This window comes from Anoplolepis gracilipes, chromosome 3 (genome assembly GCF_047496725.1).
Source record: "Anoplolepis gracilipes chromosome 3, ASM4749672v1, whole genome shotgun sequence".
In the NCBI taxonomy this organism is placed as follows: Eukaryota; Metazoa; Arthropoda; class Insecta; order Hymenoptera; family Formicidae; genus Anoplolepis; species Anoplolepis gracilipes.
Genome location: NC_132972.1, coordinates 17,475,478 through 17,619,656, shown reverse-complemented (window position 1 = coordinate 17,619,656; position 144,179 = coordinate 17,475,478). Strand labels below are relative to the sequence as shown.

Sequence of the window (144,179 nt, the reverse complement as noted above, 5' to 3'; positions counted from 1 at the left end):
TCTCAAGTGTTGGTATCCAACGAAAGTAGCATTGTGTCCAAAGTTCTAAACTAGAAATAGTATATAAAGGTTTTATAACTTTCGTATTCTCTATCTTTTTGATACTATGAGAAATAAATAAAGGATTATAAAATAACAATATATCCTGATCGTTGAATTGCTCTCGCCAATCCCAAACGCTACGAAGTACAAGAGGTGTATTAGGATCCTGAAAAAATAAGAATATAATATTCGAGTTATTTGTAATAAAGCTACATCTTTGATAATAAATAAACAAAAATTTAAATAAAGAAATATTTATTACCATAGCTGCCACTGCTCGATCTCTTTCACAGTTGAAGATAAAAGTATCAAAAATGGAAATGTGTGCTGCATCCCATAACGTGGTCAAGTATGTTTCCGTAAATTCAAATTCTGTTGGGTATTGTTGATATGATTGCCAAACGCAATCAAGGAATAAAAGAAATAATGGAGACTATATAAATAAAAAATAATGTTAGTTAACATGTTGTTTTAAATGTTTATAAAATAAATGAGATATTATGAGCACCTTTCCCGAATTAGATTTAATGATATGACCTAATCTATCACAAAATGGATGACCTCCAGCAATCCATTCTTTTTGTAATAATGACTGAAAACCAGTTATAGTACGAAAGTGAGGATCCAATAACAGTTGTGCTAAACTTGATATAACACAGCATAAATCTCTACCAGCACCTTCTTCAATCAAAAAAGATTTCTATTATAGATCATTATTTATATTTTAAGTCACTATCTTCATTGTTTAGCAAAATATTAGTCCTTTGTATAGTTAGTATTATGCATTTTAACATATACAGGATGATTCCAAACGTTTCAATCAGACTTCGTGATCTGAAAGGAGGAGGACAATTGAATTCCAAACAAATAACTTTAACAGTAGTTTAGCATATGGAAGGGATGGAAAATATTCTCTTTTAGAAGTTGACTTTTAGTGGAGTAATTAACAAGATGAACATTAAAAGTTAGTTGAGATCATAATAGTATAAATAAAAAGTATTTTTTAAAGAAAATATTTTATTCCATGCGCTAAGTCACTTCTAGGTAACTTTTTAAAGAAGCGGATCTATGTTTAAAGAACAATTTTGTTCAAAATTAAATTTTCTAGATCACGAAGTCTGGATAGAGTATTTGCTGTCATCCTGTATATTATTATTATATCATAACATTCATTACTATTATTAATAATACAGAGATCATTTAGATCATAATACTACATTATTTTAACCTCTACCTTGCAAGATGACAGAAATTCCTAAATTAAGACGTTCACAAACTTCAACTGCCTTTTGTAGACAATATGATACATATTTAAGCCATTTTGTATTCTCTAATAATGAATAAAAGTTATTATCTTGAATCCAGAATTGTCTGATATTTTCTGAAATATACACATACATGTATATATACGCACGCACGCACGCACGCACGCACGCACGCACGCACGCACGCACGCACGCACGCACGCACGCACGCACGCACGCACGCACGCACGCACGCACGCACGCACGCACGCACGCACGCACGCACGCACGCACGCACGCACGCACGCACGCACGCACGCACGCACGCACGCACGCACGCACGCACGCACGCACGCACGCACGCACGCACGCACGCACGCACGCACGCACGCACGCACGCACGCACGCACGCACATTGTATTACATACATACGTACATACATACAGGGTGTTCGACAACAAATGGGACAAAATTTAAAGAGTGATTCTACATAATAAAATAAGACAAAAAAATCGAGAATAACAAAATTGCTGTGAACGCTTTGTTTTTAATAATAAATATTTGAAAGTTCATGTAAAAGGTATCCACAATTCGCCGTATACTTTTGCGTCATAGAGTATTTTGAAAGTGATTCAGTCGATATAGCTTACATAAAAATGCTTGCCAAAAATTTTACGGATTACCATGCTTCAGGCACCTTTCACGAAAATTTTCAAATATTTATAAATAAACGAAGCTTTCATCACAATTTTGTTATTCTTGATTTTCGTCTTATTTTATCATGTAGAATCATTTCTTAAATTTGGTCCCACCTGTTGTCGAATTCCCAGTATATATATAATTAAAATACACTTAAAAACTTTGTAAAAATCGCGCATTTATAGAATGTAATTTAAATTTTACCTGGTGAGCATAAGCTAATAAATTTAGTAAAACTTGCTCCTATTAATTTTACATTAATTTCTTTATTCAATTCGATAACAACTGGTGGCATCTTTTGAGGATGGCTTTTTCGAACATTTTCAAACATAATATTTTCTTGTATTCTCTCTGTTATTGTTGGCACCAATTCAGACATTTTTACTAATGCTGCACCATGTGAGTTTGTCCAAGACCATACTGGTGGTCTATTACCTTGAAAATGTCGAGCTGCGTCTGTCAACTGGCTATCAGTTACAGATGCAGGCACAACTATGTATTGTGATAAACTGCAAATAAACAATACATAATAAAAATGAAAAATTATGTGTTTTAAACGTTATAAATATAATTATATATAAATATGTTCAATACAAAAAAAGATGAACAAGCTACCTAGGACAAAGTTGAAATTTGGCGTTGACCATGGATAACCTCCAGCCTTTCCTTATTTCATCACTACACAGTATTCTATTTAATTCATTTTGCCAATCCAAAATATCGCGAAATAATTGAACATTTTTGTCAAGGCTACTATAATAAGCCTCTCTGTAATATGAAACAAACAAAAATTTCAAGCTAAATATTATATAAAATCTTTTGTACATTTTAGTGGAAATAGCTGCATATTTTACAAAAATTACAATTTTTTATGATGTAACTACAACTTTTTAGATTATTTTTACATACTTTTATGTCAAACTACAATTTGGGTCATGTTTATAATTTTTCATAAAAATTTACATAGAGTAGTTGCAATTTTCTACAATTACATTAGTAATCCATAATTTCTACTACTACATCACTCGTAAAAATGTTTGTAGAAAGTAAAAACTTGTATTTTGTAAATATATTTTACATCTTATTACAACTTATTCCATGAATTTCTAATAGTTTTCACAAATTTGTAAAAATGTATGACTTGTTAAAAATTTTAATTTTTCGTAAAAATATTTAAATTATTGCAAAATTATTTTAATCAGGGAATTCTTTGTTACAATTTTAATACAACTGTATATTCTTTGCTTAGTATATGATACTAACTTGTAATCATAGGCAAACAACAGCTGATGCCTGCTAGGAAAAGCATGATGTAGTAATGCAGTCAAGAGATTTTTACCATGTCCAATAGGTGAAAATTTAAAAGAAAACAACCATGTCCTTAGATTCTGTAAATTATAACATGATACAAAAGTCACATTACAATCATACATATGCAGATGTAATACATAACAAAATTGCTTTAATGTTATAATTACTAATAATTAAGTGATATACACACAGACTAAATTTTGATATTTATTTATATTTTTCAGTATAGTGTGATATCTTAATATTAATTAAAGAGTACTATAATTTAATGTACATTATATTCTCACATTATAAAATAAAAAACTCACTTTGCATATAATAAATATTCCTTTCACTTTTGATGGTACTGTACTTCCAGAGACTAGCTTTCTTTTCTTATCACCTACCATTATAAAGATTTCATCAATATTTGTTAAACATGTATCGGTATATCCATACAAATGATTTTGTTGACGAATAGTATCCTGTAATATAGATTATTCAATATCTTATCATTAGTTTTGCCCATATATTTGTCCTTTAACAATTAATAATTATAATTATAAATTAATGATTGTTACCTCTCCATTTGAATCATCGCTGGTAATAAATGTAAGTTTGAAATTAGTCACTGACAAAATACCAGATGTACCTTGTTTTAAATCACTGACAGGTGAAAACATAAGGACACTTTGTGCCTCGGCAATAAGAACTTCTCCTGGTAACAGCTTTATATTATTTTCAATTAACGAATTACGTCGACTGGAACTAAAAGTCTACAGAAAATAATAATTAGAGATATTTGATTTATTCTAATTTCATAAATTAAGAAATTCAAGTAGATTTATAATGAAAATATTCATTACAAGAATATTTACATATAGACAAATATAATTACAATTACCTGCAGCTTGTGTTCTTCCAATTCCACATAACTAATAAAATTGTTACTATTTTTATTTTCCATAATAGTCCAATATTTATATCTTAATCTTAATATCAATAAAAATAAAAATTTGCAGTTTTATTACGAATCATATATTGATAATAGTAACAAATAATATTGAAGTAATTCTTTATTTAATGTTCTTCTTGTCATTTTCATTACAATGTGTGAAATAATGTAAAAAATAAACGGTTAGCAAATATCGAAACTTTTATATACACATTTTTTGAAAACTGACATATATAAAAAAAAAGGTTATGGTAAAATAAAAAGTATAACGAAAGTACATAACGGGCAAAGAATACAAATGTAAGAATCTCCAATGCACGTTAATAAAATTATAAAATAATTAAAATCAAATCGTCATGAATCGTAATGTATGCGAAAAATTCTCTCTTTATATTTTATTTCCAACTAATGTCGAACAACTCTTCTATATATGCAATACTTCACTACAGGGTTGCCAGGTTTTAGATAGAGACCCTCTAATAAGAGTCTCTACCATATGATATCCACTTTTGATTGGTCCTCTATATCTGGGCAATTCCCGCTCATATTTGAATCATATTAATCTTACTATTAGCATAAACATTATATTTCAGTAACATAAATAAAAAATAAACGTTTTAGAACTAAATATTATAATCTTTTTATGTTAAACATCAAAATAATATATATAATAAAAAACTGTTTATATTTAATTTTTAATAATTAAATAAAATCCTTAATTAAATTTAATCCTTATTGCATAAAAATTAACAAAATAAAATAAAAATAAAAAAAATAAACACATAAGACATGAAATAATAAATTACTTTATTTTCATGAGAAAACAAACTGTTATCACAAGCATTATAAAAACCTAAAATATGTAATATTTGTGTGTGTATATATATATATATATATAAATTTAATGAGAAAGCATAAACTACTATCACAAACATTATAACATCAGCGGTCAGCGCGTTAAAAGAGGTTAGGGTTAGGTTAGATAAGAGAGAGAAGAATAGTGAATATATATCTTTCTCTCTCGTAGAATTTTGCCCAAATTGCCTTGTGGCGAAACTCTTATTAGAGGATCTCTAGTTCTGGATGTATCAATGTGCCACTTCTGAAGACCTAAAGCGTCACCATGCGCCAATTTTAAAAATACAATGCGATACTAAAGCATAGATATCGTAAGATAGAGATGGAGCATGAACCCAATAGGGAGCGTCCCGTTTGACACGTCACGATTGACCACAGCCACTTATATCGATCGATGCCTAGGGTCATCAGCAACTATTAACCAATCAGAGAGCTTCATTTTAAACTGGCCAATTTGCGACGTGGTCAATAGACTCCCATCCCAATATTTAAATAAGGGGGGGGGGTGAAGCCACTGAGGGAGAGGCAACGAGGTAAACTGTGAGCACTTTTCAATGGATGAAATGATGCGCGCGCGCATAATGACATTCAATACGAAATATATCGACGTCTCTATTCTTATAAATAACCGAAAAAAAAGAAATAAGATAATATATTTTTCAATACAATGAAAGATATTGTTCTAGATAACAAACAGCAATGAAGAACATTTCAGAAACAAGATTCAAGCTTAAAATCTATCTAAAATAATCAGTCTAGAAATAAAATATGTGTTCTAGGTACTTGTATTACACATAGCTATATGTATATGTTTCATAAAAAACCATTCATCGAATTTTTTATTTTATGTTAAAAAGTTAACCTTTTTTTCTTTTTTTTTCTTAAATAATAAGTAATGACTATGATAAAATAATAAGTAATAACTATAATAAAAGGACTATTGATAATAACAATTATTTCGAATTTTAAACTTTTATTCAAGCTTGTTATAAACTTTATAGAACTTAATTAAGGAAAATAATATAGATACAATATGATAGGACTGGAAAGATGGCGGGTGGAGAGAAGTTGAGAGAAAAGATAGAGAAGGTGGAAGTGAGGTTTATAAAAGGATAAAAGTGATTAGGAGGTGAAAGTGAGGGTGGACGGAGAGCGGAGGACCGGTAGAAGGTAGGAAAGTGGAGTGAAGCGGAGAGCAGGTCTAGAAGGAGGAATATGAGGGAATGAAAACGGGAGTAAGAAGACAGAAGATGACAGGGAGAATGGGACGGTGGAAAAGAGGACGAAGAATCGAGGCATAAAGGAAGCAAAAAGGAAGGAAAGGAAGGAGTAGCAGGGGGAGAGATGACAGCAGAGGAAGAGGAGGATGCGGAAATGAAAGAAAGGAAAAGAACAGGAGTGAAAAGGCGGAATAAGCGATGAGGGAGGAGAGGAGAGAGGAGGGGAAAGAAGAGGATGGTGAAACGTGGCAAGATCGCGGTGACGGTGAGCACGCGCAAGGCAACGGAGAGAAAGAGTTAGGGCTATCGCATACAAAATGCATAAGCTACATGTGCATAGCATAAGATCGTATGGACCAATGAGCATCGAGTATTAAGTCGCCATATTGATTTACATAATATTATTATTGATCCATACGATCTTATGCTATGCATATGTAGCTTATGCATTTTGTGTGCGATAGCCCTTACAAGGAGACAACGGTAGATGGCAGGAGGAGTGTGTCGGAGCGCACAGCACAGCTCCATAAAGTTAGCCGAACCACTTTGATTTTTTTATAATTAAAATTAATTAATCTTTTGGAAATCGTTTGGAGATGATTGGAAGTCTAATTAAAACGTTTGGAGGTTCATCGTTTTTTTTTAATTAAATAATTAAAATTTCGATGTAAAGTTAGCCGAATATTTTTATTTTTCGTCCAATTGAGTTAAACAAGAGTTTATTCGATGCAGAATCGTTAGGTAGTCACGAATAAATTCTTTACAACGTTTGGAGGTCCATAGTTTATCCGAAAAATGAAAAAAATTATGTGCGGTAAAATTCAAAATTCTTTTAAGGCTGATTCACACTTTGGCAGAAAAGCAGGTAAATGTAAAGATGAGCAGTTCTCCTCACCGACTTTATTGAAAATTTTTTTAGTAATAGATTTTGGCTCGAAACGAACGAATCTGGTAGAAAAAAATCGTTGCTCTGCCACGCGAAGCGAGATATAAATTTTTTAAGATGATCACTTTTGAGGCTATGAAACCTGTCATTCAGGCGACGTATAGTAACATGGACGTGCGCTGCGGTCACGCGCGCATGCGTTTTAGTAACTTGCAGAAAATTTTAAATAAATCCTTTTTATGTTGCTATGCAAGTTGCAAACTCATGTGGAATCGTATATGCATTGCAAAGTACATGCTTAGATGAGAGTGCATAGGGCGAAGCCCCGTCCCCATAAAAAAATATAACGAAACTTGAGAGCGTAGAGACTACCAAGGCTGACAGTACTGTGTGGAAGTCTCAATGCTATTTTCCTAAGCAAATGCTATTTGACTGAAGCGCTGTTAGACAAATGGCTCAATAAATCGTGCATCGATGCATTCAGTATTTATTTTGTAAGATTATGAATAAAAAATTATAAATATAGTGTGATTTCGGACATAGATTGAATTAAAATTTTACATTGAAATTTCCACACAGTACTGTCAGCCTTGTAGTTTCTACGCTCTCAAGTTTTGTTATATTTTTTATGGGGACGGGGCGAAACCCCGTCTCTTCATGCACTTCCATCTAAGCGTCTAAAGGACGCCATCTAACCATCTAAAGGAACCTCCCAGTTGTTACTTGATACTAGGCGCGCGGCGAGACATGTAAACGCAGCGCGTACTGTATGTGTCTCTTTCAGTACGTCCTTTGTACGTTCTTTGTAGAGCGCTCCGCCTACTGTCTCACCGCGCGCCTAGTATCAAATAACAAGTGGGAGGCTTGTTCACGCCGCGCCCTTATATTGGCACGAATTGGTCGATTTTTATTAATTTATATCTCATTAATTATTGCGAATTTAGCAAAATGATATAAGACTTTTCTCTTCAGTTTAACACGCTTTATCTACCCACGAGAATTGATCCGCTAATTCGGGGTAGATACACCCTGTATAATTAAAAATTTTAAAATAAAAATGAAGATTCCTCAATGTTAAATACAGGGTGTCTCATAACTAATGAGTGAGTGAGTAGAGTACAGTGAACTAAACAAAAAAGTATTAAGTCATTTTGCGATTTTTATAATAATTATTAAAATATTAATTAAAAACGCTTAGCGAACAATATTATACATATCTACAAGATGTTCGGTAATAATCGCCTAAACTCTCTAGGGCAGATAGAGCAAGTCAAACTGAATATAAAAGTCCTGTATCATTTTGCGATTAGCGCAATAATTATTGAACTATTAATTAAAAACGCTCAAGGTATGCTGAGCGCTATATGCGGCGTGCGCTCATACCCTGAGCGTTTTTAATTAATATTTTAATAATTATTGCGAAAATCGCAAAATGACCTAATACTTTTTTGTTCAGTTCATTGTACTCTATCCGTTCACGAGTGTTGGCTCGTTAGTTATGAGACACCCTGTATAAAATAGGATATTACAAAGAAAAATTAAGAATATATATGTATCTTTATTATTATTTATAGGTTATAATGATTTTATCCTTATATGAAAAAAGCGTGTTACCAATTTTATTGTTGCCACTTTTCCGTAATACTCATTGGTTGTCTTGCTGTCTCGTGTATTGTGACTTGCATCATTCATGTCGTTTGCAGCTGTCAAATTATTTTAAACTGTTATACTTTATTATTTATTTGACAGGGCGATTCTTCCGAAAACGGCCGTGCTCCGATTTCGCTCAAATTTTATAAATAGCTTCCTTTTGAATAAAAAAGAAGTATGCTAGAAGGATTTTTGGTGAGTCAAAGGTTAAGCAACTTTTTAAATCATTTTTCTAATTTTTATACAAATTAATGGTAAATATTTAGAATAACAGACCACCTCCATATGTCAATGACCTTGACATTTGTTATCAAAGTTATTACTCTAAGTAACCTCCAAAAGGTTTTAGTCGGCGCTTATTGTTTATTAAAAAGTTATTAACAAAAAAAAAGTTTAGAAAATATAGGGTAATTATTTATTATAGGGGAGCCAGCTCCAATGACCTTGGCCTTGACATATGTTGTCAAGGTCACTGTCCTGAGTAATGTTCGAAAGGTTTTAATCGTCGCTCGTTGTTTCTTAAAAAGTTTATTATCAAAACAAGTTTCATAAATAGGACATAATTTTTTCACCTTATACATTTAATATAAAAGCAGATTTATTTATTTACAAGGGGAGTGTTAGGCCTTCTCACCGATTTTGTTGAAATTTTATAGGACTGTAGTATGGGTATAGACATAACTATAGCTATTAGGAGACGACGCACTTCTTAACCGTTGACGAAAAGTCGCGGTTTGAATTTTAATGCGCTCGTTTAATCCACTTGCAGTAAAGCATTCATCGAGCGTCGGCTTGGCGCAACGAACTGAACGCCGCGCTAGAAACTTTAAACTTTATGATTGCGCGTTCGCGCCTTGTTAGTTTTTAACTTTTTTTTTTAATACAGTTTTGATAAAAAAAAGTCTTTTATGCATTTGAACTTTTCTTATTTTTAAGTTTTTTATTTTTGTTTTAAAACGGACAATGCAAATATTATAAGGACATATATATATATATATTATGTGTACATATAAACGACGAAATTTATATGTATAGAAGTTTAAACATATATTTATTGAATAAAGAGATATTATATAGAGGCAATAGGAGCAAAGAGATTTGTTTTGAATGTGGGTTAAATTTTGAATTCTATTAGTGTATCAGAAAGTTATATTAATAATTAGCACATTAATGAATTCTTTGACAATGTTAAAATAAAATACGATACAAACGTTTCGATCCGTGTTCGGATCCTCTTCAGCGTAATGTGTGAAAAAGTAATAAGCGTAATTAATAAGTATAAGATCCTGAATTATTCATATTCGCAAGTCAAATCGTAACAAAATAACCGCATACTGTCAGTTTATAATTAATTAATAAGGTAAACATTAGATCGGTCGCTATTTTGTCGGATTAACGAGTTGACGTTTATTACGCAAGTACATGATGTCATATATTCTATGGTGTTCGACTATAAGTTAATCGTGATGTTTTTCTATATATATATGAACTAATGACTCTTTCAAATGTGTTCATTTTTTCGTCAAGCATTTCTACTGGGCAGTACCACTTAATCTTCCATCTCAATTACACGTATAATAACAGTACGATATAAAGAATAAGTTAAGTGGACAGATAACCGAAGAATCTATTTCCAAATCTTTTTTCCCTCACCTACATATTGCACACCTCATGGCTTGAAAACCTCCGAGAAATGCTTGACGAAAAAATAAACACATTTGAAAGAGTCATTAGTTCATATATATATAGAAAAACATCACGATTAACTTATAGTCGAATACCATAGAATATGTGACATCATGTACTCGCGTAATAAACGTCAACTCTTTAATCCGACAGAATAGCGACCGATCTAATGTTTACCTTATTAATTAATTATAAACTGACAGTATGCGGCTATTTTGTTACGATTTGACTTGCGAATATGAATAATTCAGGATCTTATACTTATTAATTACGCTTATTATCTTTTCACACATTACGCTGAAGAGGATCCGAACACGGATCGAAACGTTCGTATCGTATTTTATTGTAACATTGTCAAAGAATTCATTAATGTGCTAATTATTAATATAACTTTCTGATACACTAATAGAATTCAAAATTTAACCCACATTCAAAACAAATCTCCTTGCTCCTATTGCCTCTATACTATCTCTTTATTTATTATTAAGGAGCTCATACTCAATTATATATTTATTGATTTTATATATATATATATATATATATATATATATATATATATATATATATATATATATATATACGTCTACAAAAAGAGCTACTATAAAATTATTATTCGCAATTATTTCATAAAATTTATTCATATTATAAAATTTTACTTTAACTTATTGTAATACTTTTGATTGTGTTATACAATTTTCATTTTTATATCTAATTATAGACATTCAGACATATATTTATCAATTTTTTATATATATGGGTCTATAAAAAAAGGTAATTATAATAATATTAATGCATTTAATCATCGTCTTGTTGTATTACATTCGTCTCTACAATCTTACAAACATTAGGATAATAATTATCAAAGAAGCAGGCAAAAAATAAAACTAATTTGCACCGCATTTTATGAAACCAACTTTTCCACAAGAACATTTTTTTTTAATAACGATACGGGAAAACACATATCATTAACATTCAAAAAAATTGTCCAATTACTGATCAGTTTTGATGCAAACCATGCATATTGTATCATGGGTGTAAATACTGAAGCACTCAACTGATGCAATAGTAAAGAGTGAATTCTTACAGCATTTTCACGAGATGAAATTTCTCTTTGTTTTATAATATGAAAAATTGAAAAAGATCAAATTTTATAATATGAATAAATTTTATGAAATAATTGCGAATAATAATTTTATAGTAGCTCTTTTTGTAGACGTATATATATATATATATATATAAAATCAATAAATATATGTTTAAACTTTTATACATATAAATTTCGTCGTTTGTATGAACATATAATATATACATATGATATTTGCATTATACCTTATAATATTTGCATTGTCCATTTTAAAATAAAAATAAGAAACTTAAAAATAAGAAAAGTTCAAATGCATAAAAGATTTTTTTTTATCAAAACTGTATAAAAAAAAAGAAAAAGGTAAAAACTAACAGGGCGTGAACGCGCAACCATAAAGTTTCTAGCGCGGCGCTCAGTCCGCTGCGCCACGCCTACGCTCGATGAATGCTTTACTGCAAGTAGATTAAACGAGGGCACTAAAATTCAAACTACGATTTCTCGTCAATGGTTGAGAAGTGCGTTGTCTCCTAATAACTATAGTTATGTCTATACCCATACTACATTTCTATAAAATTTCAACAAAATCAGTGAGACGAAGGCCTAACACTCCCCTTGTTAAATGTATTAAATCAATCGCATGAGCGGAGTGATACATACATGTAAAAAAAAATTACTTTAAGGGACACCTCGCTGATGATGACCTTAATATTCGATGATAATCTTGTAGAAGGTATACTCCTACGTAACGTGTGTTTTGAATTTTGCATGGAATAATTTTAATATGGGTCAGGGAATATTTTCATAACACACGCACACACACGGGGGGGGGGGATGCAAGAGAGGGCTTTCAGCTCCCCCTCCCGCATCCATCCCGTCCACCTCGCTTCGCGTGGAAAGTTGCAAACCCATGTGAATTTTGCTTTATCTTGCAACGTATATGCGAAGCGAGGTGGACGGGGTGGATTGCGGGAAGGGGGGGGCCTTTGTTTATAACTTTTTAATAAACAATGAGCGACGGTTAAAACCTTGTATACGTTATTCATGGCAGTGACACATGTCAAAATATGTCAACATATGTCAAAATAAACATCATCAAAACGTTGTATATTAAAATATACACAAAAAATAAAAAATGGCTTAATCATTCAGTCGCCAAAAATCCTTTTAATACACTTCTTTTCTATCTATAAAAGGAACTTATTTACAAAATTTGAACAAAATCGGAGCACGGTTTTCGGAAGAACAGCCATTTGACAGTTTGTTTGACAGAAATATATATGTAATAATATGTAATTAATATGTAATAATATGTAATTTATATGTATTTATATAACATTTCAGAAACATCTTTTAAAAAAAAAAACTTATGTATATATATAAATATATATGTATATATATGGTTGTAGGTATAATGAAATGTAATTTTTTAATTTTATGGGAAAAAAATGTGAACAATAAAATTAATAAGTTTAGTTGAATATAGATATGAAAATATAAATGGATATAGAATATGCATAGAATACTAATTTAAAAGCTATATAAAAAACTAAACTAATTATAGTTTATATAAAAATTAATTTAATTAATAAAGAAAGTATTAATGTTTTATGTGTATATTTTTAATTTTTATTTATTCCTTTAAATATTACAATATAATTGTGCAACAATGACTGTAATTAACGCGTTTAACATTATAACGCGTTTAACATTATAATAATTTAATGTTTTAACATTATAATATTTAAAGATATACAACAAGATATACAACATTTTCCTATATGGAACTCCTTTTATTTTGATCCTGAAACAAAAATATATTGTCTTTATACATATTTTAAATTAAAAATGTTTTATATAAATATATTATATATTTAAATTATAGATATTTTAAATTGAATATTTCTTTTGTGTTAAAATAATTTGGCTTTCTGTTTGTTTTCTCTCTTCTTGTATAGGGTGTTACAAAAAAGAATTCTCTACATTAAAAACAAATGTATTCATAAAATGGAAAGAGAAAATTAATGCTTTAATTTATATTTTTTTACAAAGATTTTGTACTCTGACTTAATTCTTTCATGTCATGTTCATGTCTTGCAAAAGTATCAAAAACATATATATAATACTCCTATATTGTAAGTGTCTATTTTAAATAAACTATTATAGTAATAAAAGTATTACATATATAATCAAGAACGTGTTATTTGAAATATTTATAATCGATAATATTAATTTTTCCACTTATATTTATGTTACGTCCTGTAGACTTCACGATTCTTTCTTTTCGAGAGGAATGCATAAACATTTAGAGATAACGATTCTAAAAACTCTCTACGGGAAATATCAAACCGTGAGAGCTGTCACTTTAGTTGCACTCCACGAATATTACGTTACGTGGATAATAAAAATTTTAACAAACCTCCGTAAGGCGAGACCAACTCTAAATAAGATAACCAAAGAAGTCTTAGAAATCGAATAAAGAATAAACATTTGAACAAAACTCCAAAAGAATTTTAAATAAAACAAATTCGCCGTAACTTGAGGCAGTTGTTTAGAACTGCAATCATTTTGAAACGGCGACGAAAACCTAAAAAGCATTCGATAAGAGAGCTCGCCTGACGGATCACCTAAAGTGACAGCTGTTTATAATAAATTTCTAAATAGCGATAAGCGACTTTGACGGTACCAAACTCCTCATTGGCCAAATGGAAAAATCTCTTGAACCAATAGAAAAGAAATTTTTAAGACTCGAAGTCGAAGGAAACACCCCCTAAGCATAAGGGGGCGTTAATTAAAATTCTAATTCGTCCAATTGTCTAATGGAGAGGAGGTACGAATCCTAGTATTTAATGCGAAAACAATGCGCCGCAACATGAGTATCAGGATCAGTATCAGTATCAGTATAATCATCATCATAATCCTCATCACTACTTCGGTTCGGTCTCTCACCCGGTACAAACATTTTCCTTCGACCTCGGGTTCGAGACGCGGAATTGATACTCTACTCCGCTATTAATTCTGCGGGTGTTAACACTTACGCGTATTTATACTTTCAAAATCCGCAACGTGCGTTTCGGCCCACAATTGACACAGACTCTTTGTGAAGTGGTTGAGTGTAAGTTAAACTTCAAAACGATAACGAGTATCAATCATTGTAAGTGGTTGTGCCACTCAATACAAAGAATTGGACCGCTAATCAGAGTTCCTGCCAAATTCAGACCGACGCCGCTAAATCCACTGCCGGTTTTAAAAGCTGAAGTCTTCTTCAGCTTTTAAAACCGACCAACGCACTCAAAAAGTAGTGAATCTCTAACAAACAATTTTATACAATTGCTACCCCCTCCCCCCGCAAACTTAAAGTCATTGAAACAGCTCTTGGTCTATCAGTCAATAATTTAAGTATTAATATTTCAATTTTAGTTTGCCTGTCCCCTCTTCCTCCCCTTTGCTTTACTCCCATTTTTATTTTTCTCTTTACCATCGTATTTATGTACACCGACATTCACATGTCAGGTTACTAAATACAGTTAAAAGTAATCTTTTTATTATTTCTCTTTTACTTTTGTATTTATGTACACCGACATTCACACGTCAGGTTACTAGATACAGTTAAAAGTAATCTTTTTATTATTTCTCTCTTACCATTGTATTTATGTACACCGACATTCATACGTCAGGTTACTAAATACAGTTAAAGGTAATCTTTTTATTTTTCTCTTCTTACCTGTATTCGTGTATACCGGGATTTCCACTCAGGTTACTGAATATAGTTTAGGGAACTTATACCCCTTCCTCATTCACCCTAAATACTGTTAATAAAAACTTTGTCAATTTACATAGTCGTAATGTTCCTACAACTAATTTAAAGCCTACTATTTTAATATTAGTGTCAAAATTTTCTATATTATCTTTTGTTCTCGGTTTGTCTCGTTATTCTAACTAGTTTTGTAATTTAACAAATAATTTGACCAAGAACTGTTTCTCCAAAGAAAAAATAAAACATTAACATTTCCTCGCGGGGGTTCATAGTGGATCTTGCCACCCTCCGGAGAATTAAGTCGGGCGCAAGAGTGAACAAACGGCACCGTAACCATCGCACGGTCAGAGTCGCGGCTAGGGCCTTAGCTGACAAGAACTTTGTTGTAGATTTTTTGAACATTAACGTAGAATTATTCAAATTACTTATAGCTAAACAAACAAATCCGCAAACAAAACCTGGCATTTCCCCTCCTATTTCAATAAATATTCCTCCTCCTCTTCCTCCTTCAAGAGAGCCGGAACCATCCCCCTCACCTGACCCATCTCCTCGTGTCACCATCGATTCCCCTCCCCCTTCACATCCCATAGCATCGTCCTTTCACGAACAACCCTCCCCAGCTCCGCTCGGTCTACCGGGCCCTTCCAACGAACCTCCCTCTACCTCTGAACCCTCTCCCCGTCCACCCCAGCAGCTTCTACCATCGTTCTTGGTGATTCACCTCCATCTTCCCCCCACAATTCACCTGATTCCCAAGAAGAATCGGATGAAATTTGGGAGGCTCTTCGCGATATTGCCGAGGTCGTCGTCGACCTCGAGAAAGAAAACGCGAACGCCGAAACTTCCAAAACACCAAGAACCTCCTCGTCCCCCGCCTCAAGATCCTATCCAATATTTAATAAATAATCTCCCAAGGATCCGACATCCCCTCTCAAAAGGCTCTTATACAATCGGGCCTGGTCCTGTAGATTTGAAAACATTACACTTCGTCCTTGCGAACAACCCTACGGGATCCGTTATCCCATGGTTCCTCCGCGGTCTTAGATATCCCCTCGATAGAGGCTCTCTGGAAGAAATTCCCCCCTTCCACAATTACCTTCTAAGAAGTATAGTTCTTTTCCTGGCCCTTCCCTTAGAATTTTAAATATTATTGTATAAATACCAGTCAGGTAATAAATCCTTTTTTTTATTTTTTCACTTCCAATTTACCTGGCTGACGTCCCTCCGAACTGATGTAACACCCGCGAATACACACACCCACACACTCAATCTATTAATAAGATTAATTAGACTAATTAAAATGGTAATATTTTTTTAAAACCTATATACTTATATACATTTTCATTTTCATTTAATAAATGAATAAAAATTAAAAATTTTTAATTTAAATCAAATTTATTAACCCTTTCAAACACATTCCCTGACTCCCAGATCGCACAAGGTCCCGTCCCGCGTAACAGGGATTAACTTCCTTTACCGAAAAGGGGCCACCGAACGAACGGCCTACTGACCTAGTAAAAGAGACCTTCGAGGTCTTTGACCAGGTCCGGCCTTGCACAGTTCGTTCGAGTCGAAAGCGTTAAGGTTTTATGCGTTTCGACAAGGGTAAGTTCTGTCCTTTCATTATCTCATTCTTGGTTTTCGAGTCTGGACGTAACATTTATAAAAACTTTTTTCCTCCATTTTGTGAATACTATCTATCCATAGAGTTCGAAACTCTTTTTTTTAAGACTTTTTATATAAATTTTTAATTAAATAGTTTATAAATTAAAAATTGAAAAAAGAAGTTAAAAACAAATAAGTAAGTATTTTAAAAAAAGGAATTAAAAAATTCAAAAATTTTTAAGTATTAAAATATTAAAAATAAAAAATTTGTTTTTTATTTTTAATATTTTTATTTTTGTTTTTTATTACTTGCTTTTCTTTCAATTAGTGTACTAAAAAATAATAGTTATGTTATTTTAATATATTTTTTAATAAATATATCTCTTAACTTATTTAATTTTAAAGATATAATATTTATATATGTATATCTTCCAAATTAAACAAAAAAGTAAGTATTAATAATTAAATTAGTATTTGAATTTATATACCTTGATTGATGATTCTCCTTTCATCTTTCTCTTACTTAGTGTACGTACACCTCTTAATAATTTACTTAATGATATACGTCTTTCTAATTTTTCAATATTATATATATCATTTACAAGCAGATATATTGGATTGACTGTAAATAAGAAAAAGAAATAACTGTTATATATACATATACAGGATATCCCAGAATTCGCGGACACGGAATATACAGTGTGATTATTCGTGCCAGAAGAAATAACTTTTACCTCTGGCAAAATTGTGTTTGAACACTACTTTTTAAACGAGAGCAATTTAATACTAACGTTTGAATGACCGTATCTCCGTAACCGTGTGTCTTACGACAAAAATTGATACTTTATTTGTAGATTTCATCAACCCGTAAAAAAAAGGTTGTATGCATTTTGCTCTAAGACACACCGATACGGAGATACGGTCACTGCTTTCATTTAAAAAGTAGTGTCCAGATGCAGTTTTGCTAGAAGAAAAAGTTGTTTCTTTTGGCACGGACAATTACGCATTACATTCCGTGTCCTCAAATTCGGAGACATCCTATCTATAAAAGAGCATAAAAATTTCTTTTATATATACATACATATATATAAAAAGAACCTTTTATTTGTTGTTTTTTTAATAAATTTTGTTATAAAATTTAATTTTTTAATTTTTATAATAAGTATTGCGACGATTTTTCCCGGCGGATAAAAATGGGAAGGCAAACGGGAGAGTGAGTTTGCCAACGAATCGCTGTCTAGAAAGGAAAATGAAAGGCTAGGGAACGCGCCGGGTAGGGAACGAGAGAGACGGGGTTCCGGGCGCGACGTGACGGGCAAAAGAAACTGCGCGAGATATAACCCTGGGCTCCAGGCGCGATTTTTTACGCGCCAAGTCACAAAAATTGGCGAGAATCGCTAATCTCTACAAAAATTCTCCGTCTGTCACGGCTGGCTAGCTCGCCTAACGATAGAGGGGAAGAACGTTCATGAGAAGTACGATTTCCGAAGGGGGATCAGAACTCTAGGCAGAAAAAAGGGGGACCCCTTTCTTCAAAAAGAACACGAGAGTTAATGTAAATAAAAAAAAAAACGTAACAATTTTATTGTATCTGACGACTCGGAGAGTCGCAGTCAAGATAATAGTACAGCAACGATAACAATTAGAACGGAACGGTATAAAATACTCGATCGGCGGTAACAATCTTCTTGCAGATAATATCGTGACACACACGCGAGGGGCACGCGACGACAGTACGCGCCGTCACGGCAACGCCGGTAAAACGTCGACAGTGGTGATCGCGGAAACGTAAGACAATACGTTAGCTGGAGCTGTCAAAACTAGCGATAGAAAGACGATAGACGTAGCGAGAAAGTAAAGAAAATGGCTAAGTCGTCTCGGAGGCAAACTCGCGAGGTTAGGAGAGCGCAATCACACACTCTCGATATAACGTGGCCAGATTTTCAAAACGGGCACGCCACCGGGTGCCGTCCTTGGCCTTGATAGTTTAAATTATTGTTAGGTTGATTATTACTATTATTATGGCGATAATTATTTGAATTACCTGATCTATACCGATTATCGTTATTTTGCCTGTTATTTATTTGGTGTCTATTGGTTTGTACATTAAATCTATTTCCAGAATTATTGTCGAAATTTTGCACAGGATTAAATTCACGTCTATTATAATTATATTGAAAATTTGGATTTGAATTTCCGTTTTGGTTCTGTGTATGAAAAATTTTTCTCCTGCATTCATTTTCAGAATGCCCGATTTTTTTTACAATAATTACAAGTTATAGTTTGAACATTAGATTTATTAACTTTAAATCTTTCTGCATAATATTGTGATTTTCGTATGAATCAAACTGCACTTTCTATTGCTTCTTCTAATGTATTAAATTTCTGTGCTAAGAGATGTTGTCCGATATGCTTGTGTAATCCGCCCAAAAAGTTATCTATTAATTTATTAGTGGCAAAAACTCTTAATCCTGTTCTTGTTGCTAGATCAGGATAATTAGAAATTGCAATAATCATTTCAGAATTTAATTTCCTTACTTTGGTAATATAATTTTCAATGGATTCATCTCTATTTTGCCTGAGATTATTTATTTCGAGTTCCCAATGATCAAAAGTTTTGCTATTGCTAAATTCTTTTTCCAACGCGCTACATAATTCATCGAGATTCGTTATCGTATATAAGAATCTAACTAGTGCGGCTTTGCCTGTTAATTTTGTTTGGAGGATTGCTCTGAAAAAGAATGTTCTTTCGTCCGGTTCGACTAATTTGAGAATTCCTTTACAGTCGGATATAAATTGATGTGTTGGGATATTTTTGCCGTTAAAAACTGGTAAAAGTGTTAAACTATTCCGAACAGAAAAATAACTATTATTTGACGAAACAGAGGATCTATGACTGTGGCTTGTCTCGTTTTGGTTTTGCGTAAAATCTGCCGTTTGATCATTCATGATTATCGATTTTACCTTAATGTAAATTTAAATTCTAAGCTGCTGTTTCTTAATCTACTATTTTCTAAACTACCTTCTTCGAAACTATCTGTATTATAATGCGTTTTAGGATTTCTGTAGTTCATTAGCTTACAGTAATACGGCGTATAACATCATTGCTGAGGGCTGGGGAATGTTTGATGCTGCTCCAAGATGCTGTTGACTCGAAGTCCGATGAAGTAACTCTTTTACGTGTCGGCCGTCCACGGAGTTTCGTTGTTGTCGTTCTCTCGGAAAGGTTCCGGGATGCTTCGTCTTCTTCTTTGCTCTTTGTATTTCCGCAGCGTCTGCCTGACCTTTTACCTTGTATATTAAGCAGTGATAAAGCCAAAGTTTTATCGGTGGGTAGACCACGAAATTATTGCACCTATTGCTGCACTTGTTAAACAGGAACAGTTAGCGTTAGTCTTCGGTCTTCTACTTCAATGTTGTGCTGTACGGCTTGTAAGGTTTTCTCGAATTCAGACTTCTCCGCTCGTATTCTTCTTTCGTGCTTTATTTGGACTTCGTACTTTACGTAAATAACGAAGTGAAAATGTTGGTAACGATTTGTCTTCTGGATAATTGGGTACTGCTGCCACCAATTGTTACGTGCTGAACGCGACGTAATGAATAAAAAGGTACAGTTATCTAGTTACAAGACTTTATTTGGCGCAATGCTACAAGTCGAAGGTGTTTTCTCAGAGAGAGACGACTTAGAACTGACTACTTTTATATCGCTTCATGGACCTTCATTCTCGGAGGTCCCCACATGCAGATAAAGTCGTGTGGCATCTCGAAGTGATGCGCTTATCGCTTAACCGAAAGAGATATCTCGCGAAGAGATATTAAGAGTGTCCTGTGGCTTATGCACATCTAGCGTGAGAAACTGCTGTCTCTTAACAAGATATCTATTCGTGAAATATTTGCGTGGGAAAGTTGCGGTACGTAACAGGTAGCAACCAGCAATATAAATTTTTTAAATTTTATCTAAATAATGGTAACGGAAAGCGCGTCCAAGTTGTTGCTTAGAATGATGACGTTGAAAATGTTTTACCTCACATAATGGCAAATTATGTAATTATTTACAATCTTATTTAATAAATTTATCTTTCTGTTTTATCATTACACATCTCTTATTACTTAATATTACTATGTATTTCTTTTTCATTATTAATTATTATTATGTTACTTTTTTATTATTATGAGAATAATCTAAAATAACAAATTTTAATAAGTACATATTTTATAATCTATCTTTTTTTTATCATTACACATCTCTTATTACATAATATTACTATGTATTGTTTTTACATTATTAATTATTATTGTATTACTTTCTTATCATTATGAGAATAATACGAAATAATAAATTTTAATAACATTTGTAACGGCCCCCCCGTTAGTTAAATACTAGCCGGATAATTCACCAGGATCAGGGTTCGTGTAAGTGGGGAGAGACACTAGGCGAGTCGTTTTAATGCTGAAATGCAGAGTCGTTTATTGTAAGAGGGTGAAAATATAAACAGACTGTATTGTATGTCTCTGTGTGACGAATGAAAGCGTGTGTACAATGTGTGTCGGTGTGTGTGCGGGGGCGGTTGTGCAAGTGCACTGGGCGGAAAAGTCGCACGCGTAGTCTTAATCTCGAAACAATTGGTCCGCGTTCGAGATTGAGCGTGACAGTTTCGATCGATGGAATGCGCACGTGTGTTTACGCGGGTTTTTGTGCGCGCGCTGTGACGGCTCGGGTCAACGGCCCGAGCGTGTTTATGTTGACGGGCAGTGGCCCTTTAAATCCGCGTACAAGAGATGTCAATACGCGTTCGTTATCGAGGGCTAGGAGAGGATTTGCGGAGGATTCGCGGAGAATGGTCGGTCGACGACGAGAACCCTCATCGGAGGCGGCTCACTCTCCGCCCCGAGATCTAAATGTCTTTCGTTTCTGGACGGTCGGAATAAGGTTTTTGTTCGATGCCGTTTTGATTATCGAGAACGCTCGACCGAAGCGGAGTACTCTCTACTCGTAAATTGTTTCGATATCGAAGAGGATAATCGAGGAAGCGCCGAGAACTCTCGGCAGTGGCGGAGCACTCTCCACCGCTGTGGCTTGCTAGATTTTGGTATGTTCTCTGAGGCGAAGCACGTCTCGGAGAACTGGATTCGAAGATCTGGTCTCGATCACGGATGGTTCGGGTATTTATACGGCTCGTTTTGTCCCTTTTCCTAAGATAATCGCGTTAATGTCTTTTTAACGTTTTTCGGTTTAAATGTGCGTATTAGGGCTCGTATTAACCAGTTAACCGGATATCCGGTTAATAACCGATTAAACGGGTAAAACCCGTATTTACGGTTTTACGATTACGGTTAATTGTATTATATGTATTATATAAGGCGGTTAGGTTACTCGTTTGTAGAACAAAATTATTTTTAAATATAAATTTTTATTTATTAAAAACAATTATTCTATTACAGTTTGTTTAAAATTAATGACGGGTATTTAATAAAAAAGCAAATTAATACAATTAATAAACAAATAAAGCAACAATTAATAGTCAATTAAGTAATTATAGCCTGACGCTACTTGAAATTATATTATGTACTTTTTTTCTCCTAATCTTTATTATACATATATTAATAATTATGTATTAAGAATATAGTAAATTTAGGTAGTATAATGTATTTATGTAAATATAACTTATATATAACACCTAATAATATTAACATTTTATTTCTTAAATATTTACATTTTATTCATACTTCACATATATATTATTAATATTATGCTATTATGTTAATATATTAATGATTATGCTATTATGTTAATATTACGCTATTATGTTAATTTATTAATGATTTTCTTATTTTGATAAATTACAGTTAAAATATTCACATTTTCTGGTAACAAGCAACTTCTTTTTGATGTAACAATGTTACCAGCAGTTGAAAATGTTCTTTCAGATGTAGCTGATGTAGCTGGAATACTCAAATACTGTATAGCCAGTTTGAATAAAGTTGGAAATTTATCACTGTGACTTTTCCACCAAAACAGCGGATCTAAATTATAATCAATTTGTGATTGAGCTAAATATAAATCAAATTGACAAGTCCAAGCTTTCTTGATAATTCTGGTTAGAGCAAAAAATCTAAAGCGGTTTGGCTTTTACTTTCGTCGTTTTTTAATTCCATTAGCTCATCTTCATTATACAGAGATTTTATATGTGCAATAATGTCTGATTTTACTTCAGTTGATTCTAAATCTAAGCTTTTGTATCTTGGATCGAGAAATGTTGCAATTTGTGCTGCTGAAATTGGCTCCAATTGAATATCTTTAATGTTAAATCTCCGTTTAAGAGAAGAGTATGCTGTTTTGAATTTTTTTAAATTTTCGCTATCGGTTGGCAAAATAAGCATATGTTTTTCCATGATGCTCATAATAATAGGCCTCACTGTCGATAAAGTTATGTTTGACTCACTACAAAATAGAGTAGTCGCTACTTGAAATGGTTTTAATATTTTTACCATTTCGTCCATTATAGTCCACTCTGTAGCAGTAATTTCAAGTTTTTGAGCTGTTTCATTTGAAGTTAAATGTGTATCAGCCAATACAAAAGATATTGTTTTTCAATTTCGTAAAAGGCTTTCACACATGTGAAGTTTTGAATTCCATCTAGTCTCACAGCTTTGAGTAAGACGCTCCTCTTTTTGATTAAGTTGTATCTGTCTTTGAGTCAAAGTTTTTGCTACATTAGATTTATGAAAGTGGGCTGTGATAACACGTCCTTTTGTGCATATTTCTTCATAATCGGATACATCATTCAAGGTATTTTTAATACATAACTGAAGTAAATGAGCATTACATTTAAGGCTGTGAGAAATATTATTCATTAAATTCCCTGCAGCCATCATGACTCTTGCACTATCATACTATAGCTAGAACTTTGCCTTCTAAATTCCATTCTTTTATTACGGACTGCACAGTTTCGGAAATATTTTTTGCAGTTGCTCGTCCCTCAAGCAACAAATTGCATAATGTTACGCGATGCAATTGACATTCTTCATCAAGATACTGGGTTTTGACTGATATGTATGAATTTTGCATTCTTGATGACCATTCATCAATGCTTAAAGAAACGCTATATACTTTGCTTAAATTATTTAAAAGTTCTTTTTTTATTTTATCATATAAAAATTGTAAGCGCGTACGAATTGTTTGCGCACATGGAACTTTGTATCCAGGTTCTAATAAACGCATAAACTTTTGAAATCCATCAGAAGAAACAAAGGAGATAGATAGTAAAGTTGTTCCGATTAAACGTGTTATACTCTGAGAAATCATTTCTTGTCTTTCCGCGCTGCAATAATTTTCTCCATTGTTTTTTCTTTTACGTTTTCGCGAAGTACTAGTCGATGGAAGTTCCATTGAATTTTCAACTTTAGACATGCGCATATTACAAGATTCAACACTAAAATCAATAATACTATATTTATAGATATTTTTCCATTATTTACAATTATAGACAATTATAATATAATCATATACGATTATAATCATATACAATTTATATTTAAATACAATATATGCTTAAATTTAATTTGCTATTGATTATATTATTATTTTTATAAATTTATATTTGTGATTGTTATAAAAATATAAATTTATTTGTTATAATTTATATACTAATATAAAGAATAATATTTACAATTGATATAATTATATTTATTTAAAATTCAAACGTAAAAATGGCACAAATTTTGATAATACAGATATTAATCAAAATATTAATTTGAAAATTGTACCTTTCAGTAGAGTTTTCTGTAGTAACATTAGATGTTTCATTATGAATCTTTTTTAGATGATTTGCAATAGACGATGGAGAGCCACTATAGCATAAAATTACTTTATACTGAGAAAAAAGTTATAGTAATAATAACCAAAAAAAAGTTTTATTCACAGATTGCCGTTTTTCATTAGAATTTCATTAAAAGAATTAGATAATTTTGTTAAGATGACAAAATGTGATATTTTTTTGGTTAGACAAGCAAAATGTGATAAACTTGTTGAGTTAACAAAGCAAAATTATTTGATTACACACATTTTGTTAATAGTAATGAAAAATTTAGTTGCCGTTACAAAATAAATTTGCTTTTAGTAATGTCAACAAAATAATCTATTATAATACAAAACGTTTTTGTTCAGTGTTAGTACGGATTGCTATAATACTGAGTTAACCAAGAAATTTTTTAATAAATATTTATGTTTGGTTAATATTACTAAATAACTTTGTACTGATAAGCTCTGTAGGACATATATATATATATATATATATATATATATATATACATATATATACAGGGTGGACCATTTTAATCCATCCAGTCGAATATCTCGAAAACCAAGTCTAGGAGAGAAAAATGTTTCAGACAAAAATTGTATGGTTTTGAGGAGGCCATAAGATGGTACCATTGGTTTGACCTTGAAGAATTATTTGAAGGTCACATGAAGGTCACCTTAATTTTTTTAAATGGCATTCCCTATTTTTTATTACATATTCTTGTAGCTGATCTCGAGAGCTTTCCAAAACATTATAATCAAATGTTTCTTCATTGAGTACTTTTCGAGTTATAAAGCTCCAAAGTTGCAGTTTGAAAAAATTCAAAATATCTCGTAAAATATTCACTTTCCGATATTCTTATCTTACATGATTCAACTAGTCAAGGCAAGATTTGGACATGATCTAACCGGTCAAGGCAAGACCGGAACATGATCTAGTGAAGGCAAGATCTAAGCATGATGCAGCCAGTAAAGGTAAGATTTGAACATGCTCCATACCCTACACGCTCACGTACACACACTTTACATACACACTTGCACACACCCTACACACATATTCCACACACACTCACACATAGGTTGTGTGACATAACCTACACGCATGTACACACACTTTACATGCTCTTACACACACCACACGAACACTCCACACACATTCCGCATACATTCACACATAACCTATACACACATACATATACCTCACACAACTTATACATACACATCCCACATTTACACACACACAGATAATCGGCCCATGTAGACGATTGCTACAAATGATGATGATACAAATCCTGTTCGCAGAAGTACAAACCTGATTGATCCCTTGATTGTTCTTAATGTTCTACTCATCTCAAATAGTCTATTTTTGAAATAATATACCCTCTATTGTTTCCAAAGAAAATATCGACCAGAAAATTTATTTGTCACTATTTAGGAATCAATTGATTACGAAAATCTCTTCCACTGTTGATCGGAGTATCAAACTTTATTACTCACAATCAGAGGCTTACGTCTGCCGACAATACCTATGGCTGATTATCGTCCCTCAGAGATTGTTGATATTCTTCTTGTTCTCGGAGAATGTCAACTAAATTATCATGAAGCTTCGCGAGTTTACCGGAATCGTTACCCCGAAAGAGAACAACATCCGAATCATACTACAATCCGGGACCTTGAACTAAAAGCTCGCCAAGGCCGTTTAGAACGTCAAAGAGCACATCATGAGTATGATGAAGATGATGTGCGTGTGCACGTTATCTTGGCATTCATTCATCTTAATCCTCATACAAGTAGTCGTATTATGGCTAGAGAACTTGGTATCCCGAGAACAACGATCTTAAGAATTTTGAAGAAAATAAATTACCATCCTTACCATATCACGTTAACACAAGCTCTTACTCAAGCAGATATGCCGTTACGTGTACAATTTTGTCAATGGGCACAACAGATGATCCGAGTTGATCCGAATTTCTTCTATTATGTTTTATGTTCTCTGATGAATCGATGTTCAAAAATAATGGTGAAATGAATAGACATAATTGCCATTATTGATCGGATAGACAAGAAGATAATCAACATCGCTGGAGTGAATGTTTGGTGTGGTATTATAAATGGTTTCTTGATTGGTCCTTATTTCTTTGAAGGAAATGTTAATAGTGTAAATTTTTTGGAACTTCTCAGGGATCATTTACCACAATTGCTTAAAGACGTTGATTTTCATACACGTCAAAGAATGTGGATACAAATGGACGGGGCGCCTCCTCATTATGCGGCAATAGTGAGAGTTTATCTAGATCGAGAATACAATGGCAGATGGATTGGGTGACGAAAGGAAAAGACAAGAAGACACAGAGAAAGAAAGAGAGAGAGAGAGAAAGAGAGCATGAAAAAAGGAAGATATTATTAGGTAATACAATAATATTATATATGTTAGGAAATTTACCAATATATACTATATAGAGAATATATAGAGAATTATTCTTTTAAACAACTTGTTTTCTGAATCCTTGTGATTTAAAAATAATATATAAATATATATGTATACATATAATATATATAATATAATAATAATATATAATATATATATATATATATATATATATATATATATATATATATATATATATACAGGGTGGACCATTTTAATCCATCCAGTCGATTTTGACATAAAATACTGCAACTTTGAAACATTATAACTCAAAAAATACTTAATGAAAAATACTTTGTCATAAGTGTTTTGGAAAGCTCTTGAGATGAGCTACAAGAATGTGTAAAAATATATAGGGTGTTCCATTTAAAAAACTTGAAGTGACCTTCACGTGACCTTCAAATGACTTTTCAAGGTCAAACCAAAGGTACCATCTTATGACCCCCTCGAATCCATACAACTTTTATCTGAAACATTTTTCTCTCCCGGGCTTGGTTTTTGAGATATTCGACTGGATGGATTAAAATGGTCCACCCTGTATATATATATATATATATATATATATATATATATATATATATGTACATATATATACAGGGTGTCCCAAACTTACCGAATTACCTGTTAATGGTGGATTCCTCAGGTCATTTAGAGACGAAAATCCTAATACCAAAATGTCGAGACTACAATATTTTTCAAATGGTAGGAGTTTAAAGTTGACCAATTAGCATGACAAAACTTCGCGCGCTCAGGCACGTCGCATATTAAAAGTGCCACCGCACTAAATTTAATTATCGACAATGAAATATTGATAAATTATGTATTTAATTAATTGTTAAATTATTGTTATATGTAATTTATTGTTATTAAAATAATTTTATAAATTTATCTCCTTCATGTGCGGTTAATAAATTTCGGTATTAGAATATCTTCACAATGACAGAAAATCCTCGTAACCACCCAATTAAATTCAATGTCGATGTTGCGCGCGGAATTACAAGGATTTTCTGTCATTGCGGAGATATTCTAATACCGAAATTTATTAACCGCACATGAAGGAGATAAATTTATAAAATTACTTTAATAACAATAAATTACTACATAACAATAACTTAACAATAAATTAAATACATAATTTATCAATATTTCAATGTCGATAATTAAATTTAGTGCGATAGCACTTTTAATATGCGACGTGCCTGAGCGCGCGAAATTTTGTCATGCTAATTGGTCAACTTTAAACTCCTACCATTTGAAAACTATTGTAGCCTCGACATTTTGGTATTAGGATTTTCGTCTCTAAATGACCTCAGGAATCCACCATTAACAGGTGATTCGGTAAGTCTGGGACACCCTGTATATATATATATATATATATGTATATATATATATATATAATATATATACATATATATATGTATATATATATATAAATATAGCATAGTAATCAACAATATTATATAAAAATAATCAATATATATAAAAGATAGAACGATAATGTTAGCGCTAATAGCATTCTCATCTCTTCAAATATGGCGCTCATGCTTAATGACGTCGCGGACGCCTATTGTCCTGCCGTGTTATGACTAGTGGCAGCCGGCAGCAAAGTAACAGCACACTGAGTAACAGTGACAGTGACTGTGGCAAGTGTGTTAATTATAAGAAGTCCTTGTTCTTTCTGCATTCTCGTATGAAGAGGACTAATTTACAATTTCGAAGTTTACAGTGCGATACAGTACATAACTATACATTATAATTTGCATTAAAAAATTGATAACATTTCTCTCTTCATTACGACAGTATTTTCGCGGCTGCTTGATAGGTTATGTTCCAAAACATCCTCTGCGAGGAAAATTTTACTCGATATAATATTACGTGTATTATATATTTAGAGTAAAATTTTCCACAGAAAAGACGTTTTGGAACCTAAATATTGTACTCGTTTTGCTTTATATTATATTTTTCATGCATTTTGTAGAAGTGGCTCGCGCTGGCAGCAACAACTGTGCCGAGGATTTTTTCTAGTTTGACTTTCATGAGAAAATTCTGAATATAAATTATATCCTGGACATTAATTATACATCTATAATTTCGCATTGACACGAAATTATATATCTATTATATATATAAATTATATATCTATAATTATTATTTAATTTAACTATATGTATATAAGCTACAATGACAGTAGACGATTTTGTTGTATTTTTCAAAATTATCGGCTCTCTTGAGAGTAACTTTCGAAAAACAGAAGTAAAAATTTATTTTATTATTAATAATCAAAGGGTAAAAAATATTTCTCTTATATAGATTTTTTAAGAAAATATTACATAACGCCTAATTTTTTTTATACAAATGTATTAAAATATATATTTTTTACATAAATATATTAATATATATTATAAAAAATGTACGTGTAGATATATGTATGCGTTAAGTACCTATAAAAGTGCCTGTAAAGTGCCTGTAAAATATTATACATAAATACATTTATATGAAGCTATTTCAAGATTTAGTATTGCAATGAGATAAAACAGATATTTAGAAGTAAAGTTAACACAAATATTTGATTACTTTTCGTTTTATTTAAAAACTTTAAAATATTAATTGTTTTATTTAAATAGTTTAAAATACTGTTTGTTTTTTTAATAGTTTTATATATTGATTGTAAGAAATTTTCTATAACAAGAAGGTACATAGAATAAAAAAATTTTATTTTTGTTGTTTAAAAAAAATTGATAGTATTAAATTTATTTATGCCTTTATAACGGTCCCTTCGTTATTCGGTAATTAGCCGGATAGGTCGCCGGGATCAGGGTTCGTAATTCCGGGGAGAAAAGACACTGCGAAGGCTGTTGTTGCTGTAACGTATAATTGTTTATTGTACAAGGTTGTGGCTATATACAGTGTGTGTGTGTGTGTGTGTGTGTGTGTGTGTGTGTGTGTGTGTGTGTGTGTGTGTGTGTGTGTGTGTGTGTGTGTGTGTGTGTGTGTGTGTGTGTGTGTGTGTGTGTGTGTGTGTGTGTGTGTGTGTGTGTGTGTGTGTGTGTGTGTGTGTGTGTGTGTGTGTGTGTGTGTGTGTGTGTGTGTGTGTGTGTGTGTGTGTGTGTGTGTGTGTGTGTGTGTGTGTGTGTGTGTGTGTGTGTGTGTGTGTGTGTGTGTGTGTGTGTGTGTGTGTGTGTGTGTGTGTGTGTGTGTGTGTGTGTGTGTGTGTGTGTGTGTGTGTGTGTGTGTGTGTGTGTGTGTGTGTGTGTGTGTGTGTGTGTGTGTGTGTGTGTGTGTGTGTGTGTGTGTGTGTGGTGTGTGTGTGTGTGTGTGTGCGCTATGTACAGTGTGAGAATGCGCTAATTACAATGTTGGTGAGTATCGCTCGGCGGGCCGCGTTAAAGTCGGCGCGCGGGTGTGTACGAAGAATGTGCGCTATTTTTTAACGGCGCGGCACGTGACGGTTTTTGCGATTGTTGAGTTTTTGTCGTCCGGGCGCTGCCGGTTTTTTGTGGTTCGCGCGTGCCGGTTTTTGTCGTTATCCGGCTATTGCTTCGCGTGTCTTGAATCGATCAGGATTCGGCGGGCGGGTTGTGGGGGTCAGGGAGTCCAGGAGGATGAGTCTGTTATTGGATGACGAGAACTGTCGTCAGAGGCAGCTCACTCTACCCCTTGACCGCTGGTCCGATATTCTGGAGGATTCGGGTGCTGGTAGACGAGTCACCGAGAACTCTCGGCGGGAGGGGAGCACTCTCCTCTCCAGTGGACTCGTGTTGTAGTCGGGGTGGTCCTAGGCGATCGAGAACTCTCGATGGTGGCGGAGTACGCTCCACCACGGTCGATCAGGATGGGGATCGTGAGTCTCGGATAGCGTTTTCTGGAGCTTTGTATAACGTGGGATCGGGAAGGTTCTCTGAGGCGTAGCCCGTCTCGGAGAACCGGATTCGGAGATCTGGTCTCGATCGTGGAGGCTGCGCGGGTTTTATACTGTGGGAGTTCCCCTTCCTCTGAGACTTCTGCCGTTATCTTGTTTGCGCGTCACATGTGTCTCGGTCGGGCGTCTCCGTTCTCGGTCGCTGGAGCTTGCCTCCTTGACGGGTCTCGAGATCTCGTCTCAGGTGTTCTCGGGTTCGGTCGGTCGGTACCCGAGCGGGACTTAGTCTCGGACGCGCCGAGATTTCCCTTTCGTGAATCTCGCGAGTCTTGGTACATTAAAAAGGGCGCACGGCGCCTCCGGTATGGTCCGGTCGATGTTCACCGGACCACGGACTTCCGACGGTCGTGTTGTCGGGAATTTTAGTAACGGGAGGCGCTTCGTTACACCTTCAAATTAACCGTATCCTTGCAACATTCAGCAATGACTATTTTTATCGTTAACTGATACTCATTGATCTCTGATTGATGTATACTTTTAGATCTAAATGTATATCAATCGGAGATCGATAAATATATAGTTAATGATAACGACATTCGTCACTCAGACATTAAAAAATTTCCTGATCCTTTTTTTTAACAGCAATTATTTTCATTAAAATGCCGTTACATTATTAGCAATAATTTATCAGGTTAAAATTTTAAGAAACTGTTTGCGTCATGTTGCCTTATTGTTTTAACAACTTAATGTACGATCGGTTCATAAAAAGGCAACTGTTTCCATCAAGTTGCTCACAAGTGTTGGTGGTAATAAAAGTTGACAATCCAATAGGCAAAATCGGAAGCCGCTTTCCTCAATATGGAAAGCAACTTAAACAAAGAAGTTCAAGCAAATTAATAGCAACCTGCGGCCAACTTGCTATTTGGGTATACTTATTTTATTTACTTATTTATTTATTTGTCAACTTTATTTTATATCTATATTAAAAAATAAAATATATTTTATTTTAATATATTTTATTTTTTGTCGTAGGATCAAAGACTTTGCGTTGACGTGTAAGTGTTATGTAGCATAAACGTGTTTTTAACTTTTTAAAGAGTCAGGCCGTGGGAGACTTGAAAAGGACCTAAATCAAGGATCGAAACGTCGTCGATTGTAAAACCAATTTAAGACTCAATAAAGCTTTTTTAACCAGTTTGGTCGAAAAATAATAACACTCAATTAATTTCATTACTGGTGACATAAAATAAACTTAACAATTTTAATTTTAGAATCTTAATTAAGCTGATCATTTTTCTTTTATGTCTGGTGACTCATTTTAAATGCCTAATATATATATTCACTTAAAATGAAACAATTAACTTTTATCAGATATATTTGTCGAATAATGTGTATGTTTTCCAAGATATTTTAGGTAGGCACTTAAAATATGCCTTACCCTCTATTATACATATATATATTCAATTATAGCGAATTCGATTGCATGCACTAGTGCGCACTGAATACATACATATAAAGGTTTATCGCACACAACAATTTTACAATAACACAAAAGCAATTATATAAAAGTAACATAATTAATTAGTAAAAGCTATTATTATTGTTGTTGAATATACATAATGATAAAATATTAGCTCTTACTATTTATTATTTTACTTTTATAATTACTTATCATTGTGAAATTGTGTGCGATAATACCTTTATGTGCACTCAGTGCGCACTAATGTATCCAATCGAATTCACTATTAGTGCATATTGATTAACCTATAGAATAGCAAAAAAGGGATTTAGAAACATCCAGTGGACATTGTTGGGATCGAATTTTATTATTACATAATTATCCTAAGGATATCCATTTTTGGATTTCATACAGATATCTAATGAGCGGACATTTTGGCATCCTCAGTACAGTCGGACCTCTCATCCTACGACATTTCCGGTTCGAAATCTTCCCCTTAAACCTCTGATTCTACGACAAAAATTTGAGAGTGGGGGTATAATTCCCCTTTCGCGGTCGTAGCATGAGAGCATTTTTTGTTGTAGGATAAGAGGGTTGTAGGATAAGAGGTCCGACTGTATATCCCAAATACATCCTCGGGTTTTACACGGATGAACTTTAGATATCTGAAAATCCCTAGAAATACATCCGATGGACATACGTTGGATTAACTTTTGCTATATGGGTAACTAGACCGCTAACTTCCTTATACTAGACCTAAAAAGTGACCCCGAAAAATATGTACAACATTGGTAGGATAGAGAAAAGGAGGGGATAGATATGGCTGCTATAGAAAACTCGTTTCTGAGTGACATTGCTTTAAATTCAACCAATCAGCGTGACTATCATACTACCAATGATGACGCATACACATAAGTTTTGGACATACTTTTCGGGGTTATGTATTTTGCCGGAGTTAGCAGTCTAGTTATATATAGAAGTTTGTGGCATGCAAAGGGTAAAAAGAAACAGGAGGGAGCATATGGCTCGAGCTAAACGGAAATGCCTATATATACCAGCATACAAGTGGACACTCAAAATAACTGCTTATGGGCGCCAAAATTGAATGGCTTTTCGGAGATGCTGGAAGAACAAAGTTTTAAATATAAATATGGAATATACTTAATATTTTTAATAAAATCAACTCAATAAGATTAAATTGAAATATATAATTTTAATATGCAACAAATAAAATAATATATATTAATAATATTGAAATTTTAACACATTGTTTACTGTCCTTTAAATAGTATATCTAAATAAAACATTAAATTCTTGTTATTATATTGATAACAATTATTAACCAATGAAATGTTATCCCATAATTTCGCGCTGTTGTTGTTATGTCACAGGCCTGACAATGCACCATAATTTTATTTTACTATTTTTTTTTAGAATTAATAATTGTGCAAAATAATAAGCGCATGTGTCTCTCTAACAACAGCAGTAGACGATGCTAATAAGCGTAAAAAAAGTGAACATTCAAGATGGCGGTTTCCATCAGCGATTTGGCTAGCCCCTACCACCGATACAATCCCTCCTGTTTCTTTTTACTCTTTGGTGGCATGATCCCTCTTTTAAGGGTTTACCGGACCGACGAGAAAATTCCAGCGTCACTGTCACCAACATTGAGAAATGAATTCTTATTCAATGTATTGGTGTATGTCTGTATACATACAAACATCATTACATTTCAAGAGAGACAAAGACGACGTTATTGTCTTTCATTGTTTCTCCTTAGCAAGCGGTGCTATCAACATCGATTCGTTAGCTGTATTTTAGGTACAGATAGCCATATTCTAATTTTTCGTTTTCAGCTTCGAAAAAGTTATATTTCTTTATGAATTTTTTTAAATATATTTTTTATAAAAAAAAGAAGATTCGTAAAGAGCCGGATTTTGCAATTTGATTCTTAAAAATTTATGATAAATTTAATTCGAATTCAAGGAGCAGCTACACCTTAGCAGCACATTTTTGGAAATTTTATTTCGATCTTTTTTCCAAAAAATCGCTCTTTATGAATCTGCGAATAATGTTGCTGATTAAAAATATCATAATTTTATTGTGATTTTCTCTAAATTTTAGCTGTAATACGACAAAAACAAATCCATAGTTCGCAGCCGGTCGATAGGAGTCTCCATAGTGCCTCCAGTATACTCTTAAAATGGAAAACAAATAATCGTGGAAGATCCTTTTCGGTCATCCGCACTACACCACCCTAGCAAAGAGTAGCCTGAGAGTGATCATCCCCTCGATTTAGGTGCTACCGCAATTCAAGACGCCTCTATGTCCATAAAAAATGGACATTGGAACTACATAGTTATGTCTACGAAACTTCTTAGAAGATAACACGTTGAGTTTTTATTTGTTTCCTTTTTCTTCTTCTCTATTTGTTTTTGTCTTTGCGGCGAAGCTTCTAATTGTAGTTTTCCTGCTTCTCGTTCTGAGGGTTCTTCCTGAGCTTGCTCATAATCGTCTGACTCTTGCGTTTCATTCGTATTTATGGAGACTACTGAAATTATTAATTCATTGTCTGAAGTACCTTCATCCTCTTTATCTAGTGCGTTTTCCTCTAATGAGTCCAGTTGTATATGTTTTGATTTCTTTGATGGAGCAGCGATTGTTTGTGTTTCTATAACACTACATCTCGTGCTTGATTATTTCTTTTGTTCCATTCTTCAATAATCTATAAGCTTTTGAATCTTCGCAATATCTTAGCATGGTGCATTCAACTGATTTTGCATCCCATTTCTTCCTTTTTTCCTTCGGAATGTGTGCCATTGCCTTGCTTCCGAATACGCGCAGGTGTGATAAATCTGGTTTGATGCCACTCTACGCTTCTTCAGGCGTTTTGGAATTTACTGCTACTGTTGGCGATCTGTTGAGTAAATACACCGCTGTTGACGTTGCCTCTGCCCATAAACAAGTTGGTAGATTTGCGCTTAATAGCATAGTTCTAGCTTTCTCTACCACGGTCCGATTGTAGCGTTCTGCAACGCCATTTTGCTGTGATGTGTACGGTACTGTAGTTTGCTTTATTCCCGCCTCTCGCAGCATATTTTATATTAGTTTGTTATTGCTGTATTCTCTGCCGTTGTCAGATCTAATTATCTTGATCCTCTTTTCCAATTGATTTTCGACAAAGTTTTTATAATCTTCAAAACAATCGGGCACTTCCTCTTTATTTTTAAAAAAATAAATGGTTGCTTTTCGGGAAAAATCATCGATGAAGGTTAAAAAGTATTTGGCTCCTCCTATGGATGTTGTCTTCATAGGACCACGTAAATCTGTATGTATCAATTCTAGAACTCTTGTTGCTCTCTTACCTTTGTTTGTGTAGGGTGTTTTATGCTGTTTACCTTTGACGCAAGTGATACAAGCTTCCTGATCGATGCCTTGAATGTCATATATATCCACTAGGCTTTTGGTGAGTTGTGTCATTGTTCGTTGATTGAGGTGGCCCAATCTTTCATGCCATAATCTGGCATTGCTTGGAATAGCCGCTTCGAATGCTTTATCCTTGTAATTGTCTAATTTGTAGAGTCCTCTAATTTTCGATGCTGTGGTCATTAGTTGATTGTTTTTATCTAATATTAAGCACCTGTTCTTTGAACTTCACGGTTAGCCCTTTGTCTGTTAACTGACTCACTGATAGCAAATTAGCACCGAGTTCTGGTACGTGTAGAACTTCCTTAATTCTAATCTTGTCTATTTTGTTTTTCACAATAACTGAGGTAAGTATGTCACCTTTTTCATTCGACAGAATTTTTCTTCCGTCCGCGATTTCAATTTCACTTCTAAAGCTTGCACTTATGTCCGCGAACCAATCACGTCTGCAGCTTATATGTCTGGTCGCTCCTGAGTCAATATACTATTCTTCACAAATTTTATTTTGTTCATTTGTCGATATAAATGCTTTGTCATTTGTATTTCTAGTATATTTAGCATTTTCTGTTTTCGTTTTGTTTTGTACATTGTAACTTCTGTTCTTTCCGCTACTTCTACAGTCTCTAGCTAAATAATCTTGTTTGTTATAGGCATAACAACAAACACCATTTGATTTCTCACTTGGCTTATATGTTTTGGGAGCGTTCCGTTTGACCACGTCACGATTGACCACAGCCACTTATATCGACCGATGCCTAGGGTCAGCAACGATTAACCAATCAGAAAGTCTCATTTTAAACTGGCCAATTGGCGACGTGGTCAATAGACTCCCACCCTATGTTTTCTTCACACGAAATGCCGAATCACTGTTCGCATTTTTTGCTTCTGTATTTTGCTTCACATCCTGAAGCAGTTTCGTTTTTATAGAATCCGCCGTGATTGGAATACCGGAACTTTCTAGGCCCATGATCATCGGACGATATTCCTCTGGAAGATCGGCTAATAAGAGGGTCCCTATCCACTCATCTTTTACTTCAAATTTAAGCTCATTTAGTTTGTGTACCGTTGAGATTATTTTATTCACGTATTCTTCAGTTGATTCACAGTTTTGTAGTTGTGTGGTTACTAAGTTTCTGAGCAATCCGACTCTGCGGGTTAATCCTGAGTCTTCAAATGCGGCCTCTAAGTTTTCCCATGCCTGTTTGAGATCTGTGGTATTCATTATGTGTACATAGTTTACTGGATCAACAGAGAGTATTATCTTTGACCTTGCGCGGATCATCTTTTTGGTGTCCGAGATATAGGCGGCCTCGCCGATCACGCATCCTCATAGATCCTCGTATTGAAGATACGCTTGCATCGCAAATTTCCACGAGTTGTAATTACTACGCCCTTGTAATTTGTCAATATGCAGGGCCGACAACGATATTTGATTTGCCATGATTTTCTTATCACAGCTCGATCCACGTGTTAGCCACGCACTCACTCGCTGCGTGATAGAGGCAACTTGGATCTTTGTCCACTCACTAGCACTCTCGGTACGCTTGTTCACGAAAAATTTCTGGACGCGTATACCTTCTTTTACTCGTAATTTTTGCGATTCTTATTTCTTTCTTACTGGGCCCATAACCTGTTGGAATCGAAGTAAAAAAGGAACAGTTGTTGTGACACGTGTTTATTACGAATGCTAGAATAAGGTGTGTTACAGTGGAACGGGAAGTAAGCGTAGTCGCGTCATCTGAATCGACCAGACTACGAGAATATTTAGATGGGCTAAAGTAGTGTTATAGGGGGGATTCTAAGCCATGGGGCGCTGAGGGGGGTGCGGGGGACGGGGGTATTTGAGAGGGGCGAGGGGTCTGTTAGGGAAAGGGGGGGGGGAAGGGTCCTACACACGTTCGAAAGTAGATGTTAGGGGGGGGGGGTATTTTAGAAGTCATAAAACTGTTTTTTTTTCTAGTTTTATGATCATTTTATGACCATTAGAATATTATGAAAAAAGAGATTTTAAGCGCCGACGTTCGGCAGCTTTGTACCCTCGCGGAAAATCTCCCATAAAAAAAAAAAAAAAAAAAAACTGGAGCAAAAAAAATATCTTCCATAATTTTTAGGGAAAGAACTGCAACTTTTTTTTTTTTCTCTTTTTTTTTTCTAGTTTTATGATCATTTTATGACCATTAGAATATTATGGAAAAAGAGATTTTAAGTGCCGACGTTCGGCAGCTTTGTACCCTCGCGGAAAATCTCCCATAAAAAAAAAAAACTGGAGCAAAAAAAATATCTTCCATAATTTTTAGGGAAAGAACTGCAACTTTTTTTTTTTCTCTTTTTTTTTCCTAATTTTTTATGATTATTTTATGACCATTAGAATATTATGGAAAAAGAGATTTTAAGTGCCGACGTTCGGCAGCTTTGTACCCTCGCGGAAAATCTCCCATAAAAAAAAAAAAACTGGAGCAAAAAAAAATCTTCCATAATTTTTAGGGAAAGAACTGCAACTTTTTTTTTCTCTTTTTTTTCCTAATTTTTTATGATTATTTTATGACCATTAGAATATTATGGAAAAAGAGATTTTAAGTGCCGACGTTCGGCAGCTTTGTACCCTCGCGGAAAATCTCCCATAAAACTGGAGCGGATTTTAATCGCCGGGGGACATTTTAGAAGCCATAAAAGTCGTGGGAAAACAATAGAAATTTTGGCCGACGCTGCGACGAACATGTCGGAACGTTTTTATAGATGCAAAGCGTTGACGTTCGGTAGGATGTGTTAAGACAGCATTAGGCGAAATATAAGAAGAATGAGAGCCCCGTCAAACCATAGTACGATTTGAAAGGGCATAGAGGAAGCTGTGAAAAAAAATTTGAGTGGTTACTGTCAGGCATTAGAATTGTTAGTGACAGTGAATAGTGAATAAATGGAAAATATTAATTTCGAAGCGATAATAGACGAGTCGTCAGACGAAGAGCATGCGTTGTCGGACGATAGTAATTATATTAGTGATTGCAGTAATACCGATTTTGACGACAACGTAGTAGAAAATGAACAACTCCGTGCGCAAAATCAACGTAAGATTTGCGCCATACACTTTTATTATTCAACGGGTGGTGCTCTAGCTCTCTGTGCTTCGTGTATGAACACCTTTCAAGATGACATCGGATTAATATACGAAATACGGAGACATAAAGTTACATCGCTCGATGAGGTGGATATGCGATGGTGCAGTAGCTGTCAAATTTTATTACATATAATAATGTCGCGTAATATGTGTTATGTTTGCACACAAAAATAGAGAGAGAGAAAAAAAAAAAATGGAAAACGTGCAGCAGAAAGAACGCGACTTGTTGGAGCGTTCCCACCAAGTCACCACATTGGGTGAATATTTTGGATGGCTGCAGCATTGCGAGGAGTTTATCGAAGAGCTTGAAGAACGCAGCCGTGTCAAGTGTCCGCGACTCTCAATCGAAAATAGACAATCTTTGGTGACAAGAATTGCGCGACTCGAGGGTGCAAAAACTCGATTGCAGAGACAGTTTATACCTAGTGGTGGTGATTATAGTAGTGAAAATAACAAAATGGAAAACGTGCAGCAGAAAGAACGCGACTTGTTGGAGCGTTCCCACCAAGTCACCACATTGGGTGAATATTTTGGATGGGTGCAGCATTGCGAGGAGTTTATCGAAGAGCTTGAAGAACGCAGCCGTGTCAAGTGTCCGCGACTCTCAATCGAAAATAGACAATCTTTGGTGACAAGAATTGCGCGACTCGAGGGTGCAAAAACTCGATTGCAGAGACAATTTATACCTAGTGGTGGTGATTATAGTAGTGAAAATAACAAAATGGAAAACGTGCAGCAGAAAGAACGCGACTTGTTGGAGCGTTCCCACCAAGTCACCACATTGGGTGAATATTTTGGATGGGTGCAGCATTGCGAGGAGTTTATCGAAGAGCTTGAAGAACGCAGCCGTGTCAAGTGTCCGCGACTCTCAATCGAAAATAGACAATCTTTGGTGACAAGAATTGCGCGACTCGAGGGTGCAAAAACTCGATTGCAGAGACAGTTTATACTTAGTGGTGGTGATTATAGTAGTGAAAATAACAAAATGGAAAACGTGCAGCAGAAAGAACGCGACTTGTTGGAGCGTTCCCACCAAGTCACCACATTGGGTGAATATTTTGGATGGGTGCAGCATTGCGAGGAGTTTATCGAAGAGCTTGAAGAACGCAGCCGTGTCAAGTGTCCGCGATTCTCAATCGAAAATAGACAATCTTTGGTGACAAGAATTGCGCGACTCGAGGGTGCAAAAACTCGATTGCAGAGACAGTTTATACCTAGTGGTGGTGATTATAGTAGTGAAAATAACAAAATGGAAAACGTGCAGCAGAAAGAACGCGACTTGTTGGAGCGTTCCCACCAAGTCACCACATTGGGTGAATATTTTGGATGGGTGCAGCATTGCGAGGAGTTTATCGAAGAGCTTGAAGAACGCAGCCGTGTCAAGTGTCCGCGACTCTCAATCGGAAATAGACAATCTTTGGTGACAAGAATTGCGCGACTCGAGGGTGCAAAAACTCGATTGCAGAGACAGTTTATACCTAGTGGTGGTGATTATAGTAGTGAAAATAACTCGGAGAGACTCATATGGCGAGAGATTGATACGGCGTTTGAGAGCCGCATCTTGACTGGTGCGGTTATAAATTATAATCACATCGAACCTCGTCAATTTTTGGAAGATGCGAGTGACATTGTGCTCGAGCACGTGCGAGACGTTATGCAAAAACATAACAGTGTGAAAGTGAATACAGTGTTTAACGGCGAGTTTGTGGCGGGCGATAAGCATGCCAATAAATCAATCAATACGAGAAACTGTGAACTCTTACATACATCCGATTTACGCGAGTGGTATGAGCGGCGAGTCGTCGAGCCAATCCTTGCATCGCTCGAAGAATTTCAGGAACGCGATAGCGGATGGGCATTATCGCGTATACTAAATTTGATTGTAAATATAAATAAATATAATCCTATGCGCGCCGGATGTTACGTGCAATTATCGCGAAAGATAATAGTGAAACGAGCAGTGGTTAACGTGCAATCTAAAGACAATGCATGTTTTGCGTGGGCGGTAGTGGCTGCTCTGTATCCAGCTGAAAGATACACACACCGACAATCATCGTACCCGCATTATACAACAGTACTAAATTTCCAAGATATTGAGTTCCCAGTCACTCTTAATCAAATTAAAAAATTTGAAATTTATAATGACATTTCAATCAACGTGTACAGTTTTGAAAACGAAAACATTGTCCCTATTCATACCTTACGGAGCAAAAGAGAGACAAGCACGTCAACTTGCTCTACGTGCAAGATGCGCAAAATATCGGACATTTTGCATGGATCAAGAATCTATCTAGACTTGTTAGTATGCAACTCAGCAAACACAAGACTAAAAAATATATCTGCGATCGGTATGTATATTTAATAAAACTGTCTAAAAATATTTAAAACAAGGATATAAAAATTTTAACTTTTATTTTACAGATGCATGCACTATTTTCACTCGGTCGAGAAATTACAATCACATACAGTAGACTGTGGAAAGATGAACGACTGCGCTATCCGATTACCGAGCGATAAGGATAAGTGGCTCGCATTCACCAACTACAACAGGAAGGAGCGACTACCTTTCGTCGTGTACGCCGACCTGGAGTGCGTTTTGGTGAAAAAAGAAGAAGAAAATTTTTATCAACATCATCAAGTATTTAGTATGGCTTATTATGTACATTGCTCGTACGATAATTCGTTATCCGCGTATCATTCTCGTCGCGAAGCCAATTGCGTTGCATGGTTCACCGACGAACTTAAAAATTTGGCGCAACGTGTAGAAAATATTTTAACAACCAATGTCCCCATGGTAAATTTAACGCAAAATGAATGGAAAGAATTTCGAAGTGCGACTCAGTGTCATATATGTGAGAAACCATTCGTAGAAGATGATACGCGCGTACGCGATCATTGTCATTTGACCGGGCGGTACAGAGGTCCCGCGCATTCAAATTGCAATCTAAATTACAAAGAATCTTTTTGCATTCCAATAGTATTTCACAATTTATCTGGTTATGATTCTCACTTTATAATCGAGGAAATAGCCACAGCGTTCGAAGGGGGAATCGATTTACTTCCGATAACAAAAGAAAAATATATTTCATTTACAAAACATGTTAAAGGTACGAAAAACAAACCGGGAAATCACATTAAATTACGTTTCATAGATTCATATAAATTTCTCACAACAAGTCTCGACAAATTGGCGTCTTTTCTGAGCAAGGATAAACTCAAAATTTTACAATCGGAATATAAAAATTTATCCGCCGAAGATTTCAATTTATTAACAAGAAAAGGTGTCTTCCCGTACGAGTACATTGACTGCGTAGATAAATTGCAAGATGTGTGTTTACCATCACGAGAATCATTTTACAGTTCCTTGACAGGTAACACAGTATCTGAGAGCGTTTACGCGCACGCTGAGATTGTGTGGAAGCGATTCTCCATTCGAACGCTAGGCGAATATAGCGATCTGTATTTAAAAATCGATGTTTTGTTATTAGCAGACATTTTTGAAAATTTCCGAGAGAGTTGTATCAAGAGTTATGGGCTCGACCCCGCGTATTACTATACTCTTCCCGGTTACACATGGGACGCCATGTTAAAGTATACGAAAATTATATTTGAATTACTCACAAACATTGACATGGTTATGTTTATCGAACGAGGTATACGCGGTGGTCTGAGTCAATGTTCCAATAGGTACGCGCGTGCTAATAACAAGTACATGCAGTCGTATGACTTATCAAAACCATCAACGTACTTGATGTATTTCGATGTTAATAATTTATACGGATCGGCAATGTGTCAACCATTGCCCTACGCCGATTTTCAGTGGGTCGATAATGTTTCCAATTTTGATGTATCATCGATCGCGCTCGATTCGTCTACAGGCTACATCCTCGAAGTCGATCTCGAGTATCCGCAGCATCTTCACGATTCGCACACTGACCTACCGTTTTGTCCGACACACGACAAACCACCCGGCAAGCGCGAGGGCAAGCTTCTCGCAACCGTATACGATAAGAAGCGTTACGTGATACACTACCGCAACCTGCAGCAATGTTCACGTCACGGTCTTCGTGTTACAAAAATTCATCGTATATTACAATTCACTCAATCTCCGTGGCTCCGTACTTATATAGAACTCAACACAAAATTTAGAACACTGGCAAAAAATGATTTTGAAAAAAATTTGTACAAACTAATGAATAATGCAGTGTTTGGCAAAACGATGGAAAATGTGCGCAATCGCGTAGATGTTAAACTTTTAACAAAATGGGACGGAAGGTACGGCGCAGAGGCATTGATTGCAAAACCAAATTTTCATAGCAGAAGCATTTTTTCGGAAAATCTAATCGCTGTAGAATTACGTAAACTCGAGGTGAAATTCTACAAACCAATTTACGTAGGTATGTGTATTCTCGATATATCCAAGACATGTTTGTACGAATTTCACCACGATTATATGGTACCAATGTATCGGGAGAGATGCAAAGTCATGTACACTGATACGGATAGTCTTATATATCACATTGAGTGCGACGATGTGTACGAGAATATGAAACGCGACATCAGCAGATTTGATACGAGCGACTATGCGACAGACAATGCGTACGGTATACCGCTCGTGAATAAAAAGGTACCGGGTCTAATGAAGGATGAAAACAACGGTACCATAATGACTGAATTTGTCGGGCTTAGAGCAAAAATGTATGCGTTGCGCGTAAATGGTAAGAAGGATACGAAAAAGGTAAAAGGCGTCAAGAGTAACGTTGTTGCGAGAACGATAACGTTTGACGATTACACGCGGTGTTTGAACGAAGAGATTGAAATAACGCGTAGTCAATCGTGTATAAGATCAAAATTACACAAGGTATACACCATTCGCGAAACAAAAATTGCTCTAAGTCCGTACGACGACAAGCGGTATATCGTACCTACAACTATTGATACGTTACCGTGGGGACATTATAAGATATCTTTATAAAATATAAATGTGTGCGTGATTTTTTTTTTCTTGTATGTATATTTCATATTTTATATATTGTAATGACTATTGGAAAGGATGTATTAATAAAGATTTTGTATGTTTCCAATATTTCATATATTTTTTATATTGAATACATTGTATTTCTTATAAAATTAAATTACATGATCCTTATGTACCCAAGAATTGTGTGAGCTATCAAATCCCAACCATTTCACGTAAACCTCGTCACCCCTCCTGCGCAGTACTTTCTCCACGAGATACACATCTGGATAATTCGCGCGATGCAACTCGTGCTCGTAAAATGCTCCAGCGATAGATTTTTTGCGATAATCCTCGAGTAGATATGTTACGGGATTAGTATGTTGCACTTTAACAATCTTAAACACCTCGGTTGTCCAATTTGGTGTGTAACCCTTTTCGAAAAGTTTTTTGTATTTGCTAACGCGTACCAGGTCACCTACTTTAAACTTTGCAGGAGCAGCAATTTTTATACTGTTGTATACTGTATTTAAAAGTCTATCAGCGATCGTGGGAGTAACATCGATAGGTCTCATATTGATAGTGCGATGTTTTCGCGCGTTATATTCTGCAACGAGTCGGGATAGCGCGTCGATCCACTTGTAAGTTCCGTTCAGCGGAAACATCTTCCACATGTCGTTTTTCAGCGTGCGATTGAATCGCTCGACGACAGACGCCTTCAATACCGAATATGTGGAATAGTGATTAATGTTATGTTTCCGTATAAGCCGTTGCACATCGGTATTGTAAAATTCCTTCCCGTTATCAGTTTGTATGTTTTTCGGGCATCTCTTGCTATCTCGAATTATTTTGGCGATTGCATCAGCCGTCTCCCTTCCACCTTTACTCTTGAGTGGTGCAGCCCATGCATACTTGCTCAACACATCGATGACGGTGAGTATGTAGTGGTAACCTTTGTTGAAACGAGAATACGGACGCATCTCGACGATGTCGGCTTGCCACAGATCATCGTATCCCCGCACTATGACGTGTCTTCGGGGAAAATTTTTTCTCGCTGGCGCATGCAGTTCGTTCACCAACTGTCGTCTCTCCAAACTATGTTGATTCTTTGCTTTGTCAGTTTTTCTCGATGTCCGTTTGTTGTTCGCATTTTTTTCACTCATTTTTGTTTATCGCTTTTAATAGCCGTTCTTGACCTGTTCTGACCTGTTCTGACCTGTTCTTGACCTGTTCTGACCTGTTCTTGACCTGTTCTTGACCTGTTCTGACCTGTTCTTGACCTGTTCTGACCTGTTCTTGACCTGTTCTTGACCTGTTCTGACCTGTTCTTGACCTGTTCTGACCTGTTCTTGACCTGTTCTGACCTGTTCTTGACCTGTTCTTGACCTGTTCTGACCTGTTCTGACCTGTTCTGACCTGTTCTTGGCCTGTTCTTGACCTGTTCTGACCTGTTCTTGACCTGTTCTTGACCTGTTCACCGCCGTTCTTCACCCATTCGAAAATCGTTCTTGACCCGTTCGCAGCCTTTTTCACAGTCGTTTTTGACTCGTTCGTAGCCGCTTCTGACCCGTTCGTAGCCTCGTTCACAGACGTCTTTTGACCGATCGTAGGAGTTCTTGAGTTGTTTGTAACCTTGAGTGTAGCCGTTAAGAACGTGTTCGTAGCCTCGTTCGCAGCCCTGCTTGAGATGCTGATAGCCTCGTTCGAAGCTGTTGCAGCTGCTGCTGGGTCGTTCACTGCCACTGCCACTGCCACTCATTGTAGTTTAGATAGCAGTTCGATAATTCTTCGTAGCTGTTCAATAATTGTTCGCAGCCGTTCTATAATCCTTCGTAGCTGTTCGATAACTGTTTGATAGCCGCTCCTAACCCGTTTACTGATGCTCATTTAGGTTGATAGCTGTTTCTGAGTTAGCGTTAGCCGGGCGTTGAAATTCGTTTAGCACAATCTGTATTGCTCGCACGTCCTTCTCAAGCGAAATCAGCTTCTCGTCTGATTCTTTCTGTTGATTCATTAATCTTTTAACGCAGGACTCCACGTACAGTTTGTTGACGGCATCGGTGTCAGCCTCTGGTTGCGCTACACGGCAAATCTTACGTGACCTTGCATCGAAGTCTGTAACAACGCGACACAAAGCGTTTTCGTGCACATAACTTTTTACCAATCTATCCCAAGAACCGTTTGTGCCGGTTGCATCATTTCTTGGATCGAATAATCCAAATTTGTTGATAGGCATTTTTTCTGATGCTTCGTAAAGTGTCACGCAACGCTGATCGACTGATTAGTTTTGTCGAGACACCATTTAATTTATAATAATTCCTGCTTCACGAAGTTCCTCGATGATCGACTGGATCTCGTTGTCGTGAGCGTTGTGACCAGCTTGGCGCGAAGCGTTGAGCAATCGTAGCCGATCCACTAGTTCGTTGGGATTGTCCCAGTACACGTAATCAATCATATTGTTGGTTAGCGTCATAGCGCGAGGCATAGATATCCCCCCTCCAGATTTTGTATTTTTCGATTCGAGCGACATCAACGGTGCAATTATATGTTTGTACTTGTACCCCCTGTTACCCTTCAAATGGCCCTGCGCATCATAATCGCGTCTATGCGCGTTCGTCACCAATAATATGCTCTTGTATTTTTCCAAATCGTCCCCCCTCGTGTAAAGTTCGTCATCAGGAATTCTCTTGAAGATCAACTCGTACAATCCTGGCGTTCCAATGTACCGCACGTCGTCTATGATAATAGAGTCATCTTTGTTGATGTTGAATTGTTTGTTGCCGAGTCGCAGTTCATTCTTTCTGTCAAAATAGACTCCATACACATGATCAATCTCGTGATTTTTGTCGCCACTAAACAAAGCGCCTATGTACTTTTGCCCAAGTGGCCCAAAGTACTCCTGCAACGTTTCTTGAACTTCCGGCGTTTGTAACTTGTTTCGAACAAACGATGATTCGAGCATGTTGCCCGAGGTTTCGAAAACATCTTCGTTTACGCTTGTTGGTGCGGTTAACGGCGTAGAGGCTATCGACGGTTCATACAGTAAAACGTCCGATCGTTTTCTTTTTTTCGGTGTCGCATCTTTCTCTTTCTCTTTCTCTTTCTCTACCTCCTCATCTTTAGCCTCTTCCTTCTCATCCTCCTTGTATCGCTTGATTTTAATCTTTGCGCTACTCTCCGACTTATTTTTCACCGCGAACGAGTTGTCGACAATCTTTTGCAGCGGCTCGATAATAGGTTTAAAATGGGTCTTGACCGCGATATCGTCATCGATGTTACCGGTCTTCAAAGCGCGATGTTTCTTGCGGATCGATTCGCTCGTTTTCGCAATCTTCTTCGCCATCTTTTCATTCTCGCGAATATTATCGCTCCCAGCCATATCGATAGAGAGTGTTGAACGCTCGCGTTTCACCCCTCACGACAGAATGTAGGCAACGACTAATCATTTTGTGGTATCGCAAACACGTTAAATCCGTTTCTGTATCGCCCGTTTGTAAGCAAGCTATCCTTGTCTATCACGAGAAATCCATACTTTTGCTGCCAACAAGTACGACATAACTCACTGAAATCCTCGTATGACATGTCGGTATTCACGTGATCGTTGTACACGTGTTTCAAGTTGGTGCCATCCTGTTTAAACAAGATTAGCAGGTTCGCATTGTCGCGTAAAAGATGTTTCGGTATTCTCGCGTATGTCTGGCAGAGATAGAAGCAGTCGACGTTCGAGTGGCGTCCCATTGAGAAATATTCTCTTATCGTATTTTGTTTGTCGCACGCCACGTCATCGAAAACGAAAATCGAGTTTGGACGTGCTTCGCTCGGTGGAATGACGTCACTGTTATTGGAGAATGTAAAATAGCCGATTTCATCGATCGACGTTAACAAATTCTCCAAATATTGATATTTTGGCTGTTGCAGTGACTTTGAATACACGTACACATTTTCAAAGCGGACGCCGTGCGGGCTTTTTATCAAACTAATCAACACGTTAGTTTTACCGCAATTCGAGGGGCCGCAAACGATTGCGCGTATAGTATTCGGCAGCATCGTACCGTGTCTACGCATCTCCGCATTGTCACCCATCGAGCGTAATCTGACGTCGTAATTTGTCACGCGTATCGCGAAAGGTTGTCGCACGAATTTCATTTTCCCACTTCCGATTCGGATCGCACGCCTGTCTATTTATAGCTGCGCGGAACTACAAAGTGTTCAGTAACGAAAAAATGTTTGTCCTGCTATCAAGTCCTTACGATATTCTCGATTTGAGTGCCGAACAGCTACAGTTTGTATCTAAAGCAGTTTTATTGCGAATGTGTGGCAATCACGTCCACTACGTGTGGGACAAACTTCCGGAATACATAAAGGCGGATTCGGAGGTTCAGACCTATCGTCGCTGTTTCGAACATTACAATCAACCGTGGCAACAAACGCACATTGACGGTCCAGCGCCAATGATAAAAGATTGTCGTGAATGTCAACGCAAATAAGTAAAGGTCTATTAAATCGTGCGATAAATTTGTCGTGAATGTCACCGCAAATAGGCAGAGGTTTATTAAATCGTGCAATAAACGCGCTTCCTATCGAATTACATATTCCTGGATACCAGTTTTGCGGTCCGGGCACGCGGCTAGAAGAACGATTGGCTAGAGGTGATCGAGGTATCAACCCATTGGACGCAGCGTGTCGTGAACACGATATAGCGTACTTTCGGAGTAACGATCTTGCCGAAAGACACGCGGCGGATAGGATACTCGCCAAAAAGGCGCAAACTCGCATCATTGCGAAAGATTCGTCTCTCGGTGAGAGAGCCGCAGCCACAGCTGTCTGGACAGCGATGAAAACCAAAACGAAGTTCGGTATGGGTCTAAAGACGAAAACGAAGAAAAAGATGGTGAAAAAACGAATACTTCCGGTAGCGAAACGCGGGGGTGTATTACCGATTCTACCATTGTTGGGCGCTCTCGGATCTCTGATTGGTGGAGCGGCTGGTGTAGCAAAGATGGTGAACGATGGAAAAGCTACACAACGTCAGTTTCAAGAAATGCAACGTCACAATCATGCCATGGAAGGTCGCGGATTGTATCTCGCACCATACAAATACGGCCGAGGAGTCTCAATGAAAAAGAAGAAAAAAAAAAAACGTCAAAGAGACGCTAAAAATGCCAGAGGGCGTAACTACCAACGTACAATTGCTGCAACTAGCAAAACGTATGCACATTCCATATTTTAGAGGTGTTTTTATGCGTAACTCATTACCGATCGGCGGTATATATCGAAACGAGAGCGGGATCATAAATTTGGATAACGCTAAAGGCTCGGGTACTCACTGGGTAGCGTATGCAAAGAGGGGGAATTGTGCTATATATTTTGACAGTTTCGGCAATCTTCGACCGCCGAATGAATTGGTGCGATATTTAAATGTGACAAAAATAGAATATAATCACACATCCTATCAAACTTATAATCAAAGCATCTGTGGACAATTGTGCTTGCAGTTTCTCCGAACGGTCGATGCACGCGAATTTAAAGACATACATTGCGCTATTTAACTTAGTATTCGTTAAACAGTTTGGCCAACATGTCTATGACATTCACGCTGACTGGAAAGAGCAGCGTTCTCGCGGCAAACTACTTTCCCAACGTAGATTTAAGCGACGGTGAATACGAGCTTGGTCTAGCGGATTTTGAAAGTTATCACACGATATCGAACGTGAATTCCTCGAATAATAAATTTTACTTTGGCAAAGACGATGCGGAAATTACGATTCCCGAGGGATCGTACGAGCTGCAAGCGATACAGGAATTTTTGAAACATACAATTTTACAAAAACGTTCGCAACACACAGTTCGTGATGGTGATAAAAAACACACTGACGACGACGATAACTTTGAGCCTGGAGAATGGCCTATAGTGCTCCGCGCTAATTACAATACGATGAGGAGCGAGATCAAATGCGCCTACAGATTAAATTTTAGCAAGCCTAACAATATTGGATCGCTGCTAGGATTCTCGAACCGTATACTGCAGCCGCGAAAATGGTACGAGTCAGACGTGCCGATTAACATTATCAACGTGAACATTATCCGCGTCGAATGTAATGTGACCGCGGGTGCGTACAACAACGGCAAACTCGTTCATACGATACACGAATTTTCACCGAGGGTACCACCAGGATATAAGATATCGGAAACACCGGCGCACATCATTTACCTACCGATCATCGTGCGGTGCATTACGGATTTAACGTTACGCGTTGTCGACCAGGAAGGACGATTACTCGATTTTCGAGGAGAAGAGATCACCATTAGATTGCATGTACGGCGGCGGCGGTAAAATTAGCGTGTGATGCTCGTGTTGAACGGATCGAAAGACGTGAGAGACAATACAATCTTTACGACGTCAGCGACAACAACATCGACATTTGCTAATATCCAATCATCCGGCACTAAGAAAAAGAAATTGAACGCATCAAACGTTGCGTTTTTACAATCTTTGGGATTCGTGGTGCGAAACATTTAAACGATGACTGACATTCTCGACATCGCGGATGAGCCAATCTTTGACGATCGCATCGTCAAGATTGAGACTCACTCCTATAACCCATTCGCCAACACAACGTTCGGATACAGTGATGAGATAAGAATACCCATACAACAACAGGATCTGTATACATTGCCGTACGAGAGTTTCTTATACATCGAGGGAGAATTAAAGATAAAGAAGCCAGCTGGAGGATTCAATGTGGTACTGCAAAATAATTGCGTTGCATTCATGTTTGACGAGATTCGATATGAACTCGATGGTGTGGAGATTGATCGAAATAGAAACGTGGGAATAACAAGTATGCTCAAAAACTATGTAACAATATCATCCGATAGAAGCGTGATTATGAGAAATGCTGGCTGGAGTGAGCCAACTATTGTGGATGGACACTTTAATTTTTGCGTACCGCTCTACATGTTATTGGGATTTTGCGAGGATTACAGACGCATAGTAATTAACGCTCGTCACGAATTGATCTTAATACGATCGCGCAATGACAACAATTGTCTGCTTGGAGCTTCGACGCTGGAGCCTGTGATCAACATATTCAAGATACAATGGCGAATGCCACATGTGTTGTTGAGTGAAATTAAAAAGCTGTCTATGCTGCGCGCTCTGGAAAGCGGACGCTACCTCAGCATGGGTTTTCGCTCGTGGGATCTGTACGAGTTTCCGCTGTTGCAGCGTACAACCAAACATTCGTGGGCCATTAAGACCGCGACTCAGCTGGAGAAACCACGATACGTTATCTTTGCTCTGCAGACAGGCCGGAAGAATGTTATGTCCGAAGATGCGAGTAAATTCGACGACTGTAAATTAACAAACGTGAAACTCTATCTGAACTCGGAATGTTATCCGTACGATGACATGAATCTGGATTTCGATAAAAACAGATGGTCAATTCTCTACGACACGTACGCGCGTTTCTGCAAAAACTATTACGGATACGAGTACCTCGAACCGAGTCTCACTGTCTCACTGTTTCTACAGTACGGTCCGTTTGTGATCATCGATTGTTCTCGACAAAACGAATCGGTCAAGAGTGCAACCGTGGATGTGCGATTGGAATTTGAGTGTAAGGAGAATGTGGCTAATAATACGACTGCGTACTGTCTCATCATACACGATCGCGTAATCCAGTATAACCCGTTGACCAACGTTGTGCGCAAAATTACCTAAGTGTTTGCGACAATAATTTAGAGAGAGGAAAAGCTGGATATAAATCCGAGTGTTACGAGATGGTTGTCATTCTTCTTAACTGACGAAAAGAGATCTCATCATGTCTGTACCAACGTTTGTCGATCTGCAAGGATTTGTCGTTTCGAATAAATTCATCGCAAAGGAGGTGGCGGTGCTGAGAAGAGGAACTGTTCTCGCACACTACATTTTTCGGAGTCCTATACCATGGCATCTCCTTACAAAATCCGAAAAGTGTCAAGCTTCATGGTTGATGGCGAATCATCATGGACTACAATGGGAGGATGGAATCGTTGCGTACAGCATGGCGAAACGATTGATTACAACAGCTGTAGTTGAAGAAGAAGATGATAAAATGCAGTGTATCGTATACGTTAAAGGATGCCAGAAACGAGAATGGCTTGCTAATATGCTCGGCGACGATGCGAGAGAAAATTTAATCATTGAGACCTTGGATGCTGATTACGACGATATCGAATCTCTAAATAATCTAGGTGTTAAAAATACTATACGATGTGAAAAACATGTTAAGAATTGCGCATTACAAAATGTATTCAAAATATTTAACTGGTGGTCGCAACGCCAGAAAGAATTGCAAGATTTGGAAAAATAAAATATTTAAACACTAATATGTTTTATTTCTTATTCCCCCTCCTCATTCCCCCTCCTCATTCCTTCCCTCCCTCCCTCACGAGTCATTTAAGAATTCTTTTTATCCGAGTATCGTCCCTCTCTCCCTTCTAAAAATTTCAGAGCACTAAAGTATTCTAGAATCTCCCACCACATTTACCACTAATCTCCCACTACTTTGAAAAACGGGATGTCACGTATATTTGATTCTTCATACGGTCAGTGTTGCGTTAACCGTTCGTGAAAGTGGTCCACTTTTGAAATCTGGAAATATGTACTACGTCGAAAGAAGCAGTGGCGGCCCCAGCAGAAGCGTGAATAATTACGTACCGAATCGTTATGAAACTCCATCGTTTGAGAACAAATGTGACAAGTAAGTTTTTGTTTAACTTCTTTCTATTTTTTCACAAATTGTTTTTAAACTAATTTTTTTTTTATTTTATTTTTCTACAGCATTTCGTTGAAGCGTCGTGCGATTCGTATACTAAGTAGACGATACGCATTGACAACCACGGAATTCAAATTCCTTGAAATTGGTATCAACGTGGGTACACCGAGTTACGTGGAAATTGTCATAGGAGATCATCAAGGAAAGGAACTGGTATTATCTCTCGAAACGTGGAAGGGACTCTACGAGCAACGTCGCAATATTCACGATTTACTGCGAAAGGACTCTAAAGATACCTATAATTTTATAAGCGTTGGACCGCTAACAGTGCGAGTTCATACGATTAACGATACTAAACTTATAAGTCTCGAATCTTTAAACGTACGCATGATGATGATTGAACCGACGTTACACCGTATGTTTGATCTCGATCAATGCATCGATGTAACCTTTGATCGATTGGTTAGAATCACCGAGACCGTCGATACTAAGTTTACACAATTCTCCAATATCGCGTCCACTATAACGGATAATAAAAAAGTGTCAAATGTAATATGCGCCAGCGACGCCTTCAATAAACATCAACTTGTCGATTGCGAACTGGTAGCTTTAGTTTTTAGTCACAATATGTAATAAAAAAAAAAAAAAAAATATATATATAAAAGAGAAGAATAAAGTTTTTTTAAATTTAAATCATGATATAATTTACTCGCACGCATTTCCCATCCGTGCTTCCTCCCACCCGTAAACAGTCCCAGTTCTCATATGTAGCTCGTTGCGGGGAATGACGTCATGCTGGGACCGCGAGAGAGTAAGTGCTAGGAAAGAAAGAGATAGCGCGAGGTGAAGTAGAGCGAGAGAGTAAGTGCTAGGAAAAGAAAGAGATAGCGCGAGGGTACAAAGCTGCCGAACGTCGGCACTTAAAATCTCTTTTTCCATAATATTCTAATGGTCATAAAATAATCATAAAAAATTAGGAAAAAAAAGAGAAAAAAAAAAAAAGTTGCAGTTCTTTCCCTAAAAATTATGGAAGATATTTTTTTTGCTCCAGTTTTTTTTTTTTTTATGGGAGATTTTCCGCAAGGGTACAAAGCTGCCGAACGTCGGCGCTTAAAATCTCTTTTTTCATAATATTCTAATGGTCATAAAATAATCATAAAAAATTAGGAAAAAAAAAGAGAAAAAAAAAAAAGTTGCAGTTCTTTCCCTAAAAATTATGGAAGATATTTTTTTTGCTCCAGTTTTTTTTTTTTTTATGGGAGATTTTCCGCAAGGGTACAAAGCTGCCGAACGTCGGCGCTTAAAATCTCTTTTTTCATAATATTCTAATGGTCATAAAATGATCATAAAACTAGAAAAAAAACAGTTTTATGACTTCTAAAATACCCCCCCCCCTAACATCTACTTTCGAACGTGTGTAGGACCCTTCCCCCCCCCCTTTCCCTAACAGACCCCTCGCCCCTCTCAAATACCCCCGTCCCCCGCACCCCCCTCAGCGCCCCATGGCTTAGAATCCCCCCTATAACACTACTGGCTAACTCATATTAAATTCAATATTCTAACAGTTCTCATTACATATTATTTTAAAAAAGATAAAATAAAAAATAAAAGTTTTAATTTTTAGTTGACAAGCATTTTAATTTATATAGCTAAAGCATTAGAGCTAAAAGAAGATCCCCGATATCGTGAAAAGCGAAAGCGCGTCAAGAACGAATAAATTTTAATTATTAATTAAAAATAATCCGATTTATGTCGTGTTTGGTTTCATTTTAATCGCAAAAATCTCACTAATCCATTATAATTATTTTCAAACTGATGAAATGCGAAATAAAAGTTTCAATTTTTATTTTATAAGATGTTTATGTTAAGATTAGATAAGATCTCCGTGTGACTGGTGAGGGGAGCGTCCCGTTTGACACATCATGATTGACCACAGCCACTTATATCAACCGATGCCTAGGGTCATCAGCAACGATTAACCAATCAGAGAGCCTCATTTTAAACTGACTAATATGATACAAAAGACTGGAGATAAAGGAAGGTTCGCGAACAAGACCTCGAAACTCCCTTTGATGTTGACCATCTCGCTTGCTCCTTACTCGTTCTCTCTCTTGCTTTCGACGACTCACCAGTCACGCGGAGATCTTATCTAATCTTAACATAAATATCTTATAAAATAAAAATTGAAACTTTTATTTCGCATTTCATCAGTTTGAAAATAATTGTAATGGATTAGTGAGATTTTTGCGATTAAAATGAAACCAAACACGACATAAATCGGATTATTTTTAATTATATATAATCAAAATTTATTCGTTTTTGACGCGTTCTCATTTTTCACGATATCGGGGACCTTCTTTTAGCTCTAATGCTTTAGCTATATAAATTAAAATGCTTGTCAACTAAAAATTAAAACTTTTATTTTTTATTTTTTTATTTTATTATCTTTTTTAAAATAATATGTAATGAGAATTAATAAGATTTTTACGATTATGACATCGAACACGATATAATTTGGACAATTTTTACTTAAATAAGCAAAAATTAACATTTTTCTCTAATTAAAAAAATTATATATATATATATCTGATCTTTATTCTATTTAATTGAACCTATCGATATCTAAAAATTTATTACTGTATTTGTAGAACAATATAATATTCTAAATTATTAAATTGTTGAAAGAAAGAAAATTTTTTTATATAAAATCAGTTTTAATTTGTAAAATGTAGAATGTAAAAATAGAATTTAATAAAAAAAAAAGAATTACAGAAAATCAAGATATTATTGGCGAAATTAGAATATTGACAATATTTATTTGGTTATTTGATATTAAAAATAAATTATTGCTAGAGTGAAGAGAAATAACAAATTATTTTTAGATGAAAGTGAATAAGCAAAATAATAAATTTTACGGAACAGAACCATAATCTGTAGACATAGCGTGTTATCTTCTGAGAAGTTTCGTGGACATAACTATGTAGTTCCAATGTCCATTTTTTATGGACATAGAGGCGTCTTGAATTGTGGTCGCACCTAAATCGAGGGGATGACCATTCTCAGGCATAGATATCGGAAAATAGAGATGGAGCATGAACCCATTATTTAGAGAAGGGGGGTGAAGCCACTGAGGGAGGGGCGACGAGGTAAACTGTGAGCATTTTCTATTGGATGGAATGATGCGCGTGCATAATAGCGTTTATTTAATACAAAATAGAACTCCTGCCCACCGGACACGGAAATGCTGGCCACGTGACAAAAAAGAACGCGGTAGTTAATTAATTTATTATAACTGATGAATTTATTGGCTATCGCGTTATTTTTTGCCGCGCGGCAAGTATTTCCGCGTCCAGTGGGCAGGAGCTCATATTCTAATATCTCTGATTGCTAGTGTTACACAGCTATATATGTTTAATAAAAACAGTCATCGAATTTATTATATTTTACGTTAAAATGTCCTTTTTTTAATAATAAATAATACCATAAAAGGGTCACTAATAATAATAATTATTTTAAATTTTATTGCAAACTTTTATTCAAATTCAAATAATTGCAATCGATATATTCTTAATGGAGACTTTATACATATACACTTTATTATAAAAGATAGTATAAATATTATTACAAGCTTGTTTATACTTATTGGCAAAGTACATAGTCATATATAAGATACACTCCTTTAGGAACATAAGCATAAGATATAGATATAAATATAATAATATTTATTCTTTAAGAACATAAATATACTGCAAAGTTAAAAAATATATTAGTTATAATTATATATGTTAGATAAAGCTCGTTAAATTTATAATAAATCTTACAGACAACTTCATTAAAGTAAATAGTATAGATCAAACGCTTTTTACCATAGACATTTGTATATGTCTATACTTTTTACATACCCTTAAACAATATAATTTTATTAAATAAATGATGTTTGCTTTTAGATTTATCTATAGAATTTAATGTTATATAATGTAATCTGATTTTGATATAGTTTTGAGCAATGGCTCGAATTAAATGTACAATATGATTTTCTAAAGGAGACTGATCAAATGTATGCTCTCGTAATGAATGAAATAAATTAGTATCAAAGAACGATTTCAACACATTATTAGTAATATATGTTTCATAAAATTTTTTAGTTATAAATCCATTTGTGCTTACATGAATTGCATGCCTTATTATTCTTTCGCATTTATACAAATTGTAATAACGTCTTTTGATGGTTGTATTAATGCTCCTTGCTCTAATATTTTTTATAAAAACCAAATTATTATTATTAGTGACTCTTTTATCATGGTATTATTTATTATTAAAAAAACGACATTTTAACGTAAAATGTAACAAATTCGATGACTGTTTTTATTAAACATACATATATAGCTGTGTAATACTATTAGCAATCAGAGATATTAGAATATGAGTTCCTGCCCACTGGACGCGGAAATATTTGCCGCGCGGCAAAAAATAAAACGCGATAGCCAATAAATTCATCAGTTATATTAAGTTAATTGACTACCACGTTCTCTTTTGTCACGCGGCTAGCATTTCCGCGTCCGGTGGGCAGGAGTTCTATTTCGTATTAAACGCCATTACGCACGCGCATCATTCCATCCAATAGAAATTTAGATATCTTCATGTATATTAGCCTTTAGTATGCACTAGTGCTGTGTAGTTCGGACACAGACTTCTATATAAAGTCTGTGAGTTCGGATGATCGAATTTGCTATAAGGTTTCTCTCTGGTGTCGTACGACACATGACACATGTAATATTGGCCTAACAAAGGGTTAAATTTATATTTTGCTGTAAAAATCTATGAAAATATAACATTTTTTCCATTTATATATATATAATAATTTTTTTTGTATCGCCGTTAATATTATTAATAATTTCTCAGAAAGTACGAAATAAATACCAATAACAGCGTAATTATACAAGAATATGTAAGTGTTTCTAACCTTTTATTTCCCACTATAATATTAAATTTTACCGGCTGTTCTTTCATAAGATTATCATCATTTTAATAAGATATAGCTTAAATAACAATTTGACATTTATGTTAAAGAAATTTAATAAATTATAAATTCATAAGCAAATATGAGTCAAATATTGTTAAAGTATATATGCTTGTGTATATCAAAATACATGTAACAGATATATTTGTTATTTAATTGCAAAATTTTAAATATAGTAATTACTTCTCGGGTTTATAAGGATTTAAACAATAAGATTCTTCCTTTCTTTTAAATTATTTTATAAATCCTTCTGTAGAGGCTTGAGATATATATATATATATCTAACAATAAAGCATTTAGTTTATAATAAATTTTTTGCTCATATCTATTATTTATTTAGATTTAATCATATTTTTTTAAAATTTTTTATAAAATTAATGACATAGTAACAATAGTATGATTGTAATATTATTATTATAATTTGCAGATTGCTATTTTAACAATAGAAACTTTGTATACAATATGGACAGGTCTCTAAAGAAATTACTGCGGCTATATCCAATAGCACGTAATTGGACAGTCCTGTCAAATTATATAACACCATTTCAATCAATACATAATATATCACGAATATGTAGCACTAATTTGACAGGTATGGATAAATTTAGAATATATTTATAGTATAAACACATAATACTGCAACAGAATTTTTCTCAGATTATACACAACTAAAAGATTTTACATTATCAATAAGGAAGAACTATGCATCCAATAATATCAAAATACCATATAGACCTATGAAAATCTTGGAAGAAGCAGCAACAAATTATACAAATATGACTCTGCATGATATTGTTGATACAATGTCTACATTATTTAAAGTATCCAGAGATATGAAAGATATACAAATTATTGGGAAGCACATAGGCTTTATACGTTTGTGTGAAGTACTAAACAAGGACATTAGACTCTTGAAAACAAGTGACATTATTGAAATTCTGAAAATATTTACATATTTTAAAATTCCAACCAACAGTATTTTAACTCAATCACTATTGCAAATGATTCGGACAACTATAAATGAAATATCTCTTCAAGAGATAATTTTTCTAGTTTTTTTATTAAAAAAAATGGATAGCACACCATTGCGAGATGCTCTATTGATAGCTCTGCCTCTAGTATTTGAAGCACAGTTACCCACAAAGTTAGACTCAGATGATATAGTTCTGTTAACATCGTCTTTAAGATTTGCAAGTGAAAATAATATAAATAATCTAATAATACAAGATGCAATACTCAAATCATTGTGGAAATATGAAAATAATATAGATGTGCGAACAGCTTGGTCTATCTTTCACAGTTTGTGTTATATGTCTCATCTACCTCCAATAGCTTTTGAAATATTATCTAAAGTACAAATGATTCTTATAGCTAATGCAAAACAATTAAATATTCAAGAAATAATCAAGACATTCGAAAAAATTGTGCATATCTCTACAAAAAAGTATGTTACAAAATTCTTATATCTAGTATTTTAAAAAATAGGATATAAACATTATATTTTATTACAGCAAAGAATATGGATCCAAGTTTTACAATGAGGCGTTAGTGGATGCTTGTGTCAGTTCGGCATTATCGTCAAACATTAATTTCACTAGTGGTATTCATCTACTCAAACTGTTAAATAATTTAAATTATGCATATATACCCTTCTTAGAATATTTAGCAGCAAAGTGCTTTGAACGGCCAAATCTATTAAAAGATGCATCATATTTTAAAGTATCCATCTTCTTAGAAGGATTTATCAATGCTGATTACAAACCGGTATTTTGGGATACTATACGAGATGCAATATTGGCAAATGAAGTAGAGAATAAATCTTTTAGGAAATCTATGATCAGATTTGCTCTGTATTTAACTGCATTAGATTGTTATAGTCCAAATTTACTCAAGAAAGTTTTTTCTGAGAATATAAAAACAGCTAATGAAACAATGAAGAATATTTATGCTCGAGAATTATTACTTTTATATCAAAGTGTTAAAACATTGTATCCTACATATGATGGACCATGGCCGTCGCAAGATATACTCGAATATGCTACTGTTAGTGTTAGCCGATTTCTTCCTACATGTTCTGTAAGAGCAGCACTAGAACTAGCACTGGGTGGACCTCAATACATTCATAATGATTTAAAAACAAGACTCGGTCATTATATTGGTAAATGAGCTTAAACTGGTTTCTTTTATCATTGCCAAGTGAAAAATATATAAAAATATATTATTTATCAAATTAAAAAAAAAATTTTTATTTTTTAATTGAATAATGTATTAATAAACTAACTGCACACATATACATCTTAAATGTTATAAATATTAATTCAAGCTAATATAATTTTACTAATAATTATCTTTAAGTTATGTAATGATAGTAATCTATAATTTTATCATTCTCTGTAGATCATGTTGTTGTAATGAGAAAAGGTGGATATCCTATTGCAATTAATACAGTTACATCCAATGAAACTAACATGATTTATGTCGAGGATATACAAACTCCAAATGAAAGTCAAATGTAAGAATATTTCTTATTAATTTAACTCATTACAATTGTTAAATTACTAAGTTTTTGATGCATATTTTATGTTTCAGAATACTTATCTTCAATTTACCTGATACTGCATATGCTGTGAATTCACAAAGATTGAAAAGTACATGGTTGCTAAAAATAAAGTCGGCTGAGGCGTTAACAAAGTCTAACACAATTGCAATAAATTATAGTTCTTGGATGAAATTACCTGAGCATGAAAGAGTTCCTTATTTGATGCAAGCTGTAAGACTGAAATGTGAGGATCTTTCGGTTTCAGCTAATTGAAATATTTTGTAATCAATATTATAAAATATATTGTTTTTATAAATATGAGTTTATCATCATATATTGTCCAAAATATAAACATTGTATTTATAACAAATGTGTATTAGCTATCAATGTACAGCTATGTAAATAGAAAAATATATACAAGTAATAAAATAATCTCTAAAAATAATATAAAGATAAAAACAAGAATTTAAAATAATACATAGCTAAAAAGATCAATTAATGTACTAATAAAAATAAGCCTTTTTTATTATCAATTATCAATTCTGCAATGAGATTATTATATGGTAAGACTATTTTACAATATTATTAGAGAGAAAGAAGCCTGATGCTGGATTCACATTGCTTCCAATATTCAACATACGACGTTCGATATCAAATGACAGACTTGATTTTTAGGAATTCTAGCTAGAGATATTTTAAATAGCTTTGTTATCGGATGTCGTATATTGTATCATCAGATGCAGTGTGAATTCAGCATAAAGGTGCTATTATATTTGTCGTACGATAAATGTGCGTCGTTTACAATGGCAGCAAGCAGTACAGAGTATAAAGTAAAAGTACAGAGTAAGCAGTACGGGGATTGGGATTCGTTCATTTCATCAGGAGTAACGAAACGAACAAATCCCATTTCGTACTGCTTACTCTGTACCAGAGAGAAGATAGAATAGAGCGCGGGAGCCAGCTAAAAGAGTATCAGACGATTAAAAAAAAACAAAGTCAAGTGACCTGGCTGCCCTGCATAAAATGTCTTATTCAAAAATAGTGTTTTGCATTCACGAGATTTTATCGTGAATTCTGCTTTGCAAAAATCTCGGATTGGATCGTGGGTCAATACTTTTCAGTGCAATATTGAGAATAGAACCATTAAATCTTGTATGCCTCTGAATCCGATAACAATTAGAGAAGAAGTGAATCTTTTTTAATGCGAGAGTTCGCATTTATTTGAATGCCTCTTATTGCGATTGAATGCGAAAATGTTTAGAGTCAAGTGAATTCTTTTGAATGCGAGAGTTAATATTTGATAGAATTCTATTGAATGCGATAAAATAAGAAGAATATAAAAAGAAGAATTCAGAAGATATTCAAATGTCAATATTTTTTAATTCTTTTCAATCCGACGTTTTATGCAGGGTGTCCTTGTCTGTTAGCGCATGCGTAGAGAAGAGCGTACAGAGTTCGGAGTGCATACATTAACGTAGTAAAATATTGAGGTTATATTTTTAACAAAATACAGATTTTTAAAAATCTAATAAATGTTTTGTTATCAGTGTTATCTGTCAGAAAATTAGTTAAAATTTATTAAAAAACGCATTTTTTAATAGTAAAATAATATTAAATCATAAATAAATGTAATACAGTCGGATCTCTTATCCTACAACTAGAGAGAAGAATGAGAGGAGTCATGCCCCCGTTTTTTAGGGAACGCTTTTTCCCCGTCGTACAGTGGCGCTAACTGGATCCACAATTCAGTTTTCGGAACAACGTGGCTGGATCCACTTTCCAGTGCCACGGTAAAACGACCGATTGGTTTGAGTCCGTGCTAGATCCATAATTGTGGATCTCAAAAGTACGAAACATATAATAGATTTATTAATATGTTTTATTAGATATTATTAGCTGCGTGATCTTTTTCCACTTTAGCATATATTAGGAAGTAATATATACGTATATATAGAATTAAAATGTATATTTTATTTCACATAAAATTTAATGTTTTACTAATTTCAATAAAAAAGTATTTTAATAAAATATATATGTGTATATTACTTCAATAAATTTATTACCAAAATAAAAAATAAGATTATACGTAATGTTTCGTACTTTATTAAGTGATATGTATATATGTACCAATCAATTGACACAATATATATATATATATATATATATATATATATATATATATATATAAAATTTTATAATAGGAAATAAAATCAAATAACTCTTTTATTTCATATTTTGTTAAAAGTAATTATTGGATTAGCAAGACGTTTGCGCTTAAAATGACACTGATATACATATAAGACATAAGCACAACATAAATCGGACAATTTTGAGTTAGATTAACCATACATATTAATTAAACATAATCCGATTTATGTCATGTTTGATGTCTTTTTAATCGTAAAAATCTCATTAATTCATTGAAATCATTTTCAAGTCGATAAAATGCGAAATAAAAGTTTTAGTTTTGATTTTATTGCATGTTTATATTTTATAGATAAGGGAGCTCTTTAAAGATCTTCGATGCTGGAGTTCGAGGAAAGCGAAAGAGAGAACGAGTAAGGAGCAAGCGAGATGGCCAACATCAAAGATCGTACTTATGTCTTATATGTATAGTGTCATTTTAATCGCAAATATCTTATTAATCAAATAATTACTTTTAATAAAGTACGAAATAAAAGTTTTATTTGATTTTATTTCCTATTATAAAATTGTATATATACATATGGAACATTCTTTCTAAACCGGATCACTCTTTGTTACAAAATTATCTTCGACGTAAAAAAATCTGCTTGCACACAAATGTAGTTGCAGGCATAAGCTATATCATGTGAGCTTTTGAAACATTCAAGATGACAAATCTAAAATACAACGGGTCCAATATCATTGTATAAAATTAAATCTCGTTATTACATTTTTTTATTCGGTATGTCATAAGTATATGAGAAAATCAGCTGATTTTAACGAGATTGAATTTCATACAATGATATTGGATCTGCTGTACTAGATTTATCGTCTTGAATTTTTCAAAAGCCCACGTGGCTTTCGATAGCTTTATTGCCTGCCACTATATTTGTGTGCAAGGAGATTTTTTTACGTCAAATACAATTTTGGAACGAAGGGTGATCCGGTTTAGAAAAAAATATCCCATATATGTTATATTTTATTGGTATATAAATCGACCGTATGTCCATGCTAGATCCATATTAATTATTGTAAATCTCAATAAAGTACGACACATTATTGCGTATGATCTTTTTTTCATTTTTTCATTTTAATATTTATTATTGAAGTAATATACACATATACATATATTTTATTAAAATACCTTTTATTGAAATCATTAAAACAAATTTAAATTTTGTGTGAAATAAAATGAGCATTTTTTATACATACATACATATATGTATATATACAATATATATACACATATATATGTTACTTCATAATATATGTTAAAGTGAAAAAAGATCATGCGCAGTTGCAGTTAATAATATGTAATAAAATATTAATGAATGTATATGTTTCGTACTTTTGAGATCCAAAATTATGGATCTAGCACGGACACGACCGCTGGAAAGTCGATCCAGTTACGTAGTTTCTCTAAAATCGATCCAGTTAGCGTCACTGTACGGCGGTGAGAGTGGGTTCTCTCAAAAACGGCTTCTCTCTGTCCATAGTTTATCCGAAAAATGAAAAAAATCATGTGCGGTAAAATGACGACAATGACTGTAAAATTAGCCGAACCAATATATTATTTATTAAGCAATTTTGTCCAAATTGGTCTTACATGATAGAAAGTCGTTTGGTAGTGATTGGTAGTCCAATTAAAACGTTTGGTGGTTCATCGTTTTTTTTTAATTAAATAATTAAAATTTTAATGTAAAGTTAGCCGAATATTTTTATTTTTCGTCCAATCGAGTTAAACAAGAGCTTATTCGATGCAGAATCGTTAGGTGGTCACGAATAAATTCTTCACAACGTTTGATGATCCATAGTTTATCCGAAAAATGAAAAGAGTCATGTGCGGTAAAATTACGACGGGCGACGTATAGTGACATGGACGTGCGCTGCGGTCACGCGCGCATGCGTTTTAGTAACTTATATAAAATTTTAAATAAATCCTTTTTAATTTTAATAAATCCTTTTTATGTTGTTATGCAAGTTGCAAACCCATGTGGAATCATATATGCATTACAAAGTACATGCTTAGGTAGGAGTGCATAGGGGGACGGGGCTTCACCCCGTCCCCATAAAAACATATAACAAAACTTGAGAGCGTAGAAACTATCAAGGCTGACAGTACTGTGTGGAAGTTTCAATGCTTTAGGACTTCGCCCCGTCCCCCTATGCGCTTCCATCTAAGCGTTCTTTTCTAGCATGTACATAAAGTACTTTACGGAGCTTTTATCTCTTTGGGTAGTCTGAGCAGTGATACCAGAACGTGAACGCGGCTCTCGACTTCTTCTTCTAGATGGCACTGGGCTGAAAACTAAGCAGCCCATGTGGCCCAAAGAGTAAAAAGAAACAGAAGGGAATGTATCGGTGGTGGGGACTAGCCAAATCGCTGACGGAAACCGCCATCTTGAGTGTCCACTTTTTTGACGCTTATTAGCATCGTCTACTGCTGTTGTCAGAGAGACACATGCGCGTATTATTTTGTACAATTATTAATCCTAAAAACAAATAGTGAAATAAAATTATGGTGCATTGTCAGGCCTGTGACATAACAACAGCGCGAAATTATGGGATAACATTTCATCGGTTAATAATTGTTATCAATATACAATAATAACAAGAATTTAATGTTTTATTTAGATATACTATCTAAAGGACAGTAAACAATGTGTTAAAATTTCAATATTATTAATATATATTATTTTATTTGTTGCATATTAAAATTATATATTTTAATTTAATCTTATTGAGTTAATTTTATTAAAAATATTAAGGATATTCCATATTTATATTTAAACTTTGTTCTTTCAGCATCTCCGAAAAGCCATTCAATTTTGGCGCCCATAAGCAGCCATTTTGAGTGTCCACTTTTATGCTGGTATATATAGGCATTTTCGTTTAGCTCGAGCCATATGCTCCCTCCTGTTTCTTTTTACTCTTTGCATGCCACAGACTTCTATATATAACTAGACTGCTAACGTCGGCAAAATACATAATTCAGAAAAGTATGTACAAAACTTATGTGTATGCGTCATCATTGACTATGTTTCCACCGAGAGTTCGAATCGGGTCAGAGTCGAGTCAGAGTCGAATTGGGATGAGCACTCTTACGGTGGAAACACTATGAACCCTATCTTAAAATTTTATTGGGTTAGGTAAAAAGTATGTACAAAACTTATGTGTATAATTGGTTGAATTTAAAGCAATGTCACTCAGAAACGAGTTTCCTATAGCAGCCATATTACATATCTATCCCCTCCTTTTCTCTATCCTACCAATGTTGTACATATTTTTCGGGGCCACTTTTTAGGTCTAGTATATAAGGAAGTTAGCGATCTAGTTACCCACATAGCAAAAGTTAATCCGAGGTATGTCTATCGGATGTATTTCTAGGGATTTTCAGATATCCAAAGTTCATCCGTGTAAAACCCGAGGATGTATTTGGGATATACAGTCGGATTTCTTATCCTACGACCCTCTTATCCTACGACAAAAAATGCTCTCATGCTACGACCGCGAAAGGGGAATTATACCCCCACTCTCAAATTTTTGTCGTAGAATCAGAGGTTTAAGGAGAAGATTTGGTTTCCGAACCGGAAATGTCGTAGAGACGTATGAGAGGTCCGACTGTACTGAGGATGCCAAAATGTCCGCTCATTAGATATCTGTACGAAATTCAAAAATGGATATCCTTAAAATATTCTTATATAATAGATAATTATCCTAAGGATATCCTTAGGATAATTACGTAATAATAAAATTCTATCCCAACAATGTGTGATTGGATACATTAGTGCGCACTAAGTGCACATAAAGGTACCCAGACAGTACAAAGTCGACTAAAAGTATTACTAAAATTGGGCATATTTATGTCAGACATTTTTTAGTCGAAGCGTTTAGTCAACGGAAAGTTGACTTAAAGCTGTCTTATGACCCGAATTTAGTCGCTTATAAGTTTATCCATATGTTGACTAAAAGATGACTATTGTAAATACCTTTCAGTCGTCTTTATAGCTTCTTTTAGACATCTTTTTAGTCATTTCTAATGTTTTTTTTGACGTCTTAATTATAGGTTATTCTTATAGGTTATATTTCATATTTTATATCTCTTATTGGGTTTATACCAGAAATTAAATTGATAAAGAAAATATACTTTACCTTTTATATTTAGTAGTACCTGTTATTCTTTGTAGTCTTTATATATTACATGTTATATATGTTATGAAAACTTGAATACGAGTTATAGTTCAGAGCACGCCACATAGCGGCAAACAAAGGAACACGTATATTATAAAATAGATCTTTTTTATCTTGTCGAAAAGATGATCAAAAAAACATCTTTTCGTCAACAAAAATTAATTATGACTTTTAGAAGACATCTTTTAGACATCTATCAAAAGATGATTTTTTTTGTAAGTAGAAAGATATATGTATGTAAAAATCTATCATATATCCATAACAGATATCCAGTAGACATCCATGATGGATTTATAGATGACATTTACTATGGAGGTAATATGGATTTCTATTAGATATCTAGTCAATATCCACCATGGACATAGATGTCGTATGGAGTTATGGAGGTTATATGGACGTCCATTGGATGTTAAGTTCCGTGTGGGTATATTGTTTATAATATTAAATTTCTTTTCTATTTCTTTAAATATATTATTATTATTGCATATAAAATCCGCATAAAATAAAATATTTATATTTTTATATCTTTATAAAATAAATAAAGATTATATTAATAAATGAAAATAAAATAATGTGTATCACTCGATTTTTAGTATCACACTTTCGCTGATAGTTTGCAACCTATAAAAATAATCAAAATTTATGAAAATCACATGTTTGTTACAAAATTTGCAATAAACAATTCTATCTTTGTAATATATAGCTTGTCTAATACCTTCAACAGAATCCAATTATAAAAGTCAATTAATTATATTCATGCTGTTTTCAAACTTTTTTAATTCATATCTGTATCTATCTCCTGCTCTTCTCAACCATTCGCAAAATTTATTTTTTATAATATAATAACTTGAGGAATTATATGTGTTAGAAATAATTCCTAAAAAGAATTTTTATTATATAAGACAATTAATCTTTATACAAATTATTTTTTTATATTAATTAAATTTTACCAACTTATATAATATTACCTAAGATAATATTCGAAAATGGAGTATTTTTAATGCCTTCTGTCTGCCGTTGACCCTCCCACGTCAATTGTTTAGCAAGTCCATTTGTAGTAGTCATAACCAAACAGTTTACTAGATGATTTTCTGCAGATTTTCCTTCAATATTACGAATCTTTTTTTGCTATAATATGAAATACAACATTTATTTTAAAATAAATGTGTTTTATCCTTTTTTCAATAAAATTAATTTTAAACTTACAAATTGTTTTCGTATTTCTTTATTTTTATTTACATCTTTGCAAAATTTTTTAAAATCTTCTAGTGAATTTATAGGAAAAGTAGGTAACAAATCTAAAAAACAATTTGCTGAATGACAGAATTTGCTCATCATGAAAAGCCAAAAGTAAATCTAATTTTCGATTCATAGTCATCAATGTATCTAATTTTTCATTTATGACCATGGTTGTATTCAATATTTTATTCATCATTTTTGAATAATCTTCTTGTATATTTTCTTCTAAAACAAAAAAATTAAAAATTATATTAAAAAAAAAAACAATTAAAAATAAGAAAGGCTACAAAATATTGACCTTTATTTTCTTTATTAATAACATCCATAATATGTTCTGCTTTTTCATATTCTTGTAACACAGAATCACTCTTTCCTATTATGAAAAAATCATAATTGTTAAAAATTAGAGATGTAAATTGATGATAAAAATTAAAGAGAAATAATATATGTAAAAACTTTCTTGAATTACCTGCATGAGATTCATATTGTACTCCTTTCTTGATATTAAAATGAGAAATGTATGCAGGATTATAATCAACTAAAAAACCAAAAAAAAAATATTAAAAACAAATATAATATAAAATATAAAATTTGTAATAATGTATACATACTATGTTTTATCACAGCCATATTTTTTTTTCTTTATGAGGTAAATAAATTATAACCCAAAGATTCATTCATATTATAAGATGGAGAAAATGAACACTTAAGTATATCTAAAAAAAACAAAATTATAAAAAAGATAATTATTAAATTATATATCTTTCGATATATAATTTAATAGTGAGAAAAAATTCATATGTAATTACACGTAAATATATAAATTTGTATATAAAATATTTGAATATACAAATATATACATGCAGTATATTGTGTATTATATACATATTTAGTAAGTCATATAGTTTATTAATCTTATAAAAAGAATGTACCTTTCTCTTTGTTCCTGCATTCTACATCCAAATTTTTACTGATTTTATAATTAGATGGGGATTTGGAATAATTTGTTTAACAATCTCTGCAAACATAAACAATATACAATTATATTTAAAATAACTAAAAGTGTATTATATAGCTATAATATAGCTTTAGTTAAAAATTAAGAAATTATTTACTTCGTTTTAATGTTTGCTTATTATTTAATCTTTTTTCCAAAAGAGTGTCATCCAATTTTTCACCTATAAAAAATATAGTATAATTATTAATATTAACTTAAAAACAAATAAGAAATGATTTGAAAATATATAATTTAATTTTAATACAAAAAACATACTAAGAACTAAATTATTCGATTCTGTATCAATCACATCTGTTTCATAATTATCGTAAATTTTAGGTTTTTTTGTTCTTTTTAAAGGAAGAGTATTTTTTTTTATCTTGAAGCGCTTTAATTTTTGCATCATCTGATGACACAAATTCCGCATCTTTTTCTTTATTTTTAGCTTCTTCATATGAATCTGGAAAAAATAAGTAGAAAATATAAATATGTAATTGTTAAAAAATTATTAAATTATATTATATTATTCTTACGAAATGGTCCTAAGATATATTTATATGCGACAATTTCCCATGAAGCTTCTGAAGGTAATGCCTTTTTTATCGCTTTGGACACATTAATACCATGTGACGGTCACACACATAATTGTTTGTTAATGTTAATCCATGATGCTGGTACAACTGAACACCAGTCATCAGTAATCGCAACATAAAACATCTATATGAAAAGCAGTTATATTAGATATATAAAAAATTAAGAATTTCATAATATAATCAATTTGTATACCTGATATTAAATCTGAATGCAGAAGTGGAAAAATACAAAATTTATCTATTTTGTATGGAAGCAGTACAGCTTTTCTTACTATTTCGTTCGCAGAAAAACATTTTAACTCAGTTAAATCGTTTTTATTGACTACAAAAACATTCATATATTGTGAATTGCATGGATAAAATTCAAGATTGGAATAATTCTTAAATTCTTGACCAATTATAACAGGATTTTTATTTTGCAAACCTATATAATGTACCTTAAAAACTTTATTATTTTTTAAAAAGCAAAAGCAATCTGCCTGTGAAGAACAAGATAATTTAAAATAGCGAAATTTTAATGATTCAAAGGATTCAGAACATTCAAATGGTATTTCTCTTTTGTTTTGAGAGATTAATATTGGATACTTTATTGTATTTTTATTCTGCTTATACTTGTTGGCTGTTTTCTTTTCAATTATTCTACGATGTATTTGTGATAAAGGTCTCTCATATTTTCTTAATAATTTTTTTAAACTGTGCAAATAATTCTCGAAAGGAAAAGTACTGAAACTGTCCAACGGTCCTAATTGTTTAGCATCATCGCTTAAGTGTATTAAATTATGTACTGTATAAATCATATTTTCTTTACCATATAAAATTTCGTAATGTTGAACAAAATAAAGTAAAAGTTCTTTTGCATAATGATTATTTTTTAAATAATCTTGAAGATCACATAATATTCTAATGGCACAGTGAAAGATAGTAAAATGTTTTAAATAATCGTTTAGAAAATATTTATATAACAGAATAGGACCAAGATACAATAGAAAAATTCGAAACTCAGTAGCTTTCCATCTATCTAATTCTTCAACCGTAGTTGGGACTCTGGCAAATTCAGAACAAACGTATTTTTTTAAATCATGCATATCTGAAATTAACTTTTTTATTTGCGACTGAATAATCGACATTTAATACGAGTAGACCTTCTTAACTGCAAAATAAACATTTTTTTCATTTGACCGAGGCATATCAAATGCATATAATCAAGTGGAAAAGTAGTTATCATTGATACTTGTTATGTATCGGGATAGGAAGTAATGAAGTTCCTGTTGTGTGTGACTGTTATTACTACACTCGATATTTTTAATATTGTATAAAATACATCGGCTTGTAATGCTGAGTCGTACATTCGCCTTTCTTTCTTTTCTCGAGTCAAAACGACGCAGCCTACTCACACTCTCTCTATCATTCGTTCGCGCATGCGTTTTACGCGCCACATTTGAAAGGTGTTAACACACATAACACCCTCTCCGCTAAAATAATAAACTTATAGTATGTATCACGAAAGTAAAAGAATTGTACACAAGAAAAGAACATACTGAACAAACAACATAAAAAAAAAGTAACTCTTTTCTACTTTTTAGTATTTACTTCGAAATCCTTAAATCTAATAGGTAATTTCCGCGGCCTTTGTGGTCTTGGAGATCTTTGCGGTTCAATCTCAATTGGATCTGCTACGTTTCCGAAAATATCATTTTCCGGTTGTAAGGGCAACGCTTGTGGAGGCGGTTGGATTTCAGCTGCTTCCGCACGATGATTTGCATTTGTGGCGTTGTCTTTTGCTATTTCCTCTATTGGAGCTGTATCTATTAAAGAATCGTTTGTGGTAGTATTCTTCAATTTAGCCGGTGTTTTATCACCAATATGACGCATTTGATTGACATGTCTTTTCCAAATTCGTCCATCGTCTAGTTTAATATCATAATGTAGTTTACTTATACGTTTAAAAATTCTTCCGAAAACCCACTTACCTAGATAGTCTCGAGCACTAATTCTTTCTCCTTCCTTGAATGTAATATTCGCTTCATTAGTTTCGTAATTTTTCTTAATTTCTGGGTGTAAAAAATTCAAGCGTGTGCGTAATCTTCTTGTAAATAACAGTTCCGCTGGTGATTTTCCAGTTGTTGAGTGAGACATGTTTCTGTACTGTATTAACATTTGTTGTAAAGCGGTGTGTACATTTGTTTTATCGCATCGCATACGGTGTAATGCATTTTTGAGAGTCTGTACAAATCTTTCTGCTAGACCAGTAGCTGGATTGTACGGTGCCGTAAATTTTTTGTGTAATGCCGTTTGCTTTAAGAAATGTAGTGAATTCAATTGAAGTGAATGTTCTACCATTGTCTGAAACAAAAGTTTTAGGTATTCCGGAAGTTGCAAAAATTTTCCTGCATATTTCTATTGTAGTTTTTGCTGTAATATCTTTTACTATATGTACTTCTGGCCATTTAGTATAAGAGTCTACTAGAATAAAAAAAAATGTCCTAAGAAAGGTCCTGCGAAATCTGCATGTACACGATTAAAAGGGCTGGTCATTAATTCCCAACAGTGTGGCTCTGCTTTAACTGGATTATTTCGAAAAGCATTGCAATCTTTGCAATTTTTCGCTAAGTTTTCTATATCTTTATCAATTCCAGGCCACCATATGTAATTTCTAGCTAAACTTTTCATTTTGATAACGCCAAAATGTCCAATATGTAATTCTTGTAATATTTTGAAACGTAATGATTTGCGAATCACTACTCGATGACCTCTTAGGATTATATTATTCTGTAATGTAAGCTCTCCTATTTCAAGTTTGAAGTTTGTTTGCTTTGTACAATCTCTCCCTGTTTTTAAAGTTTTTACTACTCTATTTAGTTCTTCATCTTTCATCATAGCTGCTGTTAATTTTGTAATTGTAATTGAAAGGTCGTCGATTATTTTTAATTGGAAAAAATCTTCTATTTCTTCATTTGTACTTGTTTCATTAGTAGGGAGATGCGATAAACAGTCTGCATTCGTATGGTTTTCTGATTTTCGATACTTAATAGTATAATTGAAACCTTGTAGGAACAACGCATAATGTTGCATGCGCATAGCGCTGAATGTTGGTAATGCTTTCTTTGGTGAGAATATTTGCATTAGTGGGCGATGATCTGTGATTAACGTAAAATGCCCTCCGTGTAAAAATTGAAAGAATTTTTTAATGCCAAAAATAATGGCATACACCGAAAAAATCATATTCTCATTTTAAGAATATACCACTTATTTTTAGAATATCTTCCTTTAAAATAAGCGCCAAGAGGATTTTCTTACCTAAAGATAGAAATCCTCTAAAAAATAGAAAAGTATTAGATATTCTTAATATGTAAGAATATATATACACTTCTAGTCTTGAGGTCATTAGAATTGTCTAAACTGGGGACTTCCGGATGGATGCCGCGTGATTAAACAGCGTAATGCACGCAATGACGTTTCGTAAACGTTAGAGTTTGCATCTTCAGGGCTAAGAGCCCCAATACTGAGCTCTCTTAGGTTGGGGTTCTTATATCTTGCGAGAAGTTTTTCTATCTACGGGAAAAATATACCGTTATGTCCTCTAGTGGTGTAAGCGCAAATAGTTTATATGATACAATTTAAGAATATTTTCTTTATTTCATATACTATTCTTAAGAAAAGATCATTAGAGGGGAATATTCTGAATTTTTTAGAATATTTTATTGGAGGAAAGCTTTAGAAAGAATTCTTCTAAAATAGAGAATACAATTTTTTCGGTGTATACTTCTTTATCAATTTGTGAATATGATCTTTGCGTATTAGTAAGAGTTTGTGAAGCATATTGAATGACTCTTTCCGTGCCGTCTGGATATAAATGAGATAGTACGGCTCCCACCCTGTAGGTACTTGCGTCCGTGGCTAATATTAAAGGTAATTTTGGGTCAAAATGTACTAGAAAATTTTTGTTCGTGAACGCTTTTTTTGCTGCAATGAAACTTTTTTCACATTCTTTTGTCCAATGAAACTTAACGTTTTTACGCAGTAATTATTCAAGGGATGTAATATATTACTTAAGTTTTTAATAAATTTGCCGTAATAATTTATCATACCGAGAAAACTACGTACTTCAGTTACATTTCCCGGTCTTCGTATTTTATTAATTGCTTCTACTTTGGCTGGAGTTTTATGTAATCCATTACTGTCAATAATGTAACCACAATAGTTTATTCGTTTCATAAAAAATTCACTTTTATCTAAGTTTATTCTAATATTGTATTTCTGAAGTCGTTTGAAAACTTCTTCTAATTTTTGCAAGTGATCATTTGCATCTATTCCCGTGATTTGTATATCGTCGAGGAAAACTGCGACTCCAAGAAGATCTCCTAGAATCCCTTCGATCATTCTTTGCCAGATAGCCGGTGCTGAAGCAATTCCGTACATTAAACGTGTAGGTCGATAAAGTCTTTTATGTGTTCAAAGTAAGGAGATGTTTATTCTCCGGACATACCTCCATTTGCATCTAAGCTTGTAATAAATCGATTTTTGAAAAAATTGTACCACCGGCCATCTTAGCAAAAAGCTCCGCTGTTGGAAGCGGATGATTATATCCACGATAAGTTGTGGGTTTAGTGTAACACTAAAATCCCCGCATAAACGAATTTGGCCGTTTTTCTTTATTACTGGTACTGTGGGTGTAGCCCACTCTGATGAATCGACATTTTCTAAGATTCCTCCTGCTTCTAGCCTTTTTAATTCTTTTTCTATTAAAGGACGAAGTCTAAAAGGTACTGGACGTGCCTTACAAAAAATTGGCTTGAAATTATCTTTAAGGGTTAATTTTGCTTGTAACGTTGTGATCTTAGAAATCGAAGGAGTCATAATCGATTGATACTTTTGCAACAGTGAATTCAATCTATTTCGATGTGATATTTCGACCGTATGTATAGATTCTACATTACTTAAGAAATTTTTGACTCTACTTTTCTCTTGTAATTGAAAAATCCACTCACGACCTAACAGGGCATTTCTTTTACAATTTGTAATATACAGGTTTAGAGTGTACTTTCTGTTACGGCATCGTACTGTCACAACTATATAACCTAATAATTGGACCTTTTGTTGACAATAAGAAACTAATTTTAATCTTGTAAGCCGCATGGACGAATTCGGAAAAAGTTTACTTGCGTGTTCTTCGGACATTACCGTTACAGCAGCCCCACTGTCAATTTCAAATTTAACAGGTTTTCCGTTGACTTGAAGAGTTGTTATTATTTTATTCCGGAACTTGGTATGCTCTAATTGTAAAATATCTTCCAATACATTTGTCTCTCGATTTCGTTGGAAGCAAACCTTTTTAAGATGTCTGCTCTTTCCACAAGCGTTGCACTTGACATTCCTATCTAACACATTTAGATGCTAAATGATTCTGACCGCACCTATAACATGTAATCGAATTTACGCTAGTATTTGTAGTTTTTTTAACCTTATTAAAATTTATTTTATTACCGGACTTACGTGTATTTGTATTTTTTTTTTGTTAACTATTTGTTTAGACTTATCTACGTTTTCTGGACGGTGAGATTTTTGTTTAATAGTCTGCAAGGCGCTCACTTCAGCTGCTTCACTCTGTAGTTGCTGTGTACCTTTTTCAGACACTTCCATCGTAGTAGCTACCTGCGTTGCCTTCTCTAAAGTCGATTTCGGTATCTCTAAGAGACGTGCTTGTGCTCTCTTATTGGATAAGCCGAAGACAAATTGGTTCCTTAAAGCTGTCCTCCAGTAGTCCTTAAAGTTGCAATGTACACTTAGCTTTTGTAGGGCCGCCAAAAATTCTTGAACTGATTCTGTTTCCTTTTGTTTGCGTTGGTAGAATTTATAATTTTCTGATATTTCTAAGGGGGCCGGGTCGTAGAATTCCTTCAAGCATTCTGTAACTTCTTTGTAAGTAACCTCAGAAGGACTTTGTGGCGAAAGCCGATCACACACAACATGAAACGATGCCACCCCAACGTAATGTAATAGATAGGGTACTCGTGCCTCATATTTAATTGCAAAAATTTTAAAAGCACCTTCCAGTCGTAATAGCCACCTTGACCACGTCGTAATTGTCGGGTCGAAAGGTTTGATCGCAAATGTACTAGGTATCAATTCCTTCGTAACAGCCATGATAATATAATTATTCCAGGCAAAAAAAATGCGACTTGTAACTACCGACTTTCGTGCTTGCTTCCCAAAGAAATTCGAGGTTAACTTAACTTCCACTCGTCTTACAGGCGAGATCCCATCCTCGTCGCCAATACTTGTTATGTATCGGGATAGGAAGTAATGAAGTTCCTAGTGAGACTGTTATTACTATACTCGATATTTTTAATATTGTATAAAATACATCGGCTTGTAATGCTAAGTCGTATATTCGCCTTTCTTTCTTTTCTCGAGTTAAAACGACGCAGCCTACTCACATTCTCTTTATCATTCGTTGGCGCATGCGTTTTACGTGCCACGTTTGAAAGGTGTTAACACACATAACAGTAACGAAATTTTTTCAAAAAGAGATATACCAGTATGATGTTCTGGATTTTTTCGAAGATTGAACGATTCATTTGTTCGCAAAGGACAATTTTGATCACGAAAAAGCATTTGATGATTTTCATAATTCCTACAAAACATTTACTGCATCCAAAATAACCATTATGACCTTTTGTGCAAGTTACAAATGATCGCGCAGGATTATCACATATGATCGCCCTAATTTTAACATAATACAAATTATTTTCATATGTAAAACCAAATATACTTAATCGTTTATATTTTTTGACAAAGTGTTGCAAAAAATTGTTAAATGTAGTTGGTTTATTATATCCGTGGTATGCACCGACAAGAAAAGGTATGGAATCTTCAGAAACTATTTGAATTAAAATGGGCCATAACTAACTTTTGGAGCTTTTAGAAACAGGAAGACCATCAATATTCATATTAATGTAAATAATATTATTCCTGATTTTTAATTGTTTTAAATGATCAATTATACCGTTTTTTAGACCATAGTGATAATAGTGTCCGCCTGATCTAAGATAAAGTATTGTAGAACGAGGAGTATTCACCAATGTTCTACTATCTTTAGGCAGATCATAATCTTCACTTCTTAGTATCTTAAGTAAAGATGTTAAACTCTTTTGTTCGATTTTATGTTCGTCTGTCCACAAAATTAATTTTTCACGAAGTGAAATTTGCTTGTCATTGTACAATAAATGCGCTCTTTCAGAAAAATTAGGAAGTATAGAAATATGTGCCATATTTGATTGATCTAATGCTGCTTTGCTAACTATACTTTCAGAAAAATTATTATTTTTATACTTATTATTGTGAAGAACAGATTGAGATATGTTATCATTAGAAAGTAAAGCATTGCTTGCTTCCTGATTTAAACTGTTAAATGTTTTTGGAACGAAATGTTTAGAAATCTGTTTTAATTGACGATTTCTTTGCCTATGTGATAATTCACGAAATTTTTTCACTTTTGGCATTTTCTGCTTATAATAATGTTCTTCAGCACTATTATAAATAAATCAGTTTCTATAAAATAATCTTCATGTAAATTTTATAAAACTTAAATAATATTTTTTACACATATGAGCATGAATATAAATATTGTATATAATATACACCATAAAATAAATAACCATATATTATACAGCAAAACAGACTAACAGTTTAATTTGCATGTTATAAATAAATTTTACAAATAAAAAGTGTTACATAAATATTTTCATACTTGTTGTTAGTAATAATTATGATACAAAATACGTACTAATTCACAGAATCTTTTTACTTTTAGCATTTTATATATAAATAAAAATAGATATTAATAAATTTGTAATATATTGTTAACAAATAGTTCATAACTCAATTTATCACACAATTGTTTAATAAGCCAATTCTTTATAAAAATAAAATAAAAAAAAAATTTTTTTAATTTCTAGAATCTCAATAAAATTTCATGAGAATTCTCTGATTTTCATATATTTATACATATAGATAATTTAACATATGTTCAGATATCATTTCACATATGACATTTATTTAAAAGCTTTTCTAAGACAATATGATCTCTCAAATTTAGAATGTATTAATTTTATGAAAAATTAGCTAATGTAATAAAAAATATTATAAAAAATAAGGTATCAAATTATATTTATGCTAATTTTGTAATTCAATATAGAGACTAAGACAAAATAACCTAAAATTTTAGAATGTATATATTATTTATGAACAAATGAGACAAAAAATATTATGATAAACGTGTATCAAATTATATTTATATACTTACTTATTGTTATTCAATATTTTATAGAATTCTATTTTAAAAAAAAGAAGATTATTTTTGATTATATTCGCTGATGTATCGCTCTGGAACACGCTTTCTTCATAGATCGCTGGTACTAAGAGACCAGTCCTAAAGTCCTATTTCTATAGCTTTTGCAACGATCGCAACTGGCGAAGACTGTACGAACTTCAAAGTATTCCAAACACGCACGATATGACATATTTATTTTTCACTTTTTGGAGCAACATATCGAATAAAATATTATAATATATATATATGATATATATATATATATGAGATATAATAATAACCTAAAATCATATGTTTTAATTGGCTAAAACTGTTTTTTTGCTTTGCCGAATAGATAATAAAAGAAAGATGACGAAAAGATTATTTTTTTATGTTGTCTTTTCGACAAAGCGAGAAAGATGTCTTTTAGACATCTTTCTCGCTTTGTCGAAAAGAGAACTTTAAAAAAATATCCTTTCGTCATCTATTTTAAGTTGTCTTTTTCGGCAAAATGAAAAGATGTCTTTTTAGACATCTTTTTATTTTGCCGAAAAAGACAACTTAAAATAGATATCTTTTCGCCATCATTTAGTATTATGTGCTGTCTGGGAAGGATTAAATTTAATTAAGGATTTTATTTAATTACTAAAAATTAAATATAAACAGTTTTTCATTATACAGGGTGTCCCAGAACAATCTTCCGTCCGTAAAATGACGTATTCCTGACATAGTTTTAAGACAATTTTTCCTTTACCAAAATTTGATTTGAAGCGTAGTTTTTGAGTTATAAGCAAAAATAGTTAGCAAATCACACGTCGAGTACAGAAGGCAGGCAGGAGCGGCGCGGCGCATCGTGGACGCGGGCGCAGCTGACCGTCCGACGAGTGATTACCGCCGCATGAGTCGCTAACTATTTTATCTTATAACATAAAATTATGCTATTAATAAAATTTTGGTATAAAGAAGAAAATGTTTTATAATTACGTCAGGAATAAGTGTTCCTTAAAATAACGTCGGACGCTGCGATCAGCTGATTGCTACACGCGATGTGTCTCTCAGCTGAGCCCAAAAATCAATATATCGATCGGTCTGAAGTCATCGACGACAATGTCGATGACAATCGAAGGAGCGTCGCCGTCGCGAAGACGGTTAATTCTCTCTCTCTTTCTCTCACTCACTCTGTCCCTTTCTTTTACGCACACACTCAGACATACACACATCGCGTGTAGCAATCAGCTGATCGCAGCGTTCGACGGCCGGCGATCCGGAACAACTTTTGGTCATTAAAGTAACGTTATTTTAAGAAACACTTATTCCTGACGTAATTATAAGACATTTTCTTCTTTACCAAAATTTTATTTAAAGCAGAATTTTATGCTATAAGATAAAATAATTAGCGACTCATGCGGCGGTAATCACCATAGACATATTAGAGCACGGGAGGGGGCCGAGAACGCGATAGCGAAATAGAAAGAGAACGCTGCATATGGGCCTCTACTGTCCTTGTCTATCGCGCATACGCGTTATAAAAATGTTACTCTTGTTATTCTGTGACCAAAGGAGAGGGGCACTTGTATCAGCTTGCGTATGCGCGATAGACAAGGACAGCAGGGGCCCATATGCAGCGTTCTCCTTCTATTTCGCTATCGCATCCACTCACGGACTAGCATAGCACTCCCGTACTCTATATATAATATCTCTATGGTAATCACCCGTTGGACGGTCAGCTGCGCACGCATTTGCGGTGCGCCGCGCTGCCCTGCCTGCCTTCTATACTCGACGCGTGATTTGCTAACTATTTTTGCTTATAACACAAAAATTACGCTTTAAATCAAATTTTGGTAAAGGAAAAATTGTCTTAGAATTGTGTCAAAAATACGTCATTTTACGAACGGAAGATTGTTCTGGGAGGGAGCGTCCAAAATGGCGATGTTCAAAATGATCATAGTTAAATTTGACTATGTTCGAAATGGCCACGTTCGAAATGGCCACGTTCGAAACGGCCATGTTCGAAACAGCCACGTCCGAAATGGTCATGTTCGAAATGGCCACGTTCGGAATGGTCACGTTCGTAATGGCCACGTTCGAAATGGCCACGTTCGGAATGGCCACGGGAAATATTGAATAAAGTTCGATTTGACCACGTTTGTTACGGCCACGTTCGTAATGGCCACACGTTCGTAATGGCCACGTTCGAAACGACCATGTTCGGAATGGCCACGTTCGAAACGGCCACGTTCGGAACGGCCACGCTCGGAATGGCCACACGTTTGTAACGGCCACGTTCGTAATGGCCACACGTTCGTAATGGCCACATTCGAAATGGCCACGTTCGGAATAGCCACGGGAAATATTGAATAAAGTTCAATTTGACCACGTTTGGAACGGCCACGTTCGGAATGGCCACACGTTCGTAACAGCCACGTTTGAAACGGTCACGTTTGTAATGACCACGGGAAATATTGGCTGCGTTCAGCAGAGAAAGCAAATCAGTGAGCGCTTAGTGATTCTTTATTGTGATTGGTTCTTGCATTTAGATCTTTGTTGAATCTAAGTGCAGAAATGACGTTACGAACGTGTGGCCATTCCAAACGTGGCTGTCTCGAACGTGTGACCATTCCGAACATGGCCGTTCCGAACCTAACCTAACCTAACCTACGTGGCCGTTCCGAACGTGGTCGTTACGAACGTGGCCGTTTCGAACGTGACCATTACGAACGTATGGCCATTCCGAACATGGACATTCCGTACGTGGCCGTTTCGAACGTGGTCAGTACGAACGTGTGGCCATTCCGAACGTGGGCAAATTATATTCACTCTTTGCGCACGCATCCCAAAGATCGCGTGCACCGTGCTACGTCGCTGACGATTGGACGCTTAGCGTCAAATAACGATTACATATGCGCAGGAACATAGAGCGCATGATATCTGTAGAGCGATTGGCTAAGACGAAGTCATAGGGGTCGCTATGTCGAGAAAGAAGCTCACAAGGCTCGAAAGCTATTATAGCCGGGATCTCGTTATAATGGCCAGCGCTTTCTCTTTCATTTTATGTATATATTTTTGTAAATAGTTTGTGTATATAGTTGTATATATTTCTGCTGATTCATGAATATTACAAAGTTTGACAGACTGTAAAAGACTTTTCCTTTTATTGTGTTGTCATCAACACAAGTTATTTTTGCCAGTATAATAGTACAAGAGTCAGGTTTGCAGTATTTGCTTATACTTGTATTTCAGTTCTCCGGCATCGAATAGCAGAAAATTTATAATTCTTTCTTCTTGCAAGTATTGTGTTATAATGTTTACAAATCTGTGCGTATAACGCGTCTTATACGCAAAAAAGTAGTCGCATATACAAAGAAAATGTGGCTGATTAAATGATAACGGTATGTCTTGATTTATTTTATTTTTAATAATTATTAAATTTTTTACAATTATTGTAAGGAAATGTATTTTTTCAGTGCTCTTTTATTATATTGATAGAATATTTCAACGAAGGCGGAAATTATTTTTACAACCGAAACAAAGAAAAAAATACAATTTCTTGAGAAAAAGCGTGCTTTTCAACATATAATCAATGAATACTAATGAACAGGTAAGTTTTTAAATTTAATAAATTTTATTTTTTATTAAAATTAAATCATGGTGTCTTTTCTAAAACTTATCTTTTTTTGTATTGTCCACAACTTGAATACAATAATATGAATCTTTTATTCTAAAATTTCGAGTTTGTGGATAATTTTCATTATTTTATATATTTTAAATGCTTTTTAATAGAAAATTTACTATAAATAGTAGACTTTAAGTATAATGCACTATCAAATATAAATATAATATGATATAATATTTCTTAAATTGTTAAATTTTTTAAAATATTTTATAATTCTAATTTTTATAATTATTTCTAATAATATATTACTTTTAATTTATTTAATCGATACATTAATATTTATATTTTTATTAATTTTAATGAAATAACTGAATTATTTTATATTTCTGAATCGTACATTATTTGCAACTCTTGTGTATTTTTTGTTACGATTTCATATTTTTTGCATAAATGAAATGAGGCTATTCGGCGGAAACTCTATCAATCTTTAAAATGCAAAGCGCAAAGGAATAAGATACGTAAAGAAGTCAAACGTAGAAAGTTGAAAAAAATTTGGACATTAATTGAGTATCGAAGGGATGTTATATCTAGTGACAGTGACAGTGAAAATGATAAGGAAAGTGATATTATTGGTGAACAGTACATTATTTCATCTAAAGAGAATGGAACACCAACAGAAGAAAATGCACAAATTGAAAATGAAAATTCTAACAATCAGTCTATAGATTTTTTTGAGATAGCTCAGCTAGACATCGCACAAAATGAAATTCCACATATAAATTATCCAGAAGTACAAGATTTAAATTCAAGTGATGATGATTTAATAATTTTTGAAAATGATGAAGAGAGACAGCAGTATGTAATCGAATCTCTTACTGAATGGGCTTTAGAAAATGGAAACCTATCTATGAAAAAGCTTGATAGCCTTCTAAAAAGACTGCATCCTGTCTTTCCTAATTGTCCAAAGAGTTACAAATCTCTGCTAAATACACCTTCTAGTATTGCTGTCATTAATTTTGAAAGTGGTGGTCAATTTTGGTATAAAGGAATAAAAAAGAACTTGTATGCACTTGATGTTAAAGAATATTTATTACGCTATGGTGAAATAACTATTGATATTAATATGGATGGCCTTCCAGTTTCAAATAGTTCAACCTTGAAATTTTGGCCAATTTTAAGTTGGAACTTTAAATGAGCCATTTATCATAGGACTTTATGTGGGACACAAAGATCCTCAAAATATTAATGAATACTTAAAGGATTTGGTAAACGAATTAAATGATCTTTTCAAAAATGGATTTGAATATGACGGATCACGATTTAAGTTTAATGTGCGCCATTATATTCTTGATGCTCCTGCACGCGCTTTTGTAAAATGTATTATTGGACATAATGGATATGGTGGTTGTGAAAAATGCACGGTAGTTGGTAAATGGACTGCTAACAAAATGACTTGCTGAGTTTGATAAACCACTTCGTATTGAATCTTTTTTTAATCAAGATCAACCCAGGTGTCGCAGTTCCGTTTAGATGCAATACATCTTGTCTATTCTGGAGTGTTCAAGAGACTACTTATGACCAGGGGCGGCATTACCGTTAGGGATGGTCTGGCTAAATCCAGACCTCATACATGAGTAGGTATGGAAATCCAGACCTCAATCAACGGATTTTAAAAATTTTTCTTTATTCTACGAGTAAGGCCTATCGCACACAAATTGCATAAGCTACATATGCATAGCATAAGACCTTATGGACTAATGAGTATCGAGCATGTGACTCAATGCTCGAAGATTTCCGAACGCACCCATAGTAGACACGCGTGCGCGAAGCTCGTTTATTTAGTGCTTTTTTGTTGCACACTTTGAATCTTCTGGATCACACAGAGTATGATTTGTGAATGCACCACTTGAAGTTTTGCCGTGAAGATAGCTCAGTGGGACAGCTAGGAAACTTTTAATGTGTAAAAGAGAAAAAGAGAGAGATTATAATGGACCAGTATGTTATAAGAGAGAAGGGTCCAAATATCCAGGTACTTGTTAAAAATTGTATCGCTGTTGTCAGTCCAATTTCAAAAGATTCAGCGAACAAATCTAAAGAAAATCATTCCTGTAATTATTTTATTTTACTCTAAATCTTCTTATTCTTCAATTACAAAAAAAAATGTTTATATTGTACACAGTTATTGTTTATTAATTTTTTCAATGTTATATAAGATATTTTATTTGATAAAGAATTACATAACCTCTTTATGTGTATTATATTTATTTAGTTGATTCCACAAACAAAATATTTAGTTGATAAAAACAATTTTAATTATTAAAATCTAAAATGCAATTTGTCCTTGAATAAAAATAGCAAAACTAACTTATGTAATTATTATTTTTCTAATTTTTTTTAAATACTAATACTATTATATTATATAAGAATTAATTTAAAAAAATACAGTATATTGCATATTTATTTTTATTTTTTATTGTTTTACAGCCAAGCCAAAAAATTTTGACTCGTGGAAAAAGCAATATTCTTGGATAGTTTACGAAGAGTCAAAAAAATGCCATATACAGTAAAGCAATAAGAAAACAGTTACCTCTCCCTAAAAACAGTTGTTCTAAATCATCGAAAAAAGCTTTCGTCGAGGAAGGTTTTCATACATATAAAAACGCTCCAAAAGCTTTTGCACCGCATGAGAATAGCGAATTGCAGAAAACTGCAGTGATATAAATACTAAGTTGCAAAAACCAAAGCATTATTGAACATTTAAGCAATGCTAAGAAGAAAGAAATGCTAGATGCTCGTCTTGTTCTCTCCAAAATATTTTCGTCAATACTATTTTTGGCAAGGCAGGGACTTGCCTTTAGAGGACACGAAGAGAAAACTTTATTTTCAAATTTATACCAGTTTTTAATGTTAAGATGTCAAGATATACCTGAACTCAAAAATTGGATGAACCGAGATGGACATAAATGGCTTCATAAGATCGTCGACGAAATTATTGGTTTACTTGCTAACGAAGTTAGAAAAAAAATTTGATCAGAAAATAAATCAACAAAATATTATGGTTTGATGATTGATGAAACTTCTGATATAACTAAATTAGAGCAAGTATCTATCTGTATACAGATTGTAAATAATGATTTATCGATTAGCGAATATTTTATGGGATTCTATGTTATTCCGAACACGAAATCAGACTTTGTTGAAATTAGTGACAGATTTTTTGAAGAAACAAAATTTGGATATTCATGATTTGAGAGGCCAGTGTTACGATGGAGCTAGCAATGTGAGTGGACATATCACTGGCCTTCAAACTCGCATTCGCCAAATTGAACCGCGAGCTGTATATGTACATTGTTCTGCTCATTGTCTAAATCTCAGCTCAAGATTCTTTAGAAGAAATTGCAAACGTAAGAAACGTTATTGGAGTGATAAAAGATTGTATTAATTTTATTTGTGATTCTCCTAAGCGATTGAATGAGTATAAAGATATTAAGCCAGAAAATACTCCACTGTTATTACCATTCTGTCCAACAAGGTATGTTATTGTAGACGATTTAAAAAATCTAAACAACGCGGAGACCATAACGGTCGTATCTATGTTTTGATTTCGGGCCGTCTCTCTGAGTTATCACATCGAGAGTCGAAGCCCGAATGCGTAAAGTCTGACTCCCACCAACGTGCCGATAACAAGTCACGGTGATCCGTGATTTGACAGGTAATTGGTCCTATTTTTGAGATGGGGGAAACTTTTTGGTACTGTTCGGTATAAAAGAGCGCGATACTGAGAAGAGATGGATCTTTTCCTGGAAGCACCGTATATTAAGAAGAGCGAGAACCTCCGTACAAGATACGATGCACAAACCTCCTAACAAGATATGATTCGCAATAAATATTAACGTTTAGAACAAAAAACCAGAATACATTTATATACACTTATTCTCTCGGAATCCCGACAAGCAAAATCTTTCGTCTTCTGGCCGTCTACATTATCAAAAGTAATAATTGTATTTTTAAACTTTTATCAAATCTTTTATAAATTTTGCACATTTTAAGCATTTATTACATATGTATTAAAAATAATTTTATAGTGATAAAAAGTTATATTTGATTTTTTAGATGGACTATGAGAATAAAATCATTAAAATCTGTATTTGAAAAGGAAAATTATAATGCTATAATTGAATTTTTTGAAAAAAAGTTGCAGATTTCGCGATCGATTCCGTTACATCAGCGAGAGCTCAAGGTTTTTTAAATAGCCTACTTTCTTTTGAGTTTTTCTTTATCCTATCAATAATTATTATCTTTGAACAAGTTGAAATTTTGAATATTGAACTTCAAAAGAAGGAACTTTATATAAACGGATCTCACGCAAGCGTACGTGCAATAATTAATAATATGCAAAATATGAGAGATGAAAAAATATTTTCTGATATATGGAGCGATATAAAGAAAACTGCTGAGGATGTTGGTATAGAGGAACCTTATTTAAAACGTTCTAGACGCAAGCCCAAGCGTTTAGAATATAACTCCAACAATGATGTTCATATATTTTCAACTCCAGAAGAATATTTTAGAAAAGTATACTTCGAAATTATAGATACAACTGTTACATCTTTAGAGAGTAGGTTTACAAGCGAAACTATAAATTTATTAAATATGTTTGAAAACTTTATTGTAGGTGAAAAAAACATAAAAGTTACAGAGATTATAAAATTTTTTAACATACAAATAGAAAACACGGAAACTATTGAATTTGATGAGAAAAGATTAAGAAATGAAAGAAATCTTATTCTTAATGCTATAAACAATGATAAAGAATTTCTCAAAAAACTAAAAGATTTAAAAAGAAATCAAGATAAAGATAAAAAAAATAAAATTAAAGGTAAAATATCGAAGAATGCAAAAGTAAGCGCTGAAGAGCTCTTTCCAGTGGAAGAAGATAAAGATAAATTAATAAATAAAGTGCAATTAAAACATATAATACTATACTTAAAGGAGAAACAAGAAGTTTTTCCGCAATTTACGAAATTAGTCAAACTTTTAATGACCATACCGGCATCTTCCTGTACAAACGAGCGGTCATTTTCGATACTTAGAAAATTAAAAACCTATTTAAGGTCAACAATGTCTCAAGATCGGTTAAATGACCTTTCGATGTTAAATATTTATCATGAGATTGTTGATGACATAAATATCGAAGAGATATTAAATGATTTTATTAAAAAACATAAAATCAGGATGTACACATTTGCTGTAATATAAAACAAAAATTTACTGTGAAAATAAATATATATTTGTTATTTTCTTTAAATTATATTTATTATTTATTTAATCTCTTTCTACAAATATTAAGTTATTACCTGATTTTATTAATATAAAATTTAAATTTTTCAAAAATTTGAGATCCTTCCACCCCCTCCCCCCTGTCCCCGGTTGATTGTTATCCAGACTCGAAGCGAGACCGTAATGCCGCCCCTGCTTATGACATGGCTTGAATGAAGAGGTCATTACAGACTCAGTTTAGATGCCATCGCAACTATCTCTGGCCTACTTAAAATTAGTTTAAAGCATTGCCCAAGTGATTTTAATAGAAAGCGCCATGATTTTTCAAAAGCACATTTTTATAAAAGCACTGAGTTAAAAAGAATGTGTATTTATGATGGCATCTTTGTTTTTTTGGGCCATTGGATTCAAATATTTACAAGCATTATCTCCTTCTTCATAGTGCTATTTATATATTAGCCAGTCCAGTTTTAGTTCGCACAATGCATAACTATGCTAAAGAGTTGTTAAGAACATTTATCGTTCATTCCGAAGCAATATATGGGGAAAAATTCATTGTTTACATTGTACACTTTCTTTTTCATTTGATTGAAGAATGTGCTGAACATGAAGAACTGGATAGTTTCAGTGCATTTTGTTTCGAGAATCGATTGAAATCAATCAAAAAATCTCTTTGATCTTTTCGTAAACCACTTGAACAAGTTGCTAAGCGAGATTTGGAAAAAGACATAGTTCGATCTGTTCGTCTACCTTATAATGGAAATAACATTATTCTCTCTCAAAGACATATTGATCCAAAGGAGACAGTACCAGGCATTTAGTATAAGAAGATAATTGTGAATAATGTAACATTCAAGTTGGGACAGGAAGATTCTTGTTTAAAAACGTCAGATGGTAGTGTTATGATCATAACAAACATTCGGAGGAATGACAATTCTGTGTATATAATGGGCCACAAATTTCATCAATACAAAGATTATTATGATTATCCATTACCTTCTTCTATTCTTGGTATTGTTAAAGTAAGTCGTTTAAGTGCAACAAAAAATGTTATTGAGTTGACTAAGATACAGGCTAAATGTTAGCTCATTCATATTCCTCATAGCGAATTGTACCTCAGCATGTCTCTGTTGCACACATTTATAACTTATTGAAAAGGTATTGTATCAATTTAGTAATATAAGAATGAGAATTTACAATAAAAAAATACAATATATCAGTAAAATGTAAAGAGTTTTTTTATATTAATTTTTAATTTTAAGATGTATCTTTTGAAAGTAATTAAACATTTTTTAGGCTGTAAACATAAAATAATTTGATTATAACTTTCTAATACTTTGTTCTTTCTTTTTCTTTAGTTCTTAGTAGTAATGGGGCAGGTATGGCCCGTCAAAACAAACCCCCACCACCGCGCCCACGGGTACCGCGGGGGGTGTTTGATGTTTTCCTCCACCACCACTGGGACTGACAGAAAAAAAGTGGTGGTTGGAGGGGGAAGGGTTCGCGCTCAGGTAAGAAAAATTTATTTTTGAAAAAATTTTCTGGTTTTCTTAGGACTTGAACCTGGGTCCTTCGTATTGCTGATCCTGGTCCTGGTGTGCTGAGCTAAATAAGAACTTATTAGAATAAAGGTTAGATAAGGCATTTATGTTACGTAGTGGGGCAGGTATGGCTCTTGAAGTGATATCGGTTACGGTGACGGTGGTGGGACGGAAAAGCGCGTTCTGCACGTGGGGCAGGTATGGCCCGTCAAAACAAATGACGTCACATGGTAGTTGATGTATAACGTCATGTCTGTGAAGGCGTCTGAAGATGAAAAAAGGATAATAAAACAGGAACGTGCAAGTTCTGTCAAACACACGATGGTATGACGCAACGAAAGAAATAGTATTATCGGTGGCTTATATTACGATGCGTGCCTATTGTTGAAAGAGGTTGCGGAACATCCTCTTTCAACAATAAAAGTAACGGAACTACTTATATGTAAAATGGGAAAGAGGAGTGGGTGAAAGAAATAGATGATTAAAAATAAAATTGCTCACATTTATTGATGCAGATTTTTACTACAAAAATCAATATTCTTATTACATATAATTAAGGTAATAATTAATTTTTATTAAGTAATAGTACAATGTATTTTTTTATATTTTATTACACAAAGGTTTACATGTTTAAACATTACATGTCGGTATGTTTAATACGGTTTTCGTGAAAGAAAATTTTATTAAATAATCGTACAATCAAGCGATCGTTACGTTCGCAATCTTTGGTGAAAAGAGTAAGAAACTGATTAAGATCGTAACCACTACACATATAATATAAAAATACGCAGCAGTATTGCCCGCAAGTTTGAGAAAAATTCCTTGTAATTGCTGGGTGTTCCAATGGTGGATGGTGGAATTTCGCCGCAGTCGGAGTAAAAATCCGGAATACAAAGGGGGTAATCCGTAGCTATCGAAGTAAGTGCCTGTATCGTATTTATCGAGGAAGAAAGCGACCCAATGTTCTCCAGGTCGAGTATGGTGTTAGCAACGATGGCCGTCGACCTCGTCCACACCCTCGGAACTCTGTCGGCAGAATAGATTCCCACATGTCTGGCTTCGAGATGATGGAGTGCTTGCAAAATTTCGCGAGAGTTCATTTTTTTCCAACAAAGGCGAACGAACGTGCGGTATTATTTGAATAACGTCGGTTTTTACCTCTTTTGATAATGCGATTTTATCAATATCGGCTTTCGGGTTTTCAATGTCGGTTTGCGTAGTAATGTTAGTAATTTTGAACTTGTTTTCATCCAGCAACGTCTTTGATTTTGAATTTCACGAATCCCTCTTCTTTTTCTTTTTCAATTAGATGTTCGATTTTTTGCAGGTTTTGTTTCTCTATTTCATTACTCGATTTAATATTTTCATTCATGTCACAAAAAACATAATCTTTGCTTTCGATTTCCTCGGCGATTTCGTCGTCTGTGTTCTCGGAGTATATTTCACAATCTTTCTCAGTACTACAACTAACTTGAGTACTAAACGTAACGTCGGTATCACGATTATTTTGTGTGACTATCCAGCATTTTAATTTATAAGCAATTGTGTAATGCGCAACGGAAGATTCCAAAATTCCAAAATCTGTGGTGAGAGCAATATCGTCCGTCTTCTTCTTTTGACGATAGGTTTTTAAATGGCGGAGAGATATCTTCCAAATTATTTATATCTCTGGAAAGTATATTCCGCAAGTAGCTGGCCTTTTCGTTGCCTCTAACGTAAATGTAACGCATACGTCTTGTAATTTCGCGCAAATGTGAAATAAAATATTTCAGATTAGTTTCACCGTCGAACCACTCGATACCGTGATAATTTTGCGAGAGCCAATTGTTTTCTCGTCTTGCTTTTGCGGATAATTCTCCAAATGGATGTGGAGGCATCATAATCCAATGGCCGACGATTGGGGCGTCAATCGAGACAATAGCGACTTCCTTTGGGATAAATTTATCGTTGACATCACGGAAGCCTTGTATGTCGATGACTATGTCCATATTGTGAAAATTTATGTGCCTGCAATGACAAAGTATAACCTCTTCACGAAACGCTCGCGTTCACGTCTCGAATAAAACTAAATCTTCTTTTGTTACAATACACGTTTTTGGAAAACACGGCGATATCGATATTTTATTTGAAAGTGGAGGGGGAATTTTGAACCGAGTATTAAACTACGAGGCATAAATCGTGCATAGATAAACTAGCCGGAAAAATCGACGATGACTTGACGCGACGCGTCGATTTCTATCACATTATCGAACTCTGCGTAAACAATACAGTTAATGGTCTCGGCGAGAGCTCTCTCGAATCACACTTCTAATCGCAAACTTCCATGTTTCACAAGATTCCAATGGCCGGCACAATTAGTGGACAAATTGGGTGTAAGGTCAAAAGCAAATAACGTATATCCCTTGAAATAATCCTCTCTGCTTATAGAATTTCTTTCATTCAAAAAATGGATACCTGTCCCCGAAAAAAGTGTTTGATAAGCTTCAACATAAAGCGGTTCTTCAACCGAGAAAACCGGCTGTAACGGCCTACTGGGAATTTGCATACCATCGACATACATCGAGAAGAAATTTATACCCCAATTTTTAAAATTAAACGGATTTAATTTTCTATCACCATTAAATGCTTTATTATTGACGAAGCCGACTATTATTCGTTTCGGTAGTTGACTTAATATTACATTATCTATTGATTTCGCCTTTACCCCGCTATGAATCGTAAAAGTTTTAACCTCGACTCTCGTAAGTGGATACTTGGCAGTAACTTTACTCAACATTCTAGCGTGTGCGAGTAACACCCCGGCGCTTATTTTCGCTCTTTTTACAAGTAAACTGGCATCCAATATGTGAATTTTCGATAAACTGTTACTTTCCATGAGACAAAATGAACCTTTCGAGCGTACGAGTCGTAAGCGTACTTCTACGCCGTTAATTAAAAATTTGTCTTGATTGAAAACGTCGCAATGAAGATGTCCTATAAGATCCAGCGCTCGTTCTCTGTGAATGTATCGAGCTCGTCTCACGAGCGCGGCGTTGCCTTTGGTTCCAATAGATCGTCCATGTATCCGGGTGTTTCCGCGTCCCACAGACTCGAGATTAGATGGGTAGTTTTTGCGGGTGAAGAGTAATTTAACAACGCCTCGATGTACGCGCGGTACGCGTAAGCGTTGTTCGGAGGCGACACGAGCTTTTGATTGAAATACACGTCGATCTGATTGAAGATGGAGTGGAGTAAATGATTTACGGGCCCTACTTTGACCTCTGTGGCGACAGCGGTTTCTCCCGTTCGCGGCGCGAGGTCGTCGTTCGTTTCCACGCGCACTCGAAGACTCAGCATGGTATGTGTGAGATCTAAATATTCTTCTCCATGGCCTGGGATGACGAATTCTATCGGTGAGTCGTCCGAGAGCGAGCTGACGGGTTTGTAATAGATCTATTGTGAACTTGCGATGCTAGTCTGCATGGGTGGTAAAGAAAAAAGATGGAGTTCACTTTTTAAACACTCGTTCGAATGCGTATGAAGAAAAAACATGATTATTTACCGTAAATTTTTATCAATATCTTTTACCGATATTTTCGTTGTTTACTGTGTTTAGCGTGGTATCGTTTAAGAAAATATGTCGGATACGGTGCGCTTTCTAGAAGTTTTACGACGTTTCGTGGAGGAGTTATGTCTTTTTTTTGACTTGCGATTTTTCCTTCTCCCCTTGCTTTTTAATGTTTTATTCCGCGCTTTGGTTTTTTTCGGTAATCTTTTCTTATTTGATCGCCGACGTTTACGTGACGACGTTATCGTGGATTTAACGATACGCGCGTTAAGCCCGGCGAAAGGAAACTAAGCTGCGTGCATTTTCGCATCTGTCTTATATCCCGAGCCTTTCATCAGACTACTTATTTTTTCTTTAGCTTTTCTTTTGAGATTTTCGCGCGATTCTTTAAAACGGTTTTCGGCCGACACCTTTAGCGGTATATTATTTTCAATATCACCGATTATATTAACACCTGCTTGTAAAGCTTCTTTCCCTACTGCACGCGCTCCTCTACTTAGATAAGGTAGTATATGTCTAAATAATTCTCCTAGAAAACTTCCGATTCCATGACCGCGTTGATAAGGTGCGCCGACGAAAACTTTAGGAATTCCACCACCTCTGCCGCTTTGTAAATTGTAATACTTGTAGTAGTCTGTCATGTCGCATTTGAGAACTTAATTTTTATCTTTTTCCCTATGACGCTGACGTTTACAATACTACCGGGTTCGCCTAAAGTGTAACGTCACAGTCGATGTTCCGGATTCGAATGCTATTTTTTTTCCGAACTGATCTTTTATATCGATTTCAATCCTATTGAAATTTGTTCGTCGTAACGGGATATAATGCAGAGAAGAGAAATGTTTCACTTGATTCGTTCCGTACTCGTAATCGCGACCATGTTCCTCGACCGACATTGGGAGAAGCGGAGACTGCACATCGCCTGTTATGTAAGGTTCGCAAATATCACAATAAACGAATAGTTTATCGGGAATACCGCGAGCCAAACTACAGGGTTCGTAACTAAAGAATCCAAAGTGTTTCTTTTCAAAACCGAATTTAACAAAAATTGATGTAGATTTTTTTTTTGAATCAGGATTATACGTCGTAAGCATAGTATAGTATCGTCCTTCCACTTAGGAGCATTATAAAGTGCATCCCCTAAACCGAGTATTCGTAGAAGTTTATCGGAAAAGTTTATATAATGATTTAGTTTGCATTTATTTTCATCACACTCGAGGTAAAACTCTATACTACCGGCAGATACCCCCCGTCGATTCAGACAAAAATGCGAACCGACTCCTTTACACGTCGGTGATTAATCGCGTCGAAAAGTTCGACCATATTTTTATAAATGACGACCCGTATTTCGTCTTCCCTCGAAGTTATCACAGCATCTTTTTCCTCGCTACTTCGAATGTTAACATCGGCGAATGTGAGTATATTCTCGCGGCGTTGTATATGAAAGAAAGTATTGGGGAATTGAATTTCACTGAGCGCGACTTCCCATTCGCCGTGTAACTGTATCGATTGAGGTAATTCCGTAATAAATGACGAGGTAGTATTATCCGGAAAATAACGCATACTGCTATTGCTCGAAAGAACCAATAGAAATTGGTCCTCCCTCATCTCAAAGATTTGTTAAACTTGAAGCGGGAATCCAACTACCGAACTTACTAGGATAACCACGTTGGCTAACTAACAGCTGTTTATTATCACCACGTCCTCTGCTCTTTACCACGCGATCGACGATAAATTCTTCCTCCTGTAAATTTTTCTCAACTAGGGCTAATTCTTGTTCGTAAAAAATACCGTCTATAACCTCGCCGGCTAAGTCACTTAGTTCGTACACTCGCTGTTTTCGCCAATCAAGAACACAATGAATTCGAAATATCTCCTCACTCCACTTTGCCTCGTAGCCTTTCTCGAAGGTGACTTTTGTTCTACTGATCCGCACGAGTTCGCCAATGCGATATTTAGCCTTTTGTTTTTCGCATTTCTCGTTTTTCCAACGAAGAGTTATATTTTCGCGCGCGATGCGGACATTTTCCCGCGTAACGACCGCAGGTTGCATTTTGATATTGGAATAACGCGTATGATTATAAGCGTGAACGATATCCTGCAAAACATTTATGTAACGTCGTGTATTTTTATGCGTAAAATAACGCCACATACGTTCCTTGAGTGTTCTATTAAAACGCTCTACTATAGCTGCTTTAATATTAGGATTGCGAGTTACGCGAAAGCGAATGTCTTTTTCTTTTAAGAATTTTTGTACAGGACGCGCTATAAATTCTTTACCTTTGTCGGTCTGTAGGCAAACCGGTAGACGACCATTGCTTCTCGAGAATATACGCTCAAAAGCTCGTATTACACAGATACCTGTTTTGTCACGTAAAGGTTCAACCCATACAAATTTACTAAGCACATCGATTACTACGAGTAAATAGGAATAACCGTCATTATAGCTCTTGAGATTACGGAGATCAATCAAATCAGCTTCCCACAAATCGTCGATATTTGTCACGTTATAATGTAAACGCGGAAATTTTCGTTGTACCGGTCGATGCAGCATGTACGCGTCTTGCGATTTAAGCCAGTCGAGAACATTGTTGCGACTAAAATTCGGTTTAACGGCTCGCGTTAAATTGTCCACCGCGGAATACCTTGTGTAGTGTAAGGGGTCGTAATACAGTTTTTCGAATTTCAACATTAGAGTCTCATCCAATCGAGTAAACGTTTTTCCCCTTTCGACGGAGAATCTTCGTTATCGTGTGTTAATGTTTCATCGGCGCTGTCTTCGCCGGCGGATACAAATATCGTGTCTGCGTCAGACTCGTTTAATTTACGAGTGTATGATTTTGAGCGCAGAGTTTTCTTCGGAGTGGAGCTCCCGCGAGGTAACGGATTTTTAATACGATGAACTCGTAATAAATCGCGATTACCTATGAGATTGGAAGGTGTGTTCATATCATGCAGTAATCGAGCAAACTGAATTCTTCCGATTGCTTTTACGGTTTTTTTCCCGTATCGCGTTGTTTATGAGATCCGAGATATTCGATTCCGTTACGACTATACCGTCTATAGTCACAACTCCGCGTCTATCCCAGCTAATCTTAGACTCCGGGGTGTCTACCAAATATTTCAATAGAGCGCGTGCTTTGTCGCGATAAGATTTCGGCACGGAGACGACTATTTGTTTTATCATTTCCACCGATTGAGCGCGTTTTTTCCCGAAACTGCTACTAGCATTACTACCGCTAATGTTACCGTCACTGCTAATTAAAGTTTGCGTTTCGAAAAGTTCATCGTTATCGTCATCATACAAATCTTTCATGTCTTCGTTCTGCTCTTCATCTACCTCGCCATTATCTTTGCGTAAACGTTTTCTCGCAGCTCGAACAAAGTGAAGATAACGTTGAAGTACTTCCTTATACACTTTTCATCTTTCCCCCTCGTCGCGGGGAGTCGCGAGATTAAGAATACGGCACATCTCAGTATCGAGTCGCGATAAAGTAGTTCCAGGCGTCTGCACCGTATTATTATTTTCGTTAACATTTTCCAGATTTTTTTTATCGAATTATCCGACGATGATGCGCTGGGTGTTATTTCCGGATGATGTTGATGTTGTATGCGCTGCATTCTCTCGAGATTTTCCGTAGAAATTAAAACCATTTTTTTAGCTCTTTCCATTATTCAAATAACATAATCGTTAATGCTTTACTTTTTATTCTGAAAAAAACTGATATAAAAAGTTGTATAATTTTTCATTTCCCGATAATCCGTAATAATATAACCTCGAGTAAAGGAGCAATAAGGTAAAAATCCTCTCCGTTGTAGCAGTAGTTTTCTTCTGTCTCTCCAATTACCTCGTTTTGTCGCGACGCGTCGTAGGATGGTTTTATGCTTGGCTAATCGCCTTTTTTCGTTACTTCCAAGCGATGCGTTTCCTTTGAGCGTATTATAAGCGCACTCTTGTATGCACTTTATTAGTTTATTATCTGCAGTGCGTAAGAAAGACACTCTTTGATTTTTTTTCAGATAGCACAAAGTTTTCAAAAGACATGCGTTTCGCTCGCCGATTGATCGTCTAGCAGTTTTTATTGCTCCGTCCGACGAATTCCGCGACGCCAGTGACGAAGGATATTTATTCTCTTTTACCATTACTATGTAATAGCGCGACTGGCAAGATGCGTATAATCACCTTCCTTTTATATACCCCCTCCTCTATTGCTCGATCTACGAGGTACATAGACGTAATGCAGCGAATCGTCGGGAAAGATACACGCCCGAAATAGATATTCGTCTAGAGTCGATTGTTTCAAATCAAGCAATAAATACCCATGCGGTCTCGAGGTTGCGTCGTAGTATGCTTCTTCCATAAACTTTGGGTCGTCGGAATATACTTGACGTGCTAAATGACGAATTTGTGCACGATCACGTGGATTTTTGAAAACAACTATATAATTTGTGTTGAGAGATATGTCACGCTGTCCACGCCCCTGATGGAACAGATTTTGCGAGATAAGAATAACACTGAGATTCTTATGATGGTTTCCTTTCGTAAACAGATCCACGATAGCGTCGCACGATGATGATTCTCTCATAAGATCGTCGATTATTACCAATTTCGGAGAAAGCGGATCGTTGGAATAATCTTCCGGGCACGGCAATCCCTCTCGAAATTCGATTATATTTTTTTTTGCGTTTCTCAAAGTATTATTACCGCTAAAGTATCCGCTTCTTCGCGCGCTTTTCTCTTCTACTTTTCTTTCACTCACAGCGTGTTGTAAGCGCTGATACGCATCTTGCCCCTCGCGTAATAAAATAAAATTCTCTCGAATCGTATATCGGACATGATTGATAAACTTGGAAGGAAAGTTTCTACGAAAATCGTTTTTCCGCATCCCGTAGGACCGCAGACGATCGACGTCCAAGGATGTTTCCAGCGTACATCCATTTTGCAAAATGAGCGATTGCGCATTTATACACAAATTCATAAATGAAATAAGTTCATCGTCACCCTTACAAATAATAATAACCTTGTTAAAAATGCGCATGCGCGATAAATTTTTAATGTTAAACGTTGGAATGCAGAGGAATAAGCTTATCCACGCTTCGGGGCCCTCCACCCGCGGCGGTCGCGTGCTCACGCTAGCGAATATCTCGGTGAGCGTAATGGTGCGGTGATAAGCTGTAACTTTAGTAAAAATGCTCTCACCAGCATATATATGCTCGCGATAACAAGGGATTGAGCGTACGCGCTACTTTAAAAAAAATTATTGTTTTACTAAATAAAAAATATACCACTTAAAAACTAAATTAATAAAACTAAAAAATATAAAATGTTGGGAGGAAATAGGAGCAGTATTTTTATTAAAAATGACTTTTTTATTTTTATATATGCATTTACATAGCATTTTTCTTATTAGCTATATTTACATTTTCCAACTAAACTAAGATTTACATTTTATTATAAAAAAATTACAGCTATATTTAAAACTAAAATTTTATTTTACAAAACTTTACAATTTGACAATATTTATATTTTACGCAGGGTGGGCGGAAAACGTGCGCAATTCTATATTTTTACACGTAAAGTTAGAGGAGTGAACAGGAAAGTATGCTAATATCTATCAAATTTCTGATAAATACCTGTACGGTAGAGAATATCGTTTTGTTTTTATAAATCTTCGTTTTAATAGCACAGGCGCACATCTTTTTGTTTCATCACGCGTAATTATATCATGAAACACTGTGCGCCGAATGGCTTTAAACCAAAGATTTATCCTCGATTCAGGGGTTGTTTCTTCTACTTGTTTCTCTGCCTGTTCCTCTCTTTCTCTTTGTAATAATAATTCTCTAATGCTAATAAAATTAACTAAACGCGAGTTTTCAAAGTTCAGAGTTATACCCTTTACTTTACAAACTTCGCGAGTGAGTCCATCAGATGTACGAACCACAAACGCGTAAAATTTCGGTCCACCGGATACGAACGACTCTATGTAGCTACCCTTGTAGTTTGCGAGTTTATCCGTCATATCGCCTAAAAAATTACCCGTACGCGGTTCGTATTCCTGAGGATCGCCGGTACTCACGTATATACATGAATTGGTATCATAATATAAAACGCGGCTTTCTAATTTTTCTAAATATCCGTATAATTTTAATCTTGCTTGTGCCATTGTGTAAGCTGCTATTACTACATTAGTAAGGGGCGATGGTACGATTGCTTCTTGTCGCATTTGTGACGAAACATATATTACCTCGTCGTTTACGGGCAATATATCGGTTAATTCGTGTTGCGGGCTAGTGAGTAGGCTCATTAATTTCTGCTGCGTTTTAACGATGTCAGTATGTGGCAAGTTTTCGCGTTGACCAAATTTTCCCCAAAAAGAATTTAACGCTAGTTTCGCGACCGAACGTAAACCGGGGTTGTGTACGATGTTATTTTTCTCAAGAGCAATACCTTCTGTTTCCTCGTACTCACGAAGATATCGCTCTTTAGCATCGTCATCCGTGCATTCGCTCGGCCAACCACTAGCCTCCTGCTTTAATTGTAAAAATGTGTTTATATATCCGGCGAATAGATCTCCCTGGCGCGTGGTGTGATTATAACGAGTGACATTATACTGCCAAATCTCACTAACCTCTGTCACAAAATAACCTTTCTTCAAAATAGCTTTCTTTAATTCGCACGATATCCATGTACCTTCGAATTCGCGTTCGGAAGGTTCATGAGCGCACGCGGATTGAGAAAATGTTTCGCAACAAGCACGACACAATGTGAATAATAATTTACCCTGCACGCGATAGGATAATACAGGGTGAAAAAGATTGCGGGGAGGGAGTACTCTGCAACGAACGATTCCTTCGAGTCGAAATTATATCCCGGCGATATTCCGATTAATTCTGCGCATTCCTCGCCTACGTATACCGTTGAATGCCCGATCGGAAAAGCACCGGTTTTCAACACATACGGGTACAGTGAACATATATCAACGTATCGTATCTTCTCCGTTCTCGTAATCTCGTAGCGCGTCACAATATTTTCCGTGCACCCTCCGTAGAAGGAGTGTCGAGGATCGAGCGGTTCGTTGTCTAACATTTGATGATGTTGTAAATATTCACACATCTCAACATTTTCATTTATATCGTGATCAAAGTCGCACTCCCATTTTTCTATCACCCTGTATCCCCGTGTTCGAAGACGCGATGTCGTTGTGACGGTATGCTCATAACGTAAATCGTTTGTATCTGTATGATCTGACGAAAGCGGTTTATCGCGATTGACTCGAAAACATCTCGGACAACCAGAAACATCCGTGAAACTGTAACACGTAATATTGCGTTTTCCACAGACTCGTAGTACCCATCGACAAGCGTGCCATCGGGTAAACGATATTCCCTGCTTCGCCCTGCGTGGATAATGCGATGACCGAGCTCACGCTCCTTCCACACTAACCACTGTAGAGCTTTGCGCGACTGAATATTTACACGTCTGTAACCACCCGCAGGAATAACACCTATCTCTCTTTCGCGCAAAAAGTTTTTTCTGAATACTCTCATGCACGTAGAAGCAATAGTTGTACATTCCTCGAACGGACAAACATCCCCGCGCTGTAAAAAAAATCTTTCTAAAAACCATGCACGCTTGTCTAAGAATATCTATGTCATTACGGCAGTAATCCAATATTTCACGTTGAAAATCAAACACGTAGTTCGCACGCGTCATCTCCGAGTGGCATGCCAAAAATTTTTCGCGTTCTTTCACCTGCATGGAATCAGGTGAATAATATTGTACATCGGGCAGTGGACCGACATAAGATTGATTATCGATAGTATTAAATAAGTGAGGAAAAATACCTTTATTCAAAATATCCGTCAGACCAAAAGCCTTGGGTAATTCGAATAAACGCATCGGCATATAATTAACACTATCGATAAATTTTGTACGTCCCATTAATACAACTATTTTCGTTCCGTTTAAAATTACTTGCGGCTCTAACGAGATACGGTTTTCCACGATATGATGTAAAATAAATTGAGCATCAAACGATTTAGCGTTATGTGCGATACAAATTATTTGTTTAAAATATTTTGTCGGACGCGTTACAAAATCTACAAATTCCTGTACGGGGTTACGATGAAATATATATTCCCGAATCCCGCACCAACGACATCGCACCGAGGTTTCATTTATTTCCGAGCATGACTCGCAAATTTGATGAGCGACGCAGAGCGTAGGCACGTGAATTTTTACATTCGTGGTACCTTGGAGCGTTTCGTCTTGCCTCGTCTCAAAGTCGTAAAAAGTCGTAAAACACGAATGCTACACGGCTTTTTTTACGTGCGAGTATACAATTATTTTCGCCGCCGTTCTTCCGTTGTTGTTGCTCCCCATTCTCTTCAATAAATTCCGCACAATAAGGATTGGAATTATCGCCGCGCCGAATAGGTAACATACAACAAAGGTGGTTCAGCGATTGTAAAGAATGACACACGGCACAATAAGCCATGTCGCATTCGTGTTGTTTATTTCTTTGAATTAACCGGCCGCAATCGTTACAAAATCGTACAATTTCGCAAACGCTTTTTTGCAATTTTCCATCGTATGATTTCCGCGCGCGGTGACGCTCCAAGCACTCACGATTAAAAAATCCCCGTCCACAATTATTGCACCTAATATGTGGCGTATCAGTTTGCTCGCACGGCGGCATCGCGTTACATTGCGGACATTTGTTAAAGCATCGATGCTCCTCCTTATCGGAGTGATAACTTAAATTACACGAAACGCAGTATCCTCGCCCATCCGCGGCGGCCCTTAAATTTAAAATTACGTCGAAATGCTTTATGTCCGGATGAAATAATATATTTAAGCACGTACTTGTCTCTCTCTGTAGAGAGGCTAAGAATTCAACCCCGTTGTACAACGGTTTACTGCCCCGACCAAAAGTAACGATATTATATATCACTATAGCAATATTATCCCCGGTGAGATATTGTTGAAAGCGTTAGTAATGTTATAGTGGGGATTCTAAGCCATGGGGCGCCGAGGGGGGTGCGGGGGCGAGGGTATCTGGCAGGCGCGAGGGGTCTGGTGTTACGGAAAGGGGGGTGGGGGGAGGGGTGAAGGGTCCTACACACGTTCGAAAGTAGATGTTTATCTTTGCGGTTGATTTTATAGTCGGGGCCATTTTAGAAGTCATAAAACTGTTTTTTTTCTAATTTTATGATCATTTTATGGTCATTATATCATTAGGATTTTAAGCGCCGACGTTCGGCAGCTTTGCACCCTCGCGGAAAACCTCCCATAAAACTGGAGCAAAACATCTTCCATAATTTTTAGGGAAAGAAACTGCAACTGCAAGGTATTTATCTTTGTGGTTGATTTATAGCCGGAGGACATTTTAGAAGCCACAAAACTGTTTTTTTTCTAATTTTTATGATCATTTTATGACCATTAGAATATTATGGAAAAAGAGATTTTAAGCGCCGGCGTTCGGCAGTTTTGCACCCTCGTGGAAAATCTCCCATAAAACTGGAGCGAAACATCTTCCATAATTTTTAAGGAAAGAACTGCAACTGCAAGGTGTTTATCTTTGTGGTTGATTTATAGCCGGGGGACATTTTAGAAGCCATAAAAGTCGTGGGAAAACAATAGAAATTTTTGGCCGACGCTGCGACGAACACGTCGGAACGTTTTTATAAATGCAAAAACGTTGACGTTCGGTAGGATGTGTTAAGACGGCATTAGGCGAAATATAAGAAGAATGAGAGCCCCGTCGAACCATAGTACGATTTGAAAGGGCATAGAGGAAGCTGTGGAAAAAAAAATTTGAGTGGTTACTGTCAGGTATTAGAATTGTTAGTGACACAATAGTGAATAAATGGAAAATATTAATTTCGAAGCGATAATAGACGAGTCGTCAGACGAAGAGCATGCGTTGTCGGACGATAGTAATTATATTAGTAATTGCAGTAATATCGATTTTGACGACAACGTAGTAGAAAATGAACAACTCCGTGTGCAAAATCAACGTAAGATTTGCGCCATACACTTTTATTATTCAACGGGTGGTGCTCTAGCTCTCTGTGCTTCGTGTATGGACACCTTTCGAGATGACATCGGATTAATATACGAAATACGGAGACATAAAGTTACATCGCTCGATGAGGTGGATATGCGATGGTGCAGCAGCTGTCAAATTTTATTATTATATGTAATGACATTATTATGTCGCGTAATATGTGTTAGCGATAGCGGATGGGCATTATCGCGTATACTAAATTTGACTGTAAATATAAATAAATATAATCCTATGCGCGCCGGATGTTACGTGCAATTATCGCAAAAGATAATAATGAAACGAGCAGTGGTTAACGTGCAATCTAAAGACAATGCATGTTTTGCGTGGGCGGTAGTGGCTGCTATGTATCCAGCTGAAAGATGCACACACTGACAATCATCGTACCCGCATTATACAACAGTACTGAATCTCCAAGATATTGAGTTTCCAGTCACTCTTAATCAAATTAAAAAATTTGAAATTTATAATGACATTTCAATCAACGTGTTCAGTTTTGAAAACGAAAACATTGTCCCTATTCACCTTACGGAGCAAAAGAGAGACAAGCACGTCAACTTGCTCTACGTGCAAGATGCGCAAGATATCGAACATTTTGCATGGATCAAGAATCTATCTAGACTTGTTAGTATGCAACTCAGCAAACACAAGACTAAAAAATATATTTGCGATCAGTATGTATATTTAATAAAACTGTCTAAAAATATTTAAAACAAAGATATAAAATTTTAACTTTTGTTTTACAGATGCATGCACTATTTTCACTCGATCGAGAAATTGCAATCACATACAGTAGACTGTGGAAAGATGAACGACTGCGCTATCCGGTTACCGAGCGATAAGGATAAATGGCTCGCATTCACCAACTACAACAGGAAAGAGCGACTACCTTTCGTCGTGTACGCCGACCTGGAGTGCGTTTTGGTGAAAAGAGAAGAAGAAAATTTTTATCAACATCACTAAGTATTTAGTACGGCTTATTATGTACATTGCTCGTACGATAATTCGTTATCCGCGTATCATTCTCGTCGCGAAGCCAATTGCGTTGCATGGTTCACCGACGAACTTAAAAATTTGGCGCAACGTGTAGAAAATATTTTAACAACCAATGTCCCCATGGTAAATTTAACGCAAAATGAATGGAAAGAATTTCGAAATGCGACTCAGTGTCATATATGTGAAAAACCATTCGTAGAAGATAATACGCGCATACGCGATCATTGTCATTTGACTGGGCGGTACAGAGGTCCCGCGCATTCAAATTGCAATCTAATATACAAAGAATCTTTTTGCATTCCAATAGTATTTCACAATTTATCTGGTTATGATTCTCACTTTATAATCGAGGAAATAGCCACAGCGTTCGAAGGGGGAATCGATTTACTTCTGATAACAAAAGAAAAATATATTTCATTTACAAAACATGTTAAAGGTACGAAAGACAAACCGGGAAATCACATTAAATTACGTTTCATAGATTCATATAAATTTCTCACAACAAGTCTCGACAAATTGGCGTCTTTTCTGAGCAAAGATAAACTCAAAATTTTACAATAGGAATATAAAAATTTATCCGCCGAAGATTTCAATTTATTAACAAGAAAAGGTGTCTTCCCGTACAAGTACATTGATTGCGTAGATAAATTGCAAGATGCGTGTTTACTATCACGAGAATCATTTTACAGTTCCTTGACAGGTAACACAGTATCTGACAGCGATTACGCGCACGCTGAGACTGTGTGGAAGCGATTCTCCATTCGAACGCTAGGCGAATATAGCGATCTGTTTTTAAAAATCGATGTTTTGTTATTAGCAGACATTTTTGAAAATTTCCGAGAGAGTTGTATCAAGAGTTATGGGCTCGACCCCCGCATATTACTATACTCTTCCCGGTTACACGTGGGACGCCATGTTAAAGTATACGAAAATTATATTTGAATTACTCACAGACATTGACATGGTTATGTTTATCGAACGAGGTATACGCGGTGGTCTGAGTCAATGTTCCAACAGGTACGCGTGTGCTAATAACAAGTACATGCAGTCGTATGACTCATCAAAACCATCAACGTACTTGATGTATTTCGATGTTAATAATTTATACGGATGGGCAATGTGTCAACCATTGCCCTACGCCGATTTTCAGTGGGTCGATAATGTTTCCAATTTTGATGTATCATCGATCGCGCTCGATTCGTCTACAGGCTACATCCTCGAAGTCGATCTCGAGTATCCGCAGCATCTTCACGATTCGTACACTGACCTACCATTTTATCCGACACGCGACAAACCACTCGGCAAGCGCGAGGGCAAGCTTCTCGCAACCGTATACGATAAAAAGCGTTACGTGATACACTACCGCAACCTGCAGCAATGTTCACGTCACGGTCTTCGTGTTACAAAAATTCATCGTATATTACAATTCACTCAATCTCCGTGGCTCCGTACTTATATAGAACTCAACATAAAATTTAGAACACTGGCAAAAAATGATTTTGAAAAAAATTTGTACAAACTAATGAATAATGCAGTGTTTGGCAAAACGATGGAAAATGTGCGCAATCGCGTAGATGTTAAACTTTCAACAAAATGGGACGGAAGGTACGGCGCACAGACATTGATTGCAAAACCAAATTTTCATAGCAGAAGCATTTTTTCGGAAAATCTAATTGCTGTAGAATTACGTAAACTCGAGGTGAAATTCTACAAACCAATTTACGTAGGTATGTGTATTCTCGATATATCTAAGACATGTTTGTACGAATTTCACCACGATTATATGGTACCAATGTATCGGGAGAGATGCAAAGTCATGTACACTGATATGGATAGTCTTATATATCACATTGAGTGCGACGATGTGTACGAGAATATGAAACGCGCCATCAGCAGATTTGATACGAGCGACTATGCGATAGACAATGCGTACGGTATATCGCTCGTGAATAAAAAGGTACCGGGTCTAATGAAGGATGAAAACAACGGTACCATAATGACCGAATTTGTCGGGCTTAGAGCAAAAATGTATGCGTTACGCGTGGATGATAAGAAGGATACGAAAAAGGTAAAAGGCGTCAAGAGTAACGTTGTTGCGAGAACGATAACGTTTGACGATTACACGCGGTGTTTGAACGAAGAGATTGAAATAACGCATAGTCAATCGTGTATAAGATCAAAATTACACAAGGTATACACCATTCGCGAAACAAAAATTGCTCTAAGTCCGTACGACGACAAGCGGTATATCGTACCTACAACTACTGATACGTTACCGTGGGGACATTATAAGATATCTTTATAAAATATAATGTGTGTGTGATTTTTTTTCTGGTATGTACATTTCATATTTTATATATTGTAATGACTATTGGAAAGGATGTATTAATAAAGATTTTGTATATTTCAAATACTTCATATATTTTTATATTGAATACATTGTATTTCTTATCAAATTAAATTACATGATCCTTATGTACCCAAGAATTGTGCGAACTATCAAATCCCACCCGTCACGTAAACCTTGTCACCTCTCCTGCGCAGTACTTTCTCCACGAGATACACATCTGGACAATTCGTGCTCGTAAAACTCTCCAGCGATAGATTTTTTGCGATAATCCTCGAGTAGATATATTACGGGATTAGTATGTTGCACTTTAACAATCTTAAACACCTCGGTTGTCCAATTTGGTGTGTAACCTTTTTCGAAAAGTTTTTTGTATTTGCTAACGCGTACCAGGCTACCTACTTTAAACTTTGCAGGAGCAGCAATTTTTACTGTTGTATACCGTATTTAAAAGTCTATTAGCGATCGTGGGAGTAACATCGATAGGTCTCATATTGATAGTGCGATGTTTTCGCGCGTTATATTCTGCAACGAGTCGGGATAGCGCGTCGATCCACTTGTAAGTTCCGTTCAGCGTAAACATCTTCCACATGTCGTTCTTCAGCGTGCGATTGAATCGCTCGACGACAGACGCCTTCAATACCGAATATGTGGAATAGTGATTAATGTTATGTTTCCGTATAAGCCCTTGCACATCGGTATTGTAAAATTCCTTCCCGTTATCAGTTTGCATGTTTTGCGGGCATCTCTTGCTATCTCGAATTATTTTGGCGATTGCATCAGCCGTCTCCCTTCCACTTTTACTCTTGAGTGGTACAGCCCATGTATACTTGCTCAACACATCGATGACGGTGAGTATGTAGTGGTAACCTTTGTTGAAACGAGAATACGGACGCATCTCAACGATGTCGGTTTGCCACAGATCATCGTATCCCCGCACTATGACGTGTCTTCGGGGAAAATTTTTTTTCGCCGGCGCGTGCAGTTCGTTCACCAACTGTCGTCTTTCCAAACTATGTTGATTCTTTGCTTTGTCAGTTTTTCTCGATGTCCGTTTGTTGTTCGCTTTTTTTCACTCATTTTTGTTTATCGCCTTTAATAGCCGTTCTTGACCTGTTCTGACCTGTTCTTGACCTGTTCCTGATCTGTTCTGACCTGTTCTTGACCTGTTCTGACCTGTTCTTGACCTATTCTTGACTTGTTCTGACTTGTTCTGACCTGTTCTTGACCTGTTCGTAGCCGTTCTTGACCTGTTCTTGCGTTGTTCACCGCCGTCCTTCACCCATTCGAAAATCGTTCTTAACCCGTTTGCAGCCTTTTTCGCAGTCGTTTTTGACCCGTTCGTAGCCTCGTTCACAGACGTCTTTTGACCGATTGTAGGAGTTCTTGAGTTGTTTGTAACCTTGAGTGTAGCCGTTAAGAACGTGTTTGTAGCCTCGTTCGCAGCCCTGCTTGAGATGCTGATAGCTTCGTTCGAAGCTGTTGCAGCTGCTGCTGCTGTTGCTGCTAGGTCGTTCACTGCCACTGCCACTCATTGTAGTTAGATAGTAGTTCGATAATTCTTCGTAGCTGTTCGATAATTGTTCGCAGCCGTTCGATAATCCTTCGTAGCTGTTCGATAACCGTTTGATAGTCGCTCCTAACCCGTTCACTGATGCTCATTTAGGTTGATAGCTGTTTCTGAGTTAGCATTAGCCGGGCGTTGAAGTTCGTTTAGCATAATCTGTATTGCTTGCACGTCCTTCTCAAGCGAAATCAGCTTCTCGTCTGATTCTTTCTGTCGATTCATTAATCTTTTAACGTAGGACTCCACGTACAGTTTGTTGACGGCATCGGTGTCAGCCTCTGGTTGCGCTACACGGCGAATCTTACGTAACCTTGCATCGAAGTCTGTAACGACGCGACACAAAGCGTTTTCGTGCACATAACTTTTTACCAATCTATCCCAAGAACCGTGTTTGTGCCGGTTGCATCATTTCTTGGATCGAATAATCCAAATTTGTTGATAGGCATTTTTTTCTGATGCTTCGTAAAGTGTCACGCAACGCTGATCGACTGATTAGTTTTGTCGAGACACCATTTAATTTATAATAATTCCTGCTTCGCGAAGTTCCTCGATGATCGACTGGATCTCGTTGTCGTGAGCGTTGTGACCAGCTTGGCGCGAAGCGTTGAGCAATCGTAGCCGATCTATTAGTTCGTTGGGATCGTCCCAGTGCACGTAATCAATCATATTGTTGGTTAGCGTCATAGCGCGAGGCATAGATATCTCCCCTCCAGATTTTGTACTTTTCGATTCGAGCGACATTAACGGTGCAATTATATATTTGTACTTGTACCCCCTGTTACCCTTCAAATGGCCCTGCGCATCATAATCGCGTCTATGCGCGTTCGTGACCAATAATATGCTCTTGTATTTTTCCAAATCGTCCCCCCTCGTGTAAAGTTCGTCATCGGGAATTCTCTTGAAGATCAACTCGTACAATCATGGCGTTCCAATGTACCGCACGTCGTCTATGATAATAGAGTCATCTTTGTTGATGTTGAATCGTTTGTTGCCGAGTCGCATTTCATTCTTTCTGTCAAAATAGACTCCATACACATGATCAATCTCGTGATTTTTGTCGCCACTGAGTAAAGCGCCTATGTACTTTTGCCCAAGTGGTCCAAAGTACTTCCGCAACATTTCTTGACCTTCCGGCGTTAGTAACTTGTTTTGAACAAACGATTATTCGAGCATGTTGCCCGAGGTTTCGAAAACATCTTCGTTTACGCTTGTTGGTGCGGCTAACGGCGTAGAGGCTATCGACGGTTCATACAGTAAAATGTCTGATCGTTTCCTTTTTTTCGGTATCGCATCTTCCTTTTCCTCTTCCTCTACCTCCTCATCTTTAGCCTCTTCTTTCTCATTCTCCTTGTATCGCTTGATGGGTAAGATTTTAATCTTTGCGCTATTCTTCGACTTATTTTTCACCGTGAACGAGTTGTCGACAATCTTTTGCAGCGGCTCGATAATAGGTTTAAAATGGGTCTTGATCGCGATATCATCGACGTTACCGGTCTTCAAAGCGCGATGTTTCTTGCGGATCGATTCGCTCGTTTTCGCAATCTTCTTCGCCATCTTTTCATTCTCGCGAAATATTATCGCTCCCAGCCATATCGATAGAGAGTGTTGAACGCTCGCGTTTCACCCCTCACGACAGAATGTAGGCAACGACTAATCGTTTTGTGGTATCGCAAACACGTTAAATCCGTTTCTGTATCGCCCGTTTGTAAGCAAGCTATCCTTGTCTATCACGAGAAATCCATACTTTTGCTGCCAACAAGTACGACATAACTCACTGAAATCCTCATATGACATGTCGGTATTCACGTAATCGTTGTACACGTGTTTCAAGTTGGTGCCATCCTATTTAAACAAGATTAGCAGGTTCGCGTTGTCGCGTAAAAGATGTTTCGGTATTCTCGCGTATGTCTGACAGAGATAGAAGCAGTCGACGTTCGGTGGCGTCCCATTGAGAAATATTCTCTTATCGTATTTTGTTTGTCGCACGCCACGTTATCGAAAACGAAAATCGAGTTTGGACGTGCTTCGCTCGGTGGAATGACGTCACTGTTATTGGAGAATGTAAAATAGCCGATTTCATCGATCGACGTTAACAAATTCTCCAGATATCGATATTTTGGCTGTTGCAGTGACTTTGAATACACGTACACATTTTCAAAGCGGACGCCGTGCGGGCTTTCTATCAAACTAATCAACACGTTAGTTTTACCGCAATTCGAGGGGCCGCAAACGATTGCGCGTATAGTATTCGGCAGCATCGTACCGTGTCTATGCATCTTCGCGTTGTCATCCATCGAGCGTAATCTGGCGTCGTAATTTGTCACGCGTATCGCGAAAGGTTGTCGCACGAATTTCATTTTCCCACTTCCAATTCGGATCGCACGCCTGTCTATTTATAGCTGTGCGGAACTACAAAGTGTTGAGTAACGGAAAAATGTTTGTCCTGCTATCAAGTCCTTACGATATTCTCGATTTGAGTGCCGAACAGCTACAGTTTGTATCTAAAGCAGTTTTATTGCGAATGTGTGGCAATCACGTTCACTACGTGTGGGACAAACTTCCGGAATACATAAAGGCGGATTCGGAGGTTCAGACCTATCGTCGCTGTTTCGAACATTACAATCAACAACGTGGCAATAAACGCAAATTGACGGTCCAGCGCCAATGATAAGATTGTCGTGAATGTCAACGCAAATAAGTAAAGGTCTATTAAATCGTGCGATAAATTTGTCGTGAATGTCACCGCAAATAGACAGAGGTTTATTAAATCGTGCGATAAACGCGCTTCCTATCGAATTGCATATTCCTGGATACCAATTTTGCGGTCCGGGCACGCGGCTAGAAAAACGATTGGCTAGAGGTGATCGAGGTATCAACCCATTGGACGCAGCGTGTCGTAAACACGATATAGTGTACTTTCGGAGTAACGATCTTGCCGAAAGACACGTGGCGGATAGGATACTCGCCAAAAAGGCGCAAACTCGCATCACTGCGAAAGATTCGTCTCTCGGTGAGAGAGCCGCAGCCACAGCTGTCTGGACAGCGATGAAAACCAAAACGAAGTTCGGTATGGATCTAAAGACGAAAACGAAGAAAAAGACGGTGAAAAAACGAATACTTCCAGTAGCGAAACGCGGGGGTGTGTTACCGATTCTACCAGTGTTGGGCGCTCTCGGATCTCTGATTGGTGGAGCGGCTGGTGTAGCAAAGATGGTGAACGATGGAAAAGCTACACAACGTCAGTTTCAAGAGAGCTACGTCACAATCGCGCCATGGAAGGTCGCGGATTGTATCCCGCGTCATACAAATACGGACGAAAAGTCTCAATGAGAAAGAAGAAAAAAAAACATCAAAGAGACGCTAAAAATGCCAGAGGGCGTAACTACCAACATACAATTGCTGCAACTAGCAAAACGTATGCATTCCATATTTTAAAGGTGTTTTTATGCGTAACTCATTACCGATCGGTGGTACATATCGAAACGAGAGCGGCATCATAAATTTGGAGAACGCTAAGGCTCGGGTACTCACTGGGTAGCGTATGCAAAGAGGGGGAATCGAGCTATATATTTTGACAGTTTTGGCAATCTTCGACCGCCGAATGAATTGGTGCGATATTTAAATTTGACAAAAATAGAATATAATCACACATCCTATCAAACTTATAATCAAAGCATCTACGGACAATTGTGCTTACAGTTTCTCCGAACGGTCGATGCACGCGAATTTAAAGACATACATTGTGCTATTTAACTTAGTATTCGTTAAACAGTTTAGTCAACATGTCTATGACATTCACGCTGACTGGAAAGAGCAGCGTTCTCGCGGCAAACTACTTTCCCAATGTAGATTTAAGCGGCGGTGAATACGAGCTTGGTCTAGCGGATTTTGAAAGTTATCACACGATATCGAACGTGAATTCCTCGAATAATAAATTTTACTTTGGCAAAGACGATGCAGAAATTACGATTCCCGAGGGATCGTACGAGCTGCAAGCGATACATGAATTTTTGAAACATACAATTTCACGAAAACGTTTGCAACACACAGTTCGTGATGGTGATAAAAAACACACTGACGACGACGATGACTTTGAGGCTGGAGAATGGCCTATAGTGCTCCGCGCTAATTACAATACGATGAGGTGCGAGATCAAATGCGCCTACAGATTAAATTTTAGCAAGCCTAACAATATTGGATCGCTGCTAGGATTCTCGAACCGTATACTGCAGCCGCGAAAATGGTACGAGTCGGACGTGCCGATTAACATTATCAACGTGAACATTATCCGCGTCGAATGTAATGTGACCGCGGGTGCGTACAACAACGGCAAACTCGTTCATACGATACACGAATTTTCACCGAGGGTACCACCAGGATATAAGATATCGGAAACACCGGCGCACATCATTTACCTACCGATCATCGTGCGGTGCATTACGGATTTAACGTTACGCGTTGTCGACCAGAAAGGACGATTACTCGATTTTCGAGAAGAAGATACCACCATTAGATTGCATGTACGGCGGCGGCAAAAGTAGCGTGTGATGCTCGTGTTGAACGGATCGAAAGACGTGAGAGACAACACAATCTTTACGACGCCAGCGACAACAACATCGACATTTGCTAATATCCAATCATCCGGCACTAAGAAAAAGAAATTGAACGCATCAAACGTTGTGTTTTTACAATCTTTGGGATTCGTGGTGCGAAACATTTGGACGATGACTGACATTCTCAACATCGCGGACGAGCCAATCTTTGACGATCGCATCGTCAAGATTGAGACTCACTCCTATAACCCATTTGCCAACACAACGTTCGGACACAGTGATGAGATAAGAATACCCATACAACAACAGGATCTGTATACATTGCCGTACGAGAGTTTCTTATACATCGAGGGAGAATTAAAGAAGCCAGCTGGCGGATCCAATGTGGTACTGCAAAATAATTGCGTTGCATTCATGTTTGACGAGATTCGATACGAACTCGATGGTGTGGAGATTGATCGGAATAGAAACGTGAGAATAACAAGTATGCTCAAAAACTATATAACAATATCATCTGATAGAAGCGTGATTATGAGAAATGCTGGCTGGAGTGAGCCAATTATTGTGGATGGACACTTTAATTTTTGCGTACCGCTCTACATGTTATTGGGATTTTGCGAGGATTACAGATGCATAGTAATTAACGCCCGTCACGAGTTGATCTTAATACGATCGCGCAATGACAACAATTGTCTGCTTAGAGCTTCGACACTGGAGCCTGTGATCAACATATTCAAGATACAATGGCGAATGCCACATGTGTTGTTGAGTGAAATTAAAAAGCTGTCTATGCTGCGCGCTCTGAAAAGCGGACGCTACCTCAGCATGGGATCGTGGAATCTGTACGAGTTTCCGCTGTTGCAGCGTACAACCAAGCATTCGTGGGCCATTAAGACCGTGACTCAGCTGGAGAAACCACGATACGTTATCTTTGCTCTGCAGACAGGCCGGAAGAATGTTATGTCCGAAGATGCGAGTAAATTCGACGACTGTAAATTAACAAACGTGAAACTCTATCTGAACTCGGAATGTTATCCGTACGACGACATGAATCTGGATTTCGATAAAAACAGATGATCGATTTTGTACGCGCGTTTCTGTAAAAACTATTACGGATACGAGTACCTCGAACCGAGTCTCACCGTCTCACTGTTTCTACAGTACGGTCCGTTTGTGATCATCGATTGTTCTCGACAAAACGAATCGGTCAAGAGTGCAACCGTGGATGTGCGATTGGAATTTAAGTGTAAGGAGAATGTGTCTAATAATACGACTGCGTACTGTCTCATCATACACGATCGCGTGATCCAGTACAACCCGTTGACCAACGTTGTGCGCAAAATTACCTAAGTGTTTGCGACAATAATTTAGAGAGAGGGGAAGCAGGATATAAATCCGAGTGTTACGAGATGGTTGTCATTCTTCTTAACTGACGAAAAGAGATCTTATCATGTTTGTACCAACGTTTGTCGATCTGCAAGGATTTGTCGTTTTGAATAAATTCATCGCAAAGGAGGTGGCGGTGCTGAGAAGAGGAACTGTTCTCGCACACTACATTTTTCGGAGTCCTATACCATGGCATCTCCTTACAAAATCCGAAAAGTGTCAAGCTTCATGGTTGATGGCGAATCATCATGGACTACAATGGGAGGATGGAATCGTTGCGTACAGCATGGCGAAACGATTGATTACAACAGCTGTAGTTGAAGAAGAAGATGATAAAATACAGTGTATCGTATACGTTAAAGGATGCCAGAAACGAGAATGGCTTGCTAATATGCTCGGCGACGATGCGAAAGAAAATTTAATTATTGAGACCTTGGATGCTGATTACGACGACATCGAATCTCTAAATAATCTAGATGTTAAAAATACTATACGATGTGGAAAACATGTTAAGAATTGCGCATTACAAAATGTATTCAAAATATTTAACTGGTGGTCGCAACGCCAGAAAGAATTGCAAGATTTAGAAAAATAAAATATTTAAACACTAATATATTTTATTTCTTATTCCCCCTCCTCATTCCTTCCCTCCCTCACGAGTCATTTAAGAATTCTTTTTATCCGAGTATCGTCTCTCCCTTCTCCTAAAAATTTCAGAGCACTAAAGTATTCTAGAATCTCCCACCACATTTACCACTAATCTCCCTCCACTACTTTGAAAAAACGGGGTGTCATGTATATTTGATTCTTCATATTGGATTCTTCATACGGTCAGTGTTGCGTTAACCGTTCGTGAAAGTGGTCCACTTTTGAAATCTGGAAATATGTACTACGTCGAAAGAAACAGTGGCGGCCCCAGCAGAAGCGTGAATAATTACGTACCGAGTCGTTATGAAACTCCATCGTTTGAGAACAAATGTGACAAGTAAGTTTTTGTTTAACTTCTTTTTATTTTTTCACAAATTGTTTTTAAACTAATTTTTTTTTTATTTTATTTTTCTACAGCATTTCGTTGAAGCGTCGTGCGATTCGTATACTAGGTAGACGATACGCATTGACAACCACGGAATTCAAATTCCTTGAAATTGGTATCAACGTGGGTACACCGAGTTACGTGGAAATTGTCATAGGAGATCATCAAGGAAAGGAACTGGTATTATCTCTCGAAACGTGGAAGGGACTCTACGAGCAACGTCGCAATATTCACGATTTACTGCGAAAGGACTCTAAATATACCTATAATTTTATAAGCGTTGGACCGCTAACAGTGCAAGTTCATACGATTAACGATACTAAACTTATAAGTCTCGAATCTTTAAACGCATGATGATGATTGAACCGACGTTACACCGTATGTTTGATCTCGATGAATGCATCGATGTAACCTTTGATCGAGTGGTTAGAATCACCAAGACAGTTGATACTAAGTTTACACAATTCTCCAATATCGCGTCCACTATAACGGATAATAAAGAAGTATCAAATGTAATACGCGCCAGCGACGTCTTCAATAAACATCAACTCGTCGATTGCGAACTGGTAGCTTTAGTTTTTAGTCACAATATGTAATAATAAAAAAAAATATAAAAGAGAAGAATAAAGTTTTTTTTAAATTTAAATTATGATATAATTTATTCGCACGCATTTCCCATCCGTGCTTCCTCCCACCCGTAAACAGTCCCAGTTCTCATACGTAGCTCGTTGCGGGGAATGACGTCATGCTGGGAAGGGAGAATGCGAAGCTAGGGACCGCGAGAGAGTAAGTGCTAGGAAAGAAAGAGATAGCGCGAGCCGAAGGAGAGCGAGAGAGTAAGTGCTAGGAAAGAAAGAAAGAAATAGCGCGAGGCGAAGGAGAGCGAGAACGCAAACAGAAATTTTTTTTCTTTTTATAATTTTTTTCTTTTTTTCTTTTTATAATTTTTTTTCTTTTTTCTTTTTATTATTTTTTTTCTTTTTTCTTTTTTTTTTCTTTTTATATTTTTTTTTATATTAAATATTAAGTTATTATATCTAATTATATCTAATATATGAAGGAAGAAGGATGGGATAGATGAAGGAAGCGCAAGCAAGCAATTATGTGTTTTAACATAATTTTTTTTTATTTAAAAAGCGTGTGTGTGTGTTTATTTACAAAAATCTGTGTGTGTGTGTATGTGTGAATTTAAAAATAAAAAAAAAAGATATAAAAAAATATATAAAAGATTGCATGACAATGGTCGAGCGGTACGGCACGACGGCGACTGCTGCTGCGAGGCGCTGGAGGGGATGACCAGGCGATGGTAGTGTGTTACAACGCTAAGTCGCGTTGTAACACAGAGTTTTGTCGTCTCACTGCGTTCCATTTTTCATGTAATTCTCCCGTGCGCAAATTTCCACGCTCGTTAAAAATTTGAGCGGATACAAACGCACGAGGGAGACATAAATTGTCCGAATTGGAAATCGTTAAAATCGAACGCTTAACAATAATATCCCGCGTAAGTGCGTTACGTTCGCGTCCCTGAGGAGGAGTAACTTTAGAAACGCGGATATTAAACGCTAGAGCTATATCATGACCGTCACAACTTTGCACTAACGAACTTACAAGATTCCAAATATTCTCGTAAGTCAAGTCGCGAAATGGTCGGAACGATATACCTGCGGGTCCACGCGTAAAATTTCCGGAATCAAAAGTCATCCCGACGTAATCACTTGGTGTACGCACGAATGCGTTACGTACGTGTGAAGTTCCTGAAACGCGTTGTCTAGCCAGTCATATACATTAGCCCCCTCGGGTACGGGTCGGATACGAAAACTAATTTCGCGTCCCTCTATACCGAAATTTCTAAATTGGCGCACGTTTTCCGATAATAATACAATACTTCTAAAATTATTTTCTACCTGATCGCCAGTATATACACCCTCCTCTTCTCTTCTATCGGGCACGTTTTCCACAGCGTCAAGTGTTTCCTCATCTGCATGCGAGTGATTTTCTTTTTCTCCTATGCGTATTTGTTGATGTTGATCTTGTTGACGTTGTATTTCGCCGCTTCTTCCACCCCCGATCTGTACTGTGAAAAATAAGAATAATTAAATTATTTTGATGAAATATTTCGTAAAATATTTCTTTCTTACGTTTAAATTTTGTTAATAATGTAAAATTGTTACGTTATTATTTATGTTAAGCTAACTTACTCGTTTTAATTTTCTCCCTTCAACCTTCTGTTACGCCGGTATATCTTTAGGGATCGTACACCGGCGTGTATGAAATGTCGGAGACGATAGTTGTTGAGTAAAAGTTTCCTAGTAAAATTTTTTCAATTAAAATAAAATTTAAACGTAAGAGAAGAACTAAAGAATGTGTTAAGTTATTACCTTCTTCTATCATCGACACGTCATTTATATCATTTTCTTCTTGTTCCTCCTCCTCGTCTTCCGCTTCTTCTTCCTCTTCTCTCATTTCTTCTTCCTCTTCTCTCATTTCTTCTTCTTCTTCTTCTTCTTCTTCTTCTTCCTCAGTCATTTCGCCCGATTCTATTTCTGTCTCTTCATTTCCCTCCATCAGGTCTTCATTCCGTACTTTTTCGTTTGTTGCGATGTAATCTAAAAAATATTGTATTATTTCTCTTGTTTAAAAAATCTTTCACGCTATTTTTTTTTTATTCGATGTAATATTTTTTACTTACTTGCAATCTGGGAGAATATGATCACTTCGTCAATCGAGCTAACTTCTCCGAAAAGCGGTTCCTCTGTGTCATTCTCTGTGTCCTCCTCCGTTAAATCGATAACAGGAGGTTCTGGAGTTAACACTATGCGTACCCGTCCTGAAATGTAAGGTATTTTAAAATTTGAAAAATAATATTTTGTTTTTCATCAACGCTATAAAATGTGTTAAAACTTACGTGAAGGTCCCGCCTCTGGCGACGTGTCTGCTTGTCGTCTCCTGCGTAAACTTAATCTACCGGTTCGATCTTCGTTTATTCGAGGGAGACGATTTCCTTCGACTCTCCTGATCGCGATCGGACGCGTTGAGTCTAAAAATTGTTTGATTTAAATAACATATTTTATAATTTTAAACCCGATAAAAGTAAAAATAAAAACTTACCATTCGAATTCTGGAGAAATCGATGAAAATGCAGCCGAAGAAATTCTACGTGCCCACCAGCATCGCTCTCTTCCTCACCAAAACAGATCCGCGATTCGATAACTTCTCCGGCGGTATTCAAAAGTTCGCGAAAATTGCAAAAATGCCCTAGGCGGAATAATACCGCGAGCATCACGCTAGGACACTCGCCAGCGAACTTTCCGAAGACGCTATAATTTTTTTCGTCGTCGCTTGTTAATCCCGATAACAATTTGTTAAATTTCTGGCCGCATAAACTCTGTGCCAGTGAAAGGCGAATTTCTACAACGTTTTTAAGATTCGACATGATAATTAATTATTTGCACTGTAACTCGCGTGATGGATAAAATTCAAATTCGGAACTTGAAATGTACTTTTACCAATATGGAGAACCATATTTATACATTTTAAAGAAAACGCTTCTTTAGGAAGAGGGGAAAATTTTTTGATTTTACATTGGTCGGATTGTTAAACAAAATGCGATAGAACAATACAATGCAAAATTTTCGAAAGAATGTTTTATTATTATATTTTCTTCTTTTATGATGGATTAACGGTAAGTTCAAAGAAAGTTTTGGAAATAATCTATTTCCCACGTTTATATTTCTTTTTTTGTTACGTACGATAATAAACGAATATTCCTTTTTTGTTACGTGAAGTAATCTTTATTATTTTCTTTATTTTTCCGGCGGCTCGTTATAAAAAATATGTCGTGAAAAAATTTCGATAATCTTTATTATTTTCTTTATTTTCTCGCCGACTATTTATAAGAAATATATCGTGAAAAAATTTCGGAAAAACCAACAAGCAATAAACGCTTATTCCTTTTTTTTTGTTACGCGAAGTAATCTTTATTATTTTCTTTATTTTCCCGGCGGCTAACTATAAGAAATATGTCGTGAAAAAATTTTGGAAAAACCAACAAGCAATAAATAAATATCTTTTTTTTTATAACTTTTATATTATATGTGACGCAAGGTTTTGTTTTTTTTCTTGGCACTCTTTAGAAATTCTTTCTCTAAATTTATATTGAATACAGTTTTATATATATATATATATATATATATATATATATATATATATGAAAAATTTTCTTTTATTATATTTTTCACGATTTTTGTAAAACTACGTTATAAAAATATTATTCTCTGAACTTTAGACGCGACACATGCAAGCTATGGAGGATAACATACATTTTTATAATCTATTTTTTAAATTGATTTAAAATTCCATACACATATAATTTTTTATTATTCTGCGCGCGCATTTTCCCCACCACTTTTCTATTTCATCTTTCTAATTTAAATATTCGAGAAAATTAAGTTCAGTCGTTTCCTGCCATCCGAACTAGCAAGTTCAACTGTAAAAGTTCGTTGTTTTCGTTTGTATTCTGAGCGTGATTATTCGAACTTCGATTTTCTACACAGAAGCAGCTATCATGGACAATCGTAAGGAAATTTCAAATTTCAAGAAATCCTTGTATTCAGTCAGCGCTTCTAAGTCAGAATGCAATTTCGTGGGAAAAATCGAACTGCAACGTATGTTGTTATCTACAACATATGGCCTGAATTCATCCTATACGAAGAAAATTCATGTGGACCTTATGGTGTCGGATGGAGAGGAACTAGATTTTCTACCGATTGTTAAATTATCATCTCATAGTGCTGAAGAAATTTGCTTCGATATGGAATCGTGGCAGAAATTTCAAGAAAACATGGAACAGATGTTTTTGTACTTAAACGGTGATAAAATTAAACAGAGTACGATTATCATCGACAAAATAATTATAAATTTTACTACCGCATATGGTGCTAGAGCTGTGCTAGTAGCGTATCGCGAAAACGTGCAAGAAGATCTTCCTTCCGAAAACATCGAGGATACGAACGCAAACGGACCTACACCGAAGAAACGGAAAATTTACAGCGTTGCGATAGTGAGAATGCAGAGAGCAACCTTTCTGGGACTGAAAAATATAGTTGGATGTGTAAACGCTCGTTTGAATCAACTAAATTTAATTTCCAACAGTGTCAACGAATTTGCGCGATATCTAATGAACGAAATAGAGATAAATCTTCCTATCAATAGTAACATTAATAGCAGTATTATAAAACTTCTGATCAAAAGTAATAGCAAGGAAATAGAACGTAACGTTCGCATTCAGCTAAAAGATTTATCATTTCTCGATATATACTTTGAAATAACATTTTTAGAAATAATCTCGCTTTACCTCAATCAAATTGTACATATGATAGTAACAAAATGAAAATCATAATCATTATCTCAGGAATATTTTCTTCAATTATTCATTTTGTAAAAACTTTTTGAATAATTTTGATTTTGTAAAAAATTTTAAATATAAACGTTACATATTTGTACATTTAAATCTATTGTCGATTTCTTTCACCCACTCCTCTTTCCTATTTTACATATAAGTAGTTCCGTTACTTTTATTGTTGAAAGAGGATGTTGCGCAACCTCTTTCAACAATAGGCGCTCATCGTAATATAAGACACCGATAATACTATTTCTTTCGTTGCGTCATACCATCGCGTTTGACAGAACCTGCACGTTCCTGTGTTATTATCTTTTTTTCATTTTCACAGACATGACGTTATACATGGTCAACTACCATGTGACGTCATTTGTTTTGACGGGCCACCACATTACCTGCCCCACGTGCAGAACGCGCTTTTCCGTCCCACCACCGTCACCGTAACCGATATCGCCCCAAGAGCCATGCCTGCCCCGCTTGCAGAACGTCAAAGCGCTTTTTCCCACCCTTCACTAGTACCGTAACCGATATCGGCCCAAGAGCCATACCTGCCCCACTACGTAACATAAATGCCTCATCTAACCTTTACTCTAGTAAGTTCTTATTTAGCTCAGCACACCAGGACCAGGATCAGCAATACGAAGGACCCAGGTTCAAGTCCCGAGAAAACCAGAAAATTTTTCCAAAAATAAATTTTTCTTACCTGAGCGCGAACCCTTCCCCCTCCAACTACCACTTTTTTTCTGTCAGTCCCGGTGGTGGTGGGGGAAAACACCAGACACCCCCCGCGGTGCCCGAGGGCGCGGTAGTGGGGGTTTGTTTTGACGGGCCATACCTGCCCCATTACTACTGTTCTTTGTTGTAAAATTTCTTAATACTAATATAGATGAAGAGTGCAATGATGAAGATAATAATGATGAATTTTTTTATATTGGACATCGAAAGTGGTTAAAGGAAATACATGATGAAACAAGCAATGCAGTTGTGTATTGGTCTTCGAAGCCATATTTAGCAAGTACTTAAGCAAAAAAAGCGAAAGATCCTGAAGAAAATTGGCTTACCTATTCTGTACAAATTAAGCGGTGAGTAAATCATATAATATAAAAAAAGTTTTTTAGATTTTCAGTCTTCTTTCTTTAAGATATAAATATTAACATAAATCAACTATTATAGTGCAAGGTTTAATTGTATCTTTCAAGTATGATTGGTATATATATTTTCATTATTATATTTTAATCGTTTTTTTTAAGATAATTATCTTAATGCTAGAAAAGGTGCAAAAAGAAGATAATTTGGCTTACGAAACCGAAAAAGAATTTGAAAAAGGGAAAAGAAAACGATTTAATAAAATCTTGACTGATAGTGATTCAGACATTGAAATTCGTAAGAGGAGCAAGTTTCCTGCACCTCCAAAAGTCGCATTCAAACCAAACGATATAAAGAATAATAAGAAGCTTCATTCATCAAGTAAGATTTCACTAAATTAAATGTTATTTAAATTTTTCTATTTCATTTAATTATTCATGCAAAAGTAAACTTTTTTAGGAAGGTTAGGAAAATAATGGAATTATATATTTTAATATAATTTGTGTGTAATTATAATTATATTTTAATATAATTTTTGTAATTTTTGGAAAAAATTTGACTTAGTTCTCCTATTGTTTAGATATTGATCTTCCGCCAATTCCAAATTCTAAAATTAAAGGAAAAAGTTTTATGAGCAATTCATCCATTTCGGGTGGAAACCAAGAGTGCATTCTTAATGGTAATGTGAACAAGAATCTCACATGCCAACAATTATTATCCAATAAAAATACAACTCTCAAGTCCATTCTTGATTCTAATATTGTACGCAAGTCATGCTGTTCAGAGAATTCAAATAATAATTCGATTAATTTAATCAAGATGTTTACTCAAGATACTTCTAAAAACATAGTAAAACAAATAGCCTCAAAAGATAATTCTAAAAGAAAAAATTTAACTGTACTTGAAAAAGTGAGATGTAGACGGAATACATATAATCAAAGCAATGTATGTAAGAATTTAGACTTACAAGTCAATCCTGATGATGCGTCTGATATTTCTAATTCTTCTAAAAATTCATTATATGAGGAGTTATCTTCTGCAGAATCTAATTCAGATTTACCAGATACTGTCACACTGATGTGACAGTATCTGGTATTCTGGTATTCTGAAATCACACCAGACTGTCACATCAGAATCACATCAGACTGTCACATTAGAATCACACCAGACTGTCACACCATAATCACATCAGACTGTCACATCAGAATCACACCAGACTATCACATTAGAATCAAATTTAGAAAAAATAGAAAAAAGATTGTATACAAAAAAATCTGTATCTTTAAATAAACAAATTTCAGGCAACACAATAAGCATTGGTAAGAAAATAACTTTATTTTTATTACACATATTAACTTCATGTTTGCTTATATTCTTTTTTTCAAAATTTATTTTTTGTATAGATTATATACAAAATGTTAAAATGTATTTTGACGTTAAATTATATATTTTTAAATTTGGATGTATTATACACGTTCCTCTGTTTTTATATTAGCTAATAGAGCTGCCGGAAAAGGACAATATGCAGAATTAGTAGTAAATGCGTTCTTGCATATGTCACATTTTATTGATTTTAATATAGATTTGATAAATAATTAGTTATGTAGTAGATGACACAGTCAGTAATTTCTAGTCGACTGTAATCATAATCTATTAACTGATTAAAATTCTTATCATATTCATTGTTCTCAATAGCATTGTCTAATTTTTGCTTTAGTTTTGCTATAGATGATTCTTTTTGACGAGTATCATAATAGAGATTTTTTATCTCTGAAATTGAAATTGTTGGTTCAAACTTATTTGTATCTAAAAGTGTACAATTTCCATATTTAAGTGGCATGATAATGCTGAAAGTACTCAATATTTTATTGAAAATTTGAAGAAAAGTAGGTGTCCCTGGATGATTGTTTAATCCTGCTGCATGTCTCACTGTTCCAAAGAATCTGTAATATATAGATGAAAAATATAAACATTTATATAAAAAAATATTTTATATAAAATAGTTTATATAAAGAGAGAGAGAGGGGGGAGAGGGAGAGAGAGAGAGGGAGAGGGAGAGGGGAGGGAGAGGGGAGGGAGATGGGAGGGGGAGGGGAGGGGGAGAGGGAGGAAGAAAGGGAGGGAGAGGGGGGAGGTATATTTTTCTATTGATACTTTTCGAATATTCACTAATGCCAAATATGAATAATATATTGTTTATAATGTGAAGACACTGTATCTCACTCATTCTCTTTTTTTCTTTTCTTATTTTTGTTTCTCTTAATCATCTTTCTCTATCTGTTTATTAATTCCTTACGTTATGTTGTATGTGCATAATAAATAGACATCTGTGTGCGTGTGCGTGTGTGTGTGCGTGCGTGCGTGTGTGTGTGTGTGTGTGTGTGTGTGGCGTGTGCGTGTGTGACATATAACAAATATTTAAATTGTGACAATAAAGACACTAACCTTTTAAACCTTTTAAATCCTCTCTTTGTTGATAGCCTGCGTTTATAGAGAGACAAATTCATCGTACTTGCGCACCATTTCACTTTTATAATAAAAATATAAAAATATAAAAATATAGACACTACAAATATTATCGCACAACTGTCACACGTCACAACGCGTTGGCACTCGACTTATCTCGCGCCGTTATCTTACGCATGTACGTAAACACTGCACGGCAGCGAGTAACTTGATCGCGCAGTAGATACTATATCTTCGCATACTGCTATACACACTTCTATTATCGCCCTGCGTCTTCATATAAATCGAACTCTAGTAGGTAACAATTATTTTTATAAAAATTATTTTTTAATTCCAATCTTAAAGTTCAGTATTCAACTTATAAATTGATTATCTTATATTTCTTGTCTATCAAAAAAAATTAAGAATAAAAATAGGAATAGAATTTTTTGGTTAGTTTTCTGAAAAAATAAAAACCAACCAAACTTATGACCATACAATCGCAATCGCGTATGCTTTATTAGAATAAAAATAATTAAAAATTATAAATTGTACAACATGTAAAATGAGATATGTATAATTGTGAGAGAGAGAGTAATTAGAAAAAAATGCTAAAATCCATATTAATATGATGACATCAATATATATACTACGCAACGTAAATAAAATTTGACAATAAAAGCAATAATCATCAGCAGTATCATAACAATTAGTTAAAAATTTGTATTTCTTTATTTTATATAATTAGAATTATAATTTGTTCTTATAAAGAAAAAAAGTCTACGACAAAAAATTCTATTATTTTTTTCTTCTAATTACTCTCACTCTTTCATAGAGTTATACATATAACTCATTTTACATTTTATATTGTACAATGTATAATTCCAAGTTATTTTATTGTAATAAAGCATAAACAATTGACTGTAATTATACGATCATAAGCTTAATTTTATTTTTTCAAAATACCAAATATCTAAAATAAATGTCGTTTGAAAAAGAATAAATATAAGATAATAAATTCATAAGATGAATACCGATTGTGACTAAATAATAATTTTAATAAAATTAATTGTAAAACTTCAAAACTCTTCGATGAACTATCTCTCTCTATATATATAATAATGTAATTTAAATATGTAATTTTATGTACTACAAATAGCTGAGAAAGCTAATAAAGATCAATCAATCAATCAATCTCTCGGCGACTCTCCGGTATTGAGGATCTCTTTTCTCGTCTACTAAAAAAATATTTTTTAAATGGAAAGTAAAACTTTTATTTCGCATTTTAGCGATTTAAAAATAATTATAATGAATCAATTGGATTTTTACGATTAAAATGGTATCAAATATGATTAATTAAACATATGATAGATATTATATAAATCATTTTAATAATTTATTTATTAAAAATTATTCAATTTATGTCACGTTTGTTGTCATTTTAATCTCTTATTAATACATTATAATTATTTTTGAACATATAAAATATATAAATAAAAATTTTACATTTTTATGGGGACAATCGTGGTAGATAACATCATGAGATTCCATTTTCAGATTTGCACGTTTATTAGAAAAAAAATGTTTACAAGATTGTGTGACGCTAATACAAGAGTTATATATTCGATGAAACTGAAACATAAAGAGTATAATAAAGATCGCTAAGATCTGTAGGGGCATTGCTGTGGTGCAGGCTTCTCACCGTACGGACGCGGGTTCAAATTCGAGTAAGACGGTGACTTTTTCGTAAAAGGTGTCCGCATCGGCCGCACCAGCCGGATACGTTCTCGCACTGCCTGCATTTAGCATTCTCAAATGGATCATATCTTTTGCATTTTTTTTTTAATTAGGAGAATTTTCATAAATCATTTAATTTGTGAAATTAAATACCGCACTAATTTTTTTATAATAATACGCTAGTAATGGTGAAATATATATGTACATCTTTATCTTTATATAAAAAGTTTACAACTTTTTATTTATATCGACATATATAAAAGCAAAATAAATACTGAATTTATTAGTTTTGCTATACTAATAACATGTCTACACATGTACTTCCATTTTAATACAAATTTACAATTGTGTGTGTGTGTGTGTGTGCGTGCGTGCGTGCGTGCGTGCGTGCGTGCGTGCGTGCGTGCGTGCGTGCGTGCGTGCGTGCGTGCGTGCGTGCGTGCGTGCGTGCGTGCGTGCGTGCGTGCGTGCGTGCGTGCGTGCGTGCGTGCGTGCGTGCGTGCGTGCGTGCGTGCGTGCGTGCGTGCGTGCGTGCGTGCGTGCGTGCGTGCGTGCGTGCGTGCGTGCGTGCGTGCGTGCGTGCGTGCGTGCGTGCGTGCGTGCGTGCGTGCGTGCGTGCGTGCGTGTGTGTGTGTGTAAAGTTGATAATTTTATATGAAGATATATAGATATACAGACGTTATTAGCATACTAATTAACAAGATTAGTTCGGTATTCAAGTCATTATATTTATCTTTGACACATTGATATAAATAAAAAGTTGTGCATTTTATATGAGGATAAAGCTACATGTGTGCACATCGAATTCGTGTATTATTATATTAGTTCGATGTTCAACTTGTAAATTTATTATCTTACATAAAGATTTAATTAATATGTTTGGTTTTATGAACCAATTGGCAAACAGATTTATAATCGTAAAAACACACATGTAAAATTAATCGCGCACCCTAATAGAATTTAAATAATTTGAAATTTTGATTTATAAATTATACAACATGAAAAATCGTAGTTTTATATATAACTCGATGAGCGAGGGATAGTGACAGATTACTAATTTAAATGTTACAATCCTTATGGTAATCTATACAACTTCATTAAATTCTTTTAACAAATCTATTACTTATTAATTACTACAAATATTTTATAATACTTTATAATATAATATTTTATAAAATATAATATTTTATAATAGGATTCTAACATTTACATTTATTTGAAGTTTTACGGCAAGACATAAATTCAGCGCGCACTGTACGTGTCTCTTTCAGTACGCCCTTTGTACATCCTTTGTACGTCCTTTGTAGAGCGCTCCGCCTACTGTCTCGTCGCGCGTCTAGTATCAAGTAACAAGTAGGAGGCTTCTTCGCGCCGCGCGCTTATACTGGCACGGATTGGCCGATTTTTATTAATTTATATCTCATTAATTATTGCGAATTTAGCAAAATTATATTTGTTTTCAGTTTAACACGCTCTATCTATCCACGAGAGTTGATCTGGCAATTCGGGGACACCCTATATATTATATAGTGATGTCTGTAGCACGTGTCTATTTGCCGAAAGATCAAAAGTATAAAATTGTTAAAACGTCTTTGGTTCTTAAATTGAATCCTGAAACGTTTAATTTAGATGATGAAAAGCATAAGAAATGGCTGTATCAGTTAAAGGAAGGGAATAAAAAAAGCGTATGTCAAGTTTTACGAATACGAGGTATGTTTTTCATATATTATATATATATATATATATTTCTATATATATATATTATATCATATATAATATATTCATTCATTGTCGTTTCTTTCTTGCAATAAGTGAGTGTCATTTTTTTATTAATTGCAATGATTTTTCTCCACTTTTTACAAATGCAAAGAATTGTCTTGAAGCGGGGATAATCGAAATTTTTGTAAATTATGTTGTGAAAGTAAATCGAGTTTTTAAAAATATTTTGAAATTGTAATAAAAAAATTTTGCAATTATGAAACAAATCTCTTTATTTAATTCTTGTACTTTTAAACTAAAAAAAATGTGATAAAGTTATATTTATTATTAAATATATATAAATAATACAAATATATAAATTATTTTTATTTATTTATCATTTTTTATAATAAACAATTATGGATTTAACATAAAACAAAATATGAAAATAAAAAATTTAAATTGTTAATTACTTCAAATAACATTTTTTTGCTATTTTACTATAACTATTACAGTTAATTAATAAATTATTACACCCTGTATATATATATATATATATATATATATATATATACACATTTTTATCAAAGTAATGTAGAATTAATGTATTATACTTAATTTTCAATAAAAATTTCAATAATGTTTTCATAAATAAAATTAAACTTAAACTTTTATTTGTTTCGTTTTGTATACGAATTCATTTTATATATGCATAAATATTACATATTACAGATATTATGCAAGATGATGAGATTTCGCAAAGAGAACCAAAAATCGGCACGACAAAAGATGAAGACATATATTGGAAAAGGATCATGGATTTCTATAATATCATATGAAAACTTTCTACGAGAAAAGTAATCGAGCAAATTTATATCTGGATTATCGAGATCTCTTTAGGGGATACAACCTCTCAATGAACGATGTGTGTGTAAACAAATAAATAAACAAACTATTTAACTCCGAATTAACTCCGAAAAAGAAGGCAGCAGTCGCTGGTTTCTTCGAAATGTGAATGCGAGATAAAAGAAAGTATCCTGAACACCTCATCGGGGACGAGTTAAAGAAGTTGAATAAATACCTCAATGGTGCTATTACATCGGCGCGAAGTGCGTTTATTCCAAAGAAAAAAAAAATCTTTAAATATTGACACAACGCAATTACATTCCAATAATGACTCAGTAAATGAATTCCAGTTAAAGAAAAAAATCTTGAAGACAATGCAAATAAAAATAAAAGAACATATAATGACAAACGAAGTAAAAATCTTCACCTTGAGCACGATTAATCAAGAAAATAAGATCATGAATAATGGTTCAAAGGAAAATTTACATTGTGATATTAAAAACAAGAAGCTAAAACTGAAAGATCTAGAAACGGATTTTATGGAAAAGACAGATATAGATACAGACTCATCCACTGTAGAATATGAAGGGGAATCGACTAGATCAGTAAAAACAATTTAATAAAGCTATACTTTTGATAACGAACGTTTTATTATGTCGCTCCGAAAAGGACAACTGCCTCTAATTTTGCGTTGTTCAAACTTCACAAGCGTTGAAAAAGAAAATTTAATTTTTTAAGTACATTTTATACATTTTTTAGAACCATATTAGACATTTACTTCACTAAGTTCATTAAGATGCACATAACTTTTTATTTTTTTGCAAAATAAAAATCAAAATTAATATTAAAAAAATGATTAATGGTTCAAGATCAATCTTCGTTTTTATTTTGATAAAATAAGATTACATATTGCATATTATTTACGTAACTAAAATTAACGAATTTTTAACGAATTAAATTGTTTTTTTTTCAAAATACTTTTATATCACATAAGAAATTGTAACCAAAGATGTCGAACCTGAGATATGATTAAAACAGATTAATATATCATAGAAATGTTATGTTAGATTACAGTTTATTTTTTGAATAATTATATTCTCTGTTTAATCGTTTATAATATAATACTGTGATACTTACAAAAAGTACTTACAATTTTTAAAAATAAAATTTATTTACAAACACACACATATTATTACTCTATTAATTTTTTAATTTATTCCTATTCTGTATAATATAGTATACATTAAAAAAAGTGCATGTGTGTAGATGTGCGCATTTTTGCTACATTTTCTGTTGTAATATATTTTTATATGTGTGAGAAAATACAGTATACTACAAGAAAATGTTACAATTAAAACGCTTGTGAATAATACTTTCATATTTTTGTTGTGACAAAACTTGGTTATATTTCTACGACTTCAATTGGCAAATTTTCCTGATGCCGTTCGACACTTGTGCTATAATGTACAATTATTAGCAAAATACATCGTTAATAGTTACAAATGCATGGCTGGCGTAAATTCAAAATGGATATTTGTCGAATCGAAATCACAAACCACAAATTTTGTTACAACAAAAATACGAAAGTATTATTCACAAGCATTTCAATTGTAACATTTTCTTGTAGTATACTGTATTTTTTCACACATAAAAATACGTAGAACATCATAAATAATTATAGTTATCTATCGAATATTGTATTTTTATGGCGTAGAAATATGTAGAATATCATTACTTAGCTGTATTTTTCCGGAATAACTAGCACTTAGAAAACTATAAAAAACTACAAAAGTATTCCAATTCTAGCATTTTTTTGTAAATTTTGACATAATTTTTTGTAATTTTATTTTTATTTTTTTTGTAATATTTTGTAAAAATTTTTCTGCCAGGGGGATTATTATTAAAAATTGAATTTGCGATGAAATGTAGTAGAGAATGCTGATAACTTATTATGTCAATTTACAAGTAATTCCGTGGAAAGTTGCAATGGAATTATTAGTAAATTCATTGGCGGTAAATGTATTCATTTTGCAAGAAAAGGTTCTTATCAAATTCGCGTAAAAGCATCCGTAGTACAATTCAATACTTGGCAAGCATTGAGTTCTATTTGTCACGCAATAGGTAAAGAACCACCTACAGGTACAAAATAATAAAAAATAGAAATATTAAAAAAATGAAAACTGTCAGTAACGCGCGCGTGCGGCAAAAGAATTAGGTCTCTCTATTTGTACATCAAAATATTTTACTAAAACTTTTTTACGGCCGACAAAGATTACAGATCAAATGCGGAACGACCAGATATAAAAGGTCATATGTACGAACAGCTGAGATCTAATCATTATCAAATATTAAAAGATCAACAATGCAATCGTGCTGTATTGGAATGTGCTACACGGGGTCAGCATGAAAACCCGGAGTGGCACAACATACGGCGAAATCTTCTCACTGCTTCAAACTTTGGAAAAGTTTGTAGCAAGAGAGAAACAACTTCGTGCCAAAATCTTGTAAAAGCAATTCTTTATCCTCCTCAACTGACGAATGCGGCTGTTGAGTGGGGTAAAGAAAAAGAGCTGGTGGCACGAGAACAATTGCAGGTAGAGTTGGGATTAGAAATTAATTATTGTGGAATATTTATTGATGAAGAAATTCCATATTTTGCTGCAACGCCTGACGGCATTATCGGAGACGATACTGTCATTGAGATTAAATGTCCTTATGCGGCGCGGCAAGTGTCTACCGATGCAATGCTCAATAAGATTGCAGATATTCATCGAATTTTCGATAAAATGGATGACACTCGTATGAATCAAATACACATGTACTATTTTCAAATACAGGGACAGCTCCACATAACGCAAAGAAAATATTGCATTTTTGCTGTGTTGACACCCTTTGGATTGAAGTACACGTTTATCGAGCGTGATGATAGATTTTAGGAATCAAAAATGTTACCACTGCTTAAACGATTTTACGAGGACTGCCTGGTTCCTAAAATAATTGATAGTAGAGTAGAAAGAAATATGCCAATTCGGGAACCGCAGTATATCATCGAAGCACAGAAAATGGCTCAGAAAAAGAAAGTGTCATTGAACTATTAAAAATATGTAATTATATTAAATGTTTATACAGGGTCTGTCCCAAAAGTAATGAGAATGATTCTGGAAAAATTTTTTTATTGAAGTTAGGTTCAAATATACTTAGAACTTTTCAAAGTAATCCCCTTGCGAGTCTATACACTGAGTCCAACGTTTCTGCCACTCTCCATAATAGCTCTGGAAGTCTTCAACGAAGACACTGTTTAGTGCCCTCGTCACAGCCGCTTGGACGTTTGCGATGGTCCCCAAATGAATTCCTTTCAGGTCAAACTTGATGCGAGGGAACAAAAAGAAGTCGCACGGGGCCAGGTCTGGGCTGTACGGTGGTTGGGGAAGCGCTGAAATGTTTTTTGTAGCCAAAAATTCTCTCATCGCCAACGCAGTATGGCTCGACCACAGACTTCTATACTATAACTAGACCGCTGACTTCCTTATATATTAGACCTAAAAAGTGACCCCGAAAAATATGTACAACATTGGTAGGATAGAGAAAAGGAGGGGATAGATATGTAATATGGCTGCTACAGAAAACTCGTTTGTGAGTGACATTGCTTTAAATTCAACCAATCAGTGTGACTGTCATACTACCAATGATGACGCATACACATAAGTTTTGTACATACTTCTCGGGGGTTTATGTGTTTTGCCGGAGTTAGCAGTCTAGTTATATATAGAAGTCTGTGGGATCGACGCGTGACGCGTCATTGAGACAGCACCTTACTTAACGGGCGATCCACACTCTGCGAAGGCTCAGAGGCGACAGGCGGCGGTCTGGCTGTATACCTGACACCCCCACCACTCCCAGGCCGAGCAATTCGTCTCCCGCGCCTGGCAGTCGAGAAAAAATAATTTTCATTACTTTTGGGACAGACCCTGTACATACATATATAATATAATAAAAATGATCAATTTTTTCTGAATATATATTGGTCAATGACATCCTGAGTCGCTTGGGAAGAGATGATGGGAAAATTCTGTTTATTACTATTATGTAAAGAAATTTTTTTTAAAAATATATAAATATTATTATAATAATTAAAATATATTTTACTGTTGCAATTTATTTTGTTATTGTTTCTTATTTTTAAAGAATGAAAATAATGCATTGCAGAAATGAGATCGCAATTTAAACTGACAAGTGTAATTGCGTCGCAAAGTGTTTGACGTAATAATTTCTATTTTGCAATGCATTGTTTTCAAAAATGTAGAGTAATAAGCAGATAAAAATCAAGCATATTAAATATTTATAAATATATAAGAAACTACGTTGAGAGACACACATGTAATTAAAAGTACTTTAAAAATACTGTATATTAATTAAAGTATTTCTCACTATGTGGTTGAAGTCACTTTGCGATGCGATCACTTAACTCAGTTTAAATTGCGATCCATTCGAATTTATTAATTCGTACTGTTTATTGCATTATGCACAGAAACAATGGCAATCTTATTATCTCTGAATTTTTATTAACTTTAAAATATAATATTAAATTAACAATAACATTTGACACACACACACACACACACACACACTAATATATGTTTTAATATATGCATTGTTTGCCATTGTTAAGTGTATACATATTCTTATTCTTAAAATGTAATATCATAAGATAAAATTATATTGCACTGAAAAAATTGTACATAATAATATTCTTGTTTTATCATGTTTTAAAATTTATATTATTCTTATTTATATTAATATGTCTATTATATTATTTTATTGTATTCATATTTATATATATTTTTTTATTTGTATATTCTATATATATTTTTATACAATGCATTTTTCGGAATAAGAATATAAAATCTTTTAGCGCTTTTGTTGTTGTGTTTCCAACAAGTGCAAAGAATCATGTATTTATTATAAAAATTAATAATTTAATATAATACAAATATAATTGATGTTTTTTTTCAGATTTTAAAATCGATAATTTTAGCACAATTTCTATCATTACTTTGATATTAATTTGTGCACAGCATAGTTACTTACGTACGGTATTATTTGAATAACATCGGTTTTTACCTTTTTTGATAATGCGATTTTATCAATATCGGCTTTCGGGTTTTCAATGTCGGTTTGCGTAGAAATGCTAGTAATTTTGAACTTGTTTCCATCCAGGAACGTCTTTGATTTCGTCAATTTCACGAATCCCTCTTCTTTTTTCAATTAGATGTTCGATTTTTTGCAGGTTTTGTTTCTCTATTTCATTACTCGATTTAATATTTTCATTCATATCACAAAAAACATAATCTTTGTTTTCAATTTCCTCGGCGATTTTGTCGTCAGTGTTCTCGGAGTATATTTCACAATCTTTCTCAGTACTACAACTAACTTGAGTACTAAACGTATCGTCGATATCACGATTATTTTATGCGACTATCCAGCATTTTAGTTTATAAGCATTGTGTAATGCGCAATGGAAGATTCCAAAATTTCAAAATCCGTGGTGAGAGCAATAACGTCCGTCTTCTTCTTTTGACGTTAGATTTTTAAATGGCGGGGAGATATCTTCCAAATTATTTATATCTCTGGAAAGTATATTCCGCAAGTAGCTTGCGTTTTCGTTGCCTCTAACGTAAATGTAACGCACACGTCTTGTAATTTCACGCAAATGTGAAATAAAATATTTCAGATTAGTTTTACCGTCGAACCATTCGATACCGTGATAATTTTGTGAAAGCCAATTGTTTTCTCGTCTTGTTTTTGCGGATAATTCTCCAAATGGATGTGGAAACAACATAATCCAATGGCTGACGATTGGAGCGTCAGTCGAGACAATGGCGACTTCCTTTGGGATAAATTTATCGTTGACATCGCGGAAGCCTTGTATGTCGATGACTGTGTCCATATTGTGAAAATTTATGTGCTTTCAATGACAAAGTATAACTAACTTAACCTCTTCACGAAACGCTCACGTTCACGTCTCAAATGAAACTAAATCTTCTTTTGTTACAATACACGTTTTTGGAAAACACGGCGATATCGATATTTTATTCGAAAATGGAGAGGGAATTTTTAACCGAGTATTACACTACGAGGCATAAATCGCGCATAAAGAAACTAGCCGGAAAAATCGACGATGACTTGACGCGACGCATCGCTTTCTATTATATTATCGAACTCTGCGTAAACAATACAGTTAACGGTCTCGGCGAGAGCTCTCTCAAATCGCACTTCTAATCGCAAACTTCCATGTTTCACAAGATTCTAATGGCCGGCACAATTAGCGGACAAATCGGGTGTAAAGTCAAAAGCAAATAACGTATATCCCTTGAAATAATTGTTTCTGCTTATAGAATTTCCTTCATTCAAAAAATGGATGCCCGTTCCCGAAAAAAGCGTTTGATAAGCTTCGACATAAAACGGTTCTTCAACTAAGAAAACCGGCTGTAACGGTCTACTAGGAATTTGCGTACCATCGACATAGATCGAGAAGAAATTTATACCCCAATTTTTAAAATTAAACGGATTTAATTTTCTATCGCCATTAAATGCTTTATTATTGACGAAGCCGACTATTATTGATTTCGGTAATTGGCCTAATATTGCATTATCTATTGATTCCGCCATTACCCCGCTATGAATCGTAAAAGTTTTAACCTCGACTCTCGTAAGTGGATACTTGGCAGTAACTTTACTCAACATTCTAGCGTGTGCGAGTAACACCCCGGCACTTATTTTCGCTCTTCTCACAAGTAAGCTGGCATCCAATATATGAATTTTCGATAAACTGTTACTTTCCATGAGACAAAATGAATCTTTCGAGCGTACGAGTCGTAAGCGTACTTCTACGCCGTTAATTAAAAATTTGTCTTGATTGAAAACGTCGCAATGAAGATGTCCTATAAGATCCAGCGCTCGTTCTCCGTGAATGTATCGAGCTCGTCTCACGAGCGCGGCGTTGCCTTTGGTTCCAATAGATCGTCCATGTATCCGGGTGTATCCGCGTCCCACAGACTCGAGATTAGATGGGTAGTTTTTGCGGGTGAAGAGTAATTTAACAACGCCTCGATGTACGCGCGGTACGCGTAAGCGTTGTTCGGAGGCGACACGAGTTTTTGATTGAAATACACGTCGTTCTAATTGAAGATGGAGTGGAGTAAATGATTTACGGGCCCTACTTTGACCTCTGCGGCGGCGGCGGTAACTCCCGTTCGCGGCACGAGGTCGTCGTTGGTTTCCACGCACACTCGAAGACTTAGCATGGTATGCGTGAGATCTAAATATTCTTCTCCATGGCCTGGGATGACGAATTCTATCGGCGAGTCGTCCGAGAGCGAGCTGACGGGTTTGTAATAGATCTATTGTGAACTTTCGATGCTAGTCTGCGTGGGCGGTAAAGAAAAAAGATCGAATTCGCTTTTTAAACACTCACTCGAATGCGTATGAAGAAAAGATATGATTATTTACCGTAAATTTTTTATCAATATCTTTTTCCGATATTTTCGTTGTCTACTGTGTTTAGCGTGGTATCGTTTAAGAAAATATGTCGGATACGGTGCGCTTTTTAGAAGTTTTACGACGCTTCATGGACGAGTTAAGTTTTTTTTTCGACTTGCGATTTTTCTTTCTCCCCTTGCTTTTTAATGTTTTATTCCACGCTTTGGTTATTTTCGGTAATCTTTTCTTATTTGATCGTCGACGTTTACGTGACGATGTTATCACAGATTTAACGATACGTGCGTTAAGCCCGGCGAAAGGAAACTGAGCTGCGTGCATTTTCGCATCTGCCTTATATCCTCGAGCCTTTCATCAGACTACTTATTTTTTTTTAGCTTTTCTCTTGAAATTGTCGCGCGATTCTTTAAAACGGTTTTCGGCCGACACGTTTAGCGGTATATTATTTTCAATATCACCGATTATATTAACGTCAGCTTGTAAAGCTTCTTTCCCTACTGCACGCGCTCCTCTACTTAGATAAGGTGGTATACGTCTAAATAACCCTCCTAGAAAACTTCCGATTCCATGACCGCGTTGACAAGGTGCACTGACGAAAACTCTCGGAATTCCACCACCTCTGCCGCTTTGTAAATTGTAATACTTGTAGTAGTCTGTCATGTCGCATTTGAGAACTTAATTTTTATCTTTTTCCCTATGACGCTGACGTTCACAATACTACCGGGTTCGCCTAAAGTGTAACGTCACAGTTGATGTTCCGGATTCGAATGCTATTTTTTTTTCCGAACTGATCTCTTATATCGATTTCAATCCTACTGAATTTGTTCGTCGTAACGGGATATAATGCAGAAAAGAGAAATGTTTCACTTGTTTCGTTCCGTACTCGTAATCGCGACCATGCCTCTCGACAGACACTATTCGGAGAAGAGGAGACTGCACATCGCCTGTTATGTAAGGTTCACAAATATCACAATAAACGAATAGTTTATCGGGAATACCGCGAGCCAAACTACAGGGTTCGTAACTAAAGAATCCAAAGTGTCTCTTTTTAAAACCGAGTTTAAGAAAAATTGATGTAGATTTTTTTTTTAATAAGGATTATATGTCGTAAGCATAGTATAGTACTGACCTTCCCCCTTAGGAGCATTATAAAGTGCATCCCCTAAACCGAGTATTCGTAGAAGTTTATCGGAAAAGTTTATATAATGATTTAGTTTGCATTTATTTTCATCACACTCGAGGTAAAACTCTATACTACCGGCAGATACCCCCCGTCGATTCAGACAAAAATGCGAACCGACTCCTTTACACGTCGGTGATTAATCGCGTCGAAAAGTTCGACCATATTTTTATAAATGACGACCCGTATTTCGTCTTCCCTCGAAGTTATCATAGCATCTTTTTCCTCGCTACTTCGAATGTTAACATCGGCGAATGTGAGTATATTCTCGCGGCGTTGTATATGAAAGAAAGTATTGGGGAATTGAATTTCACTGAGCGCGACTTCCCATTCGCCGTGTAACTGTATCGATTGAGGTAATTCCGTAATAAATGACGAGGTAGTATTATCCGGAAAATAACGCATACTGCTATTGCTCGGAAGAACCAGTAGAAATTGTTCCTCCCTCATCTCAAAGATTTGTTAAACTTGAATCCAACTATCGAACTTGCTAGGATAACCACGCCAGCTAACTAACAGCTGTTTATTATCACCACGTCCTCTGCTCTTTATCACGCGATCGACGATAAATTCTTCCTCCTGTAAATTTTTCTCAACTCGGGCTAATTCTTGCTCGTAAAAAATGCCGTCTATGACCTCGCCGGCTAAGTCACTTAGTTCGTACACTCGCGGTTTTCGCCAATCAAGAACGCGAAGAATTCGAAATATCTCCTCACTCCACTCGCCTCGTATCCTTTCTCGAAGGTGACTTTTGCTCTACTGATCCCTACGAGTTCGCCAATGCGATATTTAGCCTTTTGTTTTTGGCATTTCTCGTTTTTCCAACGAAGAGTTATATTTTCACGCGCGATGCGGGCATTTTTCCGCGTAACGACCGCAGGTTGCATTTTGATACTGGAATGACGCGCGTGATTATAAGCGTGAACGATATCCTGCAAAACATTTACGTAACGTTGTGTATTTTTATGCGTAAAATAACGCCACATACGTTCCTTGAGTGTTCTATTAAAACGCTCCACTATAGCTGCTTTAATATCGGGATTGCGAGTTACGCGAAAGCGAATGTCTTTTTCTTTTAAGAATTTTTGTACAGGACGCGCAATAAATTCTTCACCTTTGTCGGTCTGTAGATAAACTGGTAGACGACCATTGCTTTTCGAGAATATACGCTCAAAAGCTTGTATTACACAGTTACTTGTTTTGTCACGTAAAGGTTCAACCCATACAAATTTACTAAGCACATCGATTACTACAAGTAAAGGAATAACCGTCATTATAGCTCTTGAGATTACGGAGATCAATCAAATCAGCTTCCCACAAATCATCGATATTTGTCACGTTATAATGTAAACGCGGAAATTTTCGTCGTACCGGTCGATGCAGCGTGTCTTGCGATTTAAGCCAGTCGAGAATATCGCTGCGACTAAAATTCGGTTTAACGGCTCGCGATAAATTGTCCACCGCGGAATACCCTGCGAGGGGTCGTAATACAGTTTTTCGAATTCCGACATTAGAGTCTCATCCAATCGAGTAAATGTTTTTTCCCTTTCGACGGATACAAATATTGTGTCTGCGTCGGATTCGTTTAATTTACGAGTGTATGATTTTGAGTGCTGAGTTTTCTTCGGAGTGGAGCTCCCGCGAGGTAACGGATTTTTAATACGATGAACTCGTATCAAATTGCGATTACCTATGAGATTGGAAGGCGTGTTTATATCATGCAGTAATCGAGTAAACTGAATTCTTCCAGTTGCTTTTACGGTTTTTCTTTCCCGTATCGCGTCGTTTATGAGATCCGAGATATTCGATCCCGTTACGAGTGTACCGTCTATAGTCACAACTCCGCGTCTATCCCAGCTAATCTTAGACTCCGGGGTGTCTACCAAATATTTCAATAGAGCGCGTGCTTTGTCACGATAAGATTTCGGCACGGAGACGACTATTTGTTTTATCATTTCTACCGATTGAGCGCGTTTTTCCCTGAAACTGCTACTAGCATTACTACCGTTAATGTTACTGTCGCTGCTAATTAAAGTTTGCGCTTCAAAAGTTCATCGTTATCATACAAATCTTTCATGTCTTCGTTCTGCTCTTCATCTACCTCGCCATTATCTTTGCGTAAACGTTTTCTCGCAGCTCGAACAAAGTGAAGATAACGTTGAAGTACTTCCTTATACATTTTCCATCTTTTCTCCTCGTCGCGGGAAGTCGCGAGATTAAGAATACGACACATCTCAGTATCGAATCGCGATAAAGTAGTTCCAGGCGTCTGCACCGAATTATTATTTTCGTTAACATTTTCCAGATTTTTTTTTATCGAATTATCCGACGATGATGCCCTGGATGCTATTTCCGGATGATGTTGATGTTGCATGCGCTGCAGTCTCTCGAGATTTTTCGTAGAAATTAAAACCATTTTTTAAGCTCTTTCCATCATTCAAATATCGCAATCGTTAATGTTTTATTTTTTATTCTGAAAAAAAAAACAGATATAAAAAGTTGTATAATTTTTTCATTTCCCAATAATCCGTGATAATATAACTTCGAGTAAAAGAACAATAAGATAGGGTAAGAATCCACCCCGTTGTACCAGTAGCTTTCTTCTGCTTCTCCAATTACCTCGTTTTGTCGCAACGCGTCGTAGGATGGTTTTATGTTTGGCTAATCGCCTTTTTTCGTTACTTCCAAGCGATGCGTTTCCTTTGAGCGTATTATAAGCGCACTCTTGTATGCATTTTATTAGTTTATTATCTGCAGTGCGTAAGAAAGACGCTCTTTGATTTTTTTCAGATAGCACAAAGTTTTCAAAAGACATGCGTTTCGCTCACCGATTGATCGCCTAACAATTTTTATTGCTCCGTCCGACGAATTCCGCGACGTCAGTGACGAAGGATATTTATTTCCTTTTACCATTACGATGTAATAGCGCGACTGGTAAGATGCGTAATCACCTTTCTTTTATATACTCCCTCCTCTATTGCTCGATCTACGAGATACGATAGATGTAATGCAGTGAATCGTCGGGAAAGATACACGTCCGAAATCGATATTCGTCTGGAGTCGATTGTTTCAAATCAAGCAATAAATACTCATGCGGTCTCGAGGTTGCGTCGTAGTATGCTTCTTCCATAAACTTTGGGTCATCGGGATATATTTGACGTGCTAAATGACGCATTTGTGCACGATCACGTGGATTTTTGAAAACAACTATATAATTTGTGTTGAGAGATATGTCATGCTGTCCACGCCCCTGATGGAACAGATTTTGCGAGATAAGAATAACGCTGAGATTCTTATGATGGCTTCCTTTCGTAAACAGATCCACGATAGCGTCGCACGATGATGATTCTCTCATAAGATCGTCAATTATTACCAATTTCGGAGAAAGCGGATCGTTGGAATAATCTTCCGGACGCGGCAATCTCCCTCTCAAAATTCGATTATATTTTTTTTCGCGTTTCTCAAAATATTATTACCGCTGAAGTATCCGTTTCTTCGTGCGCTTTTCTCTTCTACTTCTCTTTCATTCACAGCGTGTTGTAAGCGCTGATACACATCTTGCCACTCGGCGTAATAAAATAAAATTCTCTCGAATCGTATATCGGACATGATTGATAAACTTGGAAGGAAAGTTTCTACGAAAATCGTTTTTCCGCATCTCGTAGGACCGCAGACGATCGACGTCCAAGGATGTTTCCAGCGTACATCCATTTTGCAAAATGAGCGATTGCGCATTTACACACAAATTCATAAATGAAATAAGTTCAGCGTCACCCTTACAAATAATAACAAGTTTGTTAAAAATGCGCATGAGCGATAAATTTTTAATGTTAAACGTTGGAATGCAGAGGAATAAGCTTATCCACGCTTCGGGGCCCTTCACCCGCGGCGGTCGCGTGCTCGCGCTAGCGAATATCTCGGTGTACCTTATAGGAGATGAGCGTAATGGCGCGATGATAAGCTCTATCTTTAGTAGAAATGCTGTCACCAGCATATATATGCTCGCGATAACAAGTGATTGAGCGTATGCGCTATTTTTAAAAAATTTATTGCTTTACTAAATAAAAAATATACCGCTTAAAAACTATATTAATAAAACTAAAAAATATAAAAAGTTGGGAGGAAATAGGAACAATATTTTTATTAAAAATGAATTTTTTATTGTTATATTTGCATTTACATAGCATTTTTCATATTAGCTATATTTACATTTTTCAACTAAACTAAGATTTACATTTTATTATTATAAAAAAAATTACAACTATATTTAAAACTAAAGTTTTATTTTACAAAACTTTACATTTTGACAATATTTATATTTTACGCAGGGGGCGGAAAACGTGCGCAATTCTATATTTTTTACACGCAAAGTTAGAGGAGTGAACAGAAAAGCATGCTAATATCTATCAAGTTTCTGATAAATACCCGTACGGTAGAGAATATCGTTATGTTTTTATAAATCTTTATTTTATTAGCACAGGCGCACATTTTTTTTGTTTCACGCGTAATTATTTCATGAAACACTGTGCGCCGAATGGCTTTAAACCGAAGATTTATCCTCGATTCAGGGGTTGTTTTTTCTACTTGTTCCTCTGCCTGTTTCTCTCATTCTCTTTGTAATAATAATTCTCTAATTCTAATAAAATTAACTAAGCGCGAGTTTTCAAAGTTCAGAGTTATACCCTTTACTTTTGTTGTGCCGTGGGACGGCACTGGGTTCGGGATCCGTGGGAGAGAGCAGGTTTCAGGGCGCAGCGAGGCTTCGTTGATTTCAATAATCGTAGATTCTTTGTAGTAGTTAGAGAATATATATTTTTACCCATACACAGTAGTTGTTTTACAGAGGTTCCTTCTCCTACGGTTAGCGGTGGTCAAGTAGGCCGAGTTCGTTCGGTCAGGAGATAGTTCGAGGAGCGTGGCGGCGTCCAGCGCGGTCGATAGGCGAGTGTCCGCGTGCGTTAGTGATCTCGATCTATGATTATCACTCGTTCACTTTGCGACTGCTCGTTGCAGTTATGGCGATTGCCAACTTACTTTTTACTGCCCGCGCATCCGAGCGCGGGTGGGTTTTTTATACTGTTGAGCGAGCGTTCTAAATTTCGGTCGGGTTGCTCAACTCGCGCTGAGTGCAAGCGCAGCGGGTCCAAAGGTCGGACTTCATGGTTTGCACTCTTTCGCAATGCTCGCCGCGGTGTTCCGGCTTTGTCTCCGGTTTCGCGCGTGGCTCGCTATGTCAGCGGCACGCGCGGTCAATGCGCCTACTCGCGGTATGTGGATATCGCAATACTTATTGCGTTAGCATTTCGCAATCGCTGTCTTAATGCTCTATCGATATATAATATTTATTTGTATAATATTTGTATAATTTGTTATAGTCTCAGGCTACAACACTTTACCAACTTCACGAGTGAGTCCATCGGGTGTACGAACCACATACGTGTAAAATTTCGGCCCACCGGATACGAACGACTCTATCTAGCTACCCACACCGTAGCTCGCGAGTTCATCCGTCATATCGCCTAAAAAATTACCCGTACGCGGTTCGTATTCCTGAAGATCGCTGGTACTCACGTATATACATGAATCGGTATCATAATACAAAAATTTCGAATTTTTCTAAATATCCGTATAATTTTAATCTTGCTTGTGCCGTTGTGTAAGCTGCTATTACTACATTAGTAAGGGGCGATGGTACGATTGCTTCTTGTCGCATTCGTGACGAAACATATATTACCTCGTCGTTTACGGGTAATATATCGATTATTTCATGTTGCGGGCTAGTGAGTAGGTTCAATAATTTCTGCTGCGTTTTAACGATGTTAGCATGTGGCAAGTTTTCGCGTTGACCAAATTTTCCAAAAAAAATTTAACGCTAATTTCGCGACCAAACGTAAACCGGGGTTGTGTACGATGTTATTTTTCTCAAGAGCAATATCTTCTGTTTCCTCGTACTCACGAAGATATCGCTCTTTAGCATCGTCATCCGTGCACTCGCTCGGCCAACCACTAGTCTCCTGCTTTAATTTTAAAAATGTGTTTATATATCCGGCGAATAGACCCTCCTGGCTCGTGGTGTGATTATAACGAGTGACATTATACTGCCAAATCTCACTAACCTCTGTCACAAAATAACCTTTCTCAATAGCTTTCTTTAATTCGCACGATATCCATGTACCTTCGAATTCGCGTTCGGAAGGTTCATGAGCGTACGTAGATTGAGAAAATGTTTCGCAACAAGTATGACACAACGCGAATAATAATTTACCCTGCACGCGATAAGGTAATACAGGGTGAAAAAGATTGCGGGGAGGGAGTACTCTGCAACGAACGATTCCTTCGACCGACTCGAAATTATATCCCGGCGATATTCTGATTAATTCCGCGCATTCCTCGCCTACGTATACCGTTGGATGCCCGATCGGAAAAACACCGGTTTTCAACACATACGGGTACAGTGAACATACATCAACGTATCGTATCTTCTCCGTTCCCGTAATCTCGTAGCGCGTCACAATATTTTCCGTGCGCTCTCCGTAGAAGGAGTGTCGAGGATCGAGCGGTTCGTTGTCATTTGATGATGTTGTAAATATTCACGCATCTCAACATTTTCATTTATATCGTGATCAAAGTCGCACTCCCATTTCTCTATCACTCTGTATCCCCGTCTTCGAAGACGAGATGTCGTTGCGACGATATGCTCATAACGTAAATCGTTTGTATCTGCATGATCTGACGAAAACGGTTTATCGCGATTGACTCGAAAACATCTCGGACAACCATGCCAGAAACATCCGTGAAACTGTAACACGTAATATTGCGTTTTCCACAGACTCGTAGTACCCATCGACAAGCGTGCCATCGGGTAAACGATATTCCCTGCTTCGCCCTGCGTGGATAATGCGATGACCGAGCTCACGCTCCTTCCACACTAACCACTGTAGAGCTTTGTGCATGAGAGTATTCAGAAAAAACTTCTTGCGCGAAAGAGAGATAGGTGTTATTCCTGCGGGTGGTTACAGACATGTAAATATTCAATCGCGCAAAGCCCTACAGTGGTTAGTGTGGAAGGAGCGTGAGCTCGGTCATCGCATTATCCACGCGAGGCGAAGCAGGGAATACCGTTTACCCAATGGCACGCTTGTCGAAAACGCCTCTTTAGTAAGAAGGGAAAATTCTTTGATTTTGCATTGGTCGGGTTATTAAACAAAATGTGATAGGACGTTACAATGCAAAACATTCAAAAGAATGTTTTATTATTATATTTTCTTCTTTTATGACGGATTAACGGTAATTTCAAAGAAAGTTTTGGAAATAATCTATTTCCTACGTTTACATTTCTTTTCTTTGTTACGTACAGTAATCTTTATTATTTTCTTTATTTTCTCGCCGAATATTTATAAGAAATATATTGTAAAAAAAAATTTCGGAAAAACCAACAAGCAATAAACGCTTATTCCTTTTTTTTGTTATGCGAAGTAATCTTTATTATTTTCTTTATTTTCTCGGCGGCACGTTATAAGAAATATGCCGTGAAAAAATTTCGGAAAAACCAACAAGCAATAAATAAATATCTTCTTTTTATAACTTTTATATGCGATGCAGGGTTTTGTTTTTTTCTTGAGAAATTCTTTTTTCACTTTAGAAATTCTTTCTCTAAATTTATATTGAATACAATTTTATTTATATATATATGAAAAATTTTCTTTTATTATATTTTTCACGATTTTTGTAAAACTACGTTATAAAAATTTGATTATAAAAATATTATTCTTTGAACTTTAGACATGACACAGGCAAGCTATGGAGGGTAACGTACATTTTTATAATAATTTATTTTTTTTAATTGATTTAAAATTCCATACACATATAATTTTTTTTATTATTCTGCGCGCGCATTTTTCCCACCACTTTTCTATTTCATCTTTCTAATTTAAGTATTCGGGAAAATTAAGTTCAGTCGTTTCCTGCTATCCGAACTCGCAAGTTCAACTGTAAAAGTTTTTTGTTTTCGTTTGTACTCTGAACGCGATTATTCGAACTTCGATTTTCTACGCAGAAGCAGCTATTATGGACAATCGTAAGGAAATTTCAAATTTCAAGAAATCCTTATATTCCGTCAGCACTTCTAAGTCAGAATGCAATTTCAAAGGAAAAATCAAACTGCAATGTATGTTGTTATCCACAACATATGGCCTGAATTTATCCTATACGAAGAAAATTCATGTGGGCTTTATGGTGTCGGATGGAGAGGAACTGGATTTTCTACCGATTGTTATCATCTCATAGCGCTGAAGAAATTTGCTTCGATATGGAATCGTGGCAGAAATTTCAAGAAAACATGGAACAGATGTCTTTGTACTTAAACGGTGATAAAATTAAACAGAGTACAATTATCATCAACAAAATAACTATAAATTTTACTACCACATATGGTGCTAGAGCTGTGCTAGTAGCGTATCGCGAAAACGTGCAAGAAGATCTTCCTTCCGAAAACATCGAGGATACGAACGC

At 35.3% G+C, this 144,179-nt stretch overlaps 10 protein-coding genes, 1 long non-coding RNA gene and 2 pseudogenes across 27 annotated transcripts in view; 7 read left to right on the top strand and 6 right to left on the bottom strand.

Moving 5' to 3' along the window:
- Nucleotides 1-4,685, bottom strand: part of LOC140663876 (myotubularin-related protein 10-B) — a 5,097-nt gene extending 412 nt beyond the window's left edge. Inside the window, exons 1-10 of one of the 2 annotated variants that reach the window (XM_072888410.1) lie at nucleotides 4,180-4,685; nucleotides 3,857-4,051; nucleotides 3,605-3,760; nucleotides 3,249-3,373; nucleotides 2,601-2,753; nucleotides 2,190-2,494; nucleotides 1,277-1,423; nucleotides 551-720; nucleotides 305-475; nucleotides 1-208 (exon numbers count right to left, since the gene is read on the bottom strand). The exon at nucleotides 1-208 is cut by the window's left edge and continues 412 nt beyond it. In XM_072888410.1, the coding sequence (XP_072744511.1) occupies nucleotides 1-208; nucleotides 305-475; nucleotides 551-720; nucleotides 1,277-1,423; nucleotides 2,190-2,494; nucleotides 2,601-2,753; nucleotides 3,249-3,373; nucleotides 3,605-3,760; nucleotides 3,857-4,051; nucleotides 4,180-4,242 (1,693 nt within the window). In that variant the 5' untranslated portion in view covers nucleotides 4,243-4,685. Of the gene's footprint in view, nucleotides 209-304; nucleotides 476-550; nucleotides 724-1,276; nucleotides 1,424-2,189; nucleotides 2,495-2,600; nucleotides 2,754-3,248; nucleotides 3,374-3,604; nucleotides 3,761-3,856; nucleotides 4,052-4,179 lie in introns of both variants that reach the window. The other variant, XM_072888409.1, reaches the window with a different exon arrangement.
- Nucleotides 4,686-25,485: 20,800 nt separating this feature from the next.
- Nucleotides 25,486-27,176, top strand: LOC140663838 (uncharacterized). Its single transcript, XR_012046341.1, has 3 exons — nucleotides 25,486-25,749; nucleotides 26,808-26,871; nucleotides 26,956-27,176. It is a non-coding gene; the product is annotated as an uncharacterized lncRNA (long non-coding RNA).
- A 9,605-nt stretch (nucleotides 27,177-36,781) lies between these two features.
- LOC140663633 (uncharacterized) lies at nucleotides 36,782-37,387 on the bottom strand (annotated as a pseudogene).
- Nucleotides 37,388-38,436: 1,049 nt separating this feature from the next.
- Nucleotides 38,437-41,654, top strand: LOC140663651 (uncharacterized). The gene is made up of 2 exons (XM_072887943.1): nucleotides 38,437-41,409; nucleotides 41,483-41,654. Exons 1-2 carry the CDS (start codon nucleotides 39,216-39,218, stop codon nucleotides 41,530-41,532), a joined length of 2,244 nt encoding a protein of 747 aa, XP_072744044.1. The 5' UTR covers nucleotides 38,437-39,215; the 3' UTR covers nucleotides 41,533-41,654.
- Nucleotides 41,655-48,543: 6,889 nt separating this feature from the next.
- Nucleotides 48,544-53,410, top strand: LOC140663630 (uncharacterized). Its single transcript, XM_072887900.1, has 2 exons — nucleotides 48,544-48,909; nucleotides 52,811-53,410. The coding sequence occupies exons 1-2, from the start codon at nucleotides 48,544-48,546 to the stop codon at nucleotides 53,408-53,410; spliced, it is 966 nt and encodes a 321-aa protein (XP_072744001.1).
- Nucleotides 53,411-57,479: 4,069 nt separating this feature from the next.
- LOC140663989 (uncharacterized) lies at nucleotides 57,480-60,654 on the top strand. Of its 3 annotated transcripts, none has more exons than XM_072888625.1 (7): nucleotides 57,480-57,587; nucleotides 57,680-57,725; nucleotides 58,225-58,389; nucleotides 58,455-59,241; nucleotides 59,309-59,955; nucleotides 60,195-60,309; nucleotides 60,387-60,654. In XM_072888625.1, exons 3-7 carry the CDS (start codon nucleotides 58,260-58,262, stop codon nucleotides 60,607-60,609), a joined length of 1,902 nt encoding a protein of 633 aa, XP_072744726.1. In that variant the 5' UTR covers nucleotides 57,480-57,587; nucleotides 57,680-57,725; nucleotides 58,225-58,259; the 3' UTR covers nucleotides 60,610-60,654. The 3 variants fall into 3 exon arrangements, with proteins under 3 accessions (XP_072744726.1, XP_072744728.1, XP_072744729.1); XM_072888627.1 differs by having other exon boundaries at nucleotides 57,529-57,547; XM_072888628.1 differs by lacking the exons at nucleotides 57,480-57,587; nucleotides 57,680-57,725 and having other exon boundaries at nucleotides 58,252-58,389; nucleotides 58,492-59,241.
- Nucleotides 60,655-67,218: 6,564 nt separating this feature from the next.
- On the bottom strand, nucleotides 67,219-69,573 carry LOC140663806 (uncharacterized). The gene is made up of 10 exons (XM_072888285.1): nucleotides 69,481-69,573; nucleotides 69,224-69,407; nucleotides 69,066-69,128; nucleotides 68,883-68,968; nucleotides 68,562-68,666; nucleotides 68,420-68,488; nucleotides 68,249-68,323; nucleotides 67,680-67,839; nucleotides 67,427-67,588; nucleotides 67,219-67,332 (listed from the first exon to the last, which is right to left on the bottom strand). Exons 6-9 carry the CDS (start codon nucleotides 68,432-68,434, stop codon nucleotides 67,452-67,454), a joined length of 387 nt encoding a protein of 128 aa, XP_072744386.1. The 5' UTR covers nucleotides 68,435-68,488; nucleotides 68,562-68,666; nucleotides 68,883-68,968; nucleotides 69,066-69,128; nucleotides 69,224-69,407; nucleotides 69,481-69,573; the 3' UTR covers nucleotides 67,219-67,332; nucleotides 67,427-67,451.
- Nucleotides 69,574-69,576: 3 nt separating this feature from the next.
- Nucleotides 69,577-76,648, bottom strand: LOC140663628 (uncharacterized; annotated as a pseudogene).
- Nucleotides 70,905-71,775, bottom strand: LOC140663805 (uncharacterized). 2 transcript variants are annotated; one of them, XM_072888284.1, is made up of 3 exons: nucleotides 71,511-71,775; nucleotides 71,131-71,447; nucleotides 70,905-71,012 (listed from the first exon to the last, which is right to left on the bottom strand). In XM_072888284.1, exons 1-3 carry the CDS (start codon nucleotides 71,737-71,739, stop codon nucleotides 70,989-70,991), a joined length of 570 nt encoding a protein of 189 aa, XP_072744385.1. In that variant the 5' UTR covers nucleotides 71,740-71,775; the 3' UTR covers nucleotides 70,905-70,988. The 2 variants fall into 2 exon arrangements, 1 of the variants encoding a protein (XP_072744385.1); XR_012046335.1 differs by having other exon boundaries at nucleotides 70,931-71,345.
- Nucleotides 76,649-79,120: 2,472 nt separating the features above from the next.
- Nucleotides 79,121-127,827, top strand: LOC140663477 (uncharacterized). Of its 13 annotated transcripts, none has more exons than XR_012046283.1 (7): nucleotides 80,918-81,240; nucleotides 81,316-81,449; nucleotides 120,125-120,261; nucleotides 120,454-120,646; nucleotides 120,846-120,944; nucleotides 125,911-126,157; nucleotides 126,878-127,827. XR_012046283.1 is itself a non-coding variant. In XM_072887677.1 (5 exons), the coding sequence occupies exon 5, from the start codon at nucleotides 103,755-103,757 to the stop codon at nucleotides 105,198-105,200; it is 1,446 nt and encodes a 481-aa protein (XP_072743778.1). In that variant the 5' UTR covers nucleotides 79,121-79,139; nucleotides 81,092-81,240; nucleotides 81,316-81,449; nucleotides 88,103-88,255; nucleotides 102,646-103,754; the 3' UTR covers nucleotides 105,201-105,294. The 13 variants fall into 13 exon arrangements, 6 of the variants coding, with proteins under 6 accessions (XP_072743778.1, XP_072743777.1, XP_072743776.1 ...); XR_012046282.1 differs by having other exon boundaries at nucleotides 120,449-120,646; XR_012046280.1 differs by having other exon boundaries at nucleotides 120,430-120,646.
- On the bottom strand, nucleotides 114,856-117,303 carry LOC140663620 (uncharacterized). Its single transcript, XM_072887885.1, has 6 exons — nucleotides 117,288-117,303; nucleotides 116,890-117,189; nucleotides 116,687-116,818; nucleotides 116,471-116,608; nucleotides 116,160-116,387; nucleotides 114,856-115,855 (listed from the first exon to the last, which is right to left on the bottom strand). Exons 1-6 carry the CDS (start codon nucleotides 117,301-117,303, stop codon nucleotides 115,479-115,481), a joined length of 1,191 nt encoding a protein of 396 aa, XP_072743986.1. The 3' UTR covers nucleotides 114,856-115,478.
- On the top strand, nucleotides 118,270-119,685 carry LOC140663478 (uncharacterized). The gene has a single exon (XM_072887681.1). It carries the CDS (start codon nucleotides 118,346-118,348, stop codon nucleotides 119,168-119,170), a length of 825 nt encoding a protein of 274 aa, XP_072743782.1. The 5' UTR covers nucleotides 118,270-118,345; the 3' UTR covers nucleotides 119,171-119,685.
- A 1,476-nt stretch (nucleotides 127,828-129,303) lies between the features above and the next one.
- On the top strand, nucleotides 129,304-129,927 carry LOC140663619 (uncharacterized). Its single transcript, XM_072887884.1, has one exon. It carries the CDS (start codon nucleotides 129,304-129,306, stop codon nucleotides 129,925-129,927), a length of 624 nt encoding a protein of 207 aa, XP_072743985.1.
- The last annotated feature ends 14,252 nt before the right edge of the window (nucleotides 129,928-144,179 follow it).

Coding starts and splice junctions, on each gene's coding strand:
- LOC140663478 (XM_072887681.1), top strand. CDS start 118,346: ATGGACAATCGTAAGGAAATTTCAAATTTCAAGAAATCCTTGTATTCA.
- LOC140663620 (XM_072887885.1), bottom strand. Junction 116,609..116,686: donor GCCAGAGGCGGGACCTTCAC/GTAAGTTTTAAC, acceptor CTTACATTTCAG/GACGGGTACGCATAGTGTTA. Junction 115,856..116,159: donor CGTGTCGATGATAGAAGAAG/GTAATAACTTAA, acceptor TATTTTTCACAG/TACAGATCGGGGGTGGAAGA.
- LOC140663651 (XM_072887943.1), top strand. CDS start 39,216: ATGTTTGCACACAAAAATAGAGAGAGAGAAAAAAAAAAAATGGAAAAC. Junction 41,410..41,482: donor AAAAAATATATCTGCGATCG/GTATGTATATTT, acceptor TTTATTTTACAG/ATGCATGCACTATTTTCACT.
- LOC140663619 (XM_072887884.1), top strand. CDS start 129,304: ATGTACGAACAGCTGAGATCTAATCATTATCAAATATTAAAAGATCAA.
- LOC140663989 (XM_072888625.1), top strand. CDS start 58,260: ATGGACAGGTCTCTAAAGAAATTACTGCGGCTATATCCAATAGCACGT. Junction 58,390..58,454: donor ATGTAGCACTAATTTGACAG/GTATGGATAAAT, acceptor AATTTTTCTCAG/ATTATACACAACTAAAAGAT. Junction 59,956..60,194: donor AAGACTCGGTCATTATATTG/GTAAATGAGCTT, acceptor CATTCTCTGTAG/ATCATGTTGTTGTAATGAGA.
- LOC140663806 (XM_072888285.1), bottom strand. Junction 67,840..68,248: donor TATTAATAAAGAAAATAAAG/GTCAATATTTTG, acceptor TTCATATTATAG/CAAAAAAAGATTCGTAATAT. Junction 67,589..67,679: donor ATTTTCGAATATTATCTTAG/GTAATATTATAT, acceptor AATTCTTTTTAG/GAATTATTTCTAACACATAT.
- LOC140663630 (XM_072887900.1), top strand. CDS start 48,544: ATGTCACCGCAAATAGGCAGAGGTTTATTAAATCGTGCAATAAACGCG. Junction 48,910..52,810: donor CGAAAACGAAGAAAAAGATG/GTGAAAAAACGA, acceptor AATTGTTTTTAA/ACTAATTTTTTTTTTATTTT.
- LOC140663477 (XM_072887677.1), top strand. CDS start 103,755: ATGGGCTCGACCCCCGCATATTACTATACTCTTCCCGGTTACACGTGG.
- LOC140663805 (XM_072888284.1), bottom strand. CDS start 71,739: ATGCGATGCGATAAAACAAATGTACACACCGCTTTACAACAAATGTTA. Junction 71,448..71,510: donor TAGTGCTCGAGACTATCTAG/GTAAGTGGGTTT, acceptor ATATTAAACTAG/ACGATGGACGAATTTGGAAA. Junction 71,013..71,130: donor TTAGATTTAAGGATTTCGAA/GTAAATACTAAA, acceptor TTATTATTTTAG/CGGAGAGGGTGTTATGTGTG.